Raw genomic sequence first — 135661 nt, 5'->3', positions numbered from 1 at the left:
TCTGCCTTGCACCCTTCTCCCCTCTGCCTTGCACCCTTCTCCTCTCCGCCTTGCACCCTTCTCCTCTCTGCCTTGCACCCTTCTCCCCTCCGCCTTGCACCCTTCTCCCCTCCGCCTTGCACCCTTCTCCCCTCCGCCTTGCACCCTTCTCCCCCTCCCCGTTGCACCCTTCTCCCCTCTGCCTTGCAACCTTCTCCCCTCTGCCTTGCACCCTTCTCCTCTCTGCCTTGCACCCTTCTCCTCTCCGCCTTGCACCCTTCTCCCCTCCGCCTTGCACCCTTCTCCCCCTCCCCGTTGCACCCTTCTCCCCTCTGCCTTGCAACCTTCTCCCCTCTGCCTTGCACCCTTCTCCTCTCCGCCTTGCACCCTTCTCCTCTCTGCCTTGCACCCTTCTCCCCTCCGCCTTGCACCCTTCTCCCCTCCGCCTTGCACCCTTCTCCCCCTCCCCGTTGCACCCTTCTCCCCTCTGCCTTGCAACCTTCTCCCCTCTGCCTTGCACCCTTCTCCTCTCTGCCTTGCACCCTTCTCCCCTCCGCCTTGCACCCTTCTCCCCTCTGCCTTGCACCCTTCTCTTCTCTGCCTTGCACCCTTCTCCCCTCTGCCTTGCACCCTTCTCCTCTCTGCCTTGCACCCTTCTCCCCTCCGCCTTGCACCCTTCTCCCCTCCGCCTTGCACCCTTCTCCCCCTCCCCGTTGCACCCTTCTCCCCTCTGCCTTGCAACCTTCTCCCCTCCGCCTTGCACCCTTCTCCTCTCTGCCTTGCAACCTTCTCCTCTCTACCTTGCACCCTTCTCCTCTCTACCTTGCACCCTTCTCCTCTCTGCCTTGCACCCTTCACCTCTCTGCCTTGCACCCTTCCCCTCTCTGCCTTGCAACCTTCTACCCTCTGCCTTGCAACCTTCTCCCCTCTGCCTTGCACCCTTCTCCCCTCTGCCTTGCACCCTTCTCCCCCCTGCCTTGCACCCTTCTCCCCTCTGCCTTGCACCCTTCTCCCCTCTGCCTTGCAACCTTCTCCCCTCTGCCTTGCACCCTTCTCCTCTCTGCCTTGCACCCTTCTCCTCTCGGCCTTGCACCCTTCTCGCCCTCCCCCTTGCACCCTTCTCCCCTCTGCCTTGCACCCTTCTCCTCTCTGCCTTGCAACCTTCTCCCCTCTGCCTTGCAACCTTCTCCCCTCTGCTTTGCACCCTTCTCCTCTCTGCCTTACACCCTTCCCCCCTCCGTCTGGACTCCAAAACATAAGCTGATCACTTTCTTCAAACAAAATAATTTTGACCTAATAGAAAAGCTTTTTATTTTTAGTAAATGCATGGCAGGTGCTCTACTATCAGTTTGCAGTTTTCATCCAGTATCCATATGTACTCTGGCTATACAAGGAAAGTGCCACCATCCCAAGCCAAGGATACACACTAAATACTAAGAACTACCAACAATATATCGCCCAAAAAAGGGTGGGCAGAGAGCACATCACCCTCACATCACATGCATTCATGTTTTAATGAGGATGCTTTTCTCTCACAATAAAATGAATGTTTGTACAAATGCCATTTTGACACCTCTATGTGCTGTACATAACGATTGTCACTGTAACTCAGCTTACCAAACTCAGAGGGTAGGTTGACTTGGTACACCGAGAGAATAACAAATGACTTGGAGGACTTAAACAGATGTCAGGGTGAGTGTGAAACTGACTACGATAAAGCAAGCAATTAAAATTGTATTTTGCTTAAAAGAACCATGACTTGTTGGAAAACACAATTTCTATTATGTATAAAAGTTCTTAAAAATGTCACAGTGATTACAAACTATATTACACAGGCACGTATGTTGGAGAAATGACCTACAGGCTGTCTGAACAGAGATAATCTTCCCTTACTTGCTGGCCCGTTATCCCATTCCACCGAGACCTCTGTTTCACCTTTCAACAATAAAAAGAAACGTACTCACTGTCTCGTTCCTTGTCCCAAACTTAGTGGCTGAGGAAGTGCTTCTGCATCTGGAGCGTTCTTTCTAATATTTATAATTCACCATGGAACATGTGCACAAGCACATAGCAGAACACTGCGTCTTCGCCACATGCCAGCATGCCAGCTCTCCACATTTACCGAGGCCCACTCAAGAGGGGTGTGCAAATCGCTTTCACTTTCGCATGTTAGACATGCGTAGTCTAGCCGGCTGAAATCATCCAGAAAAGGTAAGCAATGCATGCTTTTAAAATGCTGATGTGGAAACACCGAGCCAGCTTCAGCATTGTAATTGTGTCTTTAGATAACTTGTAGGGGGAGGCAGGGAAGCAGTTTTTTTAAGGGTGCCACAATCACATTATGAGGTCCCCAGTCCATGTAGGCCCCCAAACCCTGACAACCCCCCCCCCCCCCCCCACCCCTTACCCCTCACAGCCCTGGCCTCCTCCCTTCTCAAAGGAATAGTGCCCTGAGGAGAATGCACTATCCTAGGGCCCCAACCCTCTCCTCTTTCCGGGCCTGGCTCGTGGCTTTGACTGAAGAGAAACAATGGAAGTTGATACTTTGTTTCTCTTCAGTCAAAGGTCAGCAGCGCGAGGAGCAGGCTGCAGGCTTCAGACAGCAGCAGCTGCTTTAGAGAAAGAGAGAGAGACACAGCTCTCTACCGGAGAGCTCAGCTGAGGGGCCCCCTTCATCTACTGGAGACTGGGGGGCCCCCCCACCGCGGGGTGTTTGTTACGCCCCTGCTCTCTCCCCCCTCTCCCCCCCTACCTGGTACACTTTCAGAGGCCCGGGGCCGGGCCTGGACACCAATTATTAAGAGGCCGGGCCCCGGCCTGCACCTTAAGTAATTGAGAAGATGACGTGGTGTGCCTTGCTAGCTCTGCTCAGACTGAGGGGCCCCTGTGGGGCCCCTGGAGCGCAGGGCCCCCCCCCGCACTGCGGGGGCTGCGGGGGCCTGTGTTACGCCCCTGTTACTCACACAAAACCATTGAAATTCCATATATAGTTAGTTGCACTAACTATATATCGCGCACCCACAATCCACTGCTGATCATGTCACATATTACATCATTCATGACATGGTCAGTGACATCACTGATGACATCACTGATGACATCTCAAATGACATCACTGATGACATCACTGATGACATCTCAAATGACATCACTGATGACATCATCTAGTGTCTGTGTGTTTTTGTAAAGTTTAAATACGTTTTACATATTGAAGAATGAGTGGATGTATGGAAGACTGAGTGTGTGTGTGGCTGGCTGGGAGGTGTGTGACTCTGTGCATATCAATGTGTACTTGTATCAGTGATTGTATAAGAGAGTAAGTATGTGTTAGTATATGTGTGAAAAGTATGGTGTTCTGTGTTTAACTATAGATGAGGAAATCGAAGTGTGATTGATTCTTCACAGGACTGACTAGGTGTATGAGTGCATATGATAGTGTTGTAATAATAAGTGACTGTATGTATGAGTAATTGTATGGGTGAATGAGTGAATGTGTGTGTAGACGTAGGAATCAGTGAGTGCGTATGTAGTAACTGGTATTGGTGTGTCATGATGTCATCAGTGATGTCATTTGAGATGTCATCAGTGATGTCATTTGAGATGTCATCAGTGATGTCATCAGTGATGTCACTGAAGTATGGTGTTCTGTGTTTAACTGTATAGATGAGGAAATGGAAGTGTGATTGATTCTTTACAGGACTGACTTGGTGTGTGAGTAACTCCATGGATGAGTGGCAGTGTGTGAGTGTCTGTATAGGTGCATGAGTGCATATGATAGTGTTGTAAAGATGAGTGATTGTATGTATGAATGATTGTATGGGTGAATGAGTGAATGTGTGTGTAGACGTAGGAATCAGTGAGTGCGTATGTAGTAACTGGTATTGGTGTGTCATGATGTCATCAGTGATGTCATTTGAGATGTCATCAGTGATGTCATCAGTGATGTCATTTGAGATGTCATCAGTGATGTCATCAGTGATGTCACTGACCATGTCATGAATGATGTAATATGTGACATGATCAGCAGTGGATTGCGGGTGCGCGATATATAGTTAGTGCAACTAACTATATATGGAATTTCAATGGTTTTGTGTGAGTAAAATAAGGTTTTTTAAATGCTAAGCCCTAACTATATATGGTCTATAACCTATGGTTTTTTCAGTGAATATATATATCATCAAGGCACATATATGTGGAGTCATTGTGTGAAAGTGCCCTCTTTCTGCATGGTTGCTCACACTTTTTGCTAAACTGCTTATGTGCTGAGACTGAGTGTGCCTTGGGCTCCTGCCAATCCAGTACCCAGGGCCTATGTTGTTTCCCTAAAACTGCATTGAAAACAAAACCCAATTGACATCCCTGGCCAAAGGTAGGCCCCTGGTAAATGATACCACAGGTACCCAGGGCATTGTGACCAGGGAAGGCCCCGAAGGACTGCTGCACTTATTGTGTCACCCTTAGAGGCTCTGCACCTTTTCACTCACCCAATGCCTTTGCAGGCTGGGTATCTCGGTGTTGAACAAAGTGAAGAGTCGACATGGCACAAATCCCTGTGTGCCATGCCTACAAACCACTGCCCTGGCATAGGTAGGTCACCCCTCTAGCTGGGTGCACTATGCCTGTGGTGAGGGTACGGGTGCATGAGCCCTGTACCCCTACAGTGCCCAAGTCCATTCCTGGGCATTGTAAGTGCAGTGCTGCCATTAAGAGTATATGGGGCTGGGAGTTTCTCATTACGAACTCCACAGCACCATAATGATTACACTGAAAACTGGGAAGTTTGGTATCAAACTTCTCAGCACATTAAACTCACACTGATGCCAGTGTGGGATTGAATGTAAAATGCACAACAGAGGGCATCTTAGAGATGCCCCCTGAAACTCACCCAACTTCTAGTGTCCCGACTGAGTGGCTGCTTAGGCTGCCACCAACACCCATGTTTCTGGACCCCTGGGTTGAGAGCCTGCTGATCTCGGGGGCCTGAAACAATGCACATCCTTGGATGAGGTGCCAAGCCTCCTCCCCCAGGATGGGCAGGGTTCACGACAGGGAAGCTTCAAAGGATTGCCGCCTTTGTGAGCCTTCCCAGAGCATTTACTGCTTTCAGCAACTGGTCCCCACTGGTGCTACCCCCCACTTTGGGTGGGAGAACCGGCGGGAGAAACAAGTGAGGGAAAGAGGCATGCCTACCTCTGCCAACTCCACCCCTCAGGTTGGGGAGGTGAGGTGAAGCACAACTTCGAGTCGCCGCCATCTTGAGGATGGGGGACCCAACCAATGAAGGAGCAGGCTCCCGCCCCCCTGCCACTGGAGGGTGGCACAATAGGGGGTGTACCCACCCCAGGAAAGGGACCCATTGGTCCCTGCCCTTTACCTACCTGTAACGCCCCTAAATCTAGTATTTAGGGGGCACCCTGAACCTTGTTTCCTCAGATCCAGCCTGACAACAAGAAGAAAAGAAGAAGAAGGACCGAACAGCCGTGCAGCCAGCTAACAAGAGGAAGACGCCCACTGACTTGGCCCCAGCCCTACCGGCCTGTCTCCCCTCAAACCTGCTCCTGCGAAATCCCAGTGTTTCCTGCAGCCAGCAACCTCAAAAACTCCAGAGGACCTGCCTGCCTTCACTTCTAAATATTGCTTCTCCAGTGAACAACGGATTTGTTCAACTGCAACCCCTGGCAGCAGCTGGAGACCGCAAACCCACCCCACTCTGCACCCGCCGTCTACGACAACACGAGCTCAAGTGGGCAAACACCACGAGGAGGTCACCCCGGCGATCCTGAACCGAGATTTGACGACCGCTGACCTGCCTCAAGCCTCCAGCCAACATCTGCAGCCTAGATCAAAAGGCCTCCCTAACCACGACCCGGAGCTGGTAAGAAGAATCGGCCCCAAAGGCACCCCTGCACACGACTCCCACCGGCCTTGTGTGCCCAAACCAACGGTGCCTAACCAACCGTTAACTTCCCAACTTACCTCTCGAAGTGGTGGTCGCACCCAGAAGTCCTTTGTCTCCCTGCCTGAAGCACTTTTGCAAACCGGAGGTTCTCCATTGAAAACAACAGGGCATCTTACCTCGAAACATCACCCTGCACCCGGCCGCCCTAGTGCCGCTGAGGGTGCACCTTTTGGCCTACTTTGTTTCCCCATTTGCCCTGACCTAAACCCTAGGACCTTTGCTCCCACAACCCAGTGGCCTGCTTGCCAGCAGCCATCAACCAGCGGCCCCCTATCCCCCATTGGATAACATTGGGCCTCAAGGGGGGCATGGCTACGCGGCAAAGCAAGATAGCCGCAGGCTAGGGTCGCTCCGCTCAACCCTTCCTTTCCACGTCAATCTGCAATACTAATACGCTCCCGAGGTGGGAATTGACTGTCGAATGCGAAGCTGATAACAACGAGCCCAAGCTTGGCCGCCAGGATCACGGGGGCAGAAGATAGGAGCGCGACTAACTGGGTCCTTCTCCGGCATGAAAGTCGGGGCCTGGAGTGACGGCCACGCCTGAGGTGGTGCGGAACATCGAAGGATAGATAGATCCTGTTGCAGACCCAGCGATCGGGTCTGTGCTCGCGTGGACGAGGCTGCAGAATGACTGGAGAGTCAGCTGGCGAGTGCAACTGACCGGCGGTGCTGCGCCGCACATGGAAATAGACGCGCTGTGACGCCATGACCGGAGGCAGTGCTGGCCTAGTGAAGAGGCTCCGGCGGCGCTGAGACTTTACCGGCGAGGCTGGGACGACGAGGGGGTAGGGGCCGCGGATAAGAGAGGGGAGCATACTGGGCTGGAGACCTTCTGAGAGAAAGAGGAAGCCTGGGAGACACGTTGAACTCAAAGAGGGGTGCCCAGCATTTACTGAAGGAGCTCGCTTCTGTGAGGGAGCAGAGGCTGGATCCCTGAGCACGGGAGAAAGACAACTGGAGGCACGAGCTCCAGGGCACAATCAGGGAGAAGAGTGTCTAGTGATTGAATGGCAGGCAGACCACTGCACTTACCCCCCCCCCCCTTTTTGACGCCTTACACTCCCCTGATGCCTCACCCTGATGCCTCACACTCCCCTGACGCCTGACACTCCCCTGATGCCTCACACTCCCCTGACGCCTCACTCTCCCCTGATGCCTCACACTCCCCTGATGCCTCACACTCCCCTGATGCCTCACACTCCCCTGATGCCTCAGCCTCACACTCCCCTGATCCCTCACACTCCCCTGATGCCTCACACTCCCCTGACGCCTCACTCTCCCCTGATGCCTCACACTCCCCTGACGCCTCACACTCCCCTGATGTCTCACACTCTTCTGATGCCTCAGCCTCACACTCCCCTGATCCCTCACACTCCCCTGATGCCTCACACTCCCCTGACGCCTCACTCTCCCCTGATGTCTCACACTCCCCTGATTCCTCACACTCCCCTGATGCCTCAGCCTCACACTCCCCTGATGCCTCACACTCCCCTGATGCCTCACACTCCCCTGACGCCTCACACTCCCCTGATGTCTCACACTCTTCTGATGCCTCACACTCCCCTGATGCCTCAGCCTCACACTCCCCTGATCCCTCACACTCCCCTGATGTCTCACACTCTTCTGACGCCTTACACTCCCCTGATGCCTCACACTCCCCTGACGCCTCACACTCCCCTGATGCCTCAGCCTGACACTCCCCTGATGCCTCACACTCCCCTGACGCCTCACACTCCCCTGACGCCTCACACTCCCCTGATGTCTCACACTCTTCTGACGCCTTACACTCCCCTGATGCCTCACACTCCCCTGACGCCTCACACTCCCCTGACGCCTCAGCCTCACACTCCCCTGATGCCTCACACTCCCCTGATGCTTCACACTCCCCTGACGTCTCACACTCCCCTGATGCCTCACACTCCCCTGATGCCTCACACTCCCCTGACGCCTCACACTCCCCTGACGCCTCACACTCCCCTGATGCCTCACACTCTTCTGACGCCTTACACTCCCCTGATGCCTCACACTCCCCTGACGCCTCACACTCCCCTGACGCCTCACACTCCCCTGATGTCTCACACTCTTCTGACGCCTTACACGCCCCTGATGCCTCATACTCCCCTGATGCCTCAGCCTCACACTCCCCTGATGCCTCAGCCTCACACTCCCCTGATGCCTCACACTCCTCTGACGCCTCACACTCCCCTGATGCCTCAGCCTCACACTCTCCTGACGCCTCAGCCTCACACTCCCAACACGCCTCACACTCCCCTGACACCTCAGCCTCAGACTCCCCTGACGCCTCACACTCCTCCGATGCCTCACACTCTCCTGACGCCTTAGCCCAGGGGCAGCCTTAGGCATGTGCAAGCTGTGCACCTGCAAAGGGCCACCAAACCCCAGGGGCCACCACGCCAATATATATCCTTAATATAATAATCCTCTGAGGATGGATACATATTTGCGAGGCGGCCCTTGGCAGGGATTTGGTGGCCTCTGGCTCACTTCCACTTCCAAACACCCTGACCCCCCCTCTTCACTGGCCTCCGCGCTCAGCCCCGCCCGGACCCCCTCTTCCGGGGCCCCCTACCTACGCTCACTGCCCAGGGCCACCATGAGCCTAGAGCCGCCCCTGCTCAGCCTCACACCCCCTGACGCCTCCCACTCCCCTGACGCCTCCCACTCCCCTGACGCCTCAGCCTCACACTCCCCTGACGCCTCAGCCTCACACTCCCCCGACGCCTCACACTCCCCTGATTCCTCACACTCCCCTGACACCTCACACTCTACTGACGCCCCACACTCCCCTGACGCCTCACACTCCCCTGACGACTCACACTCCCCTGAAGCCTCACACTCCCCTGATGCCTCACACTCCCCTGACACCTCACACTCCCCTGACGACTCACACACTCCTGAAGCCCCACCCTCCCCTGACGCCTCAGACTCCCCTGACGACTCACACTCCCCTGACACCTCACACTCCCCTGATGCCTCACACTCCCCTGATGCCTCACACTCCCCTGACACCTCACCCTCCCCTGACGCCTTACTCTCCCCTGATGCCTCAGCCTCACACTCCCCTGATCCCTCACACTCCCCTGATGCCTCACACTCCCCTGACGCTTCACACTCCCCTGACGCCGCACACTCCCCTGATGTCTCACACTCTTCTGACGCCTCACACCCCCCTGACGCCTCAGCCTCACACTCACCTGACACCTCACACTCCCCTGACGCTTCACACTCCCCTAACGCCTCACACTCCCCTGACGCCTCAGCCTCCCCCGATGCCTCACACTCCCCTGATGTCTCACACTCTTCTGACGCCTTACACTCCCCTGATGCCTCACACTCCCCTGACGCCTCACGCTCCCCTGACGCCTCAGCCTCACACTCAGCTGACGCCTCACACTCCCCTGACGCTTCACACTCCCCTAACGCCTCACACTCCCCTGACGCCTCAGCCTCCCCCGATGCCTCACACTCCCCTGATGTCTCACACTCTTCTGACGCCTCACACTCCCCTGACGCCTCAGCCTCACATTCCCCTGACGCCTCACGCTCCCCTGACGCCTCAGCCTCACACTCACATGACGCCTCACACTCCCCTGACGCTTCACACTCCCCTAACGCCTCACACTCCCCTGACGCCTCAGCCTCCCCCGATGCCTCACACTCCCCTGATGTCTCACACTCTTCTGACGCCTTACACTCCCCTGATGCCTCACACTCCCCTGATGCCTCACACTCCCCTAACGCCTCACACTCCCCTGATGCCTCACACTCCCCTGATGCCTCACACTCCCCTGATGGCTCACACTCCCCTGATGCCTCACACTCCCCTGACGCCTCAGCCTCACACTCCCCTGACGCCTCACACTCCCCTGATGCCTCACACTCCCCTGATGCATCACACTCCCCTGATGCCTCAGCCTCACACTCCCCTGACGCCTCACACTCCCCTGATGCCTCACACTCCCCTGATGCCTCACACTCCCCTGATGCCTCAGCCTTACACTCCCCTGATGCCTCACACTCCCCTGACGCCTCACACTCCCCTGACGCCTCACACTCCCCTGATGTCTCACACTCTTCTGATGCCTCACACTCCCCTGAAGCCTCACACTCCCCTGATGTCTCACACTCTTCTGACGCCTCACACTCCCCTGATGCCTCACACTCCCCTGACGCCTCACACTCCCCTGATGCCTCAGCCTCACACTTCCCAGATGGAGTGGTGTGGCTCACTGGTTAGAGGCGGCAGACTCGGAAGCAGAGGACGGCCCGGGACCAGGGTTCAATTCCCAACGCGGCAGGGTCGTGAACCAGGGTCAGCGGACTCGATAATTCTCGCCTCGGTGCCTACTCTAACCAGGGATCACACTCGGCAACTCTGGGCATTAGCTTGCCTCATCTCCACAACGGCCCCCCACAAACGCCGGGGATGCCTGGTTTCACCTTGGAGATACCCAGTAGGGAACATCTCACAGGGAAAGCCAGGACGGGTTCCCCAGCGGTCTATAGCGCCAGGACGCCTCCGGGTAGCAGTGCGCTTTACAAGACACACACATTTACATTTACATGCCTCACACTCCCCTGATGCCTCACACTCCTCTGACGCCTCACACTCCCCTGATGTCTCACACTCTTCTGACGCCTTACACTCCCCTGATGCCTTACACTCCCCTGATGCCTCACACTCCCCTGATGCCTCACACTCTCCTGACGCCTCAGCCTGACACTCCCCTGATGCCTCACACTCCTCTGATGCCTCACACTCCCCTGATGCCTCACCCTCACACTCCCCTGACACCTCACACTCCCCTGACGCCTCACACTCATCTGACGCCTCACACTCCCCTGATGTCTCACACTCCTCTGACGCCTCACCCTCCCCTGATGCCTCATACTCCCCTGACGCCTCAGCCTCACACTCCCCTGATGCCTCACACTCCCCTGACTCCTCAGCCTCACACTCCCCTGATGCCTCACACTCCCCTGATGCCTCACACTCCCCTGACGGCTCACACTCCCCTGATGCCTGACACTCCCCTGACGCCTCACGCTCCCCTGACGCCTCAGCCTCACACTTCCCTGACGCCTCACACTCACCTGATGCCTCACACTCCCCTGATGTCTCACACTCTTCTGATGCCTTACACTCCCCTGATGCCTCACACTCCCCTGACACCTCAGCCTCACACTCCCCTGATGCCTCACACTCCCCTGATGCCTCAGCCTCACACTCCCCTGATGCCTCACACTCCCCTGACGCCTCACACTCCCCTGATGCCTCACACTCCCCTGATGTCTCACACTCTTCTGACGCCTTACACTCCCCTGATGCCTCACACTCCCCTGACGCCTCACACTCCCCTGATGCCTCAGCCTCACACTCCCCTGATGCCTCACACTCCCCTGATGCCTCACACTCCCCTGATGCCTCACACTCCCCTGACGCCTCACACTCCCCTGATGTCTCACACTCTTCTGATGCCTCACACTCCCCTGACGCCGCACACTCTCCTGACGCCTCAGCCTCACACTCCCCTGATAACTCACACTCCCCTGATGCTCACACTCCCCTGATGCCTCAGCCTCACACTCCCCTGATAACTCACACTCCCCTGATGCCTCCCTCTCCCCTGACGCCTCCCACTCCCCTGATGTCTCACACTCCCCTGACGCCTCACACTCCCCTGACACCTCCCCCTCCCCCTGACGCCTCACACTCCCCTGATGTCTCACACTCTTCTGACGCCTCACACTCCCCTGACGCCTCACACTCCCCTGATGCCTCACACTCCCCTGATGCCTCAAACTCCCCTGATGCCTCACACTCCCCTGAAGCCTCAAACTCCCCTGACGCCCCACACTCCCCTTACGCCTCACACTCCCCCGACGCCTCACACTCCTCTGACGCCTCACACTCCCCTGATGCCTCACACTCCCCTGACGCCTCACACTCCTCTGATGCCTCACACTCCCCTGATGCCTCACACTCCCCTGATGTCTCACACTCCTCTGATGCCTCACACTCCCCTGACGCCTCATACTCCCCTGACGCCTCAGCCTGACACTCCCCTGATGCCTCACACTCCTCTGACGCCTCACACTCCCCTGATGCCTCAGCCTCACACTCCCCTGATGCCTCAGCCTCACACTCCCCTGATGCCTCACCCTCCCCTGACGCCTCATTTCCCCTGACGCCTCAGCCTGACACTCCCCTGATGCCTCACACTCCTCTGATGCCTCACACTCCCCTGATGCCTCAGCCTCACACTCCCCTGACGCCTCAGCCTCACACTCCTCTGACACCTCAGCCTCACACTCCCCTGACGCCTCATCCTCCCTTGACGCCTCACACTCCCGATGCCTCACACTCCCCTGACGCCTCACACTCACCTGACGTCTCACACTCCCCTGACGCTCCTCACTCCCCTGATGCCTCACACTCCCCTGACGCCTCACACTCCCCTGATGCCTCAGCCTCACACTCCCCTGACACCTCACACTCCTCTGACACCTCAGCCTCACACTCCCCTGATGCCTCATCCTCCCCTGACGCCTCACACTCCCCTGAGGCCTCACACTCCCGACGCCTCACACTCCCCTGACGCCTCACACTCCCCTGACACCTCACACTCCTCTGACACCTCAGCCTCACACTCCCCTGATGCCTCACACTCCCCTGACGCCTCATCCTCCCCTGACGCCTCACACTCCCCTGAGGCCTGACACTCCCGACGCCTCACACTCCCCTGACGCCTCATCCTCCCCTGACGCCTCACACTCCCCTGAGGCCTCACACTCCCGACGCCTCACACTCCCCTGACGCCTCACACTTCCCTGACACCTCACACTCCCCTGATGCCTCACACTCCCCTGATGCCTCACACTCCCTGATGCCTCACACTCCCCTGACGCCTCACACTCCCCTGACGCCTCACACTCCCCCGACGCCTCACACTCCCCTGACGCTTAACACTCCCCTGACACCTCACACTCCCCTGACGCCTCACACTCCCCTGACGCCTCACACTCCCCTGATGCCCCACACTCCCCTGATGCCTCACTCTCCCCTGACGCCTCAGCCTCACACTCACCTGACGTCTCACACTCCCCTGACGCCTCACACTCCCCTGAGGCCTCACACTGCCCTGAGGCCTCACACTCCCCTGAGGCCTCACACTCCCCTGACGCCTCACACTCCCCTGATGCCTCATCCTCCCCTGACGCCTCACACTCCCGACGCCTCACACTCCCCTGATGCCTCACACTCCCCTGAGGCCTCACACTCCCGACGCCTCACACTCCCCTGACGCCTCACACTTCCCTGACACCTCACACTCCCCTGACGCCTCACACTCCCCTCACGCCTCACACTCCCCTCACGCCTCACACTCCCCTGATGCCTCACACTCCCCTGACGCCTCACACTCCCCTGACGCCTCACACTCCCCTGACGCCTCACACTCCCCTGAGGCCTCACACTCCCCTGACGCCTCACACTTCCCTGACACCTCACACTCCCCTGATGCCTCACACTCCCCTGACGCCTCACACTCCCCTGATGCCTCACACTCCCCTGAGGCCTCACACTCCCCTGATGCCTCACACTCCCCTGACGCCTCACACTCCTGACGCCTCACACTCCTCTGAGGCCTCACACTCCCCTGAGGCCTCACACTCCCCTGAGGCCTCACACTCCCCTGACGCCTCACACTCCCCTGATGCCTCATCCTCCCCTAACGCCTCACACTCCCGACGCATCACACTCCCCTGACGCCTCACACTCCCCTGAGGCCTCACACTCCCGACGCCTCACACTCCCCTGACGCCTCACACTTCCCTGACACCTCACACTCCCCTGACGCCTCACACTCCCCTCACGCCTCACACTCCCCTGACGCCTCACACTCTGCTGACACCTCACACTCCCTCCTTGGTGTGTCGGCTGCCTGTGTTGCACCTGTCTTGTGTGTGAGTGAACCCTGTCCCCTCCCTCCTTCTTGTATTCTGTGTGTCAGAGAGGACGGCGCTGCCGCTGACCACGTTGTACCTCTGTAGCGCTGTGAAGCTTGGTGTGACACTTTACACTACACAAAATCCAAAAATAATGCCACGTCCAATGCTTGTTTTAGTGCATGATGTGAGCGAACCCTCAATATGGGAGCAGAATGTACATTTGTTTTTAGTCCTAACTATGTGCGTCACAGAAGAATTAAACATCCTTTAAACTAAAAAGCAAGGCTCGGCTGATGGCATGATAGCTGGCACAGCGCCAGCAGCGGTGACTCAAGGCGCTCTCCACCCAGCCTCTCACAGCGCCAGCAGCTGTGACTCAAGGCGCTCTCCACCCAGACTCTCACAGCGCCAGCAGCTGTGACTCAAGGCGCTCTCCACCCAGACTCTCACAGCGCCAGCAGCGGTGACTCAAGGCGCTCTCCACCCAGACTCTCACAGCGCCAGCAGCGGTGACTCAAGGCGCTCTCCACCCAGACTCTCACAGCGCCAGCAGCGGTGACTCAAGGCGCTCTCCACCCAGACTCTCACAGCACCAGCAGCGGTGACTCAAGGCGCTCTCCACCCAGACTCTCACAGCGCCAGCAGCGGTGACTCAAGGCGCTCTCCACCCAGACTCTCACAGCGCCAGCAGCGGTGACTCAAGGCGCTCTCCACCCAGACTCTCACAGCGCCAGCAGCGGTGACTCAAGGCGCTCTCCAACCAGCCTCTCACAGCGCCAGCAGCTGTGACTCAAGGCGCTCTCCACCCAGACTCTCACAGCGCCAGCAGCTGTGACTCAAGGCGCTCTCCACCCAGACTCTCACAGCGCCAAGCAGCTGTGACTCAAGGCGCTCTCCAACCAGCCTCTCACAGCGCCAGCAGCTGTGACTCAAGGCGCTCTCCACCCAGACTCTCACAGCGCCAGCAGCTGTGACTCAAGGCGCTCTCCACCCAGCCTCTCACAGCGCCAGCAGCTGTGACTCAAGGCGCTCTCCACCCAGACTCTCACAGCGCCAGCAGCTGTGACTCAAGGCGCTCTCCAACCAGCCTCTCACAGCACCAGCAGCTGTGACCCAAGGCGCTCTCCACCCAGACTCTCACAGCTTCTTCCCTCCCTCCCCTGGGTTAACAGAGCTTCCCTCCCCCTCACGCCCCCTGGGCTCCTTTCACACAAAAGATGCTGTAACCTTCGTGTCCAGGGCAGAAGGAGCTTAGTCTGTGGCAGGGGTCAGAGTTCGACAAAGCACTCCTGGCCCAGCCTCACCTTCTCGGCACTCTCAGGCACAGCGCCTCGAAGCCCTCCTCAACACAGCGCCTCAAACTGGGAAGCCCTCCTCGTAAGCGCCTGGAAGCCCTCCTTGGCACGGCGCCTCGCAGCCCTCCTCGTACAGTGCCTCGCAGCCCTCCTTGGCACAGCGCCTCGAAGCCCTCCTCAGCACAGCGCCTCGAAGCCCTCCTCGCACAGCGCCTTGAAACCCTCCTCGACACAGAACATCGCAGCACTCATCGGGACAGTACCTCGCAGCCCTCCCCTCCTTGGCACAGCGCCTCGTAGCCCTCCTTGGCACAGCGCCTCGCAGCCCTCCTCGCACAGCGCCTCGCAGCACAGCGCCTCGCAGCCCTCCCCTCCCCTGCAAGCGCCTCGCAGCCCTCCCCTCCCTTGCAAGCGCATCGCACAGTCTGCACCGAGATGGCAAAGAGATTTGAACTCATAAACGAAAAGCTCTCGTCCTCAGCCAATGACAGGGCCCCGGAGGAGCTGCTGTTCACCCACAAGGGGGTGCTGTACCCCAGCTCCCTGTGCAGCCCGGAGACCTTCCAGGCGCTAGACGCTTTCCAGCTCAGGGCAGACGACCTGCTCTTGGTGGCTTACCCTAAATGCGGTGAGTAAATGCACGCTTTTATGCATTTCTTTTTTATCTGCAACAAAAGCCTGGCGGTGCAGCCAACAACACTGTCAGGGCTGGGATCTTTGAGCAGTGAAACTACACGTCCCAGAATGCAGCATTCTGTGGCTCTAAAAGGCAACACTGGTTATGAGGGTCCCGGTGGCATCCATGCGATACCTGTCTAAAAAGCCACATATATGAGATTGAGTGGTTGAGTCTGGCCGTGACCCCAGCTCCTCACAGTCAGACTTGTCTCAACTCTGCTCACTTGTACCTTTGAACCGTGAGATCCCGGCGCTGCCGCCCTGTCGAGGCTCCCAGGTCCATGTGTGATCTGGCACTGTACACATCTGTCGGCTCACCTCACCCTGCCTGGCATTAGAAACATGATATAAATGCCTCCTTCCTCAGAAGCCTTTCTTTGAACTTTCTTCTCCTTCAGTTCAGGTCATTGGCTCACAGGAGGCCCCTTTACTGCGATATTTATTTAGTGGTAGCGGCTGCTTAGCCGGTGGCCCAGTAAATCATGACTTTTCGGTGCTATTTACAAGGCAGCCGGCTAAATAGTGCAGATTAATCATTATTTATCCTGTTGCCTTGCAAATAGCAGAGACACGTCACCATGTACCTGGTTAAATAGTAGAGATTGGGCAGTGTTCGGCCCCAGCCATGTAAACAACTGTTGGACTTGGCCCTTCTGGCAGGTTCACCCCCACACTTTCCAGGGTAAAGTGCGTGCCTGGTACGGTTGGCCGGCCCTCCCATAGGAATGCATGGGGGAATGTGTGCGTCCATGTTAGTTCCTGATGTGTGGGGAGTGCAGGCTCGAGTCTGGTATGTGCAGACTCGGGTGATTGAATGCTGCGCGATGATGTGTAGTTGAAGTTGAAGTTAAGGGTTTTGTAAAGCGCTCGTTCACCATGCGGTTTCTTGGCGCTGAGGACAGGAAGCTCCAGGAGGAATATGGGTGGTGGTTTAGAGTGGAAAGGCATGAGAGAAAAGGAACGTTTTAAGAGCCTTACGGAAATCTCGATACATAGAGATAGACCTGATAGAGAGGGGGGGAGGGCATTCCAGAAAGGGGGGGCCAAAGAGGGAAACCTCAGGCCTCCGATTTGTTTCCTCTTGAAGCGAGGGACACATAGGAGAAGCTGGGAGGAAGAGCGCAAATCTCTAATAGGGACATAGGGGTATATTATCAAGGGGTTTATCTCCGCTTTTTTGGCTTTAAAAGCCAAGAAAGCGGAGATAAAATTATCTCCCTATTACCAAGCTGTCGCTAACACCAGTTAGTGACAGCTAATAGGAGATAGCGACCATCTTGGGCCCCGCTTTGCATGTCAGTGATATTTATCACTAATGACATGCAAAGTGGGCGTGCCAAGATGTTAGCGACTGGAAACAGTCGCTAACATCGCTATCTCCTATTACCAACTTTTGGAGATATTCGCGCTAAGCGCGAATATCTCCAAAAGCTAACACCTGCCCTGAGCAGTTCTTCACCATGTTATCCAATGGGAGGTGGATAACATGGCTAAGAGCATTTGCTCGATAATGCATGAATATCGCTGACTTTTCAGCGATATTCATGCATTGCGGCCGTTTTTTATCGCATTTGCGATAAACCCTGCTAATAGCAAGGTTTATCTGCGATAAAAATCGCCGATGTGCGGCGATAGTTTTTGTCTCTAAACAAGTTAGAGACAAAAATTATCGCTAGTTGTTGGTAATATGCCCCATAGGGTTTAATTTTGGGATTGATAAAGGCAGGCGCAGTGCCAGTCCAGGCCAGAAAAATCGTGCAGCACATCTTAAATAGAGAGCGTTGAGAGCTGGGCAGCCAGTGGAGAGTTTTAAGCAATGGGGTAACATGGTGAAATTTGGGGAGTCTATAGACCAGACGAGCCGCCTGGGTTTGGATAAGTTGAAGGCGGCGGAGTTCCTATGCTGGTATGCCTACATACAGACCATTGCCATAATCGAGGCGCGACAGGATCATGGCCAAAAGAAGGGCTGTGAAAGAAAAGAGGCCGGAGATTTTTCGTATGGTTCGGAGAGTCAAGAAACATGATGAAACCACAGCGCTGATCTGAGGGCGCATTGTGAGGTCCTGGCTAACTTTAATGCCCAAAGTTTTTACAGAGACAGAAGGTGATGGGGAGGGCCAAGGAAGGGAGGCCAAAAGGCAGAGGACCAGGGGCTGGGAGAGCTGCCAGTAAGTACCAGCTCAGTCTTATCGGGTTTAATTTGAGGTGTTTAGCGTTCATCCAATCAGAGATAAAGGTCATGACAGTTTGAAAATTAAGGACAGGGTCGGAGAGGGGAGAGAGATTAAAGATGAGCTGGAGGTCATCTGCATAATTGAATACCGTGACCTCCATTTGTTGCAGAGCGAAGATCAGGGGAAAGATATAGAGGTTAAAAAGAAGGGGGGAAAGAGAGGAGCCCTGGGGGACCCCACAGGGGACAGAGCAGGCGGGAGCAGAGAAGCCCGCCAGCTGGACCGCCTGTGTGCGATTCCCAAGAAAAGAGGTGAGCCAAGTCAAGGCAGATCCCCGAATGCCGGCACCCTCGACGCGGTCGATGAGAATGGAATGATCGACCGTGTCAAAGGCGGCGGACAAATCAAGGAGGACCAGAGCTTGAGGGGAGTTGACATCGGCGCTGCGGCTAAGCTCATCCAGGACGGAAAGAATGACGGATTCCATGGAATGAGCTGGACGAAACCCTGCCTGGTAAAGAGCCAGGCAGTGGTTCTCCTCGATAAAGGCACTGAGACAGGTGGTGACGTGGCTCTCCAATATCTTTCCAAGAAAAGGGAGTAAAGAAATCGGGCGAAAATTGGAAAGAGGAGTAGGATCAGCACCTGGTTTCTTCAGGATAGGAATTACTTTAGCTGATTCGAATGAATCAGGGACAATTCCCTGAGTAAGAGAATTATTGATGAGAGTTAAGGGGGGCTCAGGGCAAACAGAAAAGATCTCTCTCAGGATGTGGGCCGGGCAGATGTCGGAGGGGGAACCTGATTTAACCTTCATGAGCAGAGTGGAGAAGGCATCCTTGGGAATCAGGGTGAATTGGTCTAGGGAATAAAGATTAGTCGGGGGTTGGGGGCATAAGAAGGTAGGAGAAGGCAGAGGAATGTTGAGTTTAATGGTAGCAATTTTCTCAATGAAAAATTCATTGAGGGAGTTGCATAGAGATTGTGAAGGGACTGGTTTAGGAGTGATTCTGTTAGAAGTGGCTAATTCATGGACAATGGTGAAGATTTCCTTGGGGTTGTTTGCCACAAGGAGGATCTTGGATGAGAAGTATTCCGATTTTGCAAGGAGGATAGCTTTCTTGTAATCCTGGAGGAGAGTGGTGTAGTGTAATTTAGATATGGAGCAATATCCCCGTCTCCAGTGGCGCTCAGCCTGCCTGAGTGCAAGTTTTTTCTGCTTAAGCTCAGTGGTGAACCATCTATTGGCGTCGTGGAGGCGGCGTGTTCTGACCAATTTGAGGGGGGCCACTGGGTCACAGGATGCAGAAAGCCAACTATTGATAGCGGCAACTTGAGAGTTAGGGGAGATATCAGCCAATTCGGGAGTTGAGGTAGAGAGGGACGAGCAGAGAGTCGCTAAGACAACATGGTTCCAGTTGCGTGCCCAGATGTTGCTAGGGAGGGGGTCTTAGTGTCAATTCCTAAGTCAAGGGAAAAAGAAATAAAGAAGTGGTCGGACCAGGGACAGGGGGTGACTGCAGGGGAAGAAATAGATAAATTAGCTGACCATACTTGGTCAAGGATATGGCCGCGGATGTGAGTAGGAAATTGTATATGCGAGGTCAAATTTAGAGTTAGGAGTGATTCTGTAAAGTCCTTCGACATAGGATCCTCGTGAGGGTCAGTAGGCCAGAAGTTAAAGTCTCCCAGTACCAGAACAGAGGAATTGTTGACCACCAAGGTGACCAACAATTCCTGTATAGCAGGGATGAAGTAGGGCATGGGTTCAGAGGGACGGTAAAAAAGTGCGCATGTAAATGGGACAGCAAGAGAAACGGAGCAGACAACTAAAAAATCAAGAACCGCGATAAGAGGAAATGAGAGGAGCTGAAACTGAAAATTAGAGGGAGCAATAAGGGCCACTCCACCGCCAACCTTACCCCCAGGACGGTCGGCACGTATAACATAATAAGAAACAGGAAGAGCTGCAAGAACATCGGGCAGGGAGTCAGAAGAAAACCAAGTTTCAGTAAGAAATAAAATATCGGGTTTAACCGTATCTAAGAAGGTAAAAAGCTCCAGTTGGTGTTTAACCGCCGAGGGGGTGTTGAGCATGTAGATTGATATTACAAGCGGGAAGCTGTCATTGCTGGGGGGAAGGAGAAAAGCCTCAGGGGAATCAGATAGCAAAGAGGGGTCCAGGGATCCGTGTGTCTGGGGAGATGATGTGGTGGGCTTAGATTGTAGAATGCCAAGTTTGTCAATGCGAGCAAGAGCAGGGGCACTAATTGGCCAGTTGCCCTGAAGAGCCTGGAGTTGCTTAGATGAATAATATATAAATTGGGCACAGTGGAAGGCCCCGTGCCCCGGTCGGCCGCGGACGGGCGCAGACGGGCTTGCCTTTGGTGCGCCCGCTGCGCGAGCGCATGGGCCCTGCCTTAAGTAGGAGAAATCGATACAAAAGGGGATGATGTATCGCTTTGTTCGCCCTAAGTGTGGCAGGGTATGCTCAGACGTGAGTCCCTTGTTCACTTGGCCACTGGATTCAAGATAGCCTGGCTGATGAGGATTATGAATCCGAAACCGGTCCCAGGATGCTTGTTTCCGGTCCATGGAAGACATGGCTTGGCAGTTCGGGCTGGACTGTTCCCATAAGGCACAGGGTCAGACTGATTTGCATATAGCCATGTCTGAACTGGGGTGGCCGATTAAGCTAAAGAATGGTGATGGATTAAACCCCGATCAGTTGACTGGGGGTGAGTGTTTGATTTGCTCAAACGCTCCGTCCATCATCCCCTTTTGTATCGTTAAGTAGGAGAAAGCGCCAAAAAGCTAGAGCGCTAACCTTGGAATCCTTGGAATCGCGCCGGAAGTGAAAATTCACCCCAACAGCCCTATGATCAAGCAGCACAAAGCCGCGTCGGACCGGGGCTCAGGGGAGAGTGGACAAAAATGAATCTGCACAGTGGCAGCAAAACAAGGAAATTATTTTAAAATTGCATTATTAAAAACAAAGTCACAAGGGCATGCATGCACAGCTAGCGACCACCCACTGCCACCGGGTGCTAGTCGCGTCCGCATGATTGTGTCTATTGTGGAAGTGCCACTTCTAGAAGTTTGTGTGCCTGTGCAGTGAAGGTGCTGGTGTGTGATTGGCTGGAGCTGGCTGGTGTGCCAGGCTCCAGGAGTCAGGATGGGTCTGCCCCGGTGGTGAATGGGAGATCTGCATGTTGATGGCCGGGGACGGGGAGGAGTGCACCTGGGATCTGAATACGGCTGGGCTTTCCCCTCACAATGCTGGCTCCACCACCTGTGGTGTGTCTGATGTCCCTGACCCATCCTGTGAATAGGCAGAGGGGCTGAGCAAAACAAAGTGCTCAGGAACCAGTTGTATCTGGATCGCCCCTTGCCTGCACCTTTAGACAAAGGATTGTAATGTATAAAAAGGGGCTGGGTCCCCTTGAAAAGGATTCTCTCTTGCTGATCTTATTTTGGAGGGGGGCCTGCTTCTGCTGGGCACCAGGAGGATACCGCCACTGGGGATTGCCTCCCTGCCTAGGAGGACCCTGCGAGCTGGCCCCTGGGCCCAGCCTTGCCCCCCCCCCTGAAAGACTATTTCTGGACTTTGCCCTGTGGAGCTCCTTGATTTCCCCTCACAGTGCCAGGGTAGCACTGTTGTCTGTGCCAGAGAGCCCCTTCACGGGCTAATTGCAGCCCAGGGCAGCGATCGCCCTTTTGAGGAATTCCCCGGCGTGGGGATCCCCCTGTCTCCCACCATCGGCACGGGTGCCCACCCCGCTCATTGCCGTGGTGGGTATTTGCAGAGATTATCGTCCCGGGCAGGTGCCCACCCTGCCAGGGACGTTGTGCCCTAGTCACAGGAGCCCACCCCGTATTGCTGCCCCATCGAGAAAATCACCGCTGCCGGCCCGAAGATCGCCTCGAAGGCACTGGGCCCGCCTCCCTACCGAGGGCCGCACTGCCATAACCGGAAGCCAGGCAAGCAGTGGTGTGACGTGGGCAGGGTCTCAAGCAAACCGGAAGCGGACGGGAGCCCACCCCGCGCTCCGGGACAAGACAAAGAAGAAGCCGGCGTCCTCTCCACCGGGGCTCCCATGAGCAAGGGAGAGCCCCGCGTGACCCAGAGGAGTCCTTCCAACCGGTAAGTGAGGCCCCGGAGCTGTGGTAAGGAGAGGGGGCGTTGGGGCACATTGCCGGTGCCCGCCCCCCCCAGTGTGCTCACTCTGTGTGCGAGCCGCCTCACCTGGGGCACAGTTGAGTAGAGTCTGCGAGGCTCGAGGGGGCATTCTGTTTATTTCGAGTCCCCCACGAGGGACTCCAACATTCATGGACAGTTGTAATTTAGAGCCCTGAGAGGCTCAAGGGCATTTCTTTTATTTCGAGCTACAGAGGCTCCATGGCACAATTCTACTTCGAGTCCCCCGAGAGGGACTCCAACGTCTTTGGGGGCATTTTGGATTGGTAGAGCGGCCCCGGAAGGCAGCGGGCTGCTCCCACCTTGCCCCACAGTTGTTCTTGAGCCCAGCGAGGCTCACGGGGCCACATGTGTTTTGGTGACCAGAGCCTGCGAGGCTCCTGCATCTAAGGAGGCATGTTGTGTTCAGAGCCCACAAGGCTCCACCGTGTTGGTCCCATTGTTTCCACAGCTGCACAGCACTTAATGGGCAGCTGCTCCGTTTAGGCCCCCCCCCCTGACATTTTGGACACAGGGTTGGTCAGCCCCTGAAAGGCCAGGTTGGCCTAGGGACCGTTACATGCTTTGGCTTATGTGATTTCTGCGCAATTGTTCTTTGCTGCACCTCTGAATGAGTTGTGATGCATCATGTGTAATGTTTTCATACCTATACCCCTAAATGTATAGTGATACTTAGGTGGTTGTTCTTCCTAGTACAGGTGTTGCTAGTGAGGTCCTGGTTCCCTGCGTGATATTTTCCTAATGTGGTTAGGGTTTCGTAGGTGGTACTTACCTGTTACCAGTGATTACTGGTCGTGTGCTACATTGGCTATTTGGTTCTACAAGTGTTCTATGTGCTAAGGGTTATCCCTACAAAGTGCTAATTCTACCAAGTGCTAGTTCTAAAAGTGTTTATTCCTGACAGTGGTGCCCGTGGCACTGTCCCATGTACCTAATCCCCTGTAAATTCTGCCCGTGATATGGCACACTGTAACAAGTGTATTTATTATCTAATGTGTTTTGTACAATACAAAGGCTATTTTTATATATAACCTTGTGTGGAGTTTCCTTTGTGGTGGGCCTTGGGTGTTGTTGCTGGGGGTGAGTGCGCAAATACTTAATTACATTGCCTCCGGGATAAGCCTTATTGCTCGAGCCACGTTGCCTAGAGGGTGAGCAGGGGTTATCTTCGGCGTGTAACTCCCTTGCCCTGACTAGAGTGGTGGTTTCTGCCTGGCTTTGGCGCAAACATTAAACAAAACCATTTAAAAAAGGGTCCAAGGGATATACTTTTTAAAGACCCACACCTGATTTTATCCCCAGCAACAACTGAATGTATAACACACGAAACACAGGGGGTCTAGCAGCCAAATTGAGAGGCTTCACTGTCGATACTGAGTCAGCAAGATCTCAAAATATCTTTATCGCACACACATAACGTATTAATAAGGATAAAGGAGGAAAAAGGCTAACACTACATGCATAGAGGAGACCGGTGCATCATCGATTATTCGTAAATGGCTGATTAATCCTCAACAGATTGTAAAGGGTTTCCATCAAATTAGACTCAATGATCAGTTCTATCATTTGGCCAAACCCATGTGCAAATGAGGCTGGTCCCCTGATCAGTGGGACACTCAGCTCCGCACCTTATTGTTGTATCAGGATTTGGTCCACCAAATACACAAACCGTCCATGATGACTGATCTTTTGATGGTAAAGTAAAAAGAAATAGTGCAACGAACAAATATCTGTCTATATAAGGGCCGTTATATAGACAGATATTTGTTACTGTCTTTTCTTGCACTGTTCTATATATCTTTTTAATTAGGAGGCGTGTCTTGTCTGCAGAATAAAGTATTTAGAAGGAGGACATTCCATCCTATTTTAAATCACTTTCTTGTTCGTTGCACTATTTCTTTTTACTTTACCATCAAAAGATCAGTCATCCTGGCTTTGGCGCAAGCCTCAGCCAACCGGAAACCCCATTTCTAACTGTAGGAGAGTATGGTCTGCTATCCTATGGTCACCCCAAATTTTTGCTTTTTGCTTCACTGGTTTATGACTTAATGTGGCTGTGGGCCTGCTAATCAGACCCACAGCCTGCTGTTCTCTCTCTAAATTAATGCCAATGCACATTAGGTGCATTACGAAATTGGAACTGGTTCACCTTATTGGCCCCTGTGCCAGTGTACCCCAGGTACCCAGGGCATAGGTGCTTCCAAGGCCTACCAGGGGCTGCAGCACGTATTGTGCCACCCCTGGCCTGGCCTCCATATTTGACACAACTGGCTGATCACTCAGCTGGGGTAAGTCGGTGTAACCACCCCTTACTTAGGTATAGTATGCCTATATCTAACCTAAAATGGACACATATGTTCCTATCAGCCAATCCCATGGATGACCTCATCAATCCTGGAGGCAGAGTGCTTTGAAATATGTGAGATGGTGCTCTGGCATGAGTTGAGCCTGTCTGAAGCTTTCGGAACCAAGTCCTTTAGCTGTTTCATGATACTGCCATACCATATACTCTTAAGTGCATTATAATCCTCGCGGTTAAATGCTATCTTTGGTTTGGCTTTATCAAAACATGTTGAGTAAGGTGTCATACAAATTGGAATACTACCCCCTTGCCAGTTCTGGCGACGGGGGTAGCATTCCACCCTTCTAGAGGGACACGACATGTACATAACCTGAACCCCGGTTAAAGTTAAACATGAGCCTCAGCATCACAAAATGGATGCTGCCACCACAGACACAAGTCTGACCTCCTGCTGCTGGGAGTCCTTCCAGCGAGGGCGGCTTGGACAAAGGGTTTCCTGCCTTGGGAGGTGCTAGCACCACCCCAGACAGGATTTTGTGTATTGGGTAGGACAGGGCTGAATAGAATCAGACATGCCTGGGGCACACAAAGTGTCCCTGTGCATTTGCCAGTTCAAACTGGTGCTGGGGCTTTCCAGCCCCAGTCTTGGCGCGAAGCTGGACAAAGGAAAGGGGGTGTAACCACCCCCCTTCCTGGTCCCACCCAGAGGAGGGACCTAGTAGGTGATCCGGCCCCTAGATTTGGAATAAGAGTAGGAGCTGTGTCCTAAGACTTCAGATCATCCTGAACTCGACTTGAAACTAAGAAGAAAACTGGACTTCGACATTCTGCTGCACAGAAGACTGAAGAGAATCTCCCTTGTGGCCAAGGAGTGACCACCCTGTGAATACAGGCACCAACCAGCAACTCGATGTCTGCTTTGCCGCCGCCTCCCACCGGAGCCCGAGCCCAGAGCCTGATAAGACCTAGATTCCAAGACATCTCAGAGCCCGATCCACAGTCCCTGAAAAGAAGAGACCCGTGGAGGCACCGAGAGACGTGGGACCGGACACCTTGAAAGACCCCCGAGAAGTTGACTGCACAGCACCTGAGGCACCCTCAATGCTGTGCTTTGGGGTTTGAGAAGCCCCGACACCGAGCAGCATTTACACCGAAGATCAGCCCTCCAGCATCTCCACGATCTGCGTGGGGCCCTTTTCCACTTTGCCACTCGACGTGCCATCCCGGCCACTTGACACGCGGCTAGCGGCTGTTGGACCCGGCCTCATGGCGTGGTCCTACCCCTCCCGCATGGCGGGCCCAGGACGATATCCGCCCTTCACCAGACCTCGGGCGGCCCCTTCGGCCCGATCCTGCACGCCCCAACACCACAGGGCCGGCTACCATCCCGGTCCACCAGCGCAGGCCTGACCCCAGCGTAGGCCCATCACGACCTCAGCACGAGGCCGTGCCCGACTCCATCTTGGACCCGCCACGTCACAACCACGTGGCCTCAGCCCCAGCCCAGGCCCCAGCGAAGCCCCGACATCGAGGCACCAAGATCCACCCAGGTGGTCGAGTGGCCACTCGACAGATCCCGGAGGAAGGGGAGTTTCGATGGGCCTCCAGCCGTCCCCAGACGCCTGGTATCGATCGCCCTCCGGCCTCCCTGGGCGCTGGCTCCACCCCCCTGCTGGGTGTCTGGACACCATCATCCCGGCCCCTCTGACCCCCAGGCGCGAGGGTCCGGACTTCAAAGACCTCCAGACCTATATCTGGGCCAGCCCTGGATTAGGACGGCAGTTGTATCCTGGACTGGAAGCCCTGCTGACGCTGTCACGGCCGACACCAGACGAACTCATCCTCCCCATAACCCGACGACCTTCCGAGAGCCTGCCGGCGCTGCCGCGGCCTACCTTGCTGAAACATCCGAGAGCCTGCTGGCGCTGCCGCGGCCTACCTTGCGGAACCTTTTGAGAGCCTGCTGGCGCTGCCGCGGCCTACCTTGCTGAAACCTCCAAGAGCCTGCTGGCGCTGCCGCGGCCTACCTTGCTGAAACCTCCGAGAGCCTGCTGGCGCTGCCGCGGCCTATCTTGCTGAATCATCTGGGAGCCTGCTGGCGCTGCCGCGGCCTACCTTGCTGAATCATCTGAGAGCCTGCTGGCGCTGCCGCGGCCTCCCTTGCTGAATCATCTGAGAGCCTGCTGGGGCTGCTGCGGCCTACCTTGCTGAATCATCTGAGAGCCTGCTGGCGCTGCCGCGGCCTACCTCGCTGAACCACCCTGCAAGCCTACTGGCGCTGCCACGGCTCGACCTCTCGGAACCCCCCGGCTCGAGGATTGAGAGCTGTGCGTAGGGTATCCCGTCCTCCGCCCAGAGTAAGACTGTCCCGCTACCTTACCCCCCTTTTACGAGACTTTACAGATCCCTCGATCTGCTTGTACATACTACCAAAAACCCGCAACCTTTTACTAGCTATAAAAGCTTAAGAACTTGACCTCTTGTGTGGTGTCCATCTGTAGTGTTGTGATTACTCTGCTGTACGATCCTAGGAGAGGACCCTCATTCAGGAGGCCTCTCAGTAAACGCTCGGCTACTTCTCAACGGGGAGGTGGACCTAGGGGTGGTCAGTCAGACATCTTCTGCCTCCCCCGGGGACGCCTTTCTAACATTGGTGGCAGCGGTGGGATCCGAGCCCACGCAGATCGTACAGAGAGTAATTCGCTCACTACCAAGAAAAACTCACTGCGACCATGAGCACAGAATTCCAGAAAGAGAAAATGGAAGACTACAGTCACAAGGAGCTAAAGCAATTCTGCAAAGACCTAGGCATCGCTACCACTGGCTTAAGCACCAAAGAAGACTTTAAATCGGCCCTGCAGGCCTGGGTGGACGCCGGCGAGGCGCCACCCCCGAGGGAAGATAACCCGGGCCCGAACGGAGGCCCGGAGGCTGCAACGAACCCAGCGGGAGGGAGACCCGCAAACCCAGACACGGGCCTCTCCCACGAAGAGTCCCGAGAACGAGAGAAGAACCGGCTCCACGAGTTGGAGCTTGCTCGACTCAGAAAATAAGGAGAGATCAAACTGGCAGAAAGGAAATTAGCCCTCGAGCAGCTACGGCTAGAAGGAGACCTGGAAGAAAAGCGAAGACAGAGAGACCTCGAGGAGAAAAAACTCATGCTCGAGCACGAGCGCGTCCTCAAAGAAATGGAATTTAAAGCCAAGGCCAACGAGAATAACCCCTCCGGGGGGAAGACCTCACCTCCCCCGGTGGACACAAAGGTACATATACCCAAGGATGTCGTCAAAGAGTACTATAAGAACGACGACATCCAGCAGTGGTTCAAAGCCTACGAGGTCGCCATGACCGCCCATCGAGTACCCCTCAAGGACTGGGGCGCCGGCCTGTGGGGGAAGTTTATCAACGAAGGGAGAGACGCCCTGCTGGAGCTCCCGGATACCGAGATGACCTCGTACGAGCACATGAAGACCGCCCTCCTCACTCGCTACGGACTCACCCCCGAGATGTACCGGCAACGATTCCGAGACTGCAAAAAAATCCCCGGTACCACGTGGGTGGAGTACGTGAACTATTACAGCAGAGCCTTCGAGGGGTGGACTCGGGGCTGTCAGGTCACCACCTACCAGCAGTTGGTCGACCTCCTTCTGTGGGAACATCTATCCAATAACTGCTTCGTCGAACTCCGGCAACACCTCCTCGACAGCAAACTGACTGAGCCACGAAAACTCGCTGTCGAGGCGGATAGATGGGCGAGCACCCGAGTCGCCCGGGGCCCGACGGAAGACTCCGGCCGGGGATCTCCGGGAAACCACCGACCCCGGGGCGGCAGAGTAGGCCAGAGCCGGGGATGAGACACCCCCCAGGGGTCATCCCCTGCCCCCACGTCGCCACCCTTGGGCCAGAGAGGGGGCCCCCCAGCCAGACCAGGGCCCCGCCCGAATGTGACGTGCCACAGATGCCAGCGACAGGGTCATTACGCAAATGACCCCCTCTGCCCGATGAACCAGCGACCCGGCACCACCGGTCCCCCGGCCCGCCAGATAATGGCCGCGGCCCTGGGTGAAGAAGGAAGTGAGGGAGAGGACAACGGCCCGAGCAGGCCGAGTGGGAGCCCGCCGCCATGACCTTAGCCTGCCTGGGGACTCACGACCTGATCCCCCGAGGCCCGATCCCCGGCAACACCCAGAAGTACCGCCAGTGGGTCACCATCAATGGTCGCCGAACCGAAGCCCTCCGTGACACTGGAGCCAGCGTAACAGCAGTCCGCTGCCATTTGGTGACCCCCGAACAGATCCTTCCTAACGTCCTGTGCCCAGTCCGGTCCGCAGATAACTCAGAGACTTTGTGCCAGATGGCCTGCATCCCCTTCGAGTGGGGGGGAGTGTCGGGCATGCTAAAAGTGACTGTCCGCGACGATGCCCCCATGGACTGCCTCCTTGGGAACGACCTTGAAAGTTCCCCCTGGGCAGGCGTCGAAAGAAGAGAGCACCTAGGGATGCTAGGCCTTCCCGAGTGGGTCTGCGCGACCACCCGTTCCATGTCCGCCCGAGCCTCCACCCCAGCGGGGGAAGCTTCGACTGAAGAGCCGGAGTGGCCCGCACCGCCGCCGCCCGTCATCCCCGAGGACCCTGGCCTGGAACACGGCTCCCAAGAGCCCGACCAAGAACACCTCCCTGAACTCGCTCAATGGCGCCAAGAAGGGGGCCCCACTCGCGAACAGTTCCGGCAGGAGCAGAAAACCTGCCCCTCCCTTGAGGGGGTCCGACAGCAAGCCGCTACTCAAGCCGCGGGAGACCCCGCGGGGTCCCACTGGGTCTATTGGGACAACGACCTTCTCTACAGTGAGCAGAAGATTGCCGAACTAGGGGCCAGCCGGGTGCTGGTCGTGCCCCTCCGATTCAGAGACTTCCTCCTAAACTTAGCACATGATGTGCCCCTTGCCGGGCACCTGGGGCAGGACAAAACTTACAGCCGCCTGGTGACCCATTTCTACTGGCCGAAAATGCGGAACGATGTGCATAACCACTGCAGGACCTGCCCGACCTGTCAAGCCAGCGGAAAGAGCGGGGGGAAGGTGAAGGCCCCGCTCCAACCTTTTCCCGTGGTCACTACCCCCTTCGAGCGAGTGGGGATCGACATCGTAGGGCCCCTGGATCCTCGCACCTCGCAGGGGCACCGCTTCATCCTCGTCCTGGTGGATCATGCTACCCGCTATCCCGAGGCCATCCCCCTCCGAACCATCATGGCCCCCGTGGTGGGCCGAGCCCTCATGAGCATCTTCTCCCGAGTCGGCTTCCCCCGGGAAGTCGTGAGTGATCGGGGCTCCAACTTTATCTCGAAGCATATGCGGTCCCTCTGGCAGCAGTGCGGGGTCGCCTATAAGTTCACCACTCCGTATCATCCCCAAGGAAATGGACTAGTCGAACGATTCAACAGGACACTGAAGGGGATGATCAAGGGCCTAGAAGAGCCCCTCCGGTGCAAATGGGATGTCCTACTGCCTTGCCTCCTGTTCGCCTACCGAGAGGTACCCCAGAAGTCCCTGGGGTTCAGCCCTTTCGAACTCTTGTACGGGCACCCGGTCCGCGGCCCCCTCAGCCTGGTCAAGGAAGGCTGGGAGACGGCAGTCCGAGATGCCCCACCTGATGTCTACCGGTACCTCCTGACCCTACGCAATCAGACTCGGAAGTTCCGGGAACTTGCCGAGGCCAACCTGGAGGCTAGTCAGGAGGAGATGAAACGCTGGTATGACCAGAACGCCTCGTCCATCGAATTCGAGCCGGGCCAGCAGGTCTGGGTCATGTCCCCGGTCGAACCTTGTGCCCTCCAGGACAAGTGGACGGTCCCCTTCAAGGTGGTGGAGCGCAAGAGCCCCATCACCTACTTAGTGGACATGGAATCCCCCCGGAACCCCCTCCGGGTTCTCCACGCTAACCGACTCAAGCCGCACTTTGCACGCACTGAACTAAGTCTGCTGCTGGCGACCGATGACGGAGCGGAAGACGACTCAGATCCACTACCAGACCTCCTCAGCACCTCCGAGAAAGACGGCTCCTTCGAAGGGGTCCGGCTCTCCTCTACCCTGACCCCAGATCAGCAACAAGACTGCCGGAAGCTGCTGGGGCAGTTTGCGGATCTGTTTTCACTCACTCCGGGGGTCACCCGGTGGTGTGTCCACGATGTGGACACCGGAGACAGCCCGCCTGTGAAACACCGAGCTTTTCGAGTACCCGACCGGGTTCGGGCCTGCATCCAAACAGAAGTGGCCAAGATGTTAGCTCTGGGGGTAGTCAAACCCTCCAACAGTCCCTGGGCCAGTCCCGTTGTCCTGGTCCCTAAAGCCGCCGCCCCCGGAGCGGCTCCGGAGCTCCGGTTTTGTGTTGACTACAGGGGACTAAATGCAGTCACCAGGACCGACGCCCATCCTATCCCCAGGGCAGATGAACTAATCGATCGCTTAGGAGCTGCCAAATTCCTCAGCACCTTCGATCTCACGGCGGGGTATTGGCAGATTGGCCTCACCCCGGGTGCACAAGAACGATCAGCCTTCTCGACCCCCGATGGCCACTATCACTTCAAAGTGATGCCCTTCGGCATGAAGAACGCCCCAGCCACCTTCCAGAGACTCGTGAACCAGGTGCTGGCCGGACTAGGAGAATACAGCGCTGCCTATCTCGATGACATTGCTGTATACAGCCTTCACTGGGGTGAGCACCTGACCCACCTCGGGACGGTCCTGACGGCCCTTCGGCGGGCCGGACTCACCATCAAAGCCAGTAAGTGCCAGATAGGCCAAGGGTCCGTGACCTATCTGGGACACCAAGTGGGGAGCGGCCACGTGGCTCCCCTCCAACCAAAGATAGACGCCATCCGGGCCTGGGAGCCCCCGGTCACCCAGACCGCTGTCCGAGCCTTCCTGGGGCTCACTGGATATTATCGGCGGTTTATAAAAGACTACGGGAGCATTGTGGGGCCCCTGACCGAACTGACCTCCAAGAAGCTACCAAAGAGGGTGCACTGGACCCCTGCATGCCAAACGGCCTTTGAGACTCTAAAGACTGCCATGTGCACCGCCCCTGTACTCCAGGCCCCCGACTACAGCAGAGAGTTTGTAGTCCAGACCGACGCCTCGGAGCACGGCATCGGGCGGTCCTGTCCCAAGTCAACCCCGAAGGAATCGACCAGCCTGTGGCCTTCATCATCCGACGCCTGCTGGCGAGAGAGCAACTCTGGAGCACCATCGAGAGGGAAGCCTTCGCCGTGGTGTGGGCACTCAAGAAGCTCCGGCCCTACCTCTTCGGCACCCACTTCCGGGTCCAGACCGACCACCAGCCCCTGCGTTGGTTGATGCAGATGCGGGGAGAAAACCCGAAGCTGCTACGCTGGTCCATCTCCCTGCAGGGGATGGACTTCACCGTGGAGCATTGCCCCCGGCAACGACCACGCCAATGCTGACGGCCTGTCCAGATTCTTCCGCCTCGGCGAGGAGAACCCCCAAGTGGATGGGTGACTCTCCCCTGCCTTCAGCTGGGGGGGACGCGTGTTGGACCCGGCCTCATGGCGTGGTCCTACCCCTCCCGCATGGCGGGCCCAGGACGATATCCGCCCTCCACCAGACCTCGGGCGGCCCCTTCGGCCCGATCCTGCACGCTTTACACCACAGGGCCGGCTACCATCCCGGTCCACCAGCGCAGGCCTGACCCCAGCGTAGGCCCATCACGACCTCAGCACGAGGCCGTGCCCGACTCCATCTTGGACCCGCCACGTCACAACCAGGTGGCCTCAGCCCCAGCCCAGGCCCCAGCGAAGCCCCGACATCGTGGAAACCAAGATCCACCCAGGTGGTCGAGTGGCCACTCGACAGATCCCGGAGGAAGGGGAATTTCGATGGGCCTCCAGCCGTCCCCGGACGCCTGGTATCGATCGCCCTCCGGCCTCCCTGGGCGCTGGCTCCACCCCCCTGCTGGGTGTCTGGACACCATCATCCCGGCCCCTCTGACCCCCAGGCGCGAGGGTCCGGACTTCAAAGACCTCCAGACCTATATCTGGGCCAGCCCTGGATTAGGACGGCAGTTGTATCCTGGACTGGAAGCCCTGCTGACGCTGTCACGGCCGACACCAGACGAACTCATCCTCCCCGTAACCCGACGACCTTCTGAGAGCCTGCCGGCGCTGCCGCGGCCTACCTTGCTGAAACATCCGAGAGCCTGGTGGCGCTGCCGCGGCCTACCTTGCGGAACCTTTTGAGAGCCTGCTGGCGCTGCCGCGGCCTACCTTGCTGAAACCTCCAAGAGCCTGCTGGCGCTGCCGCGGCCTACCTTGCTGAAACCTCCGAGAGCCTGCTGGCGCTGCCGCGGCCTATCTTGCTGAATCATCTGGGAGCCTGCTGGCGCTGCAGCGGCCTACCTTGCTGAATCATCTGAGAGCCTGCTGGCGCTGCCGCGGCCTCCCTTGCTGAATCATCTGAGAGCCTGCTGGCGCTGCCGCGGCCTACCTTGCTGAATCATCTGAGAGCCTGCTGGCGCTGCCGCGGCCTACCTCGCTGAACCACCCTGCAAGCCTACTGGTGCTGCCACGGCTCGACCTCTCGGAACCCCCCGGCTCGAGGATTGAGAGCTGTGCGTAGGGTATCCCGTCCTCCGCCCAGAGAAAGACTGTCCCGCTACCTTACCCCCCTTTTACGAGACTTTACAGATCCCTCGATCTGCTACATACTACCAAAAACCCGCAACCTTTTACTAGCTATAAAAGCTTAAGAACTTGACCTCTTGTGTGGTGTCCATCTGTAGTGTTGTGATTACTCTGCTGTACGATCCTAGGAGAGGACCCTCATTCAGGAGGCCTCTCAGTAAACGCTCGGCTACTTCTCAACGGGGAGGTGGACCTAGGGGTGGTCAGTCAGACATCTTCTGCCTCCCCCGGGGACGCCTTTCTAACAGCGGCCATCTTGGCAACAAAAACGATGAACTACACCACTGGTCTGGTTGCTCCAGACTGGCCCTTGCTCCTCTGAAAAGGAGCACCCGCTCTGACCTTGCTGGTCCGAGTGAGAAGCTTGCATCGATTCCTGCGTGGCTTGCATTAGCTAAGGCCTGTTTGCTCCGATCAAGAAGCCGACACCGCCAACAGCTAGAGCCTCCGTGGGACAGCTCGTGACCAATGCCTGGACGTCCTCGACCTCTTCGTGTCCACGTAGCTGCAGAGACAATCTTTACTTTTTCACCTGTTTGCACCCGACATTGCCTGGTTCCATCCTGGTTCCACGGTAGTCACTGACTAGTGACTGTGACCATTGTCACCCCCTGCTTTCAGGTCTTCACCTCTTCAGATCCACCCTTGGATCCACCGGAACTCTCCTCGACGACCCGCCTGCAGCATCTTCAGCTCCAAGCACCATCGACCTGCGTGACGAAACCCGACACCACTTCGCACCTGTGCACCCGCTTCCTGTGGGTGAGGTAACTCAGCAACGCCGGTATTCCCACACTGGTATACACCTCTAGTGCCTGTGTCTAAAGTTTTATCCTTGTAGGTCCATCGGAAGGTTCCTAAAACACTAACTTTGTAACTTTTACGCACCATTGACATTGTATTGGTGCATGCGTGCGCTTTAAGAGCTGCACCCGAGTCCCGCGGGCCTTTCCCGACTTCATCACTGTTAGTCCCGAACAGCTCCAGCGATTCCCCAGGCCCTAGGCCTCTTTCCTTTCCTCATAGGGGTTCTTATACCACTATTTTAGTATATGGTTTAGGTGGCCCCTAGGGCTCATCCAAAATTGTGCAACTTTGGTATATTTAAACTGTGTTTTGTTTTAACGCATTTGCTTCTGTGCTCATAAAGAGTATAGGGGATATTTGTAGAAATAAATCTATATATACGTTCAATATATATCTGTGTGGTGTCCTTTCATTTGGTATTCAAGGGGATTGTGTATGGTAAAACAGCTTGCTTCACATGCCTTTACAGAGTTTAGCCTAAGACTGCTGTGTCCATGCTACCACTAGGATAGCTGGTCTATCAGGTTGACTTACAACCAATCATCATAAGGGTTGCTTGGCATGGTACAAGGAGATCACTAGAACTAGTGAGCAGCATATACCAGGCCAACTTCTCACATTGGTGAGCAGCGGATTGGGATTTGAGCTTGCTGTTGTTTTACCATTACAATCTTTGGGAGTATCATTTGAAAGATCATACAGGTACCTGATAGGTACATTAAAACACGACTAGTATACTTAAGTTCTACTGAACTTAGTTGTTGTAGAGGATAGGGAGTAGCACACCCTGACTACAACTACTAGATAGGTTTAGTAGGAAAACACCAGTGTAGGTAGATTGCAACATATCCACCCACACTAGAGCAATGTCTGGAGCAGAGGGATCCACTGGACCTATCTCTGTTGAGAGTGAACCTCCAAGGGCACCATCCAAATTTGCTATCTTTAATTTTAAAGAACTGAGGCAGCTGTGTTCCTTAAGAGGAATCAAAACGGGTCCTACCCCTACAGCAGACCACCTCAGGGAGCTTTTAGACAAGTCTGAAGCTCTAAAGACCTCCAAACCAGGCCGCTCAGGGAATGGAGATGGAGGCTCTCCCACTGAAGATGATAACACTGACACCCCGGTCCCTATCATCCAGATAGATGAGGAAGACCAGGTCACTGGAGATACTCAGCCTGAGGATGAGGAAGAAGAGGAAGAGGAGGAGGAAGGAAGTGACTCTGATGATGGTAGAAATAGTCAGGTGTTAGTCAGTAGGCTTAACCAGGCTAACTTAAGCCTATTTGGGACTGAAAGTGGGTCCAACCCACTCAGACCCCCAAGTGGACTTAACCAGGAGCCCAGGAGGAGGAATCACTCAGGTGAATCCAATACCTCCCAAGCTTCTAGAGGTTCTCATGGTCACTCCAGAAGAGTGATGTCTAGCCCTCAGAGAAGGGAACATGAGGCCAAAATGAGAGAGGCTGAACTTAGGATCCAGAAGCAAGAATTAGAAGTTGCCCTGGCCAAAGAGAAGCTTGCTAGAGCAAGACAGCCTAGAGAGGGTGGATTAGGATCCACTGGTGGCAGCACTATCCCTAAGGATAAAGACAGGTCCTATGACAATAGAAACCTGAGTAAGATTGTGCCCCCTACAAGACTGGGGATGACATCCACAAATGGATGACTGCACTTGAGATAGCCTGCAGAGTACAGCAGATCCCTCAGGAGCAGTGGGCAGCAATCTTGTGGCTCACCTTTGAAGGTAGAGGCCGAAACAGACTCCTCACAGTTAGTGATGGGGATTCTAGAAACTACCTGGTCCTGAAGAGTGCTCTGATTGATGGGTTAGGCTTAACCACTGAACAGTACAGGTTAATGTTCAGAGACACCCAGAAGACACAGACTCAGGACTGGTCTGAATTTGTTGAATGTGCCACTAAGGCTCTGGAGGGCTGGTTGCTGGCAAGTAAGGTTACAGACTATGAAGGATTGTACAATTTGCTTATGAGAGAACATATATTAAATAACTGTCAGAACCAGCAGTTGCATCAACATTTGGTTGACTCAGATCTAACCTCTCCCCAAGAATTGGGAAAGAGGGCAGACAAATGGGTTAGAACCAGAGTTAAGCAAAAGAACCAGAACCAGGGTGGTGACCAAAAGAAAACAGACCAGAAGGGTGGGGAGCAGAAAGCTAAAGACCAGAAGTCTTCAACAGGGCCCCAAACTAATACTGAGGGTGGGTCTCAAACTTCCAAGAAGAAGAAGAAAGAAGGTCAAAGAAAACCCTGGTGTAGTATTTGTAAAAACACCTCTCACTGGACAAGTGATTGTAAAAAGGGTGGAGCCCCCAACACTGCAGCCCCTAAGGCACCTGCACCCACTAGTACAGTTAGCAGTGTTGGTCCACAAACTAAGGGGGTAGTGGGTATCACCTTGGGAACTGATGGAGATTCTGGCCTAGTCAGAACCCCTACACAGGCTGTTCTGATTTGTGATGTGGAAATTGATTTATCCACTACTGTCAGTCCCAGTAATCTGGGCAAGTACAGGCAGACACTTTTGATTAATGAAAAAGTGGCTCAAGCATACAGGGACACATGTGTTATTGTCACTATGGTGACACCCAGCTTTGTGGACCCTGGACAGTACATCCCAGGTGATAATTACCTGGTGACCAATGCCAACAATGTCACTACTACACATAGTGTGGCAATTGTTAACTTTTCCTGGGGAGGGGTAACTGGCCTAAAAAGAGTTGTGGTTAGTGCTGATCTCCCAGTAGAATGTTTGTTGTGCAATGACCTGGAGAGCTCTCTATGGTCAGAAGTTGAGTACAGGACTCATGCAGAGATGTTAGGGATATCATCACATGGCCTTGCTGTGACCAGGTCACAGGCCAAAAAGTGCCTCTCTGAACCTCAGGTCTTGGATCCTGGAGCAATGGACCAAGCACCTTCCGAGACAAGGAACAGGAGGGTAAAGGCTGTGCCTTCCCAACTGCCTACAAGTGAGGATCAGCCTTCATAGGAAGATGATCTTGAGACCCCTGAAGGAACTGTCCCTGAAGAGCTTGAACCTGATCAGGTTGAGTTTCTGGGGACAGGGGGACCTTCTAGGGCAGACTTGGGGCAGGCTCATTTAACCTGTCCTTCTCTTGAACCCCCTCAGACAGCAGGCTGCTGCTGAGACTGCTGGGAATGCTCATGGTACCCATAAAGTATATTGGGATGATGGGCTCCTTTATTCAGAGGGTAGAGACCCCAAGCCTGGTACAACCAGGAGGTTGGTCATACCTCTGCAATTTAGGGGCTTCCTTCTTACCCTGGCACATGATATTCCCTTAGCAGGACACCTAGGCCAGAATAAAACTTGGGACAGACTTGTCTGTCACTTTCACTGGCCTCACATGTCTGAAGATACCAGGGAGTTTTGTCGCTCCTGTGTGACCTGCCAAGCAAGTGGCAAAGCAGGTGGTACTACAAAGGCCCCCCTGATACCACTACCTGTGGTGGGGGTGCCCTTTGAAAGAGTGGGGATTGACATTGTAGGTCCAATGGATCCCCCTACAGCATCTGGGCACAGATTCATACTGGTGGTGGTGGACCATGCCACCAGGTACCCAGAGGCAATTCCACTTAGGACCACAACAGCTCCTGTTGTGGCCAGGGCTTTACTTGGAGTTTTCTCCAGAGAGGGGTTTCCTAAGGAGGTAGTATCTGATAGAGGTGCCAACTTCATGTCAGGATACTTAACAGCTATGTGGAAGGAATGTGGTGTCAACTACAAGTTCACCACTCCCTATCACCCACAATGCAATGGGCTTGTTGAAAGGTTCAACAAGACCCTAAAGGGCATGATCAAAGGATTACCTGAAAAGCTCAGGCGAAGATGGGATATCCTTCTGCCCTGCCTTCTGTTTGCTTACAGAGAGGTCCCACAAAAGGGGGTTGGCTTCAGCCCCTTTGAATTGTTGTTTGGGCACCCTGTAAGAGTACCCCTGTGTTTGGTGAGGGAAGGATGGGAGTTACCTCTCAAAAAGCCCAAGCAAGACATAGTGGACTATGTACTTGGTCTCCGCTCCAGGATGGCTGAGTACATGGAGAAGGCATCCAAAAACCTTGAGGCTAGCCAAGAATTACAGAAAGCTTGGCATGACCAAAAGGCTGTCTTGACTGAGTACCAGCCTGGACAAAAAGTATGGGTGTTGGAGCCAGTGGCCCCAGCAGCACTCCAAGACAAATGGTCTGGACCCCATACTATCATTGAAAAGAAGGGAGAGGTTACCTACTTGGTGGACCTAGGAACTCCCAGGAGCCCCCACAGGGTGCTCCATGTTAACAGGCTGAAAGCATATGTTGACAGGGCAGACATGGGCTTGCTCATGGCTACAGATGAGGGGCAGGAGGAAGAGAGTGACCCTCTCCCAGACCTGCTGACTCAGAACCCTAAGGATGGCCCAGTTGATGGTGTGGCCTTAGATGCAGCCTCACTGAACATCAGCAAAATGACTGTAGAAAAGTTTTGCAGTCATATCGACATATGTTCTCCCTGACACCCAGTCAGACTAACTGGTGTACCCATGTGGTGGACACTGGTGACAGTCTTCCTGTGAAGAACAAAATTTACAGGCAACCTGACCATGTCAGAGATTGTATCAAGACTGATGTGCAAAAGATGCTGGAATTAGGTGTCATTGAGCCTTCAGAGAGCCCCTGGGCTAGCCCAGTGGTTCTGGTCCCCAAACCTCACATCAAAGATGGAAAGAGAGAGATGAGATTCTGTGTGGATTACAGAGGACTCAATGCTGTCGACAGATGCACACCCTATTCCAAGGGCAGATGAGCTCATAGACAAATAGTATTTGAGCACATTTGACTTGACAGCTGGCTACTGGCAAATCAGGTTAGCTGAGGAGTCTAAAGCCAAGACAGCATTTTCTACCCCAGGTGGGCATTATCAATTTGTGGTAATGCCCTTTGGTTTGAAAAATGCACCTGCCACCTTCCAAAGGTTGGTGAATCAAGTCCTTACTGGGTTGGATTACTTTTGCGCAGCATATCTGGATGATATTGCTGTCTTTAGCTCCACCTGGGAGGATCACCTGGTCCACCTGAAGGAAGTGCTAGAGGCTCTGCAAAAGGCAGGCCTCACTATCAAGGCAACCAAGTGCAGATAGGGCAGAGTAAGGTTGTATACTTGGGCCACCTTGTAGGTGGAGCCAAGTTCAACCACTGGAGAGTAAGATTCAGACCATAAAGGACTGGACTCCCCCAACTACCCAGACTCAGGTCAGAGCTTTCTTGGGCCTGACTGGGTACTACAGGAAGTTTGTTAAGAACTATGGGTCCATTGTGACTCCTCTTAATGATCTGACATCCAAGAAGATGCCCAAAAAGGTTCAGTGGACAGTAAACTGTCAAAAGGCATTTGATGACCTGAAGAAGGCCATGTGCTCTGTGTGAGAAGTTGGCCTGATGTGCAGTGCGCACTATTCTAGTGATCACTATATATCAGTCCAAACAACCCTTATTGATGATTGGTTGTAAGTCAACCTTATAGACCAGCTATCCTAGTAGCATGGATACGAGCAGTCTAAGGCTAAGACTCTAGAGGGCGTGTTAAGCCAGCTGTTTTACCATCACATTACCCCTTGAACACCAAGTGAAAGGACACCACAGAAGTTGTTATGAAAATAAACAGTATATTTATTTATAACAAGACTACCCTGGCTCTTTATGAGACAGGGAGCTAAGCACACAACAAAACTCTTACGAAAATACTTTAAGTCGCACAATTTACACAAATGCCCGAGGGGCACGAAAAACCATATACTACAAAAGTGGAATGCGAATTACTAGCAGGTAAGTAACGATTCTCAGAGGCTTTAGAAACGCTAGGCCTACAATACTGAACACTCAGGTTAGGAGCAGGAGGCCTAGGGACGCCACGTGCAGAGTGGGAACTCTCACGCGTAAGGCGGGAAAAAGTCTATGGAAGCTAGAATTCACAAAGTTACTGTTCTCGGGCGAACCCGACTAGCTGGGACGAAAACGGGAGTGGATCCGAACACTTGGAGTGTTGGACTATGCTGGGGCACCGGAGTGCTGGATTTACCTAGCCCAGGGGCTGCGGCTGCATAGGGTTCAAGTTGCGTCGGAAACCCACGTTGACGGACCAGGAGCCTGAAGAAGAAGTTGCTGGCAGGCGGCCAGTGAAGAAAAGTTCGAAGAGATCCAAGCCTGGATCAGGGAAGAAGAAAACCTGAAAGCAGAGGGGACCAAGTTCTGAATCACTAGCCAGTGATTAAGTGGGCACCAGGATGGCACCGGGCGAAGTCACCGCAGTCAGGTGAGTGGGCGCTGCTGGGCTCTGCAGTCTCTCGGACCAGGAGGCGTTGTCGGCGACCAGGATGGAGGTGCAAGCTGTCCCACGAAGGTTCTTGCTGTCGAAGTCGCTGGACCCAGGATTGGGGCAACAAGTCTTGGCAAATTCAAGCCCACGCGGTGGACTCAAAATGGCGTCTGAAGTGGACCAGGAGGGTCCGGGGTGCTCCTCTGTTGGAGGGGAGCAAGGGCCAGTCTGGAGCAACCAGACCAGCAGTGTTGTCGTCGAAGTTCGTCGTCAGGAGGGTCACTAGCCAACGGGCAAGTGACCTGGACAACGCGGTGAGCAGCAAAGAGCAGAAGGGCCCCATGCAGATCTCGTGGATGCAAGGGGGCTGGACTTCGGTGCTGGAGCTGCTCAGGGTCGGGGCTTCTCGGGCCCCAAAGCACTCACGTGAGGATTCCTCAGAAGTCGTGCTGGGCAAGCGTCGTGCAGTTTTGAAGATGGCCGGTCCCTCGAGGTCTCGTCGCACCCACGGATCACAACTGGTCTGATGATGTAGGTTGAGGTCAGAGGTGCCAGGGAAGCCGGTTCTCGTCATGCTGGGGCAGTCTTGATCCGGAGGAGAGACTTACAGCAAACCGCGATGCTTGGATGGTGCCTGCTGCTGCAGGGTGACTACTCCTTAGTCACAAGGGAGAAATCTTAGGAAGAGTCTTGAGTTCCTTCTTGAAGAAAGTAGTTTCAGGATTCAAAGATGATCTGATTTGGAAGGGGGCCAGTTCCTACCTTTATCCTGCAAAAAGGGGCTGGCACGCGACTAAGTCCTGCCCTATGGGTGGGACTAGGAGGGGGGTGGTTACACCCCTCTCCTTTGGCGGGCTTTCCCCAGGCCAGGGGCTGGAGTGCCCCTGGAACTGGTTTCAGCCGGCCTATGCACAGTGAGCACCGGGGTGCCACTTGCAGTCACCTTCCTCTAACGCCCTGCCTACCTAGGATACACAAAATCCTGTCTGGGACGGTGCTAGCACCGCCCCTGGCAGGAAACCCTTTGTCCTTGCCTCCTGCTCTGGGAGGACTCCCAGCAGCAGGAGGGCAGACTTGTGTCGCGATGTTGCAGAAGTATGAAAGTAGAGGAAATATGATATGCACCAACTTGGCGAATCAAATTATGGATAAACAGAAACCACTGCATAAGGTATGCGAAAACCCTGCTCTTGAAGAGCCAAAAATAGTTACAGAGGGTATTGCTTGTATTGCTGAGGTGACAGAGACCAAGGTTACATCAAAGAAGGGAAAAATAGTAATAACAGAAAGTCAAGCAAATTTGAAAATGGCCAGTTAGTGCCCCAACAAGAATCTACCTTACTATCCCTTGTATCTTGGAATATTGCAGGCATAGCAAGTAAGATAACCACATTGGAATGGGTTGAATTCATTGACCAACATGATATCATCATGCTGCAAGAAACATGGTCACTTGTTCCAACCTTCAGAGAGGGGTATCTAAATTTCCATATCCCAGCAACTAGAAATCGTCTGGGACGTCCCTCTGGAGGTTTGTTAATTTGGATAAGACAGTCTTTGAATTGTACCATAAAACAATTATCCATACCATCTAATGATATTATGGTACTCATCGTTAGATGGGATAATGGTCAAGAGCTTACCCTGTTTAATGTCTACGCCAGGGGAGTGGCTAGTGGCAAATCCTCAAATACTGTAACAATCTTAGAGCAGAATATTGAAATGTTATCACCACAAAGCCAAATAATAGTGGGCGGTGATTTCAACGCCACCTTTGAGCCCCTGGGTGAAGAGGACAGGATCTTCTCTGAGGAAGAGGACGACAGGTGGGGAATACCGCAGCTGGAGTTGCCAGTCATTAAAAAATGGAGTAGTGTGGCAATCCAGCTAAAAAGTCTCTGTCTAGCTAGAGGCTTGAGGGCGGCAAATGGGCGCTCGCCATCCGACCAAAAAGGAAATAATACGTTTGACAATGGTCGATCAACTAGCAGAATTGATTATATACTTCTAGACGTAAGGGTAAAATGCTAGATATGGTTGTAGAAGATAGACTAGAAAGCGATCACAACCCCCTGCGATTGACATTCTATTCCCACTATGAGTCTATAGTGCAAACCAATAATATTGGTATGATGACGCAGGATGTAGCATGTTCGAATAACCTACGCCATCTCAAATGGAGAATGCTGATAGAGGACACAGCAAAATTAGAGGTACTTAAAAAACTGGTAGTCGATGAAGTAAATATCATCAAGTCTCATCAAGGGACGCCCAACTTCAAAGACTATGTGATGGAGGCCCATGATAACCTCTTCTTTATAATACAAAGTTTTTTCACTAAAAGAGCAGATCCCCGTAAAGTGGAAAAAATTCCCCCAAGGCAAGGTTGGTATGACAAGACTTGCAGGGTGGCACGACACAACCTGAGCCTGGAACTGAAAACAGGCAATGCAATAGCAATTAGGAGGGCGAGAGATGTATACAGACAAACCCCAAAACAGGCCAGGAAACGCTGGGATGAAGAAGGTTGGCTGGACTTGAAGGAGGCCTGTGCAGCAAGGGATTCTAAGCGTTTCTGGGCCATAGTAAAATGGGAGAGGGGAGGAATAGCTGCCCAGCCACAAAATAACGTTGCCATAAATAAATGGATAGAGTTTTTTAAACCACAGTATGCCTGTAACCCTGCCCACATTTCTGATCAACCCCCCCCATCCACCTTTTTCAAAAGCCAAATATTTGACGAGAAGGATGTGAGTAAAGCGTTGGATTGTATAGCGGGGGGGAAAGCGCCAGGCATGGATGGCATCCCGGCCGATGTATTTCTATCGGACCGGATTGCCTGGTGTTCTTATTTTAAAATGTTGGCAAATGCTGTGGCAATGGGAGGGGAAGTGCCCCATTCACGGAAGGGAGCAGAAATAATCCCCATATTCAAAAAAGGAGATAAAACATTAGCCCAAAATTATAGACCCATCAGTCTTATAGACACAGCGCAAAAACTGATGGGGCGCTTAGTCCAGAATAAGCTGCAGCAATGGATCGACGAAAAGAACATATTGTCCCCTTACCAGGCAGGGTTCCGGCCACTGACTAGTAGTGTTGACCAAGTTCTCTATTTTATAACCATCTATTGGAGAAATGTCACACTTAAAAAGGGCTCGTTGTATGCTGTCTTTGTGGACTTAAAAGCAGCCTTCGATTTAGTCCCTAGAGAAAAACTGTGGCAGACCCTGGCCGATGTAGGTCTAAGCCAAGAACTCCTCACCCTCCTAGTTCGCCTCAATGATCATAATTTTGCTAAAATCAGATGGGGCAAGCAAGGAGAAGTCACAGATTCTTTTCCAGTAGAACGAGGAGTAAGGCAAGGGTGCGTCCTAGCACCAACACTATTTTCAATCTACATAAACGGAATTGTTGCCCATTTAATGAAATCCCCAAGCGATGCTCCAATCATAGCAGGCTCCCACGTCCCGGTCCTAATGTTTGCGGACGACACGCTTTTACTTTCACGCACTCCGAGCGGTCTCCAAAAAGTGGTTGATGCCTTTGGCGAATTCTGTGATAGTAGGGGCCTTGAATTGAATACCACCAAAACCAAATTCATGTGCCTAAACTATCAGTCCTCTTTCAAAGGTGTAATTAAATACAAAGGTACCCCTTTAGAGAAAGTGGATGCTTTTACTTACTTAGGCATCACCCTTCAGGGAAACATGAAGTGGAAATCGCATATTAACAAGACATTGTTGAAGTTTAACCAGCTTGCTGGCGCAGTTGCCTTAAAACATCGCAAATCGTTAACAAAGCCGGTTAACTGGGCACTCGAAATATACAATATGAAAGTATTAGGCGCCTGCTTATATGGATCTGAATTATGGGGGTTTTCAAACTTGGGAGAGTTGGGATGTGCCGAAAACAGATTCCTACGAGGGCTTGTTATGGTTCCCCAAAGCACACCCACAATTCCATTGAAACTGGACCTTGGTAGGAAAAATATCGAGGACATAGCCAGATTACGGCCACTCCTATACTGGAGACGTTTGATGGTCACCCCAGAGCTGAGCCATTATGCTGCAGCTCTGGAAGATGTTGTTGAGTTCGATCGTTTTCATTGTATTGAATGGCTAAAAGAACTACGGGGGCTTCTTGTATTGTTAAAGCTGGAACACCTCTGGGGCAACCATGATGTGGCTAGCTTCCCTTCGAAAGCGAAATTGAAAGAATTATACTGGGAGATGGTCTATGTAACAATGTTCTGTAAAGGTTCCCAATCAAAACTGACAACTCGCTTTTGTGACATTAAAATGTATCCATCATGTGAAACATATTGGGACATAATAGAACGACCACATGATAGGAAACTATACTTTCAATTTCGTATAGGAACTTTACCAGTGAATGCATTTAAAAAACACTGGTCTCCAATGTGGGATGATCATTGCCATTATTGTAAAGATCAAATAGAGCACATTTCCCATTTCTTGTTCTGTTGCCCATTATATGCTAGCCCTAGACGTAAATGGCTGAAGCCAGTGTGCCTAAATATCGGCACCCGTAGCCAATCGACAGCCAGTACAGCCCTCAGAATACTTGAATCTGATTGTTCCACACCATTTGTTGTTGCCGTAGCTAAATTTCTTGCCTGGGCATGGACAATTCGCACAAGCACTTTAAAGTCAAATGTAAATGAAATAGTGTTGCCCTAATCTAACTAGTCTATTGCATGAATTGTTTTTAAAAGAAATATTTTTAGAAATAATTGGAAATTTTCTGTATTTTTCATGTATAATATTCGACTGTCATTGTTTAATATGTGTTTTAGAATTATTTTTAAATGTAGTATTTATTGTAATAGGGTTAGGAAGGATGCTTTTATGACAAACGTCGAATAAAGCTTTGAAATTTAATTAATTGTGTCTCGGTGGCAGCATCCATTTTGTGGAGCTAAGGCTCTGTTTGACTTTAACCGGGGTTACAGGTTACATACATGTCGTGTCCCTCTAGAAGGGTGGAATGCTAACCCCGTCGCCAGAATTGGCGAGGGGTTAGTATTCCAATTCGTATGACACCTTACTCGACATGTTTTGATAAAGCGATACCAGAGTTGGCATATAACCGCGAGGATTATAATGCACTTAAGAGTATATGGTATGCGATATCATGGAAACGGCTATGGGATAGATCCCGAAAGCCGCAGACAGGCTCAGCTCATGCCAGAGCACCATCTCACACGATTCCAAGCATTCTGCCTTCAGGATTGTTAAGGCCTGCCATAGGAGTGACTGATAGGAGATCTGTGTGTCCATTTTAGGGTTAGATATAGGTATACTATATCTAAAGCAAAGGGTGATTACACCACCTTGCCCCAGCTGTCAAGCAGCCAGTTGTGTCAGATTTGGATGGCCAGCCAGGGGTGGCATAATACATGCTGCAGCCCCTGGTAGGCCCTGGGTACACCTATGCCCTGGGTACCTAAGGTACACTGTACAGGGACTGATAAGGTGACTCAGTATCCAATCAGATATGTACCTAGGGTACATGGAATCCATTTTACAGAGAGAGCAGTAGGCCTGGGGCCCTGAATAGCAGGGTCCCAGGTCAACTAAGTCAGAAAACCAGCAAAACACCAGGCAAAAAGTTGGGGGCAACCATAGTCAGGGATCTACCTTCCTACACTCTGCACCTATCCTGAAGAGTCCTGACTACTCAAGAGAGTTCATTGTCCAAACAGATGCTTCTGAGTTGGGAGTGGGAGCTGTGCTTTCACAACTTAATGTGGATGGTCAAGACCAGCCCATTGCTTTTATTAGCAGAAGGCTGACCCCCAGAGAGAAACGTTGGTCAGCCATTGAGAGGGAGGCCTTTGCCGTGGTGTGGGCCCTGAAGAAGTTGAGACCATACTTGTTTGGCACTCACTTCAAGATTCAGACCAACCATAAGCCCCTCTTATGGCTTAATCAGATGAAGGGTGAAAACCCCAAACTGCTCAGGTGGTCCATTTCCCTACAGGGGATGGACTTTACAGTGGAGCACCGCCCAGGGACTGACCATGGTAATGCAGATGGTCTCTCCAGGTACTTCCACTTAGAACATGAAGACACAACTGGTCAAGGTTAGTCTAATATCCCTGCGTTTGGGGGGGGGTTGTGTAGGAGAGTAGGGTCTGCTATCCTATGGTCACCCCAAATTTTTGCTTTTTGCTTCACTGGTTTATGACTTAATGTGGCTGTGGGCCTGCTAATCAGACCCACAGCCTGCTGTTCTCTCTCTAAATTAATGCCAATGCACATTAGGTGCATTATGAAATTGGAACTGGTTCACCTTATTGGTCCCTGTAACAGTGTACCCAGGTACCCAGGGCATAGGTGCTTCCAAGGCCTACCAGGGGCTGCAGCACGTATTGTGCCACCCCTGGCCTGGCCTCCATATTTGACACAACTGGCTGATCACTCAGCTGGGGTAAGTCGGTGTAACCACCCCTTACTTAGGTATAGTATGCCTATATCTAACCTAAAATGGACACATATGTTCCTATCAGTCACTCCTATGGAAGGCCTCATCAATCCTGGAGGCAGAGTGCTTGGAAATATGTGAGATGGTGCTCTGGCATGAGCTGAGCCTGTCTGCAGCTTTCGGAACCATGTCCTTTAGCTGTTCCATGATATTGCCATACCATATACTCTTAAGTGCATTATAATCCTCGCGGTTAAATGCTATCTTTGGTTTGGCTTTATCAAAACATGTCGAGTAAGGTGTCATATGAATTGGAATGCTACCCCCTCGCCAGTTCTGGCGACGGGGGTAGCATTCCACCCTTCTAGAGGGACACGACATGTACATAACCTGAACCCCGGTTAAAGTTAAACATGAGCCTCAGCATCACAAAATGGATGCTGCCACCACAGACACAAGTCTGACCTCCTGCTGCTGGGAGTCCTTCCAGCGAGGGCGGCTTGGACAAAGGGTTTCCTGCCTTGGGAGGTGCTAGCACCACCCCAGACAGGATTTTGTGTATTGGGTAGGACAGGGCTGAATAGAATCAGACATGCCTGGGGCACACAAGGTGTCCTTGTGCATTTGCCAGTTCAAACCGGTGTTGGGGCTTTCCAGCCCCAGTCTTGGCGCGAAGCTGGACAAAGGAAAGGGGGTGTAACCACCCCCCTTCCTGGTCCCACCCAGAGGAGGGACCTAGTAGGTGATCCGGCCCCTAGATTTGGAATAAGAGTAGGAGCTGTGTCCTAAGACTTCAGATCATCCTGAACTCGACTTGAAACTAAGAAGAAAACTGGACTTCGACATTCTGCTGCACAGAAGACTGAATAGAATCTCCCTTGTGGCCAAGGAGTGACCACCCTGTGAATACAGGCACCAACCAGCAACTCGACGTCTGCTTTGCCGCCGCCTCGCGCCGGAGCCCGAGCCCAGAGCCTGATAAGACCTAGATTCCAAGACATCTCAGAGCCCGATCCACAGTCCCTGAAAAGAAGAGACCCGTGGAGGCACCGAGAGACGTGGGACCGGACACCTTGAAAGACCCCCAAGAAGCTGACTGCGCAGCACCCGAGGCACCCTCAACGCTGTGCTTTGGGGTTTGAGATGCCCCGACACCGAGCAGCATTTACACCGAAGATCAGCCCCCCAGCATCTCCACGATCTGCGTGGGGCCCTTTTGCACTTTGCCACTCGACGTGCCATCCCGGCCACTTGCCACGCGGCTAGCGGCCATCTTGACGACAAAAACGACAAACTACATGGTCTGGTTGCTCTAGACTGGCCCTTGCTCCCCTGAAAAGGAGCACCCGCTCTGACCTTGCTGGTCCGAGTGAGAAGCTTGCATCGATACTTGCGTGGCTTGCATTAGCCAAGGCCTGTTTGCTCCGATCAAGAAGCCGACACCGCCAACAGGTAGAGCTTTTGTGGGACAGCTCGTGACCAACACCTGGTCATCCTCGACCTATTCGTGTCCACGTAGGCGCAGAGACAATCTTCACTTCTTCACCTGTTTGCACCCGACATTGCCTGGTTCCATCCTGGTTCCACGGTAGTCACTGGCTAGTGACTTTGAACATTGTCCCCTCTGCTTTCAGGTCTTCACCTCTTCAGATCCACCCTTGGATCCACCGGAACTCTCCTCAACGACCCGCCTGCAGCATCTTCAGCTCCAAGCACCATCGACCTGCGTGACGAAACCCGACACTACTTCGCACCTGTGCACCCGCTTCCTGTGAGTGAGGTAACTCAGCAACACCGGTGTTCCCACACTGGTATACACCTCTAGTGCCTGTGTCTAAAGTTTTATCCTTGTAGGTCCATCGGAAGGTTCCTAAAAAACTAACTTTCCAACTTTTACGCACCATTGACATTGCATTGGTGCATGCGTGCGCTTTAAGCGCTGCACCCGAGTCCCGCTGGCCTTTCCCGACTTCATCACTGCTAGTCCCGAACAGCTCCAGCGATTCCCCAGGCCCTAGGCCTCTTTCCTTTCCCCATAGGGGTTCTTATACCACTATTTTAGTATATGGTTTAGGTGGCCCCTAGGGCTCATCCCAAATTGTGCAACTTTTGTATATTTAAACTGTGTTTTGTTTTAACGCATTTGCTTCTGTGCTCATAAAGAGTATAGAGGATATTTGTAGAAATAAATCTATATATATTTTCAATATATATCTGTGTGGTGTCCTTTCATTTGGTATTCAAGGGATTGTGTATGGTAAAACAGCTTGCTTCACATGTCTTTACAGAGTTTAGCCTAAGACTGCTTAGTCCATGCTACCCCTAGGATAGCTTGTCTATAAGGTTGACTTTACAACCTCCACCATAAGGGTTGCTTGGCATGGTACAAGGTGATCACTAGAACTAGTGAGCATCATATACCAGGCCAACTTCTCACACTAACAACAACAATGAAACGTCCCTAGTTGCCTGGCATGTGGCTGAATAATAGACATTATATATATCTTGGACAGCAGGTGAGCAAACATAAATGAAACTTCATTTTTATTCATTACTCACTTATCCCCAGTGAAGCTCGGGATAGGTGAGTAGTTGGGCGGGGCACCAAGATTGACCCTCATACACCCTCTGCTCCTTGTCCCACAGCGCCTGGACTTCCTGGCCCTTTGTATCTCTCTGGTCATTCTACTCTAGGGTCTCCTGGTCCTCTCAGCCTCCTCCTGATTCTGGTCCATTCGCTTCTCGCCAGTACTTCTTGTCCTTGTGGACCTGGTAGTCCTAGATCTCCTGTGGTCCACCTCCTGATTTTCCTCCTGCTGGCCCTCATCCTCCTCATACTGTTCCTTTCTACTCCAGCCCCTTCCACAATATCTATAGGCAGGTACAGCCTGTAAGCCTGTCACTCAAATGTTTATTTTTGTTTTTGGCTTCCAATTTCTTTTATTGAAGCAGCCTCTCAAGGGCAGAAATGAAGGCTCAGTACAGACTTAAGCTTATCCACTTAAAACACTGTTTAGCATTTGAGGAATCAAAACTACCCTTCCTAAGATACATTGGTGAAGATTTACTAAATAACCAATAATTAACACAAGTGTTCTGCTATTAATCTCATTGCCTAATGAAATAATCAAATTATTCAAAAATCAATATGGTGTTCCTCTATCATTAAATGCATTGGTTGTCGCAATTTTTCTTACATCATTCAGAGGTACAATTTAGAGCACTGGAATATTTCAACGGCCTTGGAGGATTTTAAAATGAAAGGGGCATATTATCAAAGACCGGTGTTAAAATTATTGCTGTTTTATCGGCAGTAAACTGCCGATAAAATGGCGATAATGGGCTTGTTAGTACGCCCTTGTTAGTTCCCATAGATGCCCATGTTCTGATGTTAACAGAGATGCCTTCGTTACAGGCAGGATGGTTTTTGAGCAGGAATTGACACCTTCCTTCACAAAAACAACCCTCGGAGGCTTTTTCCTCTTTGTAGGTGTACTGCAGCACACGCAGAAAGAGGAAACAAAGTCAAGAAATAAAGATATTTCTCCTGGTTATGCCTCCCCTGGTTGCCGTACCATTTTGACACATTCCCGGGTGATATAAAATCTAGGAATGCATCAAAAACATTGGTGGATGTCGGGAACACCCACGCCCCACCCACGGAACGCCATCCCAGGGCAGAGGAAAGTAAGGCAGTGACTTGCGCTGCCTCCGTTACTCCAGGTTTAGTACGCCACGCAGAGCCGCGCAAGGTGGCCGTACGCAACAGCATAAATATCACTTTAGTGCATGTTTGGCTTTACGTTACCCTGGATGATGCAAGGTCAACACGAGCCCTTGATAAATCGGGCCCAACATGCGGATGACTAAACCCTCAATGTGGCTGAAGGGCCACTGATGAAATGGGACCAATAAGCATTTATACCTGAAACCCACTCTACTGGGTGAATATTATGAAAAATATGCTTATTCACAGGCAATTGAGTGAACTCCCATGAATTACCCAGATGCAGCGCTTGCCTGTCTCCTGCTTTCACTTCCCCTTTCCACTGAAGTCCCATTACTGTGTCTCACTCAATTCAACCCCTGCCAGTGTCCCAAATCATTGGCTCCCCAAGCACCAATCACCTATGTGCCCCTCCCTCTGGAGCCCAGAGACCACCTGTCTGTCTGCATTCCCTGTTTGCTGCTGTTTGTCGACTGCTGCTGTGTTGCCAGACACAATCCTCCTTACAAAGAAGCCTAAAACTAGGACTCAGCCTTCCATAAGAAGCAGAAAAAGAGCCCAGCCCTAAATAATCATCAAAAGGTGGATCACCAGCATTAACAACAATGAAAGAGTGAATAAAGCCTTTATGTAACATGCTTTAAAACCACATTCACTACTCTTTACAGGCAGCCAAATGCTCCTGGACTGCAGCCCAAAATATATGTGTGACTTATACTAAAGCTTCTAAAATTGAAGTTTGATTACTACATGTCTTATTTCAATATTCAAATAACACATGTTTTCATTTAAAATTGATATTAATTTATAAACAGCTAAACTTAATTTAGCCACTTTCATTTGCATATACTTTTGCACATTTGCATGGGCACTTACTTTCAAATGCTTTACACACGCTGCATCGCCATTAAAAGATGGCCACCACCCTATCGTTGCCTGGAGTCAATTTGTAGTTCTTGGTCAACTAAATAAAGTCCTCCTTCACACTATCTACCCAGACACTAGTCAAATAGCTGATCATCTCTCCCATGTAGCCTGTGACCTTCTAGACAGCAGAGATTATGTATAGGTTATCCGGTTTTAGGTTTAAACCTAAAATAACTGATAAATCCCACCGAAAGGAAAATAGCCATCACCAGTGTAAAGATATAAACACTGAAGAAACACCTTCACAACCACAAACTAAGTGCCATTCAAAGAAAGGAAAAGATGAGTAAAAGAGTCATTTTTATTTCTTCCTGAAGGAGCCAATGCAATGCAACTGTGTTATGCACGGCAGCAGCAAGAAAAATGTGGGCTAACATTAAACTGCTTGAGTTTTGTTGTTTGGGGATGTCACTAAAATATTGTCTCTTATTCCTTCTGCTTTTTTCAGTTGTGTGATCTTTGGTCTAACGATGCAGTGTTTCAAAGAATGATTTCGGTTTTATTTAGTTATTTTAAAAATGGTAGAGAATCAGAAAATATCAAAATCATATTTAATATTTTGGCTACATTTGATTTCATTGATAGGTAAAATGGCGGGTTTCTTAAGAATCTTTCTCAATATGTACCATCACATTTACCCAGAGACAGAGAATGGGTGAAGTCCTTTGATACATCAGCCCCCTGTTCTAGAAAGTCAGTATTGATTGTAGGTGAACTGCCAAACACGCCAGATTTTAAACATTCAACGCAAGGTTTAGTGACAGGTATATGTGAAAAGAATGTTGTCATCAAGCATCAGAAATAGTGGTGAAAACATGATACCAGATGTTGGTAATCATGAAATGCAGTGTCACTTGGAATGCTGCTGGAAAAAGTTCCTACCAAGTTCAATAAAGATTGAAGTGATATTGTTTGTATTTGCAGTAAAAAGTTGTGTGATGACCTGAAATCATCTTTACAATCTTCAGAGTAAAGGAAGAATGCTATTGACTTTGTAGTCTAGTCTGGTACACTGTTTCGTTATACCCAGGAACTAAAATGCTAATATTCCTCATTTTGTGCTTTATGTGACATCAAAGAAAGAGTCATCCTAACTGTGTCATTTAGCCGGTGGTTCTTAGTCCAAGAGGCTGTGAATACCATATTATCTATGTGGCGACCGTTTACGTGATTTCTGCTTGGTAATGATGCCAAAAGCAAGAAATGTGATGATCTTTGGTCACATATTGATAGTGATTTGAAAAAAGTACAGTCTACTGCATGCTTAGGTTTTTACAGGAAATCATGACTGCTCTAGTGGACTTAATCAAAATACTAGTGTCTGTTATTTTACAGTCTATGGGAAATGGCTTGTAATGATGCATAGGAATGTCCCGTCACCAACCATGGCATTTGAAGTTAATGAAGCCTCACTGAGATACTCTGCGCAAGTTCTGGATCCCTTCTGAATTTTCTCCTGACTCTGAAAAGTACCACTTCAATAACTGAGGGCATAGGTGCCCAATTCAACGCATATGTTGCAGAACATGTCGCGGACAATCATAATCTTCAGGTGCACCAATATTGGCATGGAAAACTATATTGGCCAGAGTTAGCAAATTGTGTACTGGCTGTTTTGGCATTGCTGTCTCAAGTGCCAGTGTTGAGAGGGCCTTCTCACAGATAAATGTTTACATAGGAAGGAGAGAGCGAGCAAGCATGACCAAAGACTCACTAAAGAAGTATTGTATGGTGTACTAAAATAAGTTTGATTTGTAAAATGTATTTGGACGTCATATACCCAGTACACACGCTATCTATACACATGCACTATCAGTTCACAGAGCAAGCAATTAAAAAATTAAAGCGAAACATTCCATAAACACCGGAAATACACTGTTTCGGTTGTTTTTAATGGAGCGAAAATGTGTATCCACTGATAACCACTGTTTTTTTAAGGTATCAAAAAAACTGAAAAACCCCACCAGAATTTACCAAAAATAGAAACTGAAAACAGAAAAGCCTAATTATGTACTATTTTGCCTGCTGCCGGGTAAATAGCAGAGATGATATACTCTTGGTTGGCGACCCGGTCAATAGTCACTTCTATGATGATTAGGCCCCTCTCTGTTGCATTGTTTCCTCTCCTTCTGAAGGACTTTGCCTCCACCCAAGCTCTCCATGCCATTCCTTGCAGTGGAATGTCTTGTTCCCTTCACTTCCTGCCTCTCCCCATCCTCCGTTGTTTCCTAATATGAAGCATGGGTCGGGCACTGGGGTTTCTCCTTTGTGCATTGACCCCTGAGATGAATGCCCGCCTCCTCATGGGTGGGTTCCCAAGTACCCCGCTTAAAACAAACCCGCTCCCGCTGCAGGGACATTAGCCAGGTGGGCGTTTACACAGGTGACACAGATGCAATATTGTAACCTCTGACCTTTCAGTATCAGCACCTAATTAAATGAGGCTGACCTGGCCTTTTCTGTACCTTAATGGCTGCATTGCTGTGTTTCAGGCACAAACTGGACTCTTCAGATCTTACATGACATGATGTACAGCATCCATGGCAAGGAGCCACCAACCTTCGTGCCCGTCCTTGAGTTCGGATCACCGGACAAATTTGAGGTCAGTGCCAAGGAACAGTGACATTATATATTATACCAGCAAACTTAGTCCATTCTGTTTTAGAACCACACCTAAGTGGTCAGTGCTCATTCATACTCAGTTTTATATTTGTATCATAGCCACGCCCACACCAGCCAAGTCCAGTCCTGAGGGTAACCAGTGAACAGGGTAGAGTTGGTGGTAACAAAGTCTGTGTGGGTCTATGCTCCAGTGAAGCACAAACACAAAAGGCGACGGTTGTATAAACAGCACAGCAGAGAAGGCAAATAGTCCTGGATTAAGGACCCGCCACTATTTGAATAGCAAAGATTCGCTTTGCATTTGCTGGTCAGGTTTACCCTGATGGACTGTTAGGCAGCCCCTCTGCCTCTCCTCAGACAGTGTTTGTGAGACAGTCGCTGGAAGGAGTTGAATCTGTACCCAGGGAGAGTGCCCGCCTTTCTCATCGAAGGACTCTGTTCTTGGCATGAGGGATGAAACACAAGGTGAGAAGTTTTTAGTATGAAGTGAGCACACCTGTGATCTTCAAAGGAAGCAGATGGGCTTTGTAACTTCCAGCAGGAGCACACTTGGCCATAGCATCAAAGCAGAGGTGGAAGTAAATAGGAACTCCGGGGATCAGTGTTCCCACGCTTATCATGGATGCAAATCAGATCCTAATTATTGCAAAAATAAAAGATTGTTGGGAGCGCACTTGAGTGGGTACACCTGGTGAATTCCTTGCCAAGTTTGTGTTAAAGCCTGTGAGGTCATCAGCCTGGCAAAGACATTGGGGCTCATTAGTAAAGCCCGTCCGCCATAGTACCGGGAAACAGGGCTGCCCTGAATGCGTGCGGCGGTCCCGCACCAACAATTAGGATGCACCAGCCACACTGGCGGACGCATTCCGCATTTGTAACATTGCATCGGGCGGTGCTAAAAGCACCGCCTGCCGCAATACCACAACCGCAAGTTGTGCGTTTCAATGCACAACGTGACAGGCACCGCATGGCGCTTGCCACGTTGTACATTGAAATGCAGGGGGGTGCAATAGGTACCTCCCATGTGCACCCCCCATCCCCAGAATCCCATAGTTTAAGACCGCATGTCTTGGAAAGGCATTCCACCAGCATGATGCTAATATGGATGGCGGTGCCTGCTGGGCACCGCCACCATATTCCCGGGCTTTTCTGCCCGGTAGGCAATCGGGCGGATTGCCTACTGGCGTAGAACCGGCAGACAGTCTTCCCGTCCGCCGGGGTCCCCCCCGCCATCGTAATGTGGTGGGGGAATTTATGTGTGGGTGGTGGTTTTTGGCGGGCGGATCGTCACCGCCATACGGGCGGTGGCGATCCGCCTGCTATCTTAATGACCTCCATAGTGTGCAACACTATAAACCTCCCCCTGCTGACAAAGGAGGTGCTCCAGCCTGCGTCCCGGTAGCACCAGGCGCTAAGTGTCAATCAAACACTAATGCTATGAGGCGCCACCCTTTCGCAGCTTGTCACAGGGCGGGATGAACTGCATGCCCAGGTTCAGATATGTGACATGCTAAGTTTAGATTCCAATCATTAACCAATTGATCAATCAATCAGCATTTGTAGAGTGCAGCTAATCACCCATGAGAGTAACCAGGCGCTAGGATCCTCCTGTGATCAGTCGAAGCGCCATGTTTGAGGTGCTATCTGTCTGCAGCTGCACTCTTACGGGAAATGTTTTTTCTGGAGATAGTGTATTTAGGAGTGAAAAGTGTTTATTAATTCTATGTACATTAAAAGGAACAGTAGCGGCCACAGCTTTGGGTAACCTGTAATAGCCTGGATTGCCACACTTGTAGGATTGCGATGGTTATTATAATCCACATTTGTAATGCACGAACAATCACCCGTAAGGGTCTCTAGGCGCTGGGGGCCGTCAGGAAGATTAAGCAAGCGATTGCCCAGAGTCACATGGTGCTGGGCTAATCTGCCACCGGCCCCGGGAATCGAACCGTGATCCCCAGATTCCAGCATCAGTTGCCCTGGCCGTGGCGCCACACCTCTCCCTCGTTGGGTGGTACTTGTGTTGATGCTGTCTTTGGCAGAGCTGACAGGGGCAAAGGGTGGTGCAAGCTGCAGTTGCCTCCCAAAAAGGATCCGGTCACTTATTTGTTTACAAATTAAGCACTGACTGCTCACCTGCACAATACCATCCTGGGTTTACAAATAAATGGGGATGTTATAAGAATTCTATAATTAAGTGATTGTCTTTTCTCCTCTTCTCCTCATGTTCTGCTTTGCTCCCTGTTTTCCGTTTTTACTGATTTTTACAGATGAATGCAGACAGAAAACCATTTATTTTCCTGTCTGTATTTATTTTTAACTGTGGATAAAAACAGAAATTGGGTGCTTTTTCAGTGATTCTAAATACCCTTTGTCATGACTGCCAGGCCACTAACTGTGTGGATTGATAGGTAAGGGGGTCAAAAAAGAAAGGTATTTTAGTAAAGATGCTTAAAAAACAGTAGCTATGCACAAGGCTAATACTGAAATCTGCATATTTTCGTATAAGGGCATTGATTTAATTTCTGCGGGTGTTCATATCACTGAAACCTGGCAGGCATTCAAGCGTGACTGCATATTGGTTAAATAAATGTGGAAATATACCAGTTTCAGCTTTACTTTTTTCACAAAACCCATAATGAATATGGATAAATACAGACTGAAATGACAAAAAAATAAACACCATATAACCGGGAGCCCTATTTATAATATAATTTGTATGTGTGTACTGGGGGAGCAGAAACCTTGGAGAAATGCTCTTCATGTGCATTTCTGAAAAAGAGTCTGCGGAAAAGGTGACCGCGACCCTTGACCTGGCCTCCTTGAGTCAGACACCTTCGATCAGTTCTTCAATGCCCTCTCAAGGTCAGGGTTTCCTCCTACCTCGAGCTCGTGCCTGATCCTGTCCAGCAGAATGAAATTCTAAGGGTAAGAGTGGGATGTAATCCAATCTACTCACCCGCTCCTGTCGGGCCAGGGGCCAGCATAAGAGTGGTCATTGTCCCTGCCCCCGAACGTAAAATGCGCTTAGTTGCATGTAGCTATGGACTGTGTTTGTTATCTTCCGAACCCCATTAGGTTCCTCAGACCTTTGTTTTTTAAATACAGAACAGTACAAAGGATGAAGGCTGTAGAGTTGCAGTCAGAAATGCGTTACCCAGATTTGGCCGTAGGGATTGCTCGGTTTTTATGTTCTGTTAACCCTTAAGTGCGCCCGTCGGCCAACGCCCGTCGCGAGCACTGCTTCGGTAGTGCTGCGCACGTCCGTTGGCCGACGCTGCCCCGTCCACTTAAGGGAACGCCTTTACCGCAGCAGAATTGCAGCCGCGGTTAAGGCGTTAAACAGAGTTTTAGTGATGGGTTACAGTAGGGTGGGAGGTGATGGGTGGACCTTATAGGTTTTAAGTCAATTTTAAATTACAATTGTTTTCATGTATTATTTAGAATGTTTTATGGCCAATTGTCCTAATAAACTTGTTTTCCACCAATATTATTTCTCCATTGCCACATGTTTGTCACCTCTAACTCTGGAAACCTTCTCCCCCGTTCTCTTCCTGAATGGATATTTGTCTGTCTTTAGTTGAATTTCTGTGATGGTCTTAGCGTTAACTTCTGATTTTACTCCTCTTTTCAATTTTCTGTAATAATAATATTATAAATGAAAGGTCCCTCTGGGGTAGGTTGATGTACAGAAGGCTGGTCCAGCAAATAAAGACTGACAAGTAACCTTGCCTCTGAGCATCATCAAGGATGATGAATCCCCTGTTCATTTTTAATGTATATATCTTTTAAAAACATCTCTACCTCACTTGAAGTTGCTGATTACGCCGGAATCTTACCATAAAATCTACTAAGAATCCTGGGTCGACTGGATCTTTGTTATCTGCTGAAAAGTATAAAGGGGAGAAATCAATAGATTCAGAACTAAACAGCATGGACCATTCAACTTTAGACTCGGAAACGACCACTGAGTCCGACTTTCAGTTTTAGGGGTTTTATTACAAAGCCAAGAATAACTGGACATACAAGCACCTCATAACGAGGTTGAAGAAATACATGGGCACTAATACAAAGTTCATCCTACGTAGCAGTCAAATCCGATGCAGCATGAAAAGAATGAGCAGCTCCAAAAACACTAAACAGGCAATAACTGCTCCAACATCTAAATTAGTCTTCATTAGTGGCTGCAACAGAAATTCGTTAATCTGTCCCTACACTATCTCTAAAGGGAGGTCCCTACTTAGCATTTACCAGGCAAGATCAAGAAAAGGTGTCAGCACGTAAAGACGTCATAAGAAGTGCACTCATGTTGTAAGGGTCAGTAGCCAACGCTACAGAGTTCGTTCTAAGTCTCCTTTCTAAGAATCGATCCCTTCCTTCTCCCCTTCTAAAGACTCTCTGCTTTCTCATCCCTCGGGGCACTGTCCCTAATACTAAAGCCACAAATGTTGGACTCGCCCCTGAAACACCTCCTCTGGCCAGGCACCTCTCGTAGGTACATTTTTCCACCAAAACTTGTACTTCGTCCAGCAACGGTTGGTGTGACCTTGGGTCTCAGGCTTCTTCAGCGAGAAAGCAAATTGTCTCCCAATTATTGACATTCCTGAATACATTGTTGCGGGCCTCCTCCATTCCTAACTCCTAAAACAAAGAGCATCAGTCTAGCTAACGAGAACAGTGTCCTTGCACCGGCAACAGAAGCACGAGAACAGAACAACTTGCACGCACATGAATTTTGCTGACTGCCTCCGAATGAGAGCTTTACCAGGGAAAGCACATTTTGGGCCTACATAATTCAGCTAACATAAGAGAATGTAAGAGAATGAATAGGCCTTTCATAGCAAAACGTGAACATTCATTTAGGCCTTTACACGCATTAATAAAAGTTGCATCTGTAAGCACTGTATTTTATTACATTCAAAGCACAATTAATCATTTCTACAGGAGCAGACTTTATTATGGTGCACGTTTACATCTAATGCATTACATTACACATGAGCTACTTCACTAAATATTTGCAATAAACATCGATAATTCCATCTAAGTGCCTCTTTACTTTCTTGAACAGCACAAACTAATTTTCTATCATTACACTTACACATTTCGTTACTACCCCACATTTCTAATAATCACCATTTAATACAACACATGATTTTGATGCACCCCTTCAATTTTCAGGATATCATGACGCTCTATCATTGCCATTGGAATATTCAATTATAGTTTATGTTCTTTTCTGCTGCTTGACTGAATTCTATTCTGCAAGATATGACTTGTGATTGGCCCTTGCGAATGTTAAACTCTTATTAAAAATGAATACTTTATTCAGAAGCCTTGGGCCACTCTCATCCCCTTATCGTCAATTTCATTATAATGACAAAATGAATAACCTTTTTTTATATAGGAGTTCTGAACAGCTTCTGAATAGCAATATCACTCAAATTGTAATGGTGGTCGAATTTCAACCTCTGAAGGATAACAGGCTGAGTTGCCCTAGTCAAGGTTGAAAGTGGTGATGTTCAGATGTAAGCAGGAAGCCTTCAGCTCACTGAGCCATCTTGCCAGCTTAGATCCTTGTGTGATTGCCATGTGACCTGCAGCTGTGATGTCAGACATGTCATCGGGCACTTCCTCTCTTCCAGATTATAAACCAGATCCCTCCTCGAAGAGTTCTAGTGACGCATCTGTACCCAGACAACATCCCCAAGTCAATGGAGCTGAGCAAAGTGAAGGTAAGCCCTGCTCTCAGATGGGTGAGTTCTTAACTTCCATGGGTGAGAGATATTGAGTGATCTCTGCTTAGTGTCATAAATGTTTTGCGTCAAAATAATTTTACTGTGATATCCAGAACAATGGGCGAGGTGTTTATTTTAGGACGCAAATGGCCAGATTCACAGCTTATTTATTTATTTTATTTATTAAATTTGTAAGGCGCGGCAGCTACCCAAAAAGGGTTTCCCAGCGCCGGAGCAGACCAACAGAATGCAAAACGGCTAATCGTGAGATTACTAGTTAAAAAGCCAAGTCTTCAAGGATTTGCATAAACGGGCATAACCGTTTCGTTCAGGATAGCTAAGGGAAGTGAGTTCCATAGTGCGGGGCCAAGGTAAGCAAACGATCTACCTCTCATCCAAGATAATTTGATTCTGGGTACATAGAAGTTCTCTTGAGTGGCTGAGCGAAGGCAGTATGTAAGCACGTAGGGTCTGACCATGGATTGCAGATACTGCGGTGCAGCACCTATTTTGATTTTAAACATATAGCTCAGGGCTTTGAACTTGATTCGGTTCTCCACCCTGAGCCAATCTAAGTCCCGCAGATGGCTAGAGATAGAAGTAGCTCTAAGGACCCTGCAAAGAAGTCTTGCAGCAGAGTGTCGCACCATCTGCAGTCTGCGAGTCACCGCCTTGATGGATCCGAGACATAGAACGTTTCTGTAGTCCAATCTTGAGGTGATGAGAGCTTGGACTACTGTTCTCTGGGTGGACGCCGGCAGCATCCAGATGATCTTTTTGAGCCACTTCCGGATGGTGAAACAAATGGCAGTAACCTTGACTGCCTGATGGTGCATAGTAAGGTAATCGTCGAAGCTTGTCATTGCTTTGTGTGTAACTAGATTGCGTACCCTCACACCCCTTGACATTAGGTCAAAAGGGGACTCACAATAGTTTTATTAGGTTCAATACGGTTCCTTATTGCTGTTCTCTAATTGGACAAGTCTACGAAACACATTAATAACGCCTTAACCCCGGTGGCAATTCCGCCACTATGCGGGCGTTCTGAAAGGTGGGCGAGGCTGCGACGGATATTGGTCGTTCGCAGCACCAGGGAGGGAGTGCTCCCGTCGGCCGTTGGCCGCGAGGAGCACGGAACGGGTTAACTATAGGCTGACTAGATGCCTTTTGCTGGATTTTTTTCTTATAAAAAGGGCTAATTTTGGAGGTGTGCCATGCATCAGAATTCTTCATTTGAGTTATTTTAATATTCTTTCTGAGGCGTGGCTTGGTGCATCTGACTGAGGCTTACACTGATTCCCTATTTTGATTCACGATACATTTAGAATGATTTTGAGACTAACTATATTTTGCCTTCTGTAATGAACTCTTATTATTTAATAACCCGTCATGGGTTCTAATTTTTATCATGTCTCAAGGAGGCTCATTTATCTGATTATGCAGCCTGTGCTCTTGAAAAATGTGAATTTTTTAGGGGCACCTTGCCTCATATATCCTTGAGTCTAACGACGCCTACCGATCCTGCATATGGACCTTACCTTAAATTTAATCAGATTATCAAAGAGAGCGTCAACACACATTATCAATACACTCAGCGGGGGGCGTGGCTTGCTAGCCAAGATGGCGGACGCAAGTTAGTATCGCTCCGTGTCTTTTCCCTTTGTTATCCTGATTAATCACTGGCATCCAGCCACCATCTGACCATCAGCAGGTGTGGGATCACCCCTGAGGCTCACCACCCCGGAAACCTCGCTGAGTCGTGCTGGCAGCTCTGCTGAAAGCGACGTTACTGGCGACGAAGCTCTGGCCCGTGCCGGATACCAGAGGCCTGCAGTCACCACGGAGCATCTCTGCCTGGCCGCCGGGTAGTTCATCCCAGTAGCTGGAAAGCCTAGCACTCCCCTGACTGCAGATAGAGCTGAGGATCCCTGCAGCCAATAAAATGACATTTTAAGCTTACTATATTCATTGTATTTAACAACAAGGGGTGGTGATGGACAGAGTTTCTGAATTAAGCAGAATACTCTCACCTAGTCAAGAGATCAGGGCTAGATCCAACACCGTTTTTTAGCTCACTGCACCATCCCAGTTCAGAACCTGGCTATATGCAAATTAGTCTGTTCCTGTCCCAGTGCATGATGGGAACAGGGCAAACCAAACTACCAAGCCAATTCTTACACTGGGAAGGAAACAAGCTTCCGGGGACCAGTTTCTGCCATTTTAGGCGTCGTCGGCCCGGCTTGCTTGAATCCTGATGGTGCAATGAGCAAGGGACTCACATCTGAGTATACCCTTCCACGCTTAGGGTGGACAAAATATTTAACAACAAGGGGTGGTGATGGACAGAGTTTCTGAATTAAGCAGAATACTCTCACCCAGTCAAGAGATCAGGGCTAGATCCAACACCGTTTTTTAGCTCACTGCACCATCCCAGTTCAGAACCTGGCTATATGCAAATTAGTCTGTCAAACTACCAAGCCAATTCTTACACTGGGAAGGAAACAAGCTTCCGGGGACTGGTTTCTGCCATTTCAGGCGTCGTCGGCCCGGCTTGCTTGAATCCTGATGGTGCAATGAGCAAGGGACTCACATCTGAGTATACCCTTTCACGCTTAGGGTGGACAAAATATTTAACAACAAGGGGTGGTGATGGACAGAGTTTCTGAATTAAGCAGAATACTCTCACCCAGTCAAGAGATCAGGGCTAGATCCAACACTGTTTTTTAGCTCACTGCACCATCCCAGTTCAAAAGCTGGCTATATGCAAATTAGTCTGTTCCTGTCCCAGTGCATGATGGGAACAAGGCAAACCAAACTACCAAGCCAATTCTTACACTGGGAAGGAAACAAGCTTCCGGGGACTGGTTTCTGCCATTTCAGGCGTCGTCGGCCCGGCTTGCTTGAATCCTGATGGTGCAATGAGCAAGGGACTCACATCTGAGTATACCCTTCCACGCTTAGGGTGGACAAAATATTTAACAACAAGGGGTGGTGATGGACAGAGTTTCTGAATTAAGCAGAATACTCTCACCCAGTCAAGAGATCAGGGCTAGATCCAACACTGTTTTTTAGCTCACTGCACCATCCCAGTTCAGAACCTGGCTATATGCAAATTAGTCTGTTCCTGTCCCAGTGCATGATGGGAACAGGGCAAACCAAACTACCAAGCCAATTCTTACACTGGGAAGGAAACAAGCTTCCGGGGACCAGTTTCTGCCATTTCAGGCGTCGTCGGCCCGGCTTGCTTGAATCCTGATGGTGCAATGAGCAAGGGACTCACATCTGAGTATACCCTTCCACGCTTAGGGTGGACAAAATATTTAACAACAAGGGGTGGTGATGGACAGAGTTTCTGAATTAAGCAGAATACTCTCACCCAGTCAAGAGATCAGGGCTAGATCCAACACCGTTTTTTAGCTCACTGCACCATCCCAGTTCAGAACCTGGCTATATGCAAATTAGTCTGTTCCTGTCCCAGTGCATGATGGGAACAGGGCAAACCAAACTACCAAGCCAATTCTTACACTGGGAAGGAAACAAGCTTCCGGGGACTGGTTTCTGCCATTTCAGGCGTCGTCGGCCCGGCTTGCTTGAATCCTGATGGTGCAATGAGCAAGGGACTCACATCTGAGTATACCCTTCCACGCTTAGGGTGGACAAAATATTTAACAACAAGGGGTGGTGATGGACAGAGTTTCTGAATTAAGCAGAATACTCTCACCCAGTCAAGAGATCAGGGCTAGATCCAACACTGTTTTTTAGCTCACTGCACCATCCCAGTTCAGAACCTGGCTATATGCAAATTAGTCTGTTCCTGTCCCAGTGCATGATGGGAACAGGGCAAACCAAACTACCAAGCCAATTCTTACACTGGGAAGGAAACAAGCTTCCGGGGACCGGTTTCTGCCATTTCAGGCGTCGTCGGCCAGGCTTGCTTGAATCCTGATGGTGCAATGAGCAAGGGACTCACATCTGAGTATACCCTTCCACGCTTAGGGTGGACAAAATATTTAACAACAAGGGGTGGTGATGGACAGAGTTTCTGAATTAAGCAGAATACTCTCACCCAGTCAAGAGATCAGGGCTAGATCCAAAACCGTTTTTTAGCTCACTGCACCATCCCAGTTCAGAACCTGGCTATATGCAAATTAGTCTGTTCCTGTCCCAGTGCATGATGGGAACAGGGCAAACCAAACTACCAAGCCAATTTTTACACTGGGAAGGAAACGAGCTTCCGGGGACCGGTTTCTGCCATTTCAGGCGTCGTCGGCCCGGCTTGCTTGAATCCTGATGGTGCAATGAGCAAGGGACTCACATCTGAGTATACCCTTCCACGCTTAGGGTGGACAAAATATTTAACAACAAGGGGTGGTGATGGACAGAGTTTCTGAATTAAGCAGAATACTCTCACCCAGTCAAGAGATCAGGGCTAGATCCAACACCGTTTTTTAGCCCACTGCACCATCCCAGTTCAGAACCTGGCTATATGCAAATTAGTCTGTTCCTGTCCCAGTGCATGATGGGAACAGGGCAAACCAAACTACCAAGCCAATTCTTACACTGGGAAGGAAACAAGCTTCCGGGGACCGGTTTCTGCCATTTCAGGCGTCGTCGGCCCGGCTTGCTTGAATCCTGATGGTGCAATGAGCAAGGGACTCACATCTGAGTATACCCTTCCACGCTTAGGGTGGACAAAATATTTAACAACAAGGGGTGGTGATGGACAGAGTTGGACGAGGCTGAAATGCCAGAAACCGGTCCCCGGTAGCTTGTCTCCTTTCTGGTGAAGAATTGGCTTGGTAGTTTGGTCTGCCCTGTTCCCATGATGCACTGGGCCAGGGACAGACTAATTTGCATATAGCCAGAATCTGAGCTGGGATGGGGCAGTGAGCTAAATAACGGTGATGGATCAAGCCCTGATCTTTGGACTGGGTAAGAGTGGTCTGCTTAATTCAGACACTCTGTTCATCACCACCCCCTTTTCTGAATCGTTTTTGACCACTATAGGTGTGGCAGGGTATACTCAGACATGAGTCCCTTGCTCACTGCTCCATCAGGATTCAAGCAAGCCGGGCCGACGAGGCTGCAATGCCAGAAAACGGTCCCCGGTAGCTTGTCTCCTTTCTGGTGAAGAATTGGCTTGGTAGTTTGGTCTGCCCTGTTCCCATGATGCACTGGGCCAGGGACAGACTAATTTGCATATAGCCAGGTTCTGAGCTGGGATGGGGCAGTGAGCTAAATAACGGTGATGGATCAAGCCCTGATCTTTGGACTGGGTAAGAGTGGTCTGCTTAATTCAGACACTCTGTTCATCACCACCCCCTTTTCTGAATCGTTTTTGGCCACTATAGGTGTGGCAGGGTACACTCAGACATGAGTCCCTTGCTCACTGCTCCATCAGGATTCAAGCAAGCCGGGCCGACGAAGCTGAAATGCCAGAAACCGGTCCCCGGTAGCTTGTCTCCTTTCTGGTGAAGAATTGGCTTGGTAGTTTGGTCTGCCCTGTTCCCATGATGCACTGGGCCAGGGACAGACTAATTTGCATATAGCCAGGTTCTGAGCTGGGATGGGGCAGTGAGCTAAATAACGGTGATGGATCAAGCCCTGATCTTTGGACTGGGTAAGAGTGGTCTGCTTAATTCAGACACTCTGTTCATCACCACCCCCTTTTCTGAATCGTACTATATTCATTGGCCTGAGCTGTTGTGCGCCACAAGGCTGACTAGCTCGTGATTGGATAATGGTTAGTGACGTGATACGCATTACAGGGCAGTCAGCCCCCTGCGGGATCTGTGGCCCTCATGAGAAATGACGATTGTAACCATCGGAGAAGCGCAGGTGCATGGAGGGAACCAGACAAACATTCCGACCAAATTAAGACGATTTCTGAGATAGAAGGCGTATGTATACGGGTGTAACTGGGTCACTTTAACCCCTTGCTTTCTTCGGAAGGCCCCCACCCGTCCGATGTCACGGTGGGCGTGTGCGGAGGACGGCATAACGTTAGGGTGTCACTGAACCCTCCACCATAAAGCAAGTGGAAAGCTTCCACCTCCAAGCATGAGCTCCAGGTTTGGTATTTGCCCATGCCTGTCCTGTCCACTTTTGTCTCTGTGGCTCATTGAATGGACACCAAACTACCCCTGCGACCTGCCTCATTACCATGAAGCTATTCATCATCCTCGGATGCACACAGGCAGTGCGCGACAGGACGCTAGTGCTGAAAAGCGATCTAAGGGAAACCATACTTTTCTCCTGTTTCACCTCACTGCGCGGCAGGTTTCCTGCACTTCCTCCAGCCTCCGGATCACAAACATGCAGGCCCAGTAGGAATGCATGGTTCGGGTCAGACAAACATAACAACATTTAAAAAAAATAGTAGCTGCAAGGAGAAACGAGGTGACCGAATTGGAAATAAATTAGAGGAGAGAAATGTAATGTAATGTAAACTATATTTGTATAGCGCACTGTCACCCACCGGGTATCCTGGCGCTGGGAGAGTACCTTGTTGTTATGTGGCGTAGTTGATCGGCCACCCAGGCATGATAAAAGATTAAGGGGAGGGAGGGAAATCAGAGTAAAACCACAAGATGAGTCAGAGACGCTACATCCAAGTAGTACTCCTCCCCCGGGAGCAGCCAAGTCTTCAGCTTCTTCCTGAATTGCATCAGGTTCTCGCTTTGCCTGATGTTTATTGGGAGTTCATTCCACAGTCGTAAAGCCACGGAGCTGAAAGCTCTCCCTCCTGTCCTAGCTCTTTTAAATTTTGTGGTGTTGACCCAGTTTGCTGTTGACGAGCGGAGGTTTCTTGGAGGGGTATACCACGTGAATTTTCTCTGCAGTGGTCTAGGACCCAGATCATGTACTGCTTTAAAAACAATGAAGAGAGATTTAAAATGTATCCTCTGCTTAATCGGCAACCAATGAAGATCTCTTAGAGCCAGAGATGCAGAGGACATGCGCTGCCGGCTTAAAGCTTGCTTTGCTGCTATAGTTTGGATTCTTTGTAACTTTAGCATCAGGGAATTCGGAGTTCAAAGATACAGGGAGTTACAATAGTCCAGCCTGCTCAGAATAACGCTCCTCACTACTTGTATTTTAGCAGAGACAGGCAATAGTGGAAGAATTTTTCGTAAAGCTCTAATCAGAGAAAAGCAGGAGCCAACTGTTTTGTTTACTTGTGAGTCCAGTTGAAGATTGTTATCCATTAGTACCCCCAGATTACGTACTGTACTGGCTGGAATTAATGGAGTATCTGTGGGGGGGGAGTAAGCCGGAAGTCAACAGGTAGAGGACGAGCTATTTTACTCGTGGTTCAATAAACAACTTCAGTTGTATCTCCATCGAATTGGAGGCAGCTGTTTCTAAGCCAATTTGTGGCACTTTCCATGCACCTGTGGAATTTTTCCCTAGGAATTGTTTGATCCCCTTCCAACGAAAACACAAGCTGTGTATCGTCAGCGTAGTTGACTAATACTACTCCATAAGACTTGATGATAGGAATAAGTGGCCGCAGATATATATTAAATAGAATCGGGCTAATTGCTGAGCTCTGTGGAACCCTATGTCGGACCAAAGTCTTTGGAGATGTAAAGGGTTGAATACTCACTGCCTGTGTTCTGTCTGATATATAAGACTGAAACCATGTTATTGCTCGACCTTTAACGCCAATGTTTCTGAGTCTATTTAACAGAATGCTATGGTTCACCGTATCGAATGCCGCTGACATATCAAGCAGCACTGATATGACCGATTGTCCATTGTCAGCTCGCATTCTCAAATAGTCAAACACAGTCACTAGGGCTAAGTGTCATTAAAGAATGAGAGATAAACTTATACATGACGGCTTGTCAAGAGAGGAGATGATGGGGAGAAAGCATTAGAGAAAGGGAGAGGAAAAAAAGAAGGGCAAATAGAAGAGGGTGGAAAGAATGCAAGGAAAGAGATAGAAGCATACAAAGAGAGGAGAGAGAGATAAGACGAGAGAGGCTAAAGAAACACATACAAAAGGAACAAAGGCCTAAATCTAAGAGCCTGCTGCTCCAAACATGTGGGTAGGACTCACAGGACTGTGTGCTATGAGAGAGGACAGAAAGATCTAAAAAGAGAAGATGGCGAGGACAACAGACTGATAAGTAGGAGAGAGGCGGTAAAGAGAGTGATGGCGAAGGAGAAATAGGAAGATGAGGATAGAGAAAGAGAGAGGAAAAGATGACTGGGATGAAAAGAGCGAGGCAGCAACAAGAGAGAGAGAGAAAGAGAGAGATAATACATTCTGCAGACTGGTAGAATGATGTGAGTTACCAGCTTGAACTGTACTACGACGGACAACTGCTGATCTACCCCAGGAAGGGTGGTGGGGGCAGCACCGCTTACAGTGTGTCTGCTGCTGATTCACTTGAGTTTCTTACCATTATCTGTGTGACAAATTTCACTTCAGCTTCTGCTATGTCGCAACAGGTCAGTCATCATCACAGAGCCTTACTCTAAGTCACGGTTCTCCAGGGCCCATCATCTGTGTCTTCTCCTCTCAGTGACCCCCCCTCCCCCACAAACCTTTGTTATCACCTAAAACTTAATTCCATTTCAAATGTAACAGCAGGAACTAATGTTAATTATTGAAAGTTATAGAAACATGACAATGCAACTCAATACATCACGGCTCGTTATGACTCAGAGGCTGAAAGGTGCTACTGTAGTTTAATCCCATCTTCCTAACCATTGCTCATAGACCATAAACTTTACCAGCCAACGTTAAAAGTGGAACTATAACTCCCAGAATGCAATATAATGTTGGCTAAAAAGCCAATCCTAACAGCAGACATGATGGGGCATGTTGGAAACCGGAGTCCCAGTCCCGCACCACTGTCACCAAATGCGAGACCCGGGACTCCTTACTCAACATTAGGCCAAGAAAGGACACCGTTTGTGATAGCCCTACTCACACCCTTAGAAGCTGGGGATGAGCAGCCAGGCCTGTCTCCAAGGCACGAGTGTATAGTATGTGCAATCACACTCACAGCAACCCATTGGTGACACCACAAATGGACTCCACACAAGTATGATAAAATGAGTATAAACTTTATATAAAAAGATATAAGATCAGACCACACGATACAAAAGCCAACATATAATAAAGGGTAATATTTATTACCCATTCCGGCTGGCTGCTAGCTTCAAATCCCAACCACCGCTTTCAAAATGCTACGCTGGTCGCAATGCTGGAATTACACACTTTGCAATGGACAAACAATAGTGCACTGCGTAACGATACAATCCTGTGCTGGGCAAAGGAGAAATAATACAATGCGTAACGATACACCCCAGGACCTTGCAATGGGAGAAGTAATGCAATGCGCACCGCTACAATCATGTACTGCGCAATGAAGGAATAATGCAATGCGTCACACCCCAATCACGTACTTTGCAATGAAGAAATAATATAATGAGCACCGCTACAATCATATACTTTGCAATTAAGGAATAATGCAATGCATGGTTACAATCATGTACTTTGCAATGGAGAAATAATGCAATGCGTAGTGCTACAATCATGTACTTCGTTATGCAGAAATAATGTCAGGCGTCATAAGAAAGTCCGGCAGTTCGTTAGAAGCAATATTGGCAATGTGTATTACGACAATCAGTCTCTTCAATAACAGTTGCCCCCCACACTTATCAACGATGACATAAAGTACAGCTTCTCACTCGGGCCCCAGTACTGCCACTCCTTTGGTCAGTACGGGCTCGAATCTGAGTGGAAGCAAAGGCTCACATCACCAGAAGGACTGAGAGGCAGAGAGAGTGTCTCTCCGAGCCCGCACCCCGCCCAGGTAGTGATCCATGTTACCTGGGGGCGCGGCCCCACTCTCCTCTCCTCCTTCAGTGAACTGGGCCTTCTCTGCAGAACTTTCTCAATGGTCCTCAGCGGCTGAGCCTGGCAGCTCAGCTCCTCCGGGGCTGCCAGTCTGCGACAGTTAGGAAGATCTCAGGCGGCCGCAGGGCAAACGTACCCCACGCCTCTGAGATTACGTTATCTGGGTGCATGTTCACCACAGCACCATCCGGGCCTCCTCTGGCACGAAGCCACACACACAACGCTGATGGGACTTCATGTCGACTCCGAGTGCAGGTTCACCAGGTACTCCTTCCTGCGGTCTCAGTTGGCACCAAGACACGCACACCGCGCTGCAGAGACTCACTTTTTTTCCGGTGCACACAATGATCAGCCGTTCACCTCCACAGTCCCAAGTTGCACCAAAGCACGCACACTGCTTCACTGAGACTTACTCCAACTCCGGTGCCCCGATATACAGTCGTTCTTCACCAACGACTTTGGCCGCACCACGACACGCACCTTGCGGTCCGAGTCTCACTTCACCTCCGATGCGCATGCTGACCAGGCGCTCTTCACTAACGCCTGGGGTGCACCACGACACAAACCCAGCGTGTCTGAGACTCACTTCACCTTCGATACACACGTTGACCAGGCACTCTTCACCAACGTCTCCTGTGCACCACCACACGCACCCAGCGTGTCTGAGTCTCACTTCTCTTCTGTGTGTCCAAGATCACAGGGCACATCTTCTGAGGGTCTCAAGCTGCCACAACATGCGCCCACCGCGTCACTTGAAATTTCTCTGGTAACTTTTTTGTTCCTGTTTCCAAACAGGGAGCCATCTCACCTTGGGCCCTTGGGGTAACAAGACACAGCACAAAGCACGGTCTTCTTCAAGCAGGGGGACCCAGGGAACAAAGCACAGTCCCAATAGCCTCTTCCTTAGTTAAAACAGCAAACTGCAGACCAGCCCCGATAATGAAGCAAGGGTCGGTCCTTCCCAGCAGTCTCTTCAGTTGTTCCTTCCTTAGCAGAGGATCCTCTTGACCACGAAATGGGTCCAAGCCTTTTCAGTCTCTTTCCATTCCAACTTTCAGGGGTCTCATAGTTATACCCCTAAATGTCTTTGAAGTTCTTTGTGCTCAGGAGTACCTGACCTCTGCCTAAATCAGTTCTAGGTGTCTCCCTCCCAGTGTCACCATTCTCCCTTTGATACTGGGGGACTGGATCCTTAATCACTCAGCAGGAGATGGGTCAATTGTTTTATAGCAGCAACCCAGGCCTCTTCAACACCCGGGCTTCTCCTCCCCCTACTCTCCAGATGCAGGACAGCTGGTGCCTTCTCAACCCCTCCCTGGGTCAAATCCTCTCCCAGCTCCTCTCACCTCTCAGATCCAGACAGTCAATCCACATTCAGCAGAGACACCTAGAAATGCTTAAAACACACAACTCAGCCAATTTCTAAAAGAGTGGTTTCTGAACACACTGTGACAAAACCACTTTCATAGAAAGATGTGTTATGACACTGTGGGTTCATACATACTAAGCTTCACCTCTCCATTTTAAACTAATGGGAAACTAGGCTAACAATCACAATACTAACACAACCACAAATTAAAGCTGGAGGGTACTAGGGAAATTTAAAAACCTGCATAAGATTATATCCCCAATAGTATGTGACAAAAACAAGTGTAAAATCCTTGGGTCTATTCTAAGCAAGAGAAATGTTTTGTGAAGATAAAGGAGTATAGAAAAGCCACAGACTATAACACACAGACCTAGCCGTGGGAGATTCCCTTTTCAGGACGAAATCCCTCACCAGAGGTGACATGCTTCATCATTTGGGATTCTCCTCTCAAAGGAAAAACCGAGTTCCTTTGAGGTCTACAACCCCCTCTCTGAGAATTAGGAGCTCAGGGATGTTTTGGTGTCTACTCTACCAGGATATACTAAATCCACAAGTGATGGAGAATACAGTGTGAGTGAGGTCGCAGCGCAAAGAAAAATTGTATATATAACATGCGAAATGTGACAATAAAACTAGCAATCTTCTCCTGCAGGCCTTGCACCCCTGCAGGAGAATATTGCCTTTCTGCCAAAACATCATACTTCTCACGAGGACAAAAATACAGAAATTAAATTCAGCGTGTAGGAGGGGTTATTACACAATTTTGATCATCTTCGCCAGTAACTCTTTCATAACAGCTTTCAAAATTGTAAACGCCCTTTTAAGTCTCCTGCTTGCTCCTCTTTCATCCCTACAGTCCTTCATCGTTTAGTTGCTTTTTCAGTTTCTTTGCCATAAGAACATTTAAAGAAAAAAAAGGTTTTCCTATTATCAGGGCTGCTGGAATTATGTGGCAGAGAAGGACCAAATTATACGGCAGGGTTTAGTACATTTTTCAGTAAGAAATGGTCAATTATTCTGCATAATTTGGCACATTTTATGATAGTATTACCACATTATTCTGTCATTTCTTTACACATATGAACAGTATCAGGGCTACGGTTTGACCTCATCAGTACCTCTTTGACACGCAAATACAGCAAAAACCAACAGTAAGGTGACCAATCAACCTTTGGAACAGCGATTTTCACTGCGTTTTTAGAAAATGTTTGTGAAAATCTGCAGATTATGTAGCAGGTGATGGATCATAGGGCAAATAGAGCATGTCTAGAACTATGCGGAAAATGCTGCATCCACAAAATCGCATAACTCCACTAGTCCTGCCTATAATACACTATTGTTAGAAATTGGGTTTCTGGTTGGCAGAGGTATGCACCCTGACCAAGCAGTAACCGCAGTCCCAGTCAGGGTAAGTCACAAACACACTCTAAATTAACCTGTGCTCACCCCCTCGTAGCTTGGCACAGAGCAGTCAGGTTTAACTTCAGATGAAATGTGTACAGTGTTTGTGCAACACTTCAAACAGTAACACAGTGACAACACACAAAGATACTCCTCACCATGGTAGAACCATAGAGCTTAATGTTATAAATAAAACAAGACCAAAATGACAAAAATCCAATTAATAGAAGTTGAGATGTGAATTTTTAAGAATAAACTGTAAAATTGTGCTTTGTAATAAATACACTGTTAAATGGAATATCTGCTCGCACCAGACCGGAACATACGAAAATTAAATTTGGCGTGTAGGAGGTGATATTACACAATTTTGATCATCTTTGCCAGTAACTCTTGCATAATGCTTTCAAAATTGTAAACGCCCTTTGATTCACCTGCTTGCTCCTCTGTATCACTCCATTGCTTCATCATTTAACTGTCTTTTCAGTTTATTTGCTGGGAGGACATTTAAAAAAAAAGAAAAGGTTTTTCTTTAAACAGGACAACTGGAATTATGCGGCAGAGGAGGGCCAAATTATACGGCAGAGTTTAGTAAATTATTCAGGAAGAAAAGGTAAATTATTCTGCATAATGTGGAACATTGTTTGATAGTATTACCACATTATTTGTAATTTTTACACATATTAACAGTATCAGGGCTACACTTTGACCTCATTAGTACCTGTTTAACACCCAAATACAGTAAAAACCAACAGTAAGGTGACCAATCAACTTTTGGAAAGCAGTTGTCACAGTGTTGTGATCTGTAGATTATGCAGCAGGTGATGGATTATATGAAAATATAGCATGCCCATAATTATGCGGAAAATGCTGCATCCACAAAATCGCATAATTCTACAAGTCCTGTCTATAGTGCATTGTTGTTAGAAATTGGGTTTCTGGTTGGCAGAGGTATGCACCCTGAGCAAGCAAGAACGACAGTCCTAGTCAGGGTAAGTCACAAACGCACCCTAAATGAACCTGTGCTTACCCCCTGGCAGCTTGGCACAGAGCAGTCAGGTTTAACTTCAGATGAAATGTGTACAGTATTTGTGCAACACTTCAAACAGTGACAACATCACAAAAAGACTCCACACAATATTAGAAAAAAGAGCTTCATTTCATAAATAAAACAAGACCAAAACTACAAATATCCAATCAATAGAACTTGAGATATGAATTTCAAAGAATAAACTGTAAAATCAAGCTTAGAATCAATAAGCGCTTAAATAGAATATCTGCTCGTGGAAGACCAGGACATAGTCAAGAGTTCTGGTCGACCGTGATGGAGCATGGGCCAAATACAGGGATCCGGTGAGGCCAGCTGAACAAAATGACCTTAATCCTGGTTGCGTCGACAAAGAAGCGGGGTGCAGCTGAGCGATGCGTCGGTGTTCCTCCTGAGCAGTTGAGCAGATGAGTCAATTTTCTCCACACAATTGCTGCTATATGTCGCTTCCGAGGGTAATGCGCTGGTTCCGAAGCGATGTGCCAGGTTTCTTCACGCAGTTGAGGCGATGCATCAATCTTCTCCACACTGTGGTGGCAATGCGTTGGTTATGAAGCATCGTTCTGAATGCGATGCGTTGGTTCCGAATGTGATGCCCCAATCCTGTTCCTGTAACAGCCCCACTGCATCGATTCTGCTTACACACTAGAGGATGTGTGAGTCCACCTTAGGCTCACTTCCAAGGGTCCATGACTGGGGTGGCTCTACTTGACAGGGCAGTCTTACAGACGGCAGAGTCCAGGTGCAGGAGCAGAATGATTTGAAATCTTTTATGTCCCTGAGACTTCAATCAGGATGCCAGCCAGCCAGCTAGCCCTTGAGTCCCTGCCCTGGCTCCAGACCCACTACAGGGGCAGCCATGGCCGGTGGTAGGTGTAACTGCAGGGCAGTGACGTAGAGAGGGGGAGGGGCAGGGTGGGGGGTTGTAATGTATGGATTACAGACTTTAACAGGTAAGTAAACATATAAATAAATAAAACGAATTTCGTTGCGCGCACTGAATCGCATTTGGTGATGCAGCACACACAACAAAATTCGTTTTATTAATTTATATGTTTACTTACCTGTTAAAGTCCGTAATCCATACATTACAAACCCCCACCCTGCCCCTCCCCCTCCCTACGTCACCGCCCTGCAGTTACACCTACCACCGGCCATGGCTGTACAGGGGTAATACAGCCCTTTGTGTGGGGGGGCAGGGCATAGCCTATTCAGGTTTAAGTGTGAGGCTGTGTCCAGCTCCTCCCTACTCTCCTACCGAGGATGGACCATCAGATCGTGGATTGCTCATCAAGTCACCTCAAAGATCCTTTAGTGTGAAGCTGTCTAGAGGTAATGCACAAAGCCCAGCTGTTACCCACCCCAAACGTTTATTCAGAGACAGGCAGCAGGTGCCAAATGGCTAAAGTAAGAAAAATGTGAACTTTCTAAAAGTGACATTTTCAGAATTACAATTTGAAATCAGAGACACCAAACTTGGAGATTCAATGTTTTTCAGATTGAAATGACACTTCTAAAAATGTAAGTAGCTAATCCCAATGTTATCCAATGGGAAAGATAGGCCTTGCAGTAGTGAAAAACATATGTAAGAGTTTTTCACTACTAGGACATGTAAAACGTAACTTTACATGCCCCACTTTTTAAATACACTTCACCCTGCCATTGGGCAGTCAATGACCTACCTTATGGGTGACTTGTATGTATTACAAATTAAGATTTGGGCCTGGCAAGAGGGTTAACTTGCCAGACCGACATGGAGCAAAGGGTTTCTGCAGAACAAACAAGTGACTCCCGGGATTATGTCAATAATGATGCGTAGCAGATGCCTAAGCCTGAAGGCATTGGACAACACACAACCAGCCAAAATGGCTGAGTGAAAGTTATTCACCGGCCTATACGCCATACCATCAGCTGCTAGAGAGGGAAGGAAATTAATCACACAGGATCAACATGCTATCAATCACACCAACTGACCCATCGATGCCATGCTGAAGCATACCATTTGTGGGATCCAGAAGACCACGGTTGATAAATGAAGAACCCAGCGAGCTCTGAAAGACCAGGCAGTCGCCATTGACACCTGGAATTCACCACGCCATCAATTCAAGAGAGCCTTGCAGAACAAGAGGATGAAGTACCCCCAACTGGATTCATTAGAAGCCTTGGAAAGTAAGGAAGCCTGACGGAGAGACGCACAAAAGATCCATCAGGGTCGGGACCTACAACTCTGCTAACCAGAATGGAGTCACTACAACCAACCTCGCTTTCTGCCTCCTCACCCGAGCAGCTATTCATTGAATCATCACAAAATGTGGAAAGGTGTCTATTAGACACTTGCTCCAATCTTGGAGAAAAGCATTATCGCGAGGGCCAGAGCGTTCGGCCTCCAACTGAAGAAGAGAGGGACCTGCTGTTGATGTGAGATGCAAAAAGATAGACGTGACAGGGGTTCAAAAGCTGTTGTAGCCGCTAAAAAGAAGAAAATGCCAGTCGCTGACATTGACGTACAAACATGTTATCTACAACCTGCAGGACCAATCAGAGATGTTCAGGCGGACATGGGCACCCTTCCTACGAGACAATCCCTAAAATGTGCCCCCCCCTGCACCCCTCAATTCCCGAGCGAAGAGGCCCAAATACCTGCGGACCATGACGGCCCTTCTTGGAGAGATGCTGTGAGCCCTTGACCTAGGCCAAACATCCTCCTAGCCCTACCCCCTCTCCCCTCACCCTGCTTCCCCTTTCTTCCCCTACCCTCCCTCCCTTCCCACGGTCCCCCTCCCCACCCTCTTTTTCCCCGCTGTCTAGCTCCCGCACCCATCTCTTTCTCGTGTCACTCTTTTATCCCTCTCCACACCTACAATCTCCTCCTCCCCGGTCTTTAATCTTCCATCTTTCCCACTCCTGCCCTCCACCCTCTCACACTCCCGCCCTCCCCCTCAGACACGTACACGTATCAGCCCCTCTCTGCACCATGGACCTCTGTGACTTTTTCCGCACCCCCTCTAAGTGCATTGACAGGGACTACACACCTCCAGGGCCCTATGGAATGCAAAGCCCTCTCTCCTTCCTCCAATGCCAACACCATTCCACTCCCTGGGGCAATCCCCCTACTCTCAGAGATGGCTAACCATGCCTCCCCCTACTGGGGACGCTGGCCCGCCAACATTCAACAATTGCAGATGTACAAGGTATAGTGGCTATCAGCATTGTTTGCACTGAGTGACCGCATTGTGTGGTATCTTAAACTGATTGTCCGTTTGTGTGGGAATCATGTTATGTTATGTTATTCGCACTTATAGAGCGCACAGTTACCCTGGGTTGTCCTGGCACTATGTGTACGTGTATCAAGTGTTAGAATTGTGTGATTTAATATTGAGTAGGAGATAGTTCAGACACTTTCTCAGATGACTTTCAAAGAATTTGCAGCAGAACCTCATTGTACTGTCTTCTGTCTAGAACTACCCTGACATTTACCTCGCTAGGGCAGGTACGGGGTACTCTGTTAATGGGACAACTCATTTTGCTTGACTTTATTTTGAGACAACTTTGTGATAGTTCACTTTGCTTCAATGATTTTGAATTTCTTTGAGGTTCATATTGACTAATACAGCCATCAATTATTGATTTATAACGGATTTGAGCATTTGAATTTTTAACTTTGCTATTCCTTTAATAAACTGTAGTGTAGTTCCTATATTCCCAATAGGCTCTGCGCATTGGAATAATATATCCTGTAGTTTAGAAGTAGGACTGAGGTCGACTAGGTCTCTACCGAATATATTAAACTTAATTGTGAGTGCCAGCTAGCTCAGAGGTCACTAGAAACTTTCTCGAATTCACAAGAAGGGATTAGTTTCTGACGACCGCATAAACATGACAACTTTGTTTCCCAAGAATAAGAAATCAATCTCTAGAGTCGCGGAAACAATAGATGGCTATTTTACTCAATCAATTGTGCATGCTTCGTTTCACCAGAGGTGCTGAGAAATAGAGAAACAGTCTTCTTTCTCAAGCATGAGAAATGTACTGCTACAATCGTAATACTGGTTATAAAGTACAATGCATATAATACGAAAAGTATTATAAAGTAGTACTGTAAAAGCATGGTATGGTTTCTAAGCCATATAAAATAACATATAATAAATAAATACATACAGTGATGAAGAATGACAAAAAGTACTCAACTGGTGCTTCTAAAATACGCCTACCCCGGTGTACCTAACCTAAGTCTAGTACAAGGGAAGAAGTAAGTGAGGTGTAGCTTAAGTTTTAGTATTCTTTGCCAAGAATCTATTCGAAGAATTCTCTAAGGGTCTAATCAGCTTCGTACCTTGGTTTTAGAATGAAGGAGGTCTTGAATCTCTCTCTCCGGACTCGATTTCCCAGCAACCCGCAAGGGTAGGCTGGAAACACTGGAGCTGGATTTCTCGGCAGGAGAAAAGACAGAGTCTCTCAGTGCGTCAGCTGGAGGGTCGGCTTCCTTCGGCACTTGCTGCTGCAGGGCGAGTCGTGCAAGTAGATTGTCGAACTTCTCCAAACCACCGTGTGTTTGTCTGGGCAAATGTAGGCATATTTATACCTTGAATGTGCCGAGTTTGATGTATGATTGAACATAATAATGTCATCAAAGACTCAGTTCTTTGAAAACTCCATGATTTCCTAGATAAATTAGTATTCAGGCAAGGGGAAGTGCCTAGCTGCTGAAGGCGGGTTTTTCTAAGAAATCGTTGTTGATTCTTGGAACTTAGTGGAAGTAGCCATGCTGTATTTGGGATGCATAGGCTCAGTCTAAATATGGGAATGATTTCATGCCTATATAAGGATCGGGTAATTTATACCTATATATGGGCATGAATCGGGAAAATTACAGTAGGGTCCTAGATTCCTACACAACAAAACCTTCATGATTTAGAAATAACACTCTCTGTCTTCCTTCTGGTTCTTAATTTGCATCACAGTATTGAACGGTATTGCTTCTGATGCTTAACCTCATGCAAAACTAAACAGGCATCAAAGATTGCTTCTTGTACCTCGATTCTAATAGAATTTGCATGAAGAAAAGTACTCCATCATTGGCCACCTAAAAGCATATGGAATGTTGGTTGCATTTCAAAACACCAATGTCTGCAGCGACGCAGCCAGAAATCAGGAAGTACAAACCTTGTCCCTCACATGACATACATGTCACATGGCCATGTAGTGTCAGCAACTTTCATTGGAATACATCTTAGGTTCCAAGGCCTATATATTGTAATTTCAAACCACAGCACTATCGTGTCAGCTCCACAACCCGTGCCACTCACTATGTGGGTATTTAGCCTTTTAAAGAAAACAAGAGTTTCCAGTTCTACCAAATGAACCAGAAATGTATAATTCTGATTGTGACAAACACATCACAATGCTGAGTGCCATCTTGAAATACAATTTAGGTTATTAAATCACAGAGCTGTTGTACCAAGTTAATAGTGATATCCGTGTTTATGTTGTTACATGTTCACCAGTATCAATGTTTCAGACTGATCATCCTTAACACAAGTTATTTTACCTGGACTGTGATACATTCCTCTGCCATCTGTGTGTTTGCCATTGTTTGTCTGGTATTACTCTTTCCTTGGTTCTCAGGCATTTATAATTGCAATTTAGGATTGCAATTTTAATCTTGATTCTCACATCTACTCCTTATTTTTTCTGTCATGGAATCAGTAAATCCACCGCTTCCATTTTTGGAAATTCCTTAGATCCACCAATTTCACTGTACACAGTAGTATGAACTTTTAAAACTCATTTGGGAGCAATGGGTACTTCAAGATTGAGATCCGAAGGAAAGAAATTCCTTCTTTCCAATTTGTTGGGATTTGAGGAAAGGATGATTTTCAAACATCTACCAAACATTGAATTAGCTGAATGTGAACTTTAAAATGAATACCAAGAAGTATTTAAGAAGCTAGAAAGACGCTTTGGCATCCAACCCGGTACTGCGGTTCAGAGACAAGGAGGAAATATTGATTCATATGTCACTACATTACTGAGACTTGTAGCAGATTGTGAATATGAAGGTTTCACTGATCAACTCCTTTGTGATGAATGGGACAAAGGAATACAACAAAAAATGGTCTCTTTAGTTAATACATCTTTGGAAGAAACAACAAAAATGGCTAAAAATATAGAAACCTTTCCAGGTTGAGTAAGAGAACTGAACAATTCCAGGTTAGAGTCAATCTGTGTAGTTAAGCAAGAAAGGGACAGATTACCAAGAGAATTGAGATCAAGGGAAAAACGTCCATTGAAAAATATTTAAAACAAATAAATGTATGTAATAATTAAAGTCATGAGAAATGAGTGAAGTTGTGTCCCACCAAAAATGTGAGGGTCATTTTGCCAAAGATGCTAGAGTGCCAAATAGAGTGGTGACAACGTTGCTAATGTTGCACAACAATAAGGGGATGACGGAGATCATATTACATATTTACAAGAAGGAATGCATGATATGGTTCTAGTGGTTTCAAATGGGAAAACATCCCTGTTGACTGTGTAAAAACATACATAGATGTTGGGGTGGCGGATAGGATCCTGCACCTATCGATAGAATCAGAGGCAAGGATCACCATGATAATAAGGGAGCTTTTCGAAAACATTGGGGAAAAAGGTAAAGTAGGGTCCCATATCATGTGAGGGACTGAAAATTGGCCTATTGGAACATTTTAAAGACATCCTTAAATTCAAGGGTAGAGGAATGCAAGGAAAGATGTATGTGGCCACTAACAGGGTGAACATTTTAGGTTGGTTTCACCTAGGTCTTTTTGATATGGTGCCAAAAAGTAAGTACTGTTTAAGGGGTATTAATGGTAAGATATCCCAGAGACTTTTCTGGAGAACTGGGAAGAATCGAAGGTTTTAAACAGAAGACAGGGTCACACAAGGGGCAATTCCTATCAAATACAAAATTTGAGGTATACCTTTCAGTATCATAAATGATCTTGAAAAAGAATTGCATATATTTTGTCTTGGGCCAACATTGAACCAATAGAATCTTCCTTTTGTTTCTCACCTTTGGTTGTAGCTTGCAAGCACAGTGGAGAACTGAGAGAGTGTGTTAACCTGCTTAACTCGAAAAAGGAAATTTGGGTAGAGGCATATCCCTTGCTAAAAATAATGAAGGGTGGTGCTGTGGTTCACCAATACAGATCTCACAGCTTACCAACAAGAAGTTTTGAACACAGATTCAAGACATTTGACTACATTGATTTCGCCTATTGGGGCTTTCCAGTACTGTTGAATGCCATATGGATTAGCTTGGACAGCCTCTCTTTTTCAGCAGATTATGTATCATATGCTCAAGGATATGTAAGGTGTGGCTGCATTTCAGGATGATGTTTTGATTTATGCTTCAAACAGTGAGGCACATGATACTATTCTGTACATGGTCCTTGGCATTTTCCAAAAGTAGTCAAAAGAAGAATATGATGAAAGGTGGTGTGAACTACAACCTGGTCTTATCAAAGCTGTTAAGGAGACTCATCCAACCAAAGACAAACATGGTTTGAAAGCATTTATGGAATTTTTAGAGTTTTATTCACATTTTATATCTGGCTATGACTCCTAAATGAGATGTTTCAGTAATTAAGAAAAGAGTTCTGTTTGTGTGGGATTCAGATTGTTACAAGGCATTTCAATAGATTAAGGGGCAAATAGCAGATGCGTGTGCATTGTTACCCTATGATCCTTTGAAATCATGTATCATTACAGCGCATGCAAGCAACTATGGTCTGAGTGCACTCTTTACTAATGGAACGGATGAGCAAGGGGTGACGATGCATTATGATTTAAATTCTTTAATAGAGGGAAAGTTACATTATTTGGTAATTGACAAGTAACCAATGGATTGTGGTTGTGCTTTGGATAAATGTAGCTGTTATGTATGGTGCAGAAAAACAGAAATGTCATTTTGAGGACTGACCACAAGCCACTGATATATACATATACATTGAATGGTGGGAAGACACGTAACTCTAGCCCTAGGATTGCCACATTAGCCTCTAGGGTTTTGCAATATCAATTTGTTGTTTACATACCTGAGGGATAAAAGGCAGGGCAGGCTACTTCTCAGCATTTCCTATTTAGGATGATGGTGAAGCGTTTTAAAATGATGAATTAAAAGATTGTCTTTCAGCTGCAGTGGACCTTGAAGGGGTCTCTATATGTATTGATCTGGAGTGGAATGATTGCCTTTTGTCAAAAGAGGTTGACCTAAAATCAAGAGTTTGCATGTGAGTCTTCAAGCCTCTGTAAAGGTTGTAGAGGAGCTTTCTGTTGAGAATGGCATTTAATGCAGCATGGCAGGATGATTCCTCTGGAGAGTTTAAGTCTTAAGATTCTCAAGTGCACTCACAAGGTGCACCTGGGGTGTACCATTACCAGGCACGCAAGGTATGCTGTGCGAGGACTGATTCTGTGTAATTTGTGAACCAGAGGTGTATCTCTGCTCTTTTATGCTGAGACCTGTATACACTTAATACATTTATGCTCTTTAAAATCTGTGTAAGCTGAGGGATAGCATCGCTTTGTGATGCCAACGTCTATAAATATATTCTAAGTAACCTGAGGGACACCCATGCTTTGTTGGGGTGAGCTTGTAAGTGCAGTGTCCCCTGGGAACACCTGTGCTGTTTAAAGCACAGTTTGTGATTCCCATGGGATAGGCCTGCTTTTTGAGACTGAGTATTGATGGGAGAGCCAATGAATGTCCCAGCCTGACTTGAGTCAAAGGTCTGTCTCTGGTTCAGGTCTGTGTTTAGCTGGGACACATTATGGCCAACTGCCATCGCCGGCCTTGCCCTATCTCCCCTCTCTAATGCAGCGTAGAAAAAAAAACATTCAACATCCTGCGAAGGGTGGTTTGGTCCAATGCTAAGCAGGCCATGGACTCAGTACAAGTATGCTTTGTGTAAACCTATTCCACTGATACAGCAGTTTAATGAAGAGAGGTGAATGTTACCTACCGAGTGTAGTTCTGTTATGACTGGGTCTAGCAGTGTGATCTTTATATGTGCATTATTTAATTTTTACTTGTCAGCCTTCTTAAAAAATTACAGAATTGAAATCTCTTTATCATGCTCTTGTTTACACTGTTTGATTCTTCCCAACAGACTCTGGTGGTGTTTCGAAATCCCAAAGATACGGCAGTGTCGCTATTCCACTTCTATAATACTATGTCTGTCCTTCCCAGCTACATCTCCTGGGATGAGTGTTTCAAGAACTTCATGACCGGAAAAGGTATTTTCTTTTTCTCAAGAATAGCTGATGAGTGTTTGAAAACCTTGTTGTCAATGGCGCGCGTCTCCAGTGGGCCGCCATGTTGAAGGGCGCGTTCCGCTGTGGAGGAGCATCACAGCCTTCTTCCTTGTTTATTACCATGAAACGTGCAGTGTCTTGGTCATGTTACATCAGTTGGATAAAGAGTGGGAATGCTGCAGTAGGAATGTGGCATGTCTGAGGTAGGCACATGTTTTGGGCTACTGCACATACTAAAAAAGTTCTTGCGTTTCCTTTCATTCCCTGCAAGGAAGTCTTTTGTCCGGGCACTATTCGCCTTGAGGTTGAACTATAGAAATGCCCTGTATTTGGGACTTTCCGACTACCTGATCCACAGACTTCAATTGCTCCTGAACATGGCAGCAAGTAGCTCCTTTGCCTACCTCCGAGAATGCATGTGTCCCCCACACCTACACACCCTCCACTGCCCCCAATAAGGAAGAGGATACTGTTTAAAACACTAGTTCTGGTCCACAAGGCACTTCATCATACAGGTGCAGGCTACATCTGGACTTGAAGTAGCATTTGCGTCCCCTCTAGAAATTCATCTGTAGGCTAAGATCCCTAAGATTTTCTGCATTAGAGCGGGGGACATGCCTTCTCATATTTAGGTGTAAAAAGAACAGATGATGGATGAAATGTTGAATGAATCGAACATTCACCCCCACTGAAAGGTCTGTGTTAAATCCATCTTTTTTTTAACACCACGCCACGTTATTCCAGTTTGGTTAGCTTGAATCTGGTGGTGTAGTGAGCACGGGACACACGTCTGGGCACACCCTTCCCGCTTAGGGTGATAAATGTAAAAAGAACAGATGATGGACGGAATGCTGAATCAATCGAACATTCACCCCCAGTCACAGATCTGGGTTAAAATATATTGGTTTTTTTGCTCACCATGCCATTCCAGTTTGGACCCAGCCATATGCAAATTAGTCTTGACCCTGCACCCAATGGGAACAGTCCAGCCCGAACTGCCAGGCCAGATCCTCCCTGGACTGGAAACAAGCATCCTAGGAACGGTGTCAAAGTTTCACCTCTCATCAGCCAGGATAGCTTGAATCTGGTGCTTTACTGATGCACTTTTCGGAAACAGGTAGGAGCATCAAAATGGAGCACCGTGCCTTGTAATGGTCCAGAGGTGCACCTGTCGTGGTGCACGGCACTAGGTAGGAAAGTATCCCTCACTTTACTTCATGGAAAACATGAGGGAATATGAGGAACCTGTGAACTCAGAGTTGTATGTGGCTGTTCCTTTCATCCCAGACAATGGTGGATTTTTGCGATTCTGCATTATTGCAAACAATTCCCCAGAAGGCTGGAAGGGTGTTGGACGGAGTTGCAGACATGGGGGACGGTTTTGTTGCTGGGGGCCAGTTTTGCAGCAGTGTTACAATATCGGTGGTCAGTAATAAAAGCAGCGGTGCTTCCCACTTGCGCCCACCCTTCATCCAGCGGCTGGTGTGACAAAATAGCCAAAGTTGCTTTGAGTTCTCAGTCCAGCCTTAATTGCAACCACCTATGTACTAATGAGTCTTTGACACAGTTAGCAATTTCTAATGGTGTCACAATAGACCTACCTCATCAATATTCATGAGGTAGGCCACAATTTGAGACCCGTTGGAATTACAGAAAACACAGGGATGGCGGCCTCCTGGAGCCAGCAGACCACCATATCTGTGTTTGCTTTTAAATAAAGCAACATTTTTTTAATGCAGCCTATTTGGCTTTTCAAAAAGAAAAATGAAATGTTTCAGTTTAAAATGTAAAGAGTAGGGAGTGGTCCGTGGGACCACTGCCTGCCCTTGAAAACATTTTCGCTACCATTCACAAAGGAGAAAGGCCCATCTGGGGACCACTTTCAATTTCCGAATGGGTTACCACCAACTTCAAGTTGGTGGTAAAATGCAAATGTTTTGCTACTGCATTTTGGTTACAAAACAATTGTAAATACCAAAGCAAGTCGCTATTAGGAATGGACGCCCTTAACACACCCCATTTTAATACCAAATAGAAAAATACGGTTTGGTACACAGTAGAAGGTTTATTTCCAGTTTCAGGTTGCAAATGGCCCAATCCTGCGAATCTGGCCATTTGCAACAAGAATAAAGCTACCTACATGTGGCCCTATAAGTGGAACTCCAGGTGTTGGGGAATAAGTAACTTCCTACTAATATTTTCCCAGTTGGTTACAATGGCCACAAATCAACATTTAGGACATCTCTGGCATCTCTGTGATATAGAACTCAGCAGAAAATCTATGCAGCAGGCAATGTGGCCTTCTTTTGTACTGGCCACACTAACTGGAAACAGGGAGTAGATTGGGTCCCAAGGCTGCCCCTCCCATAGGTGTTGTTTTGCGAAGGAAGTTATAGTTAATAGAATGGAGCATGCACAGGCCACAGTGCATTCAGATGTTACAGAGTTAAAGGATAAATACAAGGGTGTCTTTAGAGTCATGGTAAGGAGATGCAAAGGTTTTGGACACCAGCTAATACCAACACATGGAGCCACGCCTATGAGACATCGCATGAGGTATTTTTCCTTTCCCTATAGAGCATGGGTACTCACAGACATTTTCCCATGGGCCACAAAGTAATGGTCTGTGGTGTGACTGAGGGCCACACTGATACCAGCAGGGTGGCAGTCAGGTGATATGGGGTTTGGGTGTGAGGTAAGCGAAGCATGTACATGTAGTGGTGATATGCACAATGGTTGTATCTGTTCACTTGATATCTCATGTCCAAGATACATGACACGTTTCTTTCTGAACTGACACTTTTCTTGTTTAACAGTCAACCCAGACATTTCATCACTTATTCAAGCAACTCATCATGATGCAACTCATCCGTTCCAGCTATCATTACAACATCTTGAAAATACCACACATTTTCCATGCCTTCAAAAACCTGTTTCATCACCATCTGAAACACTGCTTTCGCTGATGTCAGCCAAAACGGCATTTGTAAATAACGGAATGCACCCAATGGGGTAACAAAGGATGTCAGGTGCCTGGAGTCCTTATGCAATTTGACCTAGTGATACGCCGCCGACATATCAACCACACTGAACACCTTTCCTCCAGACTTTGTTGACAACCTTTCTCAAATGTTAGGAACGGTTTTCGGTCAACCCAAATATTCCTGTTGAGGTCCCTTAAATCTATGCATAATCTGATCTTTCCACCCTCCTTGGGAGCAGCAACAATGTGGTCTAGCCATTCCGATGATTCTATAGGCTCAATTATCCCTTGACTTAACAACTTTTTTAATTTTAGTAGCAAAGGTTCCTTCATCAAAAGCGGTACATTCATCACTTTATGTACTACTGGGACTGCTCCATTCCTAAGAATAATTTTGTGAGAGAATCCTTTGAGTAATCTCAAATCAGCATTGGATACTCTAGGATACTTGTTTGCCACCCATTCGCCAAATGCATCCACCGGACTTACACATTGCATTTCCTTAGTTAATAATATGACCAGATTTTCTGAATGAGGATTTAAAACCATGCCTAAATATCTCTGATGGCGCCATCCCAATAGCTTAGAGCCAAAATCAGTCAGATACACCCAACCGTGCACCACTGGTCCTTCAAATGATATATGCATCCATCTCACCGAAATAATTTAAATTCTTTTTCCTCCATATCCCACAGCCTTTATGTCAGGTTCAGACCAATCCTCTTGTAAACTCTTAGACAAAGTCTCTTTTGACACTAAAGTGTACATACCCTAGGAATCCACCAGCTTTTTTACTTGCAAGTCATCAAGGTACATAATGCAATGTGGTGTTTCCAACTTCCCAATGCTTTCATTATCCACACCATCCACCCTCCTAGTAGATACATGGTTTAATGTCACCGGGATCTTGCGGTATTTGTTCCTCATCATGAATGGTCAGCACTTTCAAACACTTCTTCAACTTCCTTTACCCACAATGGATTGGACCTTGCCCTGCACATCAAAATGTTAGCAATATGTCCAGGAGCTCCCAGCTAAAACACTTTATTTCTCTGGTTTTAACTTCTTTCTTTCCCCCGGTACTGGACATGTCCTTCTTTACATCTCCTGTAGTGTTCTTTCCTATGTTTCCACGTGGACCACATACTTCCAAAATTGGAGTACATTCACCCTCAAAATTGGCTTCTGTCAGACTGAGATCCTTCCTCAGAAACTTCTCTCTCACTCTTTTGTCATTAGTACACCTTACAATCTGATCCCTAATGAGCGATTACCTAAGTTCTCAAATTTACAAGTGAAGGACAACCCTCGTAATGCTGCTACATATGTATCTATATCATCCTCCAGTTAATGTGCCCTTGAAAAGAACTTGTGGCCTTCCATCACCACATTATTCTTAGTAACAAAACGTGCATCTAACATATGGATAGACATCTCAAACAGATTATGAGGCTGACGGTTCCTCATCTCTAGAGAAACCTCAGGAAGATGTTCATATAATTTCTCCCTTCCCCCCCAAATGGTGTAACAAAATAGCTTGCAGTCTAATAGAGCCATATCTATCACCACCAATGGCCAACATGTGTAAATAACTGTTGTTGTTTCCATTGTTCCGAGGGAATGGGTGGATTACCAGGCGTGGCAAGAAAGGTTGGGAGTGACGCCATAGCTTGGGCAGCCATTTTCAATGCCTATACCAAAATGTTAAACAATTAACTAAAATAACTAATTAAAGTAAGGAGGTAAAATAATAAATTAATAAAACAAGCTTACACAAAAAGCCAACATAACAAGCTAATATAACAATGTTCCTCTTCTTTTGTCTTTCCATATTTCCTCCTCTTTTCTATTTCTTGCTCAGTCCTTCTTATTCGTCTGTGCCAGATACACTCCTTTCTATTGTCCTATTTCTTTTTCCATGGCCTGTATACACACTTCCCGTGTTTTTTTTTTAATTAGTCCTTCTGCATCCAACGATGGACAAAGGTGCGATCAGGAGCACAGGAGTATACAGATGTCAGTAAGTAAAGTTTTCTGTTCTTTTAGTTTTATTTTTGAATTGGTGTTTCACAAGGGTGCGAATTTTAATGTGCACCAGCACTCGATTAATGTGCCTGTTTCAACATGGACGTAAGTAAGTAAGTAAATATTTATTGTACAAGTTAATAAAAACCTTTACAAGAAGGAGATTGCTCAAGTCAAAACAAATTCATAAAATAGTGCACTAAAAGTTCATCATTTTTGCAAACAATAAGCATAGAAAGAGATATGGGAGGAATTGGCCTTGCCCAGTTTTTCCTTTTCAGATTGGATGAGCCTTCCTCCAACAGAAAGTCTATATCAACATGTGTGCTTTAGTCAATCCTTAGTCCGAAAGTTGTGATATAAAAACATAGATTAAAAGAATTTAAGAATTGCATTTATATTTAAAAGACACAGAATTAATAGTTGCATTTATCAGGATTGTTTACATTTTTATGATGTAGATACTACTGGTACTTCTTGACCTTGGCCTTTCCAAAGCCCATAGTTTTCAAGGCGATGAAGGAAAGCTTTATTGTGTCAGGCGTTTCCCCGGTGTAAAAAAGAAGAGGCCAATCTCGGCACTAGGCAAGGTAAGTCCCTAATTTAGTGCTGTTTTATGGTGCGCCAGATCTCTTCATTTTCTCCTCTGCGGCCACCATAAATTGTACAAACCAGCATGCCAGCTGTATGCCTCCTCCACCAAAGCAAGCCTTCACTGATCGCCTGCAGGGTCCTATCTTCTTGGTGTTAAAGATAGATTTCAGGAACAAGCGTTGTTCCAGGTCCAGACCGTGACAAATGCATAGTGGATGGATGGATGGATGGGTTTTTATATAGCGCAATATCACCGCCAGGTCTCAAAGCGCTTTGCATTGGGAACCCGTCCTGGTTTTTCCCTGTGAGATAGCCCCTTACTGGGTATCCCCAAGGTGAAAGCCAGGCATCCCGCCGCGGGGGGGCCTTAGTGGAGATTAAGCAAGCTATTGCCCAGAGTTGCAGAGTGTGAACCTGTGATTCGAGTAGGCACCGAAGCGAGAATTACCGAGTCCGTGGACATTTTGGGCTCAAGACCCTGCCGCGTCGGGAATTGAACCCTGGTCCCAGGTCTGATCTCAGCGTCCGGGTCTGCCTCCTCTAACCAGTGAGCCACACTTCTCCACTCCACTAGATGCGTGATGCTCTCTTCTGCTTCCCCATCAGGGTTCCCCGCAGAGGCGGCACTGAGTTGTTTCTGAGATTCGTTTCCATGGTGGTAGATGCGGGAGGACAGGAAGAAGTCCCAATCGAAACCGGAGGTATTTCTCTTTTAGCCTCCTGCTGAAGCCCGCACGCAGGTAGTCTTGAGGGCCAGGCGTTGTATAGCTCTGCAGCACGCACCAACCGTGGGACCATCTCCTGAGCCTTTCTTTGTCTTCAAGTACTGATAGCTTTTTTACTGTCTTATTTACCAAAGACTTAAAGCTGTTCTGCGTTCCCATAGTTGCCCAGTGTTCCTTCAGGCCTAGGCGGTTTATGGATGCGGTCAAAAATCCTTTGGGGTGCAAGCTCTGCTTAGGTTTATCTCTTTCCATAGGTGGAAATTCAGAGATCACTTATCGGAACTTCTAATCGTAAACCAGCATTTCACATGAGCAGCGTTGCGAGCTACTTTTTGTGACTGTAGGCGGAGCTCCAGCCTAATTTGCGCGGATGAGACTTAATTTGGTAGGCTAAAGATTATTCTTGCTGCTCTTAGCACAGTTTGTTCCAAAGTCTCTTCATCTTTTCCCCTGAGGCATTCGCTGGAATTACCTTTGCTTGTTGTACTTGTAGTAAGGGGTAAAAGCTTGACCTGGCAGTTTTATGTGTCAGAGATTTTAGAGCTACCGCTATGGAATTTCCTCTCTGTTTTAGGGCTTCTTTTTGTGGCTTGAAAGTACCTTTCTCATAGACTACCACCCCAAGGTATTTGTATTCTGACACAACTTCCATGGGTGCATCTGCCAGGTTCCAGTGAAACCTGGTTGTGTTCTTTTTCGGGTTGCACCGCATGATTTTTGACTTATCTAGATTGATGGTTGAACCATTATATACAGCATGAGTGGCATTTGTATTTAGCAAGTGCTGAAGCCCAATTGGAGTTCGGCTTATTAGGGTGCAGACTCTGGGCAGAGGGGAGAAGGGAGATCACTCAAACTTTCATTATTGAGAGTTAAGGCTGGCACTGCGTCTTTTAGGGATGAGAATTTTGAGTAGATCATGGGCTGAAAGCCGCCACTACACTTTGCAGGGTTCTGCGTTTGTTTGTCGTCTAGCGCTACCAGACTGCAATGGGATGCCTTCTCCGGCAGCTGCTCATAGCCTGTTTCTCATTGCTGGTGATCTTGCTGAGGCCTCTGCTCTTCCTTCTCCTCTTGCTGAGTATAGATGTAACTGACCGCCTCTGTTTCCTTGATCTCATTTCTTTTATACTCCTTAAGGCACTTTACGTCTCCTGAGATCTCCTTAGTATTTTGAGTGATTTTGATAGCCATAGGATAGCCTTGAGATGCCCTTATATGTTTGGTACTTCTGACGTCCTGACCTTCTAGAGGCTGTTTGCTAGAATGGCTTCAATGGCAAAGGTGGCCTTTTCTAATGATGTTACAAGACTTTGTGTTGTACAGTCGCAGGGAAAGGAATGGGGGGGGGGGAAGCGAGCAGGGATCACAGACGGCCCCCGGGAGCTGTGCCCAGCCTAGTTAGGCTGCTTCTATGGGACCGATGGGCACCCACTCTGCCGCCACTTGCTAATGGTGGTAGAGCGTGCTCCTTGCCCCCTTTGCCTCCTTCGTTTCTACTTCTTTCCTTCTTTCCCCGTATTTGCTGTAGGGGCTACCACAAAGCGGAGCCATGGATCGTAGCTCTGTACAGTCTTTTACTCTTTTCTAACTATTTGGTTTTAGTGCTTTATTTGTTTGTTAACGCCACCTGATGCAGGCCTAGTGGTCCAAGCCTAATGACCCAAGCGAGGCGGTGAAATGAAGGCGCTGAGCGCGCTAAAGAAACCACCCAGGTGGGAAAGTCTGGTGCTGGAGATGGTGCTGGTGCAGGTACTAGTGTTGTAACAGAGCTCTGTGGCCCCGTGCTTCGCTACCCACCCAGTGCTTTGCGCTCCAATACCTGTGATCTGGACTGGTTTGTTCTAGTGTCCGGCGGTGAGCTTTAATCCCCCCTCACATCCCCTCAGTCCACAAGGAAGCGGGTGCTTGGGGGCAGTAGAGAGTGGCAGATACTGTGGCAAAGCTGTGATGGCCAGGGGCGATGACTCCGTTGAGGAGCAGGAGAAGGAGGAGGGTCGAGGTGCCACGGGGGGCAGGGAAGTGAGCCAGCTGGCGGCTGTAGCACCAGCCCACTCCCGCTCTGCCAACTCACCGCAGCGCACTGGACGTGCCCGGACCCCTGCACTGCCAACCACCCATGGCTGCCGATGTTGCCAATCTCGCTAGTCCTGACCTCCGCCTGACCTCCGCTTGCTCCTCTCCTGCAGCTGCTCACTGCGCACAGAGCTGCACACAGAGCTGCACACAGAGCTGCGCACAGAGCTGCGCACGGAGCAGTGCACGGAGCTGCGCACAGAGAGCTGCGCACAGAGCTGCGCACAGAGCTGAGCACAGAGAGATCCACACAGAGAGCTGTGCACGGAGCTGCGCACAGAGAGCTGCGCACAGAGAGCTGTGCACGGAGCTGTGCACGGAGCTGCGCACAGAGAGCTGCGCACAGAGCTGCGCACAGAGCTGCACACAGAGAGCTGCACACAGAGAGCTGCGCAGAGAGCTGCGCAGAGAGCTGCGCACAGAGAGCTGCGCACAGAGCTGCACACAGAGAGCTGCACACAGAGCTGCGCACACAGAGCTGCGCACAGAGCTGCGCACAGAGAGCTGCGCACAGAGCTGCACACAGAGAGCTGCGCAGAGAGCTGCGCAGAGAGCTGCACACAGAGAGCTGCGCACAGAGCTGCACAGAGGTGCGCACAGAGCTGCACAGAGCTGCGCACAGAGAGCTGCGCACAGAGCTGCACACAGAGAGCTGCGCACAGAGCTGCGCACAGAGCTGCCTCGCTCTCACTCTCCCGCTCTCTCGCAGTGAGCTCCGCCGAGCCCCCTAAGCCCTTCGCCCTCCACCAGCCGCAAGGGTCTCAGATGCCCCGGACACCCCGGGAGAGTACAAGGGTCCCCAGTCCCTGCGGGGGCTAAGCAGGGCAAAGCTGAGCGAAAGCAAAAGGAGAGAGCAGAGCGGTGCGGTGCGGCCTCCTCCTCCCTGCACTCGAAGTCGGCTCAGCTCTTGGCAATCCTGCAGGTCGGGATCTGCAAGACCCGGACATGTATTCAAACGTGCACCTACACTCGATTACTGTGCCCTACATGCCTCCCAACCACCAGCATCAACAGCGCACCCGGTGATGCTGGCAGCGAATAACGTGCCTGACACGTTTCTTGACACCGGCGCTCATTTACCTTGCCCGACACATTTCTCCCTCACAGCGGAGGTAGTTGCTGGTGGGGCTGGGAAACGGCACGCGTAGATAATGATAAATACGCGGCTAGTAAACCAGACAGCACGCGCCTCCCAGAAAGGTGCTCTTGGCCAACAATCGATGAAGTAAATAAACGAGGAAGCACAGTTCGACCCTCAATAGAATTATAAATCCCACAACAGAAACAACTTTAGATATACTTTTCTGTTTTTCTCTTCCTTTTGAAGAAACGTAATCTTACTTCTCTTGTAGACACCTCACAGAGAATACTTTTAGACCACTGGTGAGGACATCGTTCAGTCTGCCCCCTGCGCAGACACAGATCGTCGCCAGTAAATGTAGTAAATATGCCACTCCCGTTACTTGTCCAGTGGTGTTTATTCTTAGTTGATGTCCCCAGCAGAGCAGTTACAGCTGTGCGCCTCATGCCGTCCAAACAGTAGTGACCACACACAGAACATTGCATGTCATCACATTCTAAGTGCCACCTGGCCTTTCTAGTCTAGGACAACATTACAGAATTACATCATAGACTCTACAATTACCCCTCAGCCAATGATTAATTATCCTCTCCACTCCTCAATTATCATACGGTAAGTACGCCATATATATCGGGTGGGGCTCATGGGTGTACCCAAGGAACCTCTCTTTACAACCATACACAGTGTGGCAGGCACCATGTTGTGCCCGCTACAGGGTGCAAGATTTTCCGCAACCACCCCTTTTTTCAATGGAGCCTGTGTTATTGGTCGGAAAACAGGCTCCCATTGATGTCAATGGGAGTCTGACCGAACTGTGTTCGGAAACATCATAATCGGTCTGTCAGACTCCACAAACCCGAGTCGTTCAGAACCACTTCCAACAAGGAGTCGATCGGAATGCTTTCCGGCTGACATCGTAATGTTGCCCTAAAACCCGGCTTTTTACTAAGAGCTCTAACAAGTGCTGTTTTTATGTTACTTTACATCATAGCAGGAGTGAGGTTGTGCTTGGCTTTCATCGCTGCAGCTTCTGCGATGGGTTTCATGCCTAGGATTTCCTTGAAAGTTTCAAGGAGCGGGGGTCACCTTCGATCCATATCTTCTGAAGTGTGATCTTAGGTCTTACTAGGGTTGTGTAGACCAGAAGAGAGGGGCTTTAGGGTGCCTGTTTCAGGTGTGGGATGGTGCAGGCCTGGGTGGGTCTGTTAGTTGCCCGATGGCTTCTCAGCTCGAAGGAAGTGATGGACAAGGGCGCCAGGACATATCTACCAGAGAGATGCTTCATCTACCCAAGCCCTCGGGTTCTTCAATTCTGAAATGATTCTGAAGCCTCCCAAGCTTGGCATGATACAAAGGGGAGGCCGGAGGAATAATACCAATTTTTCCTTTTCGAATGGTTGCCCTGTAGATGTGCAGCCGGTGGTTGTAACAGTGTTTATTGATAGGTCCAGCTCATTAATATTAATGCCCACCAGTGCTCTTTTAGTGGCTTTGAGGCACTAGAGCTCTTTGGTGGTGATGTTTTTCCCTGGGACAGTTGTCAAATGATTTTGGCAAATGCTCTTGATCAGCATTCATTAAATGTTCGGCTGGCTGATAGCTGGTAGCTGGGGGTCACATGTGTTATATCATATTTTAACATCCAGGATCAACTTTTGAAAGCAGTTGTAGGCTTTGCTTCAGAGGGTTCCCACCGGATCACAGAAGCCCATCCAGTTAAAACTGTCTTCAACCTATCGCGACAGCCAGGTGAGCTGCTTCCCTGTGCCCCCTCTACTCTTTGTGCCTCCCATCCTCAGCCTCAGTCCCTCTGACCTTTCATAGTGCCATGAAGTGGATGTGTTCTGACCTCTAGGCGCTTCATAAAACTCCTGAAATAAACAAATATCATATCTGACCAGCCACCACCAATATATAGCTGCAGTTGTTGACTTCAATCCAGAGGGTTGCCACCGGGTCGCAGGCATTGTGGCGCGCACAGCTCTGAAGCATTCATAAAATATGCAAAACATACTAGGTGGCAGACCTTACCTGCACAACAATGTAAATATGATAATGAGGGCAGGCGGTCTTTATCTGAAAAAGATTCTGGGTCTCTCCTGAGGCACACATTCAGATTATGAAAACAGTAGAAATTGGTTATTAGAAGCTTCTTAACCGCATGCGCGCTAGCGGTTTTCCCGCCGTGCGTTGCGTTTTTTAAAAACCCGCGTTACATGACGAGCTCAGCTCGTCATCAGCGTACGACAGGCGTACCTCATGACGAGCTCAGCTCGTCATCAGCGTACGACAGGCGTACCTCATGACGAGCTCAGCTCGTCATCAGCGTACGACAGGCGTACCTCATGACGAGCTCAGCTCGTCATCAGCGTACGACAGGCGTACCTCATGACGAGCTGAGCTCGTCATCAGCGTCGAAGAGGTTAAGATAAAACCTTATGCATACAGGAGGGAATGCATAAAATAAAAGGATGAAGCAAATGTACCCTATTCAAATAATGTTATTTTTAGGTCTGATGTTAGCCAAGACCTTTTGATTTTGTTGAAAATATACTTTTAATATACTTACTCCAACGGGCTTTCAGCCAGAACTCTTCATCCATTGGTCTGTTGTCTCATTCATCCACACACAAGCCAGTTCCCTTCAGTATTTGTGTATTTGTTTTTACTTTATAATTACTACAATGATGCCTTTGTGTTTAGAGCCTGAGGTGAGAGCAGGATGCTTTATACCAGATGTGAGCACAGGCCGCATTCCATCTTTATCAGTTCCTGTCTCATGCCAATGCTGTTGTAAATTCATTTTGTGCCCGTTGTCAAACCGATTCCTGGTATTTCACAGAATAACAGATTGTGTCCATTTGAAACTGTTCTGTAATAATTCTCTTTTTACTATGCGTGCAAAACTCAAACCAATACTTCAATATAATACACGTGAATTCATAAGTGGACAATTCTTCGAAAGATGTTTATTCTGGACTTAATTTCACCAGTGGTTCTTTAATACACTTTGCCCAGGGAGAACATCAGCCTTTATTGTGTTTAATTTGCAGCACTTGTAACACTTTTCTTAATTCTGTTCATCCCTTCCTTCCTTTTGTGGTTTGTTTGTTTCAATATTTCCATTTCTTTCCCTTTTCTTCATTTCTTTTGTTCTACCTTTCTTGCTTTCCTTCTTTCTTTTCATCTTTCTTTCCTTCTTCCTTGCTTCCTTGCTTTCTTTCCTTCATTTCTTCTTTATTTCCTTTTTCCTTTCCTTATTTCTTGCGTTCCTTCATTTTTCTTTCTTTCCTTTCTTCTTTCTTTCCTCCCTACTTCTTTCTATTTTCCTTATATCCTCCCTCATTTCTCTTTCTTACTTTCTTCTTTCTTTTCTGCGTCTCTTTCTTTCTTGCCCTCGATCTCTTTGTATCTCTCTTTTTCTCTCTCTCTTTCCCTCTCTCTTTCTCTATCTCTCTCTCTTTCTCTCTCTCTTGCTTTCTCTGTCTGTCTGTCTCTTTCTTTCTTTGTTTTTCAAAGGCTCGAGGCCGACAGCAAATGGCAGAATGATTGGATTTTTTAGCTCCGTGTTAGCCAAGACTTTTTGATTTTACTAAAAGTATGTGTCTGTCATAGTTACTTATAGGGGTTTTCAGCCACACTTCATCCATTTTCTGTGATTGTGTCATTCACATTTTTCTCCAAGACCCTCAAGCATGCATCAAGGAGAAATGCTTCAACCCACTTCCGCCATTGGCTGACTTCACTGCCAGTTATGGCACGCTGCCTTTTCACAATGAGCACATCCACACACAAGGTAGTTCCCTTCAGTGCCAGACTCCAGAATTGATGGCCTTGCCAATGCTTGTTTAATTTAGGTAGGTTTGCTTCTCTAAAGTAGAACACCACTTTATTGCAGGCTGCACATTTCCAATTTCTATCGACCCCTAGATAAAAATGTTATTAGCTTCAATATTCAGGACTTTCTGCCTTATGTCCGTACATAGCATTCAGCAAAAGTGGTCGCAATTTCTACACCGATTTTATCCAAATACATTTAATTTTTGCAAACAAACATATATATTAAAACATGGTTCACAAAATTATGAACATGGTTCATAAAATTCCTAATTTGTTGGGGGTGGAATTTGACCTTCTTCACTGCTACGCACGAGGTAGGTCGTAAACACAGCCTGTTTACCTGGGTTTAAAAAAGAAAAGTTTCAAAAACTGTTTTTTCCCAAAAAGCAGAGGTCCCAGAGACCACTGCCTTCTCCTAAAAAAATCTTTTTCACAAAATTGACATAGAGGAATGGGTCCCTAAGAGCCCCCTTCCTGTTTGCGAGTGGCTTACTACCTCCTTTGGGGTATCGGTAACCTTTCAATGATTTGTGACCATGTTCCAGACCATTAGAAATCACAAATTGGAAGGTACACCCTACACCTGCCTTTTTCAATTTGCAATTAAGTATGTAGTGGCAAACCGGTTTTGCGATTTAGTATGAAGCGACTGAATCACCATTAGGGTTCTGAACATACCCAAAGGCTATTTTGGAGTAGCAAAGATTCTGATTGTGCAAATCTGAGTCTTTGTGACTGCAAAAAAGCTTTGGCCCTTTGAGCAGAATGTAATTTACAGAGTTGGGACACTATGGATGATAATTCTGAAAATTAGATAGTTGATCTGTTCATCTGTTGGGTATAAAAGTTCTAAAATGTAGTGTAGTTGCTGTTTGTGGTTACACTTCTTCACCTACATGCCTTTTTGTTTCAGTGATCTACGGTTCATGGTTTGAACATGCCGTTGCCTGGAATGAACATATAGACGATGAAAATGTGATGGTCATAATGTTTGAAGACATGAAAGCGGTAAGAAGTGTTTGCTGGTGGTTTCCATAACATTGTGAGGTTTAGCATCCACTTGGAATATATACATTGTTGTTTGAGACTCAAGTGACACAATGGCCCAAAGGCAGTAACTCAGCACATCCCCATCTCTGCTCTACTGGTCCTGGAAAGCAGTGGCGGCCGACACAATGAAGAGGTGGTGAGCCGGGTGGAGGAGGTGAGGTGGAGCAGGGTGTGGGGTTAACAATTAAGAAAAAACAAATGTACCTGAAGTTTCCGGCTCCATCGCTCTTCGTTCCTCAGTGTTTTGCTGCTTCCTGGTCCCAGAAGACACTGGGACATCAGCAGCGCTTGATTCGCCTGAGTGGGCTGGTTTGACACTCCGCTCAGGATAGGGAGTCTGTGCTGTTTCTCCAACCCGGCTGTTCAATACAGCACAGTTGGAAAAACCTAAGTGCAATTGTGAGTTTGTCCAGTCTAAGACGGCCTCCCAAACACACATGCACACCTATAAGTGTGTAAACTAGTCCTCCTCTCATTGCCTCAGCCCGCCCCTCCCTGCAGACATTGGCTCAGAGCCGGCAAATTAAAAATAAAACAATTATAGTAAATCCTTTCATTGTTCACCTGCTGGCTCTGAGCCAGTGGGGCGACGCTCCTTCGCCATTTCGAATGAGCCGCCCCTCATCTTTAGGGTGCCACTGTACTGTTTACATATGATAAGTTAATTAAGGTTCCCAGCATGTCTTGCCATGTAATATTTTGAGGGTACTGCTGTCCTGTTCAAATATATCAAGTTCTTTACGGTTCCCTGTGTACCCTTGATATGTAATCTGTTGAGGGTACAGCTATTGTTTTCCAATCTCTCAAGTTCATTACAGTTCCTTGTGTACCCTTGGAATGAAATATGTTGAGGGTACCTCTGTCCTGTTTACTTATGCAAAGATCATTACAGTTCCCAGCATGTTCTTGACCACCTTTCTTGCTGATGAAAGAGTTCATTCAACTTGTCTAAGAGCAGGAACAGACTAGACTCGGATGAACATCACCACAGACGAGGCATCCACTCTCTGAAATCTTTGCAGTCAGTGGTTTGGTTGGACGAGTGTACATTTAGGAACAGAAGAAAACATGCAACTAGACACTATGTAAAGAAGGGAGGGCTCAGAACAAATCATCTCAAAGCAATTAGATAATACTCATCTCCATGTCTTTAATAAAATTAGGACTTTTTAGCAATAGCTCTTGGAAAATCCTGATTTTATCTCAAGAAACTGAGGTTCCTATTATGGTTATTTGAAGCTTTTTAACAACTGTAAGAGCAACATTAGAAATGGGGTTACAATAGAATGTGTTTCAAGTAGAAACAGAAGACCAGTTAGCTGATTGCCGACACCTTCCATTTCAGCGGAAGATTGACAGACGAGATCACGTCAAAGTGGATTTGAGAGGAAATGCGGGCAATTGGGCGGAAAAATTGGGATAACCACAGATATTTGAAGAACATCTGGATACTAGATTTGGGACAAATAGAATGGAGTAACTATGATCACTGAAGACCACTTTCGTTTGATTTTTGACAGACATCAGATCATAGGAAAAAGAGCAAGCACTTAAAGGCATGGTTGGCTCCACATTTGGATGAAGGTGTCCGTGGCTGTGGCTAACGGATCCGGTCTCCAGCTGTAAAAATGGGGAAGTTGATTGTTCAGTCGAGAGGCAAAGAGATCTATTTGAGAGGGGCCCAATACTTCCTGAATGCGAAAGAAAACTGGAACTTGTAGCTAACAATTGCTGTAATCTCTGAAGTGATGGGAACACTAATCCACCACTGAGTACATTTGACCCGAGATATTTTCCGCCGTAACAGACATGTGACCGAGGAGACAAAACTCCCAGGATTGTTTTGCTCGGTTTAGTAGTTTGGACCGGGTGCCCGAGGTGGTTGATATAATGGACAGCTGAGAACGATGAAACAGCAAACTAAATTATTGTGACTGATTGGATCACAATGGAGCCTGGAAGCTGTTCTAAATAATTTATGACCTTTGTGAGATCCCTCTAAGACCAGTCATCTCCGGTCGAGAATTGGACGAATCTTGCACCCCACCCTGACAAACTTTCATTTGACTCTAATCGCAGATTTGGTGAAGAATTAAACTTTGACCTTCCATTTCATGCTTGAAGATGTTCTAACCACCAATGAGCTTCTGCCTTTTGTTTCCTGATCGAAGGGGATTCGATCTGAAAGACTCAAACCTTTTCTCAAATGTTGAAGTTTTAAGTTTGGAGACCTCTGTAGTATAGAGACCCTAGTAAAACACTTGTATTGAAGAGGCTTAGAGATCCACTATGCCAGCTTGTTATCAGAGGAGGGAGATATGCGAGGAAGCAAATAATTGAGAGAATGCTTTTCTGATGATAACACGTTTGGAACTTGGAGGTTGTGGGATGAAGATTGAGAATTCACCAAGAAACCTGGGAATTCTAAAGAGTGTAGAGGAAGGAGAGAAGATTTCTTCTGATTGATGACAAAACTCAAATTTTTTAGGAATTCAATTCTGAATTGTAATTGATTAAATAAAGAAATTTTGCTTTGGGAAAGTAGAAGGATGTCGTCTAAGTACCAAGTGGGTGTAAGTAGGCTACTACCAGTTTCAAATGTTTGGTGGAGCACCACGGAGCCAAGCATAGGCCAAAAGATCGGGCTGTGAAATGGTAATCGGAGCTGTCCCAATGAGACTGAATAATTGTGCAATGAGAAGGAGGAATGTTACTGAAAATCTGATGATACCACCCATTCGGATACCTATGGGCAATCTTAGAGGTGGTGAATTGTTTCCATTTTGAAATGTCCATAAACGGCAAAATGGTTGAACTTGGGTAGATTTATCACTGGTCTTAATTTTATGTTTTGCTTTTTTTAAAGAAAAAGGTTGCTTAAGAAGCCTGAATAATCTAAGTCATTTTGTGTATTAATCCCTTTTTAAAATGAAATCCTCTACTTCCTTAGACGTAAAAGCGGTATTTTGTGAGGGGAGATAGACTGCATTGGATCTTGATAAAACTCTGTCTAATAGCCAGAGACTGCTAAAAGATATTTGTCTTGCGCTGACCTATTCATAAACCCGACCTATGGGAAAAAAACGTATTTTATAAAATTCAAATGTAAACACATACACCAAAGAGAATATAATGAGAAAAGTATCACTTCTGTGGGCAATGGGACTAACGGGACACCTGTGTTATACATTCGCAGTCACAGCGCCAGGATTAAAGAGACACCTGTGTGTTATAGATTCGCAGTCACAGAGCTGGGACTTATACATTCGCAGTCACAGCACCGGGACTAACGAGACACCTGTGTGTTATACATTAGCAGTCACAGCACCATGACTAACGAGACACCTGTGTGCTATACCTTCGCAGTCACAGCACCACGACTAACGAGAGACCTGTGTGTTATACATTCGCAGTCACAGCACCATGACTAATGAGACACCTGTGTGTTATACTGACGTATTACAAAAATAATCCAAGGAGCTATACCTACCAATAGCCCCCACTTATCGTCTTATCAAATAATCAATCAGTTGGCAGTGAAGAAAAGTCAATCGTTTATTAGACAACCAATACTCTATAGAGGAGCCCCTCCGACGTCACCCAGCCAGTGCATTGAGAAGACTGCCGATTCACACCTAATACATGGCATATATACTTTCATTGCATTACATGAGACCACCGTACATGGAAAATTACTGGTAGGCACATTCGTATAAAAGGAAAGACCTTATATGGCACTCAAAGCTCATTTAGAAGTCTGCTTCTGCTATTATTGGGGAGGGTCAGGAGGGGTGACTCCCTTTCGCCTCGGTGCCTGGGAGCATGAGTACGGCGCCTCTAGGAATGCGCTTATCACCTCTTGAAACCAGATGCGACCTTGGGTCTCAGAACAAGAAAGAATAGTATGTATTCAGCTGTCTGTAGAACTCAACTAACAGGGCTTACTCGGCTGCTAGAAAGGGGGTTGCACGTGACCACCGTTCGAGTCTAATACATGTATACACAAAATGGAGTCTGTTTGGTTTGTGGTCTACGTACGAAAGAAATGTAAAACAGGAGACGAAAGGAATTTCCTGCATTGGCATAGCTAATTAGCTTGCTCTAAAATATACATGTGCATATAGATACATCGTGCTAACACAAAAGATTAATATGAATGTATGAAATCGATTTCATGCCTCAGAATTACCCTTTTAGCATGATGTAGCTAATTAAGGAAATTAGTCCTCAAAAATACCCTCGTCAATCTGCATCATCTCTTGTATTTCTTGTTGGACCATTTGGGCCTTGGCTTTAGTCGGGGATGGCTCTGCCACAGAAGAAGTTTATTTGGATGCACAGTAAGAACAAAAGGCGGGTTCACAATGTACGCAGAGACAGCAGGTGAAAATAACGCCTGCTATACCAGCCAAAACCATCAGGATCTTCCAACCCCAGGTAGACAATAAACCTCAAAACCATCCAGAAAAAGACCAGGTACCTGTGTCAGCATGTATTTCAGAAGCTAAACGATGCAATTTTTGAATGGCCAAATGGACAGAGGGGGCGGAGTCAGGGATATACACGCAACCGAAGCTGCCGATCATGCGGCAAGCTCCTCCTCGATCTGCTAAGATAACATCTAACACCATGCGATTTTGAAGAGAAACAAGTCTTGTAACCTGAAGCTCCACCGTCAAATTGGTTAATATGCCAGCGGTGGTATTTATAACTCTCTCAACTACTTGAGACAGGCGCCTTACTTCTTTACTAGTGATGATGGGCCCCCTAATAGGAAATACTCCTTTGACAATATTGATAAAGTGCTGTTCAGGAGTATCGGTCTGATCTATTTCAGATATATCCAATTCTCGTTTATCTCGTATCACGGGCAAACTTTTTCCATCTAATCTATGGTCCTTATGATAATTGGAGGGTGCTATGTAGACAGGTGGATACAGAAAAGATAAGTAACAGCGACCTGTCCATCCCCGGGGAAGCCATGTGTAAGCATTCTCGCCACACACGAAATAAACATTTGGAGGTGTAAACAACGGAGGGCTACTAAAAGTGCGTAGTCGATATGTATAATTACAACGGCTGTCTCCTACTGAAATGTGTCCAGTTCCCTGTACACAAAAGGCAGAGGTGCTATTCAATATAGGCACTGGGATAGCTTTGTCATCAGTAACATTCCGATCCTGAAATTGCTGAAAGTACTGAGTAAAATTAAATTCTGCAAAGTCAAGGATTTCGCTCTTCAACCACATTACATTCTCGTATTCTGTGTATAGATTCATGCAGGCATTTGGGTCTAGTGATCCTTCTCTATCGTTCCCTTGTGCATCAAAACCCTGGTGTACTTCTATATAGGCAAGGATCCTTTCGTAATCACGCTCAGAGTATCGAGAAGAATCTAAAATGTAATGGAGGTACATCATTGAGAGCAATTTAAACCAAGCCGCACAGCTTCCCAAGTAAGATAAAGGCAGTGAAATAAAGAGATCATGTCTATGCATTACTGAAGGCAACAGACCACAAACCCAACAATTTGTTGTATTGGTAGCACTATGCGTTTGATGCAACATTTGTACGAATACATTTTTAACATAAGTCTGGTGATGCCTTTCCTTATGAGGGGCTAACGTAAGAAAATAATGTTCAGTCGGTGGAGTAGAGGTTCCTAACACAGTAGGCATGGGATGGTGAAATTCTAAATATAAAACACACTCATTATTATAATAAAAAATGCTGCAATGGTGATTACAAAAGCAACTTTCACACGTGTTGTCCAAGAAGAAAACATAGGTACATATGTAGGCATATATCGAGAGCAAAGGAGCGTTCCTCATCAGGAATAAAACGACCAAAGGGATACATGTTTAACTAAAAAGTTCAAACTATACTAAGGGACGCAGTCCAACCTGCCAGAGGGTGCTTCTTTCCTGTGTCCGTCTAGAGCCTCACAGGCAGGCTCCTATCATTGATCAAAGAGAAAACAGATCCGTTCAACAACGTTGTTCCGCCCACAGTTTTCCAAAGCTATGAGCCACGCCAAAGGCTTATTGGCTATCGGTATAAATGTTTACCTCCAATCTTCACTTAACTCACAGGCTCGCAGCAGCGCTATTAGCTCAGCTGCTTACGCAGAATGATAGGGAACTCAAGAAGCCTCAACTATGGTGTGAAGGGTAGTGATTGCATAGGCAGCTGTTGTGGTGCCATCTGGTAACTTGAAACAGGAGCCATCCACAGGCAACTCCCCTTGGGGTCAGATAGGGGCGTGTCTGTGAGGTCCACTCATCCCTTCGTTTCTTCCTCAGTCCGAAATATACAATCATGTATGTCATTATTTGGTTCATCCGAAGGGAGGGGTAGTAACGTGGCTGGATTCAGAGTGGCACACCCTTTGATAGTGATATGGAAAGGAAATAAAGTTAATTCATATCCAGTAAGTAGTGCACTTGTAAGGTGCTGAGTCTTAGTTTTATTCAACAGTGTATCCACAGCGTGCGGTACCATCACTGTGAGGTCAGAATTTAGAACAAGTCCTTCCGACTGTCGGATGGCCACCGCCACTGTGGCAGTAGCCCTCAAACAGCTAGGAAGTGCTCTGGCAACATAATCCAGTACTGCCAAAAAATAAGCACAAGGCCTTTGCTTGCCACCAAATCCTTGTGTTAACACAGAAAGCGAGCAACCGTCCACAATGTGCACGTAAAGCACAAAAGGTTTTCGGTAGTCAAGAGTCCCTAAAACAGGGGCCAAACAGAGAGCAGTTTTCAAAGAATCGAAAGCCTCCTGACACTCATCAGTCCAAGGTAAAGATTCATGCACATCCTTAGTGGTTAGGTACAAAAGAGGTTTAGTAAGAAACTAAAAATTAGGAATCCACTGGCGACAGTAAGAGGTTATGCCCAGAAATGCACGAACATCACGTTGAGTACGAGGGACAGGCATGTTAAAAATAGTAGACACACGTTCAGGAGTTAGTTTCCTCCCCTCTTTTGAGACTAGATGACCGAGATAGGTCACCTCCTGTCGACAATATTAAAACTTTGAAAGAGATACCTTATTACCATGATCCGCTAAATGCAACAATAATTTAACCGTGGCTTCCTTGCAACCCTCCTCCGTGTCTGATGCCACCAACAAATCGTCCACATATTGGAGGAGAACTTTCCCTGGAGGCAAGGTCAGTTTGTCTAAAAGTACTTTCAAAGCTTGACTGTAAATACTAGGACTTTTAGTATAGCCTTGAGGGGCGCGACAAAATCTAAAGCTGTGTCCAGATAACGAGAAGCCGAAGATATGACGGCTATTAGGGTGTAATGGAATGCTAAAGAAAGCATTCTTTTTTAGGTCTATAAAGGAGAAAAACTTCGCTGTTGGGGGAATCATGGTAAGAATGGTGGTAATATCTGAAACCACAGGATATTGAGGAGCTACCACTTTATTGACTTTGCGCAGGTCAATTACAAAGCAATAAGTATCAGCATAATAAGGGTCACTTCCTGTAGAGGCCCTCTTCAAAATTTGTAATATAGGGCTGTTACAAATATTGGAAACCGTTTCTTCTACTACTCCTTTGTCAATGAGGTCCTGTATGATCGTCAACAATACCTTCTCACCAGCCGGTGAGAGCCTATACTGTGGAATACGGGGCCAACGAACATTCGGTTTCAAAGTAATGGAGACTGGCGGAATATCCAACAGGCCAACATCCGTATCACCAGTCGCCCATATGTGGATGGAATGACAGCTAACTCAGGAGGAAGGGGTTCATTTTTAGAAAAACTCTCCCGAGTGTGCCGCTCAGGCAACTGAATAGTTATATACACTCCATCAGGAGAACAAAATATCTTTGCATGCAATTTCTTTAGCAGGTCCAACCCTAATACATTTTCCCCACAATGTTAAGTCAACAAAAATGGGGAATCCACCGTGACTGGACCTATGGTAAGGGGAAGAGGCTTAGAAATGGGTCTTACTACCGGGATGCCAGAAAACCCGACTGAAATATTATTTTGCCCGGACAGAGCAGCCCCTGGGACCAGTGAATGAGCAATCGAACTATTCATTGCACACGTGTCTACTAGAAAATCCTCAACAGTTCCCATTAATTGTATTTAATGTAAGGCCCTCTCTGATCGACGTGCACTGCCACTAGGCCCCTGCTCTGTCCGTGGCTGTCCTACGCGTAATGATACCTATCTGACCCTCCTGTTCCACAATCCTCGTTATAGTACTGTCTCCCTCGTGTTCTATCAAAACAATTTCCCCCTGCCTCACCTCTTGTCACCTCTTCTCTTTTCATGTCACTTCGATCAACTCCTCCTCGTCCTCTCCCTCTCCCTCTCACAGCTGCATTTGGTGCTCAATGGAAAGGACACTGCGCTCGCCAATGCCCTTCCTGTTTACAATAAGCACATTGGTTTGGTCCCAAAGTAACAGCTGGACCTCCTCCCCGTCCTATTCCCTCCCCTCTTGGAATGAACCCTCTATCGACTGCATCTCTACCCTGTCCTCTGGCTACTTGCTGTAATAACATTCGAGTCTTAAGATGTTTCGTCTTTTTGTCAGATTTATCTTTACTCTCGTTTTCTCTATGCTCGTAATATTGGACCATACTCAAAATAACAGAAGGAGTGGAGGTGGTCCAAGTGCTTTCGGCTGCCTGGAGCCGAGCAGATATTTCGGGCAACAGATTAGTCGCAAACCGATTCACGAATAATCTTACCCCACCTTCCACTGACAAATCTTGCCCACTGAAATCAATAAACACCCCTTTGAATCTAGTAAAGAAATCTGATACACTCTCATCCTTCTTTTGTTTACAAGCAGTTAGTTTATCCCAATCCACCTTCCGGGGTGGAATTAAAGAATGCATATATGTGATAATCCGACCCGGCAAAGCTAATATTTCCAGTCTTGGTTTATCTCCGGGATTTCGGTCCTTGTCCCAGTCTTTAATTTGGTCTCAAGTTCCTCCCAACTCGTTAACATGAGGATGATCATGCACCTGTCACCATACGTCGACAGGTACCAGTAACCAGTAAAATAATTCAATATCAGCTAAGGTCATCACTGCCGACGAAGCGGCCTCAGTGAGTTCCTTATAATAAGCAGTGGGATTTTTCCGAGGGTCAGGCAACTGGGACTTCAGGGAGAGAACCTCACTTCTTTTCCAAGGGGTATAAACCCATTGTTCTTGGAATCGGGCTTCAATGCGAGCTTGAATAACTTGATTACCATTGTCTCTGACCTCAGGGATTTTGGGTTGATCGATCGGGTGCATTTCCCGCATGGAATGTTGAGTATCCCAACTCGGTCATTTAGTAAACAACCTTTCTCGATACTTCATTATAGTCTTCAGATTCCCATATACATCTTCTAATCCTAATTCAAATTTGTGTGCCCGATCCACAATGTCATATAGGACCTGCGGGGCTTTTCCATCCACGAAACATTGCTCCCATAGGGAAATTAAATGGTTGGCCATAGTCTCTAAAGCATATTGCTGCATAACTGGTTAATAATATTGCATGGTCCCCCATATATCTGTAATTGTGTAGATGGCATTCCGCACCCATTGGGATGCTTGGTCTATTACTATCTGTCTTTCCTTCGAGCCCACAGCATTGCGGGTGTACAACCGTCGGGCGCCCAAAGTCCTGGAGGCTTGGGAAGTGGTTGAATCAATCATTGCGGGTGTCGATGTGGCTGACAAGGAAGGCCAGGCCAAAGCTGGTGAAGCTAACGTTACAGAGGACATCATGGGGGGAAACGGACCACTGGTCAATAATGTAGCCATGGCTGGTACTGGGTAGGCAGGGGTGAACGTTGGCCCCATAGGCATAGAGGCAGCAGCAATGGCCGGGCCGTGGCTGGTGAGATGCACGGGGCGGGGGCATTTACTAGTGGTATTGCAGGGTACACTCGTTGTGGAGCATAAGGAGGCGGGGGCGCACATCCAATAAGTCCTCGACTTCATCCTCTGGCTCAGTTCGAGCTGTGTAACTTTTATCCACCTGTAACTTAAACTGCCTATCTATACATTCAACGTTTTTCTAAGTTTGTTCCCCATCATAGGCTACAGCCTTCTGGGTTATGGTCTGACCATTTTTCACTTTAAGTAACTTTTCTTCCCTTATACAACGGCGTTTTGCCTGTTTCTGACACAGCTTTAAAGAATCGAACATTGCCTGTCGACTTCTTTTGGCGTACAATCGATGCTGTAGATACTGTATCTTTTTCTCATCAAACTATCCGTTTAAAGGCCATTGCAATTCCACATTATCCTTTGTATACTTGTGCCATAAATTATTAAACAGAATAGGCGTAAGGCCATGTTTTACGTACATATCAAAATTTGGGCTGCCCTCTGGCGGGGAAGGCTGACTTTCATCCAACCGACCGCTCTTCCGGCGGCAACAACATCCAAAACACATTTTACTAAAGCACGACATTTTGTTTATCGACAATACAACCTTCTCACGCGCTTTCAAACATGGCCATGTTCACTCATGTTCAATCTCTCTTCAAACAGGATCTGTCACACAACAAAGAAAAAATTAACAGAACATACAATATTTTACATTGACATGTCATTTCCAGAACCAAAGAACCAAAGAACGGAGCCCGTCGACTCCTGTTCGTGGAGAACTCGTATTTTCTGACTACCAGACCAACAGATACCAAAAAAACAGGCAGTCCGGAGACTATCAAGAGGCCATCAGACAGGAATTAACCACAGACCGGCCTACAGACCATCCCATAGTCTCCCTGGTTCACCTTCAGGACTATTCTGACTGAGCCCGCTGCCTTAGCGCCGCTTCAGATGTGTCAAAAAGGCTAACCAGCTGCAACCATGGGCCTTTCCGAGAACAGTCCGGCCGGGTACGCACCACACGTGCCACACCAAGGCGTCTGATCGAAAACATCTATTATTCACCAAACAAGTCCGTGGAGCATCTGCCCATGCAGCCTCAACGCCACCCCGTCAGACCCCCAAAGTTCTCTGTGGCACGCCGACCACCAGCCAATATACAGTTAACTGTTTCAAAAACGCAGCTCAACAGCGTAATCCGAAAACACCAAATCAATACACTCACCTGCTGCACATAGGTATGATGCGTGTTCTCCACTGCCCACTCCTGAAGACCAACACGGTCAGCTCCTGGGTTACGCCCGTAGGACTCCAGCGAGGGGTCACTAGCAGCTGGGGCTCTCCGATCGTGAGAGCGGAGTTCAGCCAGAAACATTAGTCAGTCCACCCCCTCAACCAGAGTACCCCTTCGTTTGTCCTTTCTTACCCCATGTTACGGGAGGACGACCCCTATCGCGGAGTCCCACCAGAGTCGCCAACTGACGTATTACAAAAATAATACAAGGTGCTATACTTACCAATAGCCCCCACTTATCGTCTTACCAAATAATCAATCAGTTGGCAGTGAAGAAAAGTCAATCGTTTATTAGACAACCAATACTCTATAGAGGAGCCCCTCCGACGTCACCCAGCCAGTGCGAGGAGAAGACTGCCGATTCACACCTAATACATGGCATATATACTTTCATTACGTTACATGAGATCACCGTACATGGAAAATTACTGGTAAGCACAGTCGTATAAAAGGAAAGACCTTATATGGCACACAAAGCTCATTTTGAAGTCTGCTTCTGCTATTATTGGGTAGGGTCAGGAGGGGTGACTCCCTTTCGTCTCGGTGCCTGGGAGCATGTCAAGTCAAGTCAAGTCAAGAGAATTTATATAGCGCGCTACATACCCGGAGGGTCTCAAGGTGCTTGAGGAAGGGTGGGAGGATTACTTGTCGAATATCCAAGTTTTAAGTTGCTTTCTGAATGTAAGATGGTTCTGAGTGAGACGAAGGTGAGTGGGGAGTGAGTTCCAGGTTTTGGCGGCCAGGTAGGAGAAGGATCTACCTCCCATGGTGGTTTTATTGATGCGAGGCACGGTAGCTAGGGCTTGGCAGGAGGAGCGCAGCTGGCAGGGTGGGGTGTAGAAGGAAAGTCGAGTGTTGAGGCAATCGGGTCCGAGTTCGTAAAGTGATTTGTGTGCGTGGGTTAGGAGGCGGAAAGTGATCCTCTTATTTACTGGGAGCCAGTGGAGTTTTTTCAGGTGACTGGAGATGTGGTCATTACGTGGGATGTCGAGTATTAGTCTGGCCGATGCGTTCTGGATGCGTTGGAGTTTTTTCTGGACTTTTGCGGTGGTGCCGGCGTATAGGGTGTTTCCGTAGTCCAGGCGGCTTGTAACCAGTGCATGGGTGACCGTTTTTCTGGTTTCGGTGGGGATCCAGCTAAATGTTTTTTTGAGCATGCGAAGAATGTTGAAGCAAGATGCTGAGACGGCGTTGACCTGCCTGGACATCGAGAGTGAGGAGTCTAAAATGATGCCCAGGTTCCGTGCGTGATCCGTCGGGATGGGTGCTTTTCCAAGAGCCTCTGGCCACCAGGAGTCATCCCAGGCGGAGTGGGAGGTTCCTAAGATAAGGACTTCTGTTTTATCTGAGTTCAGTTTTAGACGGCTGTGCTTCATCCATTCAGCTACTTCTTTCATTCCTTCCTGAAGGTTGGTTTTGGCGGTATTAGGGTCTTTGGTGAGTGAGAGGATCAGTTGGGTGTCATCTGCGTAGGAGATGATGTTGAGGTTGTGTTGGCGTGCGATGGTCGCGAGGGGACTCATGTATATGTTGAAGAGGGTGGGGCTGAGTGAGGATCCTTGTGGTACGCCGCAGATGACTTCAGTGGCCTCTGACTTGAATGGTGGGAGGCGGACTCTCTGGGTTCTTCCGGTGAGGAACGAAGTGATCCATTCCAGTGCTTTTCCTTGGATTCCGATGTTACTGAGGCGCTGTAGAAGGATGCTATGGCAGACTGTGTCGAAGGCTGCGGAGAGGTCGAGGAGGATGAGGGCGACTGTGTCTCCATTGTCCAGTAGGGTTCGAATGTCGTCTGTTGCGGCGATGAGGGCGGTTTCCGTGCTGTGTTTGGCTCGGAAGCCGGACTGTGAAGGGTCGAGGGATTTGTTGGTTTCGAGGAAGGCGGCGAGTTGGTTGTTGACAGCTTTCTCGATAACTTTGGCCGGGAATGGTAGGAGCGAGATGGGTCGGTAGTTTTTGAGTTCGGTGGGGTCAGCTGTGGGTTTTTTCAGAGTTCGGCGTGTTTCCAGCTTTCCGGGAAGGTGCCGGAGTTGAGGGAGCAGTTGATGACGTCTCGGAGGTGTGGCGCTATGATGGAGTCTGCTTTGTTGAATATGTGGTGAGGGCATGGGTCTGTTGGGGATCCTGAGTGAATGGAATTCATCAGGCGGATGGTGTCCTCAGTGGAGATAGGGTTCCAGTCATTGAGGATGTTCAATGGGGGTGAGGGTACGGTAGAAGGTTGGGTGGGTTGGTCTCCAGGTTGGTTGTCGAAGCTGTTGTGGATGTCTACGATTTTGTCGTGGAAGAACGAAGCTAGGGAGTCGCAGAGGGTTTGCGAGGGAGTGATGTCGTTGGAGTTGGCGGAGGGGTTGGTAAATTCTTTGACGATGTTGAATAATTCCTTGCTGTTGTGGGCGTTGTTATCTAGTCTGTCTTTGAATGCGGCTTTCTTGGCTGTCCGGATCAGTTGGTGGTGTGTGCGGGTGGCGTTTTTGAATGCGTTCCTGGTGGTGGTGTTTGGGTCTTTTTTCCAGGTTTTCTCGAGGGAGCGACAGAGCTTCTTAGATTTTTTAAGATCATCGTTGAACCAGGAGGCGTTTTTGCTGCCTAGTTTGGTTTGATGTTTTTTCAACGGTGCTAGGATGTCGGCGCTGTTGGATAGCCATTGGGTGAAGTTAATAGCTGCTTGGTCGGGGTTAGAGGTGTGGACAAGGGGGTTTTGAAGCAGCGATGAGGAGATCTGGTTGATGGTGATTTTGTTCCAGTTTCTTCGTAGAGTTGGTTGAAGGAGGTTGTGAGTTGTGGACTTATTGTAGGTGAAGTGAACGCAGCTGTGGTCCGTCCAGTGTAGAGTTGTGGTGTGACTGAAGGAGATATGTTTGCTGGAGGTGAAGATGGGGTCGAGTGTGTGACCTGCGATGTGGGTGGGGGTATTAACAATTTGTTTCAGTCCTAGGTTGGCGAGATTGTCCAGGAGGGTGGTGGTGTTGCGGTCGGAGCTTTTATCCAGGTGGAAGTTGAGGTCTCCGAGTAGAATGTAATCCTTGGAGGGGAGAGCGTGAGGGGTGATAAAGTCGGTGATGTCGTCACTGAATTGGGCGCGGGATCCTGGAGGTCGGTAGAGGAGGGTGCCTCTGACTGTGGTCTTGGGGTCGGTGTGGATCTGGAAATGGAGGTGTTCGGCGCTAGCGAGGTTGACGTCTAAGCTGGTAGAGATGCGGATGGAATTCTTATGGACGATGGCAATGCCTCCTCCCGTGTGCTTGACGCGGTCCTTATGAATGATCTTGTACCCTTCTGGGATGGCAATGGTGATGTCTGGGGCTGAAGAGGCGTTCATCCATGTTTCTGTAAGGAAGGCGACGTCCGGAGAGATGGTGTCTAGTAGATTCCAGAGGTCGATGGCGTGTCTGTGGACCGATCGGGTGTTGAGCAGGATGCATTTAAGGTGGTTAATGTCGGAGCTCTGTTTGACGATCGAGGATGAGGAGTTGGTCTTGGTGCCGTCGAACTTGCAGGAATTGCAGGAGAAGGGTCCATGGGTGTGTCCAGGAGCGGCTTGGGTGCAGTTAGGAAGGCGGCCGGGGTTAAGAGCTAGGAGGGTGGAGGCGTCATAAGTAATGCGGGAAGGCTGGATATGGCGGGGACCAGGAGGTCTTGCGCTGGGCGCGGTGCAGGCGCGGACGGGCGTAGACGGGCTTACCTTTGGCGCACCTTTGGCGCGACTGGGGCGCGAACGCTGCGCGTGGACGCTGCGCGCAAGGGCTTCTGTCATATATGGATGGTGGGAAGGGGGAGGGGCGAGGGCGGCTCAGCTGGGAGGCGGGGCGGGCTCACGAGGACGCTGACCGAGCACAACAACAACAACCAAGATGGCAGCGGAGGGGAGGGCAGAGAACAGCGCCGGGGGTTATCGCGCTATGAAAGTAAAAGTAAATGTGGAAGGTTCAGCGCAAGTAAAGCGGAGCAGCGAGCAGGGCAGCACAAGGCAAATAAGCTTCTGGCAAATAAAATTAAAAATGCAGCACAACGATACCAGGTCTCGGCAGTGAGACTGGGGAGCGACCACTCAGCACGGCAGTGAAGAGGGGATCAGCATGAGTACGGCGCCTCTAGGAATGCGCTTATCTCCTCTTGAAACCAGATGTGACCTTGGGTCTCAGAACAGGAAAGAATAGTATGTATTCAGCTGTCTGTAGAACTCAACTAACAGGGCTTACTCGGCTGCTAGAAAGGGGGTTGCACGTGACCACCGTTCGAGTCTAATACATGTATACACAAAATGAAGTCTGTTTGGTTCGTGGTCTGCGTACGAAAGAAATGTAAAACAGAAGATGAAAGGAAGTTCCTGCATTGACATAACTAATTGGCGTGCTCTATAATATACATGTGCATATAAATACATTGTGCTAACACAAAAGATTAATATGAATGTATGAAATCGATTTCATCCCTCAATACATTCGCAGTCACAGCACCACGACTAACATGACACCTGTGTCATATACATTTGCAGTCACGGCACTGGGACCATTTTCAACTTGAGGGCATATTTCATGCTAAAAAATAGAGCAAAACACACAGTTGCCGTGAAGGAGTCACTCGTATTGTGGTTGTTTGCACTGTTCCTGCACACTTATGCTGTATTTTACCAGGAGTGTTGGTGTAATTACGTGTCATAGGGGTATCATTTTAGCAATTTTGCAAAAATTCCAAACTTAAATGGCATACATCGGCGTAGTTTAAATTTCCCCCCGGCCAATTGATGACCAGACACTGACTGATGTAGAAAGTTACTACTCCCCACTGTCTGCATAGAGATTTGTGGCACTACCAATGGAGGGAGTGACCAAATGAATGAATAACCATTGGCAAAGCCGATACACCTCACTTCAATAATGCAAGTGCTAAGCTATTGGCTTTGTCAATACTTGTTTGTAAAGCGTGCTTTTTAAAAACTCAAAGAAGTTAAGGAAGAGGAAACAAACATCGTAAGGTATCCCCAAACAGAACACTGAAGTCACTTTTGTTCAATCTTTGTACACAGCATGGTTTATTTGTCAGATTGTATGCAAGAAACTCTGAACAGATTTTTAAAAGCCTGTTGCCCATCACCCAGATAAGGAATTTACACACTGGATTAGTTTCAAGTAGTTAGAAGAAAATAACAGCTGTCTGAGAAATTTCATAATTTATAGGAAAAGCCTTTCCATATCTTTGGTGACTAGGACCGGGTACCAATGCTGCAGACATTTGGCGCTCTCCAGCAGCCCGGAGAGAACATTCATGGGCCGCCGGGAGAAGATACATCTTTTCAATCACTCTGAGTACATCTTTGGCCTCCAACACAAGCAGGATGAGTCCAGAAGCATGCCCCGCCTCCATAAATGCTGCTTTTGTGTGCCGAGGCCTGGCTTTCATGCATCACGAAAATAAAATAAAACAAACCCAATGAAATCTGATCTCTAGTCAATCCTGGCAACAATACGTCTGTTGCTGTGATTTAAAGGATGAGCTGGGAAGATGGGGAGCAGTACAGTGAGTGTAAGGAAAGGGGATGTGAGGAGGGAAGCAGCACATGGGAGAGAGAGCAAGAAAACACATGCACTCCCATCAGAGCTCAAAGAAAAAGAAAAAAGTAGTTCCCTGATGACAGACGTGGAAGGATGTAAGTCTTCCAATCAAAAGGCTGGTAATGAAGCTACCCTCTAGGGAAGGCACTAACACAGGAAAAGGAAGGAAAGCCATTGAATAAGAAGCAAGAACATGAGATTGACAAGAAAGTAAACAAATATTAAGCAATGGAAAGATCGAAAGCGCACTCAGAGTATTGGAATTGTACACATAGGTGCTGACAACAGACAGCTAAACTCTGTCTTTGGGTGACGCTTAATGACACTTCGAAGAGGCCTTGTGTCTTTGAAGCAGCAGTGCAGGAACATAAGTTTCAAGGCAAACTCTTTTCTCATTTCAGGATCTGGCTGCGGCAGTTCAGAAAGTAGCAGACTTCTTTGAGATTAATCTGACTGAAGAGCAAATACAATTGATCACCGAACGAGGCCACTTCAAAGCCATGAAAGAAAGGTCGAAAGAGACGCATGGAATCTTGGGCTCCCATGTTTTCCGAAAAGGTACGTTTGCAAATAGCTTTTTATGGTTCAAATCTTTTTTATTAAAATTTCAATAATAAACAAATAAAGAAAACCATCAGTGGACCATGTGCTTACTGTGCTTCACAGAGCCCCAATCAATGAACCCTCCCTCCCTTACCCCTCCCTTCACTCACTTCCAGGCTAAAACATATATGCTAGGGTATCCGCATGTAGGGCACTTAGTTGGTGATTGTAAGGCCGCCTCTGGGAGGCGCAGAATGCACAAATATCTGGGACACGTGAGCGCACGAAACTCTTGGGTCAGTAGGGATAAGAAGGGACGTCACAGCTCCCTGAACGTCGACCCCTGCCCTGCCAGTGAAAGCGTTATCGTCTCCATACCTAACATATGTCGAGCCAGAGGAAGAAATTGGCAGGGAAAGGCACGTGATCTGAGGCAGTGACAGTCTCTGGCCAATAGGTGTGTCTCCTGGAGGAGACAGATGTCTGCCTTTGAGTTTTCCAGATATGAGAGGAGTGCTTTGCGCTTCACTGGGTTGTTGAGTCCCCTGATGTTAAGAGTGAGTACTCTAAGTGCGGGAGTTGCATTAGTGTAAGATAAAGGCGAAGGCATCTTCCTCAACCGAAGCTCATGTGGTTCTCCTTCTATTACTAGGAGCTTCCCACCTAACCTGGGGCAGTGTCGCTTTGTGTAGCCTAAAAGTGAGTGTAACCCCAAACTGCAAACCCCTGAAAACTTGAGGAAATAATTAACTATTATAGTAAATCGAATGTTCAAAATCAGTCTCGCAGCCAGTCTGGACTGCCAGGAGAAGTACTTGGGAATCATAGTGTGGCCAACTTTCTAAGCCTCACCCCCACCACCCTCCCATCACCTCTATTGAGAGCTACCCTGCACTAGTTGTGCTAAGATTCATCTGATGAGGCCAGCACTGCAGGGATGGACTCCAGCGCCGCCAGCTGTCCCTTTGCTATCTCCGCCAGGTCCGGTCTCCCCCAGGAGTGCCTCAGTCTCTGTCTTCTCCATCATGTTTGTCGGTCTCCACGTCTTGAGGAAGGGGCCCCAGGGTCGTCTCCCCCTCCGGCTCATCGAGGCCCAGCAGCTGGCAGGCCTCCGTAAGGGATCTCAGTTGGTGTAATTTGCCTCCCGGGCAGAAAATTAGCCTAGAGGGCTGGCCCCAGGAGTAGGAGATGTTCTAGTTGTGTAGGTGTGTAATGACAGGGCGAAATGCTCTCCACTGCTGCAACATGCGAGTAGCAAGGTCCTGATAGAAGGACAGTGTTTGGCCTCAAAAGGTGATTGGGTGCAGATCTCGGGCTCTCTGCAGAATTTCTTCTTACACCTGAAATTCATGTACACATACTACAATGTCCGCTGGAGGTGCTGTGTTGGAGCGGGTTGGAACCACTCTGTGCGCTCTGTCTAGTTTAATCTCCGTGTCCTGATGTTTACAGAGGATGGAACGAAAGAGATCTCTCACATAGGTGAAAATGTCTTCCCTTTCCACCTTCGGTGCCACCCCTCGAATACGTACATTGTTCCTTTGTGATCTGTTCTCGAGGTCCTCGAGGAGGGCCTGTAGATCTATGTGCTGGTCGTGAAGGCGAAGCACCTTTTGGCAAAGAGCCTCAGTCTCCTCAACGTGGCTACCCCCTTTGTCATCCAAAGCCACCACCCGGTCCCCCAAAGAGTCTACATCATTCCTGATGTCCTTAATCTCCTGGGTGAGATCTTTCTTAATTGTTTGTAAGTCTTTTCGAACTATCGAGAACAGTGACCAGGTCCGCTTTTCTGTGTTAGGCCGGCGGTGGGTGGGAGAGATTAAGGAAAGTCTCCTACCTCGCTGCCATCTTGCAAATATCTTTTTAATCAAGAATGGTACTGGTGACGATGAGATTTTCATAGTGCTTAGGTTCAGAGCCAGGCACTGTGGCTCTCACTTTGTTACTTGGCTTTGCATCATATCCATCACAGCATGCATTTAGCGAGACAACATGGCCTCTTCTTTCAGAGGTGTCCAGAGTTCTCATCTACCCAAACAACCCAGGGAGTATGTAAAGTTTAGAAGACCTTCTCAATAGTCTACACTGGGCTCCCAGCCCAACTTCCCACAACATGATGTTTATCCACATCACTTCTTGCCTGGTCCCCATATATTCTGCAATGCCACGCTGCGTTTACGTATTTTTCTGTCTTTGCCAGTTTTATCATGGTGACCAGGTTGGGTAGGTGCTTCTCCACTGTTTTTGTATCATTATTCAGCTGCTGGGACACCTGGATGTGGCCTTTGAACCCTCCTTGACCCCGGTGCATGTACACTTAGTTGCCCCTGAGTGTGTGAGGCTGATGAAGACCCATGAAGGTTGCCTGGATTTAACAGTGGGTTATATATTGCTTTGGCCTGTGGTCTCTGTTTTAGAAGGTAAACTATTACCGAATCAATAGCCAAAGAATCTATTTGGCTATCTACGACAAGCGGTTCCTTTGCAAGCCTAACCTTGTAGCTTTGAAGAGCGGAAATTGGAGGCTGAAGAAAGAGGACTGTAAGAAAAAGGAAGTAAGAGAAACAAGGATGAGCGGGAGAGATGAGATAATGAACAAAGGGTTACAGAGGATAGGAAATTAGTGAGGGAAGTGGGAGGAGTGAAAAAGGATGGAGGCGGAAGGAAACCGATGGAAGCACAGATTAGGATTGCAGATGAAACAATATGAATGAGGGAACAGTAGAAAGCAGAAGCAAGAAAGAGGATGAAAAACTCATAGAAAAAGACAAGTTGAGAGGAAGGAGAGAAAGACTGATAGCAAAGGAGGACACTACGGGAAAAATATGGAGAAAGAAAGCGACAGAACGAAAAGTTTGACAAGTGTTTGATCTGGCATCCTTGGCGTGGACTTCCCCTAACTTTTTGTCTTCAGACCTCCTGGTTTTGCTCACTTCATGTTTGCTGGCCTTAGGACTCTGACCAGTGCTAATGTTCTTATGTGCTTTCGCTAAAACATGGTAAATTGGCTCATACTGAACTGAATGTTTAATGTACTTGTAATTACCTAGTAAGGTGTCACTACCTGTGCCCCGGGCCTGTAAACTAAATGCTGCTAGTGGACCTGAAAGCACTGATTGTGCCACCCACTGACGTAGCCCTTTAAACATTCATCAGGCCTGCCATTGCAGAGTCTGTGTGTGCATTTTTATACTACCATGTCAACCTGGCAAAAAACACCTCTTGCCTGGCCCAAACCTTCCTTTCATTCATATAAGTCACTTCCAGGGTAGGATCTTAACAGCCCAGAGGGCAGGGTACAATGTGTTTACAAAGTTGAACATGTACTTTTGAGTTTTACATGCCCTGGTAGGAGCAAAACTCTTATATTTGTTTTTCACTTTTGCAAGGCCTACCTCTCCCATAGGAGAACATTGGAATTACCTTATTACATTTTATAAGTGTATTTTACAATTTACAAATGGGAACAGGTATCTCCTTAATTTTTGGTGTCTCTGGAATCGGTATACACTCAAAATATTGAGTTTTTAATATCGATTTGCATTAATATCGATTAAAAAATATAGAATGGACACAATATCGACTGGACAGAATATAGACTACAAAAATATCGAATAGGATAGCATTAATATCGAATCAAAAATATAGAATGGATATAATATCGAATGGACAGAATATAGACAACAAAAATATAGAATGGACAGAATATAGACTACAAAAATATCGAATTTGAGGTAAGTTAATATCAATTTTTAAAATGTTTTTCTTATGTTAGTATATGTTTTAAAAGTGTATATTTATTTTATTATTTATATAAATTAATTATTTTTATGGTATTTAATTTGTGCGTAATATAATTCTGTAGCGGGTTGTGGGTTTATAGGGGAATAGGGTGGGAAGTAATTTAATTATAATTAATTAAATATGTTAATTTATTTATTGGCATTTATTTTGAGTTAATTGTTAATTAATTATTAATTGGTAATTAATTAAAATATAATTGGTAATTAATTTTAATTAATTGATTAATTGATAAATGTGTTATTTTGAGAAATTTATTTTCTGTAGTGGGTTGTGGGTTTATAGGGGAATAGGGTGGGAAGTTATTTAATTATAAATAATTAAATATGTTAATTGATGTATGTGTATTCATTTTGAATTAATTGTTAATTAATTATTAATTGGTAATTAATTAAAATATAACGGGAAATCAATTTGAATTAATTTATTAATTGATAATTATGTTAATTTTATTAATTTATTTTCTGTAGTGGGTTGTGGGTTTATAGGGGAATAAGGTGGGGAGTAATTTATTTGTAAGTAATTCAATTTTTAAATTCTTTTTTTTTAATCTAATTTTTAATTATTTTTTAATTGTTAATGAGTCAGTCAGTCAAAAAATAACTTTATTTGGTTTATCATAACCATAAAGATCACAATTATTTATTATAAAAATTAAAAGCGAAGCGTTTTTCAAGTCCGTTAAAATATATACACTTTCTATAAAAAAGGGTTATTTTCCTAAGCCTTTAGTCTTTCCCAGCTTTCATGAGCAAATTTTCTAATAGTGTCATGAATTTTACCCCTCGACATGTTAAAATGTTCGATGAAGCGCCCATCCAACTTGTTACCGCATGTCTACAGGTGCGAATATTTAAGCCAATAAAGACGGATTTCAACAAGGTCCTTCTTTCGGCATTTACTGATGTACAAACGTACAGTAGGTGGCTTAAGGACTCTGTGTGGTACCCGCATAAACGACATGCCTTTGTTTGCTGTTTATTTTTCCAGGAGGGGACCAAGTCCTTCGAGTTGTGATCACCAAGTCTGAAAGCCATGAACCTCCTTTTTAGTGACAATCGGAAGTGTGCTATTAGGTAGGGTTGTGGTTTTAGGCTTAAATATGAGTGTATTACGGCCCATGCATGGCGACGTTTGACCAATCTCCTTTTATCTTCCATAAATGATAATACCTTTGCCCTGTTATTACAGACTTTGCGAAAGAGGATCTTTCCAGCTTGCTTTTCCATGCTTCTTCCAATTCTAGTACCTCCAGGGCGATTCGCAAGTGATCACCCCAGGTATTTGGGTTTCTTTGCTCATATTCTAATTGTATTTCGGTCCAGCATAGGTTATTCAAAGATCCAATTTCTGCTGCTCTGAGTTTCCAGCATAATTTTACCAAGATTGCTTTCCTTTGGAATTCTTGGTTCTGGAGCCCAAATTCCAACCGTATCTATGCAGGCGAGGAACCTTTCAAGAGATTTTTATAATGATTTGTAGACCCTGATTTGTAATTTGTTTAGAATCTCAATTTCTTGGCCATGCCATGTTTCCAATCCGTACGATAAGGTTGGGAGCAATTGTGCTGCCATTTTTTTTAAGAGATGACCATAAGAAGGGCATTCCAATTTCTTGTACAGTTGTTTGTAGGCAAAGGTAAATGATTGGGCTTTCGCTGTGATCTCCCTTTTCCGGTCTACCCGGGACAGATTTCTTGCCAATTTGATGCCCAAGTATTCATAAGCGCTTGTTTCCTCTATTTGTGATGTCTTTGCATACCATTTGTTTTTTCTTGGCCTCGGGCCCACCAGTCTTACCACCTTGGTTTTTGATTTGTTTAGTTCCAGGCCTTGTTCATCCAGGTAGTCTATTAGTTTATTTATGGTCCTTTGCAGCCCTATCGCGGTTTGGCTCACCACCACGATATCATCTGCATATTGCAGAAATTGGATTGGCTCATTCGCCAATTTTGGCGGGTGTCTGTTTACTTTTTGCAGATAGTTATTTAAATCTGCCAAGTATAGGTTAAATAAACAGGGTGAGAGTACGCAGCCTTGCTTTAATCCGTTTGTTATATTTACTTTTGACGATACTCTTCTTCCGTCTCCTAGCTTTACTGTAGCCCATATTTCTTTGTATAATGATGTTATAGCATCAATCAGTGGTTGTGGAAGTCCCCAGGCTTTCAGTTTCTTCCACAGGCGATCTCGTGGCACTCTATCGAAAGCAGATTTTAGGTCGATGTAACAGGCCATTAGTACTCCTTTTTTCCTCTCTGCTTTTTCCATCAAGATCGTTAATGCTGATGAATTTGAGATGGTGCCCATGTCTTGTCTAAAGCCCGTTTGGAATTTTGGGATGATGGTATTATCCTCTGTCCATTCTTGCAGGTGTCGTAAAATACAATATGCGAAAAGTTTGGCCTCTACATCGATAAGGGCGATTAGCCTGTAGATGCCCGGTTCCGTTCTGCTACTGTTCTTATAGATTGGATGGAGGAGATTGCCGCTCCAAGACCGTGGCATCTTGCTGTCACAAAATAATTGATTGAAGAGGGGTGTCAGGGATTTGGCCCAGACTTCCGTATCACGTTTAAACAGGGCATTTGGCAGTCCGTTTGGTCCTGCGGCGCCTTCGGCTTTTAGTTTTTTTATCAGGAATTTTGTGTACTTCACTGTTGTCAATGATGTCTGTTCGTTTGCTTCCCAGCTAGTTTGGACTTTCACTCCCTCCGTCTTGGGTCCGGTTGATTCTGGGTCTGGTGCCAATCCTATTACTTCGTCTATAGTTTCTTCTTTATACATTTGTGGTCCTATTTTGGGGTTGCACAATTTATCTATATGATCCAGCCATGTTTTTTCACTTATTCCTACATTTTGTACAGTTCCATTTCCTTTCATCAGCTTGTTGATTAGGCCCCAAAATTCTCTGCTGTTCGGTAGTTTACTTGCCCACAGCAGGTCTTCCCATGTTTTTTCTGTGTGTTTCCTTATTTCCACTCTGCACTCTTCCTTGTATTCTTTCCTCAATTTTTGGATCTTGCTATTGTCACTGACTCTTCCTTTTCTAAAAAGCTCCAGCTTGTTTTCTTATCTCTTTGGCGATGTTTCTTTTTTTGTTTCACAACTGAATTGTATACCACTGCTCTTTATTTGCCCCATACATGCCATTGCTTCCTGGTCTACATAGAAATTTGTCCAGTAGTAATGTGTTTAACTTTTCCCAATCTTTTACTGATGCGTACTCTTCTGGCTCCTTGACATTGTCTATGTGTTTTTTCACCGTGTGCATTATCTCATCAATTATTGTTCCTCTCCATTTAAGTTTCTTTAAATTATAGATTTCGGGTAATGTAGCTAGTGATGCTACCCCCTCTCTTTGTAGAATGTTTAGGTGTAGGTCTGTTTCTTGAGGGAAATAGTCACTCTCCGGTCTTGTTATAATACGAAAATGGTCGACCAGGGATGCCAGATCTTTACTGATTACTGTGTAATCGATTATTGAATGTTTATTTCCGCATGAAAAGGTGATACCTGCTGGTTGGTCTCCCTTGGTGTTTCCATTTAGTATGACGAGGCCTAAAACTTTCAGCTCGTTCCACACTCTTTGAGTTTTATTCTTGTTGTCTTTGTCCCCCGTTAGGTTGCAGTTGAAATCGCCTGAGATTCTCATCTCATGATTTTGGTGTGTGACTTGTAGCGTTTTTATTATATTTGTCAGATTTGAAAATGTTTCCATTTTCCTATTCTTTTCAGGATGGATGTATATGTTTAGAACGATTAGCTTCCTCCCCACTCCGTTTGTGGGGAAGTTCCATTCCAGTTTTACTATTTGGATCCAGTTTTCTCCGGAATCCATTTCTTCTATTTTCCAGACGTAATCTGCTGTTGTATATATGGATAGACCCCCTCTTGGGTGACCGTACTTGCCGATTTTTTCTGCAATTATGTGAAATTCTTCATATCCTGCTATGTGCTTTGGTGTTACATTCCATGTTTCTTGTAGCAGGATGATGTTATATTTACTCAAAAAGGAGATGGTCTCTTGGTATTGTTCCATTTCTTTTAATCCATGGACATTCCAGGAACAGATGGTTATTTTCCCGTCGAATTGTTTAGTGACCTTCTTATTTTGTTCCCCACTAATTATGTTGTTTTCATCAGGATTGGTGTAGATTCAGTGTGTGGGGTATCCAGGACCAATCTTGATTTCCTACTGACTGGGTGGTTGATTGTCTAAGAGTTATGTTTGTTGGGCGGGTATCCCTGGGTGTTTGTTGGGTTATGGACTTACTTCTTGCTGCTTTTAGTACGGAGGTCGTCTTTCCGTTTGTGTTTGTCAGCCAGGGCGCCTCGTTGTTTAGTAACGGGTATGGGTATTTTATTTGTGGTGGGTAAGATAGTGTTATACCCCAGGCTGCAAAGACCGCCCTTGTAGAGAAGATCTGTTTCGTTGTCTCTTCTGATGCCCATGTTGTTCTGCTTACTTCCAAATCTGTTGCCTTGTTTATTTGAACAAATTTTACCGCCAAAAGTTCTGATGATGGAATTTCCCTTAATTTGGGAATTTCCCTGAACAGTCGCATTATGTTACCCCTATTTAGTGTATCCCTTTTTCCTTTTGTTTGATATTCAGGCCTGAAGATTAGTTTACAGCCTATCTCTTCCGAGTCCGATAGAGGTTCCTGGGTTTGTTTTTGTTCACATTTTTCCCTTGTCGAGTCCCCGGCCTTGGTTTTATTCTGGGGCTCTATAGATGGCCTTTCTTCTAAAGTTGGATTTGCCATTGAATTCATTGCATCCATTTGATCTCTTTTGGCCTCCGTTGTTCTGGCTGTCCTGGTGTTTTCCTCGGGGATCTTCCCTGATTGTATATTGCAGGTCCTACCTTTCTTATCCAGGGTAATTTGTAATTCGGTCTCCATACTCAAGAGACATTTCCCCTGTGATCCAGGACTCTTTCCCCATTTGGGCCAGTTAGGTTTCTCTTCGTCAATTTTCCTTGTGGTTGTTATTAACTGGTTCCAATTTTTTGGGCAATCATTGTTTTTTTCTTCGGGGATGTATTCCAATAATCTTTTTTCGATTTCCTGTGTTACCGTAGCTGGTTTGTTTCTCCCCTTTTTTTGCCTATTTTCTATTTCATCCTCTAGGTTGATTATATTATTTATTACCTTGTCTTCTACCGTCTGTCCTCTTTTTGTTTTAGATTGGGCGTTTTCTGGAGATCACTGTTTGCTTTGCCTGGAGTTGTCAAAAGGCCCTGGATTGTCTGCTGTACTATTTTCTTGGGTGTTTACTTCTGCATTTGGAAAGTAATCGGCCCGTTGTAACATGCTTTTATTGCCTTTTTGTGTGAATATGGCATCATTTTGTCTTTTTTCCTACTTGGTTTTTAAGATAGCGTTCTTCCTTGCTTTCCTTGCTCGTTTGCGTTGTCTTTTGGTTTGGTTCTCAGATACGCTTGGTGATACGCGGTTGTTGTTTTCGATAGGCCTGTTTCCCTTGTCATTTGTTATGTTTACTTCCGTTGTGTTTGTATACTTCGCCTCATATTCCTTAGTTTTTCTGACCCTATAATTTTGCCCTTATTTTCTTGCACCAGTATTTCTTCTGTTGATTTTGTTATCTGCGCCACACGCAGGATTTCGGTCAATATTTCTGGTAGGGATGCCAGTATATCTATCATATAATTATATTTATACATTTTTATTGTATATTCTGTCTGTGATCTTTTTACTTATGAATCTTATGTGATAACTGTAAATTTAATGAAATGTACTTTTATGGATGTTACTATGAACATTCGAATAAAGTTCTTTTGACCTTTGACCTATCATTTTACCGCTGCCACAACTTTGGTCTAATGATTTGGTTTTAATTTGGTTGTCTTTATTTATTCCTTTGGTTAATTGTACTGTGATTTTATCCAGCTTGGTGTTGATTCCTGCTATATGTGTTGCTATCAGGTTCATTAAGTCTACCTGGACGTCTAATTTATCTGATTGGAAGTTTAAAACGGCGATTGCTTGCTGTAGGCTTCTTAAAAGCGATTCGCTCCAGGTTACCGACTCCATGTTGTTTGGTTGTATTAAAATCCCTGATATGGAATCTAGTCCGCTTACTGATGAAATAGTAATTGGCGACTGTGTTTTTATGTTTCCATCTGATAAACGTCTTTGCACGTTATTTCTTTCTTTCCAGTGATTGGGGCTGGAAGTGCGCTTGATGGGGGTTGAGACGGCTCCACTTTCTACTCCCTTTTCCCTCTTTTCCGGTGCACCCGTTTCTTTGTGTTTCCCTTGTTTGATTGGGGCTGGAAGTGCGCTTGATGGGGGTTGAGACGGCTCCACTTTTTACTGCCTTTTCCCTCTTTTCCGGCGCACCCGTTTCTTTGTATTTCCCTTGCTTGTTTGCCCCTGGTTCCTCCTCCCTGAGCGTATTGAATTGTAGAACCTTGATGAGATTGTCCCTTTCCCTACTGTTGCACTCACTGGAGTTGGAATATTAATTTTTACCCTCCCGCTATCCAACGCTTTCCCTACTGTTGCACTCATTGGGGTGGGAATAGTAATTTTTACCCCTATGCTATCCAACGCTTTCCCTACTGTTGCACTCACTGGAGTGGGAATAGTTATTTTTACCCCTACGCTATCCAATGCTTTCCCTACTGTTGCACTTTCTGGAGTGGGAATAGTCATTTTTACCCTCCCGCGATCCAACGCTTTCTCTACTGTTGCACTCACCGGAGTGGAAATAGTAATTTTTACTCCTACGCTATCCAACGCTTTCCCTACTGTTGCACTCTCTGGAGTGGGAATAGTAATTTTTACCCTCCCACTATCCAACGCTTTCCCTACTGTTGCACTCACTGGGGTGGGAATAGTAATTTTTACTGCTATGCTATCCAATGTTTTTTCTACTGTTGCACTGCCTTGACCCGGTCACTCTACTACCGCACGGCCCCCGTGTGCCTGGATTCTGCTGCCGCTGCCTGCTTGGCCCTCTTGCTGCCTCCTCTCCTTAGGGCCTCTGCTCTCCAGGCTTGCCCTCGCTCTCCAGGCTTGCCCAGGCTTGCCCTCGCTCTCAAGGCTTGCCCAGGCTTGCCCTCGCTCTCCCCTGCTCCGCTTTCCCGCTCTTTCCAACCCCCCTTCTGAATCCTGCCGCTGCTCTCCTGTGGCCCGCCGCCCTCTCCTGTCTCCCGCTCCCCATTCGCCGCCCGCTCCCGCCTCCCAGCTGCTCCTCCCTCCTACTTGGCTATAAATGGCGGGGACCGCGCGGCAGTGAGCTGTGACCCTTGACCCGGCCACTCCACTACCGCACGGCCCCCGTGTGCCCGGATTCTGCTGCCGCTGCCTGCTTGGCCCTCTTGCTGCCGCCTCTCCTTAGGGCCCCTGCTCTCCAGGCTTGCCCTCGCTCTCTAGGCTTGCCCAGGCTTACCCTCGCTCTCCAGGCTTGCCCAGGCTAGCCCTCGCACTCCCCCGCTCTGCTTTCCCGCTCTTTCAACCCCCCCTCTGCTCCCCGCCACTGCTCTCCTGCGGCCCCGCCCACTCTCCTGTCTCCCGCTCGCCATTCACCGCCTCCCAGCTGCTCCTCCCTCCCACTTCGCCATATATGGCGGGGACCAAGCGCAGCGGGCGCGCCGATTGCGCGCCGAAGGCGCGCCAAATGCAAGCCCGTCTACGCCCGTCCACACCTGGATCGCGCCCAGCGCCAGAACCCCTGGACTCGCCAGAGCCAGCCAACCCAACTGAGCTACCACGCCGCCACCCTCCACGCACTCAACACCGGCCGACATCCATCCTGCTACCAAGCCAACCCGAAATGCACGCACGGAGCCTTCACCTGCCGCGCCTGCTACTTCACCTGCACTCGGTCCTGCACCGCGCCAGCCAAAACAGCCACCAACAACAACCACCTCAAGTGCATCCTGCTGAACACCTGCTCCATCCACAGGCACGCCGTCGAACTATGGGACCTCCTGGACAAAACGGCACCAGACGTCGCCTTCTTCACAGAAACCTGGATGAACGCCTCCTCAGCCCCCGACATCGCCATTGCCATCCCGGACGGCTACAAGATCATCCGGAGGGACCGCGTCAACCAGACCGGAGGAGGCATCGCCATCGCCCACAGAAACACTATCCGCATCACGACCAACACCGACGACACCCTCGCCACCACAGAGCACCTGCACTTCCAGATTCATACCGACCCCAAGGCCACCCTCAGAAGAACCCTCATCTACAGACCCCTGGGACCATGCTCACACTTCAGCGAGGCCATCACAGACTTCATCAGCAGGCTCTCCCTCGCCTCCCCCGACTACATCCTCTTAGGAGACCTCAACTTCCACCTGGAGAACGACCAGGACAACAACACCACCGCCCAACTAGACAACCTCGCCAACCTCGGATTCAAGCAACTGGTCAACACCCCCACCCATTACGCCGGCCACAAGCTCGACCCCGTCTTCTCCTCCAGCAACCACATCTCCTTCAGCCACACCACCGAGCTCCACTGGACCGACCACAGCTGCGTACACTTCAACTTCAGGAAAACAACGACCCACCACCGCCCTCAACAAACCCCCCAAAGATGCTGGAGCAAGATCACCACCAACCGACTCACCACCTCCTTGAGCCTAAACCTTCCCAACAACACCACGGACCCCAACGAAGGAGCCCGCAACCTCACACAGTGGATCACCGACTGCGCCGACACCCTTGCTCCACTGAAAAACCCTCCCAGCAACCTCAACAGCAAGAAAGCCGCGTGGTTCACCAATGGTCTCAAAGACTCCAAGAAATCCTGCCGTGACCTCAAGAAAGCCTGGCGCCACAACCAGTCAACGGATAACATGACAGCCCTCAAGAACGCCACCCGCAAACACCACCAGTTGATCCGCACCACCAAAAGGTCACCCTTCAGAGAAAGACTGGACCACACCCACAACAGCAAGGAACTCTTCAACGTCGTGAAAGAGCTCTCCAACCCCAACGCCAGTAACAACGACATCACGTCTTCTCAAGACCTCTTCAACTCTCTGGCCACCTTTTTTCACCGTAAGATCGTCGACATACACGACCGCTTCGGCGCTCAGAACTTGTACCCCACCACCGAACCTTCACCCCCCACCACCACTCTGTGCGTCTGGATTCAGGTCAGCATGGAAGATACCACCCACACGATGAACACCATCCACTCGGGTTCCCCAGCCAATCCCTGCCCACACCACATCTTCAACAAAGCCGACTCCATCATCGCACCCAAACTCCGGGACATCATTAACAACTCCTTCATAACCGCCACCTTCCCGGAGAGCTGGAAGCCTGCAGAGATCAGCGCCCTCCTGAAGAAATCCACCGCAGACCCCTCAGACCTCAAGAACTTCCGCCACATCTCGCTCCTCCCCTTCCCTGCAAAAGTCATCGAGAAAACCATCAACAAACAGCTGACAGCCTTCCTGGAGACGAACGGCTCCCTCGACCCATCGCAGTCCGGATTCCGAGCGAACCACAGCACCGAGACATCCGGACCCTGCTGGACAACGGAGAAACCGCCGCCCTCATCCTGCTCGACCTTTCAGCTGCGTTCGACACGGTCTGCCACCGCACCCTAACAACCCCTCTCCGCCACGCCGGGATCCAGGGAAAGGCCCTGGAATGGATCACCTCCTTCCTCTCTGACAGAACCCAAAGAGTCAGTCTCCCGCCCTTCCTCGCAGAAGCCACCAAGATCGTCTGCGGCGTACCTCAAGGCTCCTCGCTCAGCCCCACCCTCATCAACGTCTACATGAGCCCCCTCGCAGCCATCGCACGCAAGCACAACCTCAACATCATCTCCTACGCCGACGATACCCAACTGATCCTCTCCCTCACCAACAACCCCACCTCCGCCAGAGCTAGCTTCCAGGACGGAATGAAAGGCATCGCAGAATGGATGAAGCTCAGCCGCCTGAAACTGAACTCAGACAAGACAGAAGTCCTCATCCTCGGCCCATCCATCTCCGCCTGGGATGACTCCTGGTGGCCCCCTGCTCTGGGCCCCCCCACCCAAGTCCATGGACCACGCACGCAACCTGGGCTTCATCCTTGACTCCTCCCTCTCGATGGCCAGGCAAGTTAACACCATTACCTCCTCCTGCTTCAACACACTCCACATGCTCCGTAAGATCTTCCGCTGGATCCCCACTGGAACCAGGAAAATGGTCACCCAGGCCCTCGTCACCAGCCGTCTGGACTACGGGAACGCCCTCTACGCTGGGACCACCGCCAAACTACAGAAAAGACTCCAACGCATCCAGAAGGCCTCAGCACGACTCGTCTTGGACATCCCCGACACAGCCACATCTCTTCCCACCTGCACTGGCTCCCCGTCAGCAAGAGGATCACGTTCAGACTCCTCACCCACGCACACAAGGCTCTCCATGACTTGGGCCCCAAATACCTCAACAACCGCCTCACGTTCTACACGCCAACCCGCCAGCACCGCTCCGCCAGCCTCGCCCTCGCCACCGTCCCACGGATCCGCAGAACCACCACCGGAGGAAGATCCTTCACCTACCTGGTGGCCAAGACCTGGAACACCCTCCCCACCCACCTACGACACACCCAGGACCATCGCTCCTTCAGGAAGCAACTCAAGACCTGGTTTTTTGAGCAGTAGCAACCCCCCCTCCCCCCAGTGCCTTGAGACCCTAGCGGGTGAGTAGCGTGCTTTACAAATTCTCTTGATTGATCACTGGAGTGGTAATAGTAAATTTAACCCTCTCGCTATCCTATGGTAAATATATTGTATATTTTTTATTAATACTATGTTTATTTATATATATATATATTCCAATATCAAAAAAGTTCACGCGGCACACTTCTTGGCAGATAAATCACGATTTATTCACACAGGTTTCTAGCAAAACTCCTACGCGTTTCGAACAAACGTTCTTGATCACGGCAGTGTTCTACAATTAGTCCTTCTTTCATTTCCTCATTTTATACTTTCACTCTTTGCTCGTTAGCAGTGAGGCATTGTGGGCATTGTAGTTTCTGTGTGGTTGTAGTAACCTTTTTAACTTTATTTTCAGTTGTTTTAATGGGAATTTAATGTGGGGAAATTTCTAAAGATATATCCCCAAATGATACGTTTTTATCCTTGAGTAGGATATTCATTACGTATTGTTTGTCGAAAAAACTATTCTATCTATTTATATCGTTTGCGCTTCCATATATGCGCTACGATTTCAGGGATGTCTGATCCTTAGATTCTGTTATTACTAGGGCTGAGTGCCCTTAAAACACTCAGAGAAAACTTTTATTTTTATTTATATTAATTATTTATTTATTTTTATGTTATTTAAGTATTTTAAGTATCTTTAAGTTAGTTATATTTATTATTTGATTAATCTAAAATTACTTTTAACTATTTAAAAAATTCGATATTTTGACTATCTATATTTTTGTAGGCCTATATTTTTGATTTGATATTTTTGTACTTACCTGTTTGAAGATAGGAAGTCGATATTTTGGCATTCTATATTTTTTACTCAATATTTTTGTAGGTCTATATTTTTGCCATCAATATTGTTTCAGTGATCCTTGGCATTTTCTTGTCTTAGCCATTTGGTGCCTGCAGCCTGTCTCTGGGCCACATGACTGTTGATGGGTCACAGTTGGGGTGTGTGTATTCTTCCTAGACAGCCACACACCAGTGGGAGCTTAGGTATGACTCAGTGGGTCATCACTAGCAGGATGGGAGGGAACAGCTGGGCCCAGCCCCGCTTACACTTAAATAGGATGTGGACTGTCTGGATACAAAGGGGTGCATAACCCCTATAGTTTATCTAGAGCCAGGGCAAGGGAATCAGGGATCTGTGCACTTCAAAAGCATGCCTCTCGAAGCATCTCCCCAATTCAAAGGCACAACTGTAAAAGAAGGACAGCAGACAACACCAGTGGCATCAAACCCTTGGCAATGGACCAACCATCCCCTCGAATCTCCTACACGTCATCCCCACCAGCAATCTGAAAACCCTCATGCCACCCTCATTCTGAAACCCTCGCACCACCCTCGTGCCACATACCAACAGAACACACCATCACCCTCTTCTCTTTCTTTACCCCTATTCCTATCCTAGGTCCTGCCTCCTCTCCCTCAACTGTATTTTTTCTTTACCTACATCCTCTGTTGCTGCTTATGCCCTTGTGCCTTTCTCCCTACTGATACCCTAGCTCTACCTGTGATTATACCCTACTAAATCTACCTACCCTTTAATTCCCAACCAATCTCTTGTGGCTAGTACCTCTTACTTTGCCTATACCCGGGAACCTAAAGCCCTGCTGATACCCTGATATTTGTACTCTTGTCTACACTTCAGCACCCTTTCCTCTGCCCATATATCCCAGCACCTCCCTCTCTGGTTACACCTTTGTACCTCAGCCTTTGCCTGTACCCTAGTACTTCTACCCCACTCTATCTACCACAAAATCATTGTACCCTCGAAGTCTGCCCCTGCTCCTTAATCCCAGTATATCTACCCACTCCAAGTATGCCTTGTGCTACCTATATCCAAGATACTTCTGCCCCTTATGACATCCTAAGTACTTCTACCCATGACTGCACTTTTGTACCTTTACCCCACCCATATATTCTTGTACCTCTACCTTCCCCTATATCTTAGTCCTTCAATCCCTCACAATACCTAGTATGTCTATCCTTGCTTATACCCTACTACAGATTCTTAATGCCCCTACCCAGGTACCTTAGCCCCTGCCTACACGATAGTACCTCTACCTCTGCCCAAACCCTACTAACTCTAGCTACTCTTGACACTATACCACTTCTCCTGTATCTAGCAGCTCTAACAAAGCCCTAGTATCTCGTATGCTACCCGTACCCTGGTACCTCCACCCGGTACTACACCCTACTCCCACGCATGACTACACCTTAGCTGCCTTTACCTGTGCCCATGTCCCCTAGTACCACAACTGCTGACAATACCCTAGTACTCCCATCATTGCCTGTACCCTGGTACCTTAACCCCTTCCTATCCCTAGTACCTTCTCCCTTTACTACACCCTACTTTCACCCATGGCTACACTTTAGGTAGCTTTACCAGTCCACATATACCCTATTACCACAGCTTCTGACAATACCCTAGTACCCCTATCATTGGCTATACCCTGGCACCTTAACCCCTTTCCACCCCCAGTACCTCTACCTCTGCCCAAACCCTACAAAATGTACACCCCCTTGACCTCTCTCTAACTGCTCGCGTACCGTTGGTTCTCTACCCGCACCGTAGTGTGTCTCAGGCTACCCCGTCCCTAGGACTCCTGCCCCTTCCTGCACCCTAATACTCCTACACCTGCCTACACTTTAGTACTGCTACATTGCTCATACATCCTGGTTCCTCGCTGGTGCCTATCCTGTAGTTTCCCTACCTATGCCTATACCTTAGCGCCTCAACACATGCGTATGCCCAAATCCCTATACCCTAGTGCCTCAACTCCGTGCCAATACCCTAGGACCAGTACTGTGTGCATCATCCAACCCTCAAATCTCTTCCCCTAACTAATCCCTAATTTCTCAACTGATACCCTCTTCTCTGTCCCTACTCTAATGCCCCTTGGCTTTTACTACTTCACTGTTTTCTTGGGCCATTTACCTTTGTGTCCCATTTCTCTGGTGGTTTGTGTCGAGTTCCATATTTCACATGGAAAAGGGGGTTCCTCAGTTTGGAAACTGATGAAAATGGCGGTCCCCCTGTATGGAGCCCTGGGGCTGGCATTCTGGAGTTTTGTGTTTTCTTCAAAATGAGTTCTTATCTCGTCATTGACATGAAATAGGACATTTACAATAATTATCAGTTTTACCAGAAAAAGCACCAGACGCGTAGAATATTTCAGTTTTAGCCCCTGGTGAAACAACCCTGTGTGCATCCCATGTCTGCTGCTACTGAGTGATGCAAGTACCCTTATCAATAGGTAATATTGATTTATTGTTTTTCCTGCACAGGTGATGTCGGAGACTGGAAAAACTATTTCTCTGAAGCTCAAAGCCGGGAGATGGATTCAAAGTATGAAGAGTGTCTAGGAGGAACCAAACTTGGAGAAATAATGAATTATAGAGTCCACTGCAAGAGCTAAACATTCATTTCAACCCTGCCCGTGACGTCATTAGTCAGAAACCACGCCCAGATTGAATTACAAGATCTGAATGGAAAATTATTTTAAATCTGACACCACTGGTTTGGTGAATAAATACATTTTTGAGAATGCATCTACAGTACTTATGTTATTATTATTATTATTATTATTTATTTTTTTTTGTCCTCATTAGCCACTTCATTGTTCCAGGAACTCTCCAGCCGAGAAGACTCATTCATCTCTGTATAGGTAAAAACCAGAAAATAGTTTTAACACTGCCAGAGAAACGAGCCCAGTGTCTCAGCGAAGGGAAACCTCGCGCAATCTGTCTCCATTCAAGCTTATTGCCAGCTGTTAGTCCAATAGCTTTTATGGCATGGGGAGCCTCCCGTAGGACATGGAGTATTGGGCTTAATCATCGGACCCAGGGGAAAAATAAAAAAATAAAAAAATAAAAAACCCGGGTTCTCTGACTGCTTTATCTCCACTCAATTAAATAGTTCCAGAATCTCATGGTGCGAGGACTACAGGTTCTTGTCAAATCAACTTTAGATGTTACGTATAGTGACGTCAACCACTTTGCGTGAGTCGGCGAATTAATATTGACCCAATTTTTACATATTTGTCTTCTTGCTAAGAGGATGGCATAATATAGAAATTTCCTCTCTAATCCCTTAATATTGTCACTTAGGCCAAAAATAACTAAGGACCATGAGAATGGGATCGAAATTTTAAGCATTGATTCAAGAGATATCCTAACTTCTTGGCAGTAGCTAATGATGTTTGGGCACTCCCAGAACATGTGTAAGTCTGAGGCTGCTGGGAGAAGGCATTTACTACAGCACTTTCCTGGTTGAAACTTGGAGAGTTTTTTGGGGGAGTAGTACGCGCGATGCAATGTAAATAATTGGTTGCGCCTCAACCACGCAGTTTTATTATTTTATACAAAAGACTAAAGGATTCCCTCCAAAGTACTTCTTCCTGGGGTTCTCCATCTCCTCCCCACAACTTTAAAGGAAGATTAAAGTCGCCGTCACCTTCTTCCATGATGTTCCAGTAGTAAAAAGCAACCTCTTTACCACCAAAGGCTTTCTCGACTAAATTTTTCTCTAAGGAGCTATACCCTCCAATTTTGACTTTTTTCTTTGTCAAGTCTCTAAGCCAACTAGACAGTTGTAAATAGATGAACCAGGATAGTGGCGAGCTTATCCTGTTTGAGAATACCTCCCATTCTAATAGAGATCCTCCCGCCACCAACTCTCCCCACCTTTCTATTCCTGCCTCCGATAACACGTTTTTAACTGTCTCGATGTATTGTGGAGAGAGCCCTGGAAAATCCCAAATCGGTGCAAGATTGGAAAGATATGCCATTAGATTTGATCAAAGTCCATTCCTTTAGGAGCCAATATAGAGTCTTTAGCCTGACTTTCTTAAAAAATCTCTGATGTCCAAACTTGAACAAGAAACCATCAAGTGGAAGATTAGAACCCAATAGCATTGCTTTAAACAAACGACCGTTGGAATTGTCCTGGGGGGTCTTTAATAGCATCCTTGAGTGGGACAGATGGAAAGCCCAAGCGTAGTATTCCAGGTCTGGCAAGGAGAGTCCTCCCTTCTCTCTTCTCCTTCTTAAATTCTTCCATGCCAGCCTAGTCGATTTAAAGCTCCAGATAAATGAATTAATGTTTTGTTGACATTTAAACAGTTGAGTTGTATCAAATATTAATGGAATAGTGTTAAAGATAAATGTGTATTTGGGGAGAATAGTCATCTTCACTAGGCTCGTTCTCCCATAGATGGTAAGCGGGAGAAAGGACCATTCTTTCATTAATGCCTTGGATTCGCGGAATATCCGATCTAAATTAGTCTGGGCCAAGATGTTTATATCATTTGTAATTCTGATCCCCAGATAGCGGACTGAATGTGTCACTGGGAGCTGAAGGTTAGTGATGTTCCAAGCCATTATATCTGTTTTTCCGGGATTTATTTCGTATTCTGAAAATCTACCGAATTCTTCGGCCCTTTTTATGACCGTAGGGAATGTCTGCGCCGGATTAGTTGTGTAAATGAGAATGTCGTCCGCATATAGCCCGACTTTCTTCTCCCAACCAGAAAAAGAAAAAGGCAGAATATTAATGTCCTCTCTTATGATTTGCACAAATGGTTCAACATAAATGTTAAATAAGAGAGGGGAGAGAGGACACCCCTGTCTTGTCCCTCTACTAATTTCAAAAGATTTTGTATGTGTGCCATTAATCAAGGGGCTAGCTCTCGGGTTTTTATACAGCAGACCTATCACTCTACAAAATTTAGGACCCAGTTGGAATTTTTGCATAACTGCAGTTAAATATGACCAATTGACCCTGTCAAATGCTTTTGTTGCGTCGAGCGTCATGATTGCAAGAGGCAAGGCAAAGGTTGAGGCGATATCTATCGCTCCGATTAGAACATAGGTTGGATCAGCCAGTTGTCGACCTCCGATAAATCCCTTTTGATCGTGATGGATAATCGTTCCAATCTCGCCTCCCAATCGCGCAGCCAAAATTATTGAAAAGATCTTATAATCATTATTGAGAAGCGACATTGGACAATATGATCCACAGTCTACTGGGTCCTTTCCTGTTTTTAAGATTAAAGCAATATTTTCCTCACCCCAAGAACTTGGTGGTGTCTTCCCTCTGATTAGGATATTATTGAAAAGATTAGTTAAAATCGGGGTAACAATTGGGTTTAGAACTCGATACAATTCGCCAGGAATGCCATCGGGTCCTGCAGCCTTTCCCTGTTTTAGATGTTTTATGGCTCTTTCCACTTCTGCTTCTGTTATCTCTTTATCTAGGTGTTCACTCTGCTGCCTGGTCAGCTTTGGAAGGTTCACCTTTTTCAACCACTCAGTTCTTTCCTCGATGTTGACTTCGATCTCATCTGTGTATTTCTTCTGAAAGAATATACGAAAGGCTTCCCCTATTTCCAGGTCTGTCTTTCTGTTGTTATTTTTGCCTTCTAGCCTCACTTCTCGTATATGGTTTCTAGCTTGGTCTGCTTTTATTTTCCAAGCTAGCAGCCTCCCCGCCGCTTCACCATATTCAAAGTGAGAAAGCTTGCTAGCCTGCCATTTTTTGTTCACTCTCTCCTGCAATATCATGTCTAGTTTGTTTTGTAACTCACGCCTTTCCTCAGAATTTGCCGGGGGCCCTTGATCTAATGATTCTAAGTGGGTCAGATCTTGCTCTATTTTTAATATCTCCTCT

General features: G+C 48.1%; 1 protein-coding gene across 1 annotated transcript; it reads left to right on the top strand.

The window, feature by feature from the left end:
• Positions 1 to 15161: 15161 nt before the first annotated feature.
• Positions 15162 to 132455, top strand: LOC144767881 (sulfotransferase 6B1-like). The gene is made up of 7 exons (XM_078651234.1): positions 15162 to 15835; positions 54000 to 54109; positions 59772 to 59861; positions 82706 to 82832; positions 97088 to 97182; positions 114343 to 114499; positions 132280 to 132455. The coding sequence occupies exons 1-7, from the start codon at positions 15643 to 15645 to the stop codon at positions 132408 to 132410; spliced, it is 903 nt and encodes a 300-aa protein (XP_078507360.1). The 5' UTR covers positions 15162 to 15642; the 3' UTR covers positions 132411 to 132455.
• Positions 132456 to 135661: the final 3206 nt, after the last annotated feature.

This window comes from Lissotriton helveticus, chromosome 7 (assembly GCF_964261635.1).
Source record: "Lissotriton helveticus chromosome 7, aLisHel1.1, whole genome shotgun sequence".
NCBI classification, from domain to species: Eukaryota; Metazoa; Chordata; class Amphibia; order Caudata; family Salamandridae; genus Lissotriton; species Lissotriton helveticus.
Note: the sequence above shows the minus strand (reverse complement) of the source record. Positions and strands in the feature narration are given on the sequence as shown.

Coding starts and splice junctions, on each gene's coding strand:
- LOC144767881 (XM_078651234.1), top strand. CDS start 15,643: ATGGCAAAGAGATTTGAACTCATAAACGAAAAGCTCTCGTCCTCAGCC. Junction 59,862..82,705: donor TGGAGCTGAGCAAAGTGAAG/GTAAGCCCTGCT, acceptor TCTTCCCAACAG/ACTCTGGTGGTGTTTCGAAA. Junction 97,183..114,342: donor TGTTTGAAGACATGAAAGCG/GTAAGAAGTGTT, acceptor TTCTCATTTCAG/GATCTGGCTGCGGCAGTTCA.